The sequence below is a fragment of the Vigna unguiculata genome, chromosome 5 (genome assembly GCF_037176805.1).
Source record: "Vigna unguiculata cultivar grain cowpea cultivar isolate G323 ecotype 2 chromosome 5, ASM3717680v1, whole genome shotgun sequence".
Taxonomy (NCBI): domain Eukaryota; kingdom Viridiplantae; phylum Streptophyta; class Magnoliopsida; order Fabales; family Fabaceae; genus Vigna; species Vigna unguiculata.
Window position 1 is genome coordinate 25,437,148 of NC_140796.1, and position 119,468 is coordinate 25,556,615.

A 119,468-nucleotide genomic window follows, 5' to 3' on the forward strand; every position below is an offset into this window, starting at 1 on the left:
AATATAAAAATTTAATGTAATTGCCATGAATTTTTTTTACCACCATCCAATATATATTGTGGTTCAAAAGATACAAGATCTATGTTAAAATTTTATTATTATGTTTATTATTTTTTCTTTGCGTCATTTTGATCAAGTGATGTATTATAACTTTTATTAGTGTATAAAAAATAGATTCATTATAATTTAAAAAATTGAAGTAAACAAATATTTAAAATATATTTTAATTTAAATCTTTTTTTTCCTTTTATATTTTTTAAAAAATATTTTTTTCCTTTTATATTTTTTAAAAAATATTCTTAAAATTTATCAACTAGGTTTCATTAATGTTTGCAAATTTAATAAATGTTTTGGTTCTCATCAAATTTTATTTGGTATTATAATCTAAAATGTAAACAATTATAATTTATTTCAAAGTATTTGATATCGAAGAAACAACCATACTCCTAATATTGAATATTTAATAATATTATGTTTCCTTTACCGTAATTTTTTATAAAAATTAATTAAAATTAATATTAAAGTAGTAAGAAAACAGGTATGGGTATGGGTACGAGATTACACCCGGTACCCGGTAGGGATGGGGATGGGACAAAAGTTTGATACCCGTTGGGTTTGGGTATGGGGATGAGATGAATTTTTTTGACGGGGATGGGTATGGGATAGTGAAACCCGTCCCTGCCCCGCCCTGTTGCCATCTCTAGTCTTTATTCTTATATAGTGCTCTACTTTCTCATTTTTTGTCAATTGGGACTTAGACTCACACTTGGATTCCTAACAATCTCCCCCCTCAAGGGTGAGTCCCTCCTTTTCTACCCTTTTTTGTACCATCGTTCTTCTTAACGGGACACGCTTACCAGGAAGACTTTCGATACTAGGACCATACTGCACTCGTCTGAGCCGGTTTTAACCATCAGCTCTGATACCACTTGTAAGGTTTATAAGGAGGGGGTTTCACTATGGAGATCAAACACCAATGAGACATGAGCCTAACCATATAAGGAATTGACACCACTCTCAATCCAAAACCTTAAGGCGATGGGTTTATGGGTCTTTATTCTTATATAGTGCTCTACTTTCTCATTTCTAGCCAATGTGGGACTTAGACTCACACTTGAATTACTAACAATCTTCCCCTCAAGGATGAGTCCCTTCAACCACAGTGGTACACTCCCCCTCCAACGGAAGCATTTCCAACCATGAGTACCCCTTCTCGTACTTCCATTCATCTTAACGGGACACACTTACCTGGAACCCTTGCCAGGAAGACTTTCGATACAGGGACCTGCACTCGTCTGAGCCGATTTTAACCATCGGCTCTGATACCACTTGTTAGGTTTTTAAGGAGGGGGTATCACTGAGGAGATATAACACCAATGAGACCTGAGTCGAACCATATAAGGCAATGACACCACTCTCAACCCAAAATCTTAAGGCAATGGGTTTATGGGTCTTTATTCTTATATAGTGCTCTACTTTCTCATTTCTGGTCAATTGAGACTTAGACTCACACTTGGATTCCTAACAAAAAGACACCTTGAAAATCTAAAAGAAATCAACTTTAAGATATCATAGTAGTCAAACCGGTAAGAGATAATGAAAAATGTTTAAGAAAAAAAAAAGTTCTTAATGAGAAATGAAAATTAAGGATTAAAGATAATAAAAAATATAAGTTTTTTATATTACCTACTAAATAAAAGGTTTATATAATTGAACATTTGAAATTGTGAGTCAAATATTTTCATTTGAAAAAAAAACATAATAAATAAAATATTAGAAAGGAGTAAAAGTATTCAATATGAAAAATAAATCTATTTAATTGACTATAATTAATAATATACAATTGGAATATAGTTGCACAAAGATAAATAAAAATAAGGGTTATAGAATTATAAAGTAAGATAGTATTATATATATATATATATAATTATATATATTCTTTAGGATAGTTAAGAAACTGATAGTACTTTAGTAATTTAAAAATTAAACGGGATGAGATAAATAATAGGATGAGTATAAGTTAAATTAATATACTTTTAGTTTTTAAACTTTAACCCAATTGTTTTCAAATTTAAAATATATATATATATATATATATATATATATATATATATATATATATATATATATATATATATATATATAATAACCCAATTGAGTTCAATTTTATTTACATGTCAAAAATGTTTTATATTAATATTTGATATATTTATACAATTTAACATATTCTTAGTCCAGGTAAGAGTCCAATGCTAGATTAATAATGTAAAATATGATATATCCTAAGGTATTTAATTGCTTGATAGAATAAGAAAGAAGTCTGTTTCCTATTGATAGTGGCACTCCCACAGGTTGGCGGGGAACTCCCACATGGATGGAGAAGAATTCATATATAGGCTATAGGCTTGAAAAGAGTGCTAGCTTTCATTAGGCCTTTCTTTTCCTAAAGATAGGATCCCACCTTCCCTCATTCTGAGCAAGAACATCTTATTCAATTCAACAAGTGCTACCCACTAATCTAATCTCAGTCGAATGCTCCTTAAGTTTAAAGTTCTAGGGACTCCACCAGGGCACGGGAACAAAGGCAAGAGGAACCGAGAGTCGGGAAAACTCCTCAATTAATAAGTTAATGCGGATCCGGAAGTCACTTCGTTCCCCAGCCCAGACTTCTTTTCCTTCTAGGCTTCCAGTAGCCTTTCCTTCACCAAGAGAAACCCTAGGAGAAGACCATGCTACCATAGAGAAGGGAAAGCCCACCTCGGAATTTGACCATGAGTTCACAGCTTAGGATCAGAAGGAACCCATCCCGTCTTTCATTAAAGCAATGGTCTACGACTCCGCTGCTTGCTTAGGATAGGAGAGCTCCTTTGTTATTTTTGTTCTACCGTTAAGAGAAGGATCACAAGCCCTAGTCCCAAGCTAAACAACATATTTCTTCATCTGCACCTGAAAGGGATTCATGAGCAAGAGCTTCTTTTTAAGCTTCTTCAACAAAAGCAATTCTCTCTCCTTCCGTACCTGTTCAGCCGTGAACCACTTGGCTTCTGTGGTGAGAACATTTCCCACCCTACTCTGTAGAGAGAGCTTTTTTCCCTCTTCTTCGGGCTCTCTTTTGGCCGGTCTTCGGTTAACACCAGCTGTCGATCAGGAATGAGGTCGTCGATCTCCAACTCAACCTCAGGTTCAGCCGCCTCATCCAAGATGGAGGGCTCTTTCAATCTCAGCTGATCAACATTGAAGACGGGGTGGGTGGCGGGCAGTTCTAGTTTGAACGCATTCTCCCCTTCCTTCTCTTGCAGAGTGAATGGTCCCGCAATGGTTTAAGCTTGAGGTTGGTACCCCCCTTCCTTAGGCAACTTTAACCACAGTAGATCTCCCACCTGGAACTTATGATCGGCGGTTCCGTCTCGGTCGTGCCTTTGCTTCTGTTGCCTTTGCGTTTTCTCATGAGTATCAGCAACCTGCCCATGGTACCGCCGGTTCAAATACGTCCTTTAAGAAATAACAAAAAGTAATGTCATTGAATAAAAATGACCATATCCACTTTATTTTAAGTTTGAAAAAAAAATCAAATTTGAAACAATTGAGAATTCAAATTTTCTGAAATTACATTTCTAAAAACATATTTAACTCTTAATTAATATTTATTTTATTTATCCTTTTAAAATTAATCTATAAATATAAAATAATTAATTCGTAATATTTTTTCTTTTTTTTTTCTCTTCACGTATACAAAACAAATAAATGTATCTATTAATTATTTAAAGATGAGAAGAGTAGAGTTACTCTGTATGAGGAGAATAAAGAACATAATATTTAACTTTTATAAATAATGAATAAAGGGAACCAAAATTTTGTACGGGATGAAGAAAATATCTTTCTTAAAACTTAATATTTTTTTATTTGAGTATTTTGTTTAAAAACATTAATTATTGCATGCACTCTATTTATATTAAAGAGTCTAATAATAACATAAATTAGAAAGTATTTACTGATATGCACTTAGTATTAAATGGTCGTTTGTATTCAACATTTAGTGAAAGCGCGTGGACCACAGAATTAAACATCTCTGAGCAATTTCGTGAACTGATATTCTTCATTCCTTCATGTTTTAAAACAAAATTTTGAGACATTTTAACACGGCTTAATTTTATTTTGGTTAAAATGTCTTTTTTTCTATTTTTTTTGTTAAATTTTGTCAAATAAGTTTTAATTTTGGTTTTGTATTCAAATAAGTCTCAATTTTGTTATTTTTTTTCAATTAGGTCATTTTTTGTTAACAGCGTTTAAATCATTAACGGTCATGAACAATGACGGTCACGTATCACTTCGTGGTTTTATTAATTTTTTTAATATTTTTTAAATGTCCACATGTCAATCCAATAGCGTGTCACGTGTCAAAATCAATGTTTTATATTCAATTTGGTTCCTATATTTGTTATTTTTGTTCAATTTAGTCCCAATTTTGTTTAAAATTGACAAATTTTGTCCCTATCGAAGATGTAACCAAATTTAATTTTTATATCAAAGTTATAATGATTTAAATTTTAATATATTATATAAAAATATTTAATAAAAAATGTGAATTTTAATATAAAAATTAAATTTGATTTCAATTTTGAGAGGGACCAAATTGGTTCATGTTAACAAAAAAAATAGGACTAAATTGAACAAAAATAATAAATATAGGGACCAAATTGAATATAGAACATTGACTTTGACACATGACACATGGGTGGATTGAAACGTGGACATTTAAAAAAAATAAAAATAGATAAAAATAAAAAAATTCAAAAAAACCATGAAGTGACACGTGGCAGTCACTGTTCATGACCGTTAATGATTTAAATGGTATTAGCAAAAAAGGACCCCATTGGACAAAATTGACAAAAATTAGGATCTATTTGAACACAAAACCAAAATTAAAATTTATTTGACAAAACTTGACGAAAATTGGGATAAAAAAGTATTTTAACCTTTTATTTTTATTTAGTGATAGCACGTGGGACCTATAGATTTAAACATCTCAAAGCAAATTTCTTCTTCCTTTTAAAACCACATTTATTTCTAACTTTCAACAAAATATATTATTATTTTTGTCGGTGTGCTTAAGGAAAAAATATATTTGAAATTAATTAATTAAAAACTAAAATTAAAAGTGGGAAAAAGGCTATTAGTAGTAAAATTCTCACAATAAAACAAGTATAAACATTTTAACAATTATTAATTTTTATAATTATATAATATAGTTTTTTAAATATTAGAAATAGGGTCCATAAATAGAAGGATATAAAGAGAATAAAAAAATGATGCAGAAACTATTACAAAAAAAAAAAAAATCGAATGTGTATGGATCCACGTTGATAAATTCTAATTTTGTATTCGAATTTAAGAATTATAAATATATTTAACTATTAATTTAATATTAAACTATTTTTATTTACTCTTTTAAAATTAATTTATAAAAAGAAAAATATTTAATTAAATAGTTGTAATTTTATTTTCTTTTTCCACTTTACGTATAAAAAAATAAATATATGTAAATTATTTAAAGATGAAAGGAGAATATATAGTTACTTATAAGAGAATGAACGTAATTTCTAACTTTTAAAAATAATGAATAAAAGAAAACTAAAATTTTGTGGAAAGAAGAAAACAATCTTTCTTAAAACTTTAAATATTTGTTTTAATTGAGTATTTCGTTAAAAGCATTAATTATTGTAAATAATGCACTCTATTTATCTTAAATAGTCTAATAATAACATAAATGAGAAATTTTATATTTCTATGCAGTTAATATTAAATGGTCATTTATATTTGATATTTAGTGAAAGCGCGTGGGACTAAAATTTAAACGTCTTAGTTAGATCAACTCCTTAAAATGGTATTCTTCTTCCTTCTTAAACCATTTTTAATTCCAAGTTTTAACTGAATATATTATTATTTTTATTTATGTGCCTATGGAAAAAAAATAGAAATGAATTAATTAAACAGAATAAAATTAAAAGTGGGAGAGAGGCTTTTTGTATCTATTTATTTTGTTTAGATAATAGAAAAAGAAATGATGTTTATTTTTGTTTTAGAAAATACAAAAAGAAATGATGGATAAGAGTGATTAGAAAAATGTTGTAGTGTTAAAATTAGTGGCTGTATAAGTTTTTTTAATATAGGAGAATTGGTTAAAATGTGTAGAAGGAATTGAGATTCCTATTTATATACTCTTGCCCTTACATTTTTTAGAAAATTGAAGCGTGTGTTCCACATCTTCACTATAAAAGCTTCTTAAGCATAACATCTTTTCATCATCAATGTGACCATTTCTCTTTCCTTCTTATCTGTTATTTCATTTTCCAATCTGCACCTTTTTCTCAACAGTTAAACAATTGCGTGGGTTTTCCCTGCTCTACAATGTCTTCTACTCAGAATAGTTGTGTTCTTCCCGAGAATATGCTCATGGAAATTTTGTCATGGCTTCCGCTGAAGGAGGTCGTGCAATTGAGATGCGTTTCAAAAGTGCGGAACCATCTTGTCTCTGATCCTGCATTCGTGAAACTGCATTTTCAAAGGTCTCCAAAAAATACTCACATCTTATTGACCTTTGTAGATACCGCTGACGACGGAGCACAGGACAGGAATTATGCCGTAATTTGCCCTATACAAGATTTACTAGACAACCCATCATCCACCCTTGAAACTTTACATCGCAACAATCGCCCATTCAATCGCAGTTACACTGTCTTGGGTGTCTGCAATGGCTTAGTATGCTTACAGGATTCTTCTACTGAAGAGGTATTTTCAGAATACTGGTTTCGGATTTGGAATCCGGCCATAAGGGCCATGTCTAAAGACTCTCCACATATTCGTTTTAGAAACAGCGATTATAAAGATGTTTCCTGGTTTAGGTTTGGGTTTGGATATGATGAATGGAGTGACACTTACCAAGTTGTGTTCTTGGATAATAATAAGAATGAATCGCAGACACTGGAGGTAAGAGTTTGGTCTTTAGGAGATACTTGTTGGAGGAATACGTTAACTTGTGACCCTGTTCCTACTGGGTATGGAAGTCCTCGAACTTTCGGAATTTTTGTGAGTGGTACTTTAAACTGGTTAGCATTTCCCAAATTTTACCTTGATAATTCTGATGAAGTTAAAATGAATCAGCTTGAAATATTTTCTTACCATTTAAAGGATGAGACATGCAGATATTTTCCTATGCCTGATGGCATTTTAGAAGTCTATGTTTATGGTCCTGAGGTTGAGGTTTTGAAGGGTTGTTTGTGTCTTTTTCATCATTATGAATATAACTTAATTATTTGGCTGAAGAGGGAGTTTAACGATGAAAAATCTTGGTCCAAGTTACTGACTTTTAGTTATCAGGAATATGTCAATAATGAATTTCCATTAGAGTTGTCGATAATTTGGGAGGATGATGAGGTTCTGCTGCTTGCAAACACTTATATATTTAGAATAATGATAGAATGACACCCCAAAGTTACCACTTTCATGACCACCTTACGTGGCAGTAGGAATTAGATTTAAATTATTAATTTTTTAATTGAAAAATTAAATTGGCATCAGGAAGCGTTATTTCCCGCACACACGCGTGTAGTTCAGTTGCCACATTTCCCACACAGCAGTCCGCGCATTTGTGTTTTCGTTTTTGAAAAATCCTCCACCGCTCCACCGCTCCACCGCTCCTCCATTTCTCATTTTTCTTTCTCCAAAGCGCCCGCAGACACACAGAACCCTCTCCTTGCCTTCTTCCCGCACACACACCGCCCAAATAACCCTTCCTGAATCCCTCTCCCTCTCCCTCTCCGCTCTGTCTCCACCAACAGTTCGAACCCCTCCCTGCGAGAAACCCTAACCCTCTCCCTCTCCCTCTCCCTCTCCGTCTCCACCAACAGTTCGAGGCAACTTTTTCTGCTGTCGTTGCTCAATCCCCGAACCCCTCCACACTCCCAATTTCATAACCTAACCTATACTTTTCCCCAATGTCGACGCTCACCACCGCTGCTCCCACCGCTTATCCTCACCTGCCATTTTCTTGTTCACTCACTCACGCACTGATCTTCATCAACACCTCAACCTCCCTTCACTCAAAAATTGGTGGACGTTCTTCAGCAGCAGCAGCTTGCAACCCATACACAAGAAACATGTAACCTAAGACATAGTTTTTGGACAAATTAATTGTAAGGTATTTAAATAAATATACTATCCAACATGAATGGTGGGCCCCACTCTGTTCCCCCCTAGGAAGACAAACAATATTTCATTTCTTTCAATAAATTTGCACTTGATACTTGACAACAAAAATTGGTGGAAGTTCTTCAGCAGCAGCAGCTTGCAACCCATACACAAGAAATATGTAACCCAGGACATAGTTTTTGGACAAATTAATTGTAAGGTATTTAAATAAATATACTATCCAACATGAATGGTGGGCCCCACTCTGTTCTCCCCTAGGAAGACAAACAATATTTCATTTCTTTCAATAAATTTGCACTTGATACTTGACAACAAAAATTGGTGGACGTTCTTCAGCAACAGCAGCTTGCAACCCATACACAAGAAACATGTAACTCACGACATAGTTTTTGGACAAATTCATTGTAAGGTATTTAAATAAATATACTATCTAACATGAATGGTGGGCCCCACTCTGTTCCTCCCTAGGAAGACAAACAATATTTCATTTCTTTCAATAAATTTGCACTTGATACTTGACAACAAAAATTGGTGGACGTTCTTCAGGAGCAGCTTGCAACCCATACACAAGTAACATGTAACCCAGGACATAGTTTTTGGACACATTAATTGTAAGGTATTTAAATAAATATACTATCCAACATGAATGGTGGGCCCCACTCTGTTTCCCCCTAGGAAGACAAACAATATTTCATTTCTTTCATGTTGGATAGTATATTTATTTAAATACCTTACAATTAATTTGTCCAAAAACTATGTCCTGGGTTACATGTTTCTTGTGTATGGGTTGCAAGCTGCTGCTGCTGAAGAACGTCCACCAATTTTTGAGTGAAGGGAGGTTAAGGTGTTGATGAAGATCAGTGCGTGAGTGAGTGAACAAGAAAATGGCAGGTGAGGATAAGCGGTGGGAGCAGCGGTGGTGAGCGTCGACATTGGGGAAAAGTATAGGTTAGGTTATGAAATTGGGAGTGTGGAGGGGTTCGGGGATTGAGCAACGACAGCAGAAAAAGTTGCCTCGAACTGTTGGTGGAGACGGAGAGGGAGAGGGAGAGGGAGAGGGTTAGGGTTTCTCGCAGGGAGGGGTTCGAACTGTTGGTGGAGACAGAGCGGAGAGGGAGAGGGAGAGGGATTCGGGAAGGGTTATTTGGGCGGTGTGTGTGCGGGAAGAAGGCAAGGAGAGGGTTCTGTGTGTGTGCGGGCGCTTTGGACAAAGAAAAATGAGAAATGGAGGAGCGGTGGAGCGGTGGAGCGGTGGAGGATTTTTCAAAAACGAAAACACAAATGCGCGGACTGCTGTGTGGGAAATGTGGCAACTGGACTACACGCGTGTGTGCGGGAAATAATGCTTCCTGATGCCAATTTAATTTTTCAATTAAAAAATTAATAATTTAAATCTAATTCCTGCTGCCACGTAAGGTGGTCATGAAAGTGGTAACTTTGGGGTGTCATTCTATCATTATTCATATATTTAAACCGAGATTTTTGTGGTATAACACCAGATATAATAGAGTAGATGGGGATGAACGCTATAAGGATGACAAATGGTATCTTTTCTCTCATGAGTATGCTCACAGCTTGGTTTCTCCGTGTATGAATTAAGTTGTCTTAATTGATGTTGATAAGGCTATCACATCATATGAGGTTAAGGATGATATGAAGTTCCATAGTCTTTCTGGAAATGTATTATGAATTGTAGAATGTAAGTTGTCTTTCTGAATTATGTAATTCATGCTGTATTTTTAATTTTCCATTGCATAATTTTTAATCATTTTTAAATTATGCAACACATGATTAAATCCACCATGAACAAATTAAGGACACTTCTAGAGTTCATTGATATATTTTAATTTTGTGTCTTCAATTTAAAAATTAAAACATTTTTTACCATTAATTTAATATTAAATTATTTATATTCATCCTTTTAAAATTAATTTATAAAAATATAATTAATTAAATAGTTATATATATATATATATATAGTTATATATATAATTTAAAGATGAGAAGATAACTCGACGTAGAGTTACCTGGAAGAGAATAATGAACATGATATTTAACTTTTTAAAACAAAAAATAAAAAGGAAACCAAAATTTGGTAAAGAAGAAAATATTCTTTCTTACAACTTTAAATCTTTGTTTTCATTTAGTATTTCTTTAAAAGCATTAATTATTGCAATTAATACACTCTATTCATATTAAAGAGTCATGACATAAATTAGAAAGTTTGTATTCATTGTTCTTAAACATCTCAAAGCAGTTCCTTATAATGATATTCATTTTCCTTTTAAACCACTTTTAATTTCAAGTTTTAACAGAATATATTATTGTTTTTATCCGTGTGCTTATGAGAAAAAGATATTTGAAATGAATTAATTTGAAAAAATAAAACAAAAAGTGGGAAAGAGATTTTTGTATCTTTTGAAGTGATTTGTAGAATATTGTATTGTGTTCTTGTTCGCCTAAGTATATATAAAGGTAAATAAGTCCAGGCTGAGACATATCATATAGAGGTACATAAGTCCAGGCTGAGACATATCAAGTAGTCTTGGTTCTCACTATGCTTTTATTATTCAGATAATAAAGTTGACAATTGGTATTATCATATTTTTTTTTATTTTATTATTATCTTTTTAGATATTTTTGGTTTTTTAAATAAAATTAAAAAAATAAATATTTGATTTACATACTTATTATTTTGCAGATAAGTAAAAATATCAAAAAAATTAAGAAGAATATCAACAAAATTTGATTATCAAGTACAAATGTTTGGATGTTCTCTTTCTATGAGGATAACGTGACCTCGACGCAAGGGAATCTCGTAGGGCACTCCTCGTGTTGATATATCCTCTAATTTGATGTGTCATCATGTCCACTTTCAAAATGATTGGGATATCCCAAATGAAGGGAGTGTCTCTAAAGACACTCTGACACTCAAGTTACAAACGTGTTACACATAGGGATACATAACAAAATTGATTCTTCTCACATACCTTATGAATAATGACTATATATAGTACTTTATTGAATGGAATCGCACAAAGGAAAACAAATATATAACGAAGGGTATATGATAAAATGAAAAATACTTTGAGATCTAAGAAAACTTTTCAAATATGACCAGAATCAATGGTTGAGAAATAAAGAAAATTGTTTTAGCGAAACAAAATAGTTCTTCATAAAGAAAAAATTAATAATAATAGAGTAAAAAAGATAATTTTTTTATATTACGTAGTAAATTAAAAGTTTATGTTATTGAACACTTAAATTGGGAGTGTTAAATGTTCTCATGTGAAAAGAAAATATACAATCAATAAAAATATTCAAATAAATATAAATATTCAAATGTGAGACAAAAAAAAATATTTAATTGACATACATCATTTGAACATAATTGCACAAAGGTTATGATAAGATGAAAAATATATTGGAGATGCTAATGAATTTTATGGCAATTCAATTTTTATATACACACGCTTTCTATTTTTATTTTTTCTAATTGTTTGGCATGTCATGAAATTCAATATCATAAACCTTTGATTTACTAGGTAATATAAAAAACTTATATTCTTTATTATATTATTATTGATTTTTGTTTCACTTTAAGAACTATTTTGTTTCACTAAATCAATTTTTATTATCTCTAAGATCTTTTTCATCTTAATATACCCTTAAGTATATATTTCTTTCTTTTATGCGATTTCATTCAACGGTTTGTCAAATTGTTTCCATTTGATCACTTTTTAATATTTTATTTGTTTTTTTATCATGTATTGATATTTTTTATATAATTATTTTTATTTTCTAACTTATTTTCATACGTGTAATTTTATCACTATAATTGTATAGGTAAATTTTATTTACTGTAATATAATAATTTGATATAATTGTCATGAATCTTTTTTATTATCATCCAACATATATTGAAATTCAAAAGATGAAAGATCTTTGTTAAATTTCAATTATTATTAGTTTAATCTTTGTTCTTTTTGTGATTTTGATTAAGTAATGTATTATAATTTTTATCAATGTACAAAAAAGAGAGAGATTTCATTAGAATTTGACTTGAAGTAAACATACATTTAAAATATTTTTTATAAATATTTAATAAATTTTTTGAATCTCATGAAATTTTATTTTGTATTTTAATTTGAAATGCATATAATTATAATTTCTTTATAAATACTTGATATTGAAGAGAAGAGAATACTCTCCTTTTAATATTAAATATTTGATAATATTATATTTTATTTACCATACTTTTTATTATTTTATAAAATTTAATTAATTGAGAAAGAGTAAGAAAGCGGATGAGTACCATACGAGTATATACCTATTACCTAGGGGATGGAGATCAGACAAAATTTTGATAGCAATTGCGTTTGGGTATGAGAATGTGAATGAATTTTTTCTCATGTACAGTATGTATAGTAAACGTTCGCTTAAGTCCACATTTTGATCTTGAGCGTTTGATGCGGACTCAAGAATAGGACTAATCCATCTAATATTTCTTGAGACATTATTGGTCTTAGATAAATTTTTATTATCTTTAGCTTTGAGAAACTCATTTCGGATGAAACAAATTACACTAGAATTGTATTCTATAAGTTATATATGCATTTGGAAAAGAATTTATTCTTTTTATATAATTAAGAATGTTAATTGGTTTATAATTTTCCAAACCTATAATTTCCCTTAAGATATTTAATTCTGAAATTAAATCAAATCTATCAATATCCAACAAATTATCATGTTTTAAATATTTTTCAAGGTTTAAGCAATTTTCTTTCAGAAATGAAATATCTACACACAGTAATACACAAAACATTTGCTCTTTTTTGTTCATAGCTCCTTTTTGTTATGAAATTAAAGTTTCAATTCTTCTTTTCTTTTGAATTCTTGAATAGCCTGATTCAAATTTTCTAGTTGACATATTTATATATTTTTATATGAAATAAAAAATGATAATATATAAAACACTACTAAAGATAAATATAAAAAATGAATGAATTAAAATAATAAAATCTGGTTCTGGTTGTCAAGAAAATAAACTATATAGTAGATTTGTAGTATCTTAAAGTCTCAAGTCTCTTTTTCGTTCTTAAGCCTCAATTTTTTCACAAACTTGCAAAATTGTTTGTTTTAAGATTAATAATTAATAAAAATAATTAAAAAAATATTGTTCTTCTAAACTCGATAGTAAGTCTTTTTTTTTTCTAAACTTATTATCTTTTTACAAAAAATTCAACTTTCAATTATACTCCAATTAATCTATTATCCCCCAAAAGACTAAATTATAATCTAATTAATAGTTTTGTAAAAAAAATTCAGTTTCTCTTCAAGATATAAGCACACACAAAAAAACTCTGTAAATCTAAAAGTACCAAAAAATAAAACTAGGCAAAAGAAATACATTTCTAATTCTAATACAAATCCAAAACAGAATAAAAATAACAACACAAATAGAAAGAAAAGACATACTAACCAGATATGAGAATGAAAAAATTGGTACATAAGGGCAACATGAGATTCAAAATATTTAAGGGATATAATCTGCAAATACCCTAGAAAAAAAAAATACTATTATAAGGAAATAAAGTAAGGAGAGGGAAGATAAGTCATAAAGAGACAAAAGAAAAAAATAGAATCTAGATTCATTATAAGAGAATAAAGATGGTTAATCATTATCTTTCTTGTAAACAAAATTATAATTTACTAAATATATGTTTTAACTCATTAATTATCATTTCTACTTCTAATAAAAATTGACATACATATACTAATAATTTAATTAAATTTTATTCTCAAACATAAACTTATAATTAATTTAATAGAGTTATACTAGTAATAAAATATTTGTTTGAGGCCTTTTTATATCTTAAACATAATTCTATAATTAGTTTAGTAGAGGTATATTTTTGAGGCCTTTTTTTCTTAAACATAATTTAATAATTAATTTAATAAAAAAATATTAGTAGTAGAAAAAGATTTTTTGAGGTCTTATTACTCTTGAGGGCTAAAATGAGTGTTTTACTCGCTTTATCCTTGAACCGACCCTGTCAAAGATAAAGTGGTTCACACTTTTGAAACGCATTTGGATTGCACGACAGCCTTCAGCGGAAGCCATGACAAAATTTCCATGAGCATATATTCGAGAAGAACATAATTATTCGGAGGAGAAGACATTGTGCAAGAGGGAAAACCACTTCACACAAATCTATGTATTTGGAGGAGAAGAATAAACCTAGATTTTATTTAATATCACACTTATCTATGTATTCTTGTAAAATTCAATGTATATTAATTATCTTTAACCACAACCCTTAGGGCATTGGTTAGCAAGACCCTTAAATAAAATATGACCTAATAACCATTAATACAATTTTATTTTATTTAAATGACAAAAATATCCTTAAATATTGTATATGTGTGTTTAATATTTTATTTAATGCTCACCAATAAAAGTTAAAAAATAATTAAATAATAAAATAACTATATTTTAATGTTGCTAAAAATTTAATATAATTAAACACAAAAAAATTTAAACTAATAGAAAACCAACAATATATATATATATATATATAAATATATATATATATATATATATATATCATCATCGTCATCATCATCACATTGTCATGCTTTACACTTTACATTTCAAGCCACACACATCTATCATTCATGATATACATTTTTTTTAGTCCAAGATCAAACCAAAACCACAGATAAGTGCATAACAATCCACCAACGCATCAAGTAAAAATGCTTTTCACAACAAGAGAAACTTAAAATAGAACAATCTTAAGTGACTGACTTTTCTATCTACAAATCTCAAATAAAAGATCTCAACGTCAAAGTAAAAATTCATATATCAAAAATTAACTATCAAAATTTCAGCTTAATCCAACGATCAATAAAATAAAATTTCAACTCAAATCCAAATAAGTCAAATCCACCTTACTTAAGTCAAATCAGGTCTACATCAAATCAAAGTGACACGTGAGTATATTAAGTTGTCGTCCCCGACTTTGCCTAGGAGTCTTAGCTATATATTAAGGTTGGCCAACCTTCTTTCCACAAATATAGCTTGATAAGGTAAATTTTATATATGCGAGTTTATTTTCTTACTAAAACTTCAAATATGAGCCTTGACATATGTAACTAGAAGATGGGGGATTTTTTTTTCAAATATTAGATTATGTTTTCAATAGATAACAGGTTTCCTTATCCATAATAAAATTGTAATTTCCTTTTTCTAGTTTTTAAAATTTTTGTTGTTTACAAAATCTTATTTGATTGTAATTTAGTATAGGATTATTTGATGTAAACTTTAAGTGATTTTTACATTGTAATTTTTGAATGAATTTATTTGGTTGTAGTATAAGAACATGAAATGGAAGGGAGTGTAGATAATATACCGAATGATGTCAAATATTGCAATTTGATCAGTAAAAGAAGTTTATTAAGACCCTCACTCTGTAGAACATTAGCCATTGCTTCCTGCACTCCATCAAAAGATATTTCGTGTGTTCTGAAAGTTCTTTTCAAATTCCATTTCATATACGTGTGCTTCCAAAAATTTCTTTCGAAAAGTATTATATGCATTTCAAAAAGTGTATTCTGAAAACCTGTTCCAAAAAATATTGCTCCGGAAATATTATTTTAAAATTTTCAAAATTCCTGTTTTGGAAAGCCTATTCCAAAATTTATAATTTCAAAGTGACTTTTATACAAATAAAATGGTCATATTCAAAACATTGGTGAGATGCTGGAAGAAATTACATAAAATCTTTTGCAAACTTAAGACAAGATCAAACACAAAAAAAAAAAAAAAGACAAGGGCGTTTCAGCGTAATGGAGACGAAACTCTCTAATTCGTGACAAAATTCTAAAAGTTCATTTCAAATTTGAAAATAGGAGTAATTTAAAGTAGAACCTTTTGACATACCGTAATACTCTCTCTTTCATGAAATCTTATCTTAATTTCTAAAATTTTAAATAATATTTTACGTTTCGCTTATTTTTAAGTCGTTTCAAATAACGTAATTTTCTATATCTTTTCTCTTCGTCTATTTTCTTTCTTTCTATCTTAATGGTCTTGGATTTCATTTTATATGATAGTTAAAATCCATGACTCAATGTTTGATGGAATATGAATTTCATATCTATTTTTGAACGTAGTTTATAAACATTGAAAAAATAATATCACCTTTCAATTTAGTGGATTTTAAGAGATGTATCATTATTAAATTTTTGAAGAAGATTATTATAGAAATTTGAAGGATAATAAATATGTGAAGACCCAATGAAAAGGCAAAACCTTATTATATCATCTTTAAATAACGAATATGCTGGCTTGTTTATCATTCATCAATTTGGATGTAGACACACAGGCACTTCGGAGTTGACTGGTTCATCATCAGCATCCTCACTCTGGCTGTCTTCAGAATCCATTGAGGCTCCCTTTTGGAAGTAATCTGTTTTGAAATCGTAATCACCATCCATTGAAGCTTTCTTATCCTTTTTTCTTTTGTTCTTCTCTGCGCGCCTCAGTTTTGTATTAAGCATACCATCTGCAGTGTATAATTTTTCATTTTGCCTACTTGCTGCATTGTTATCCTTCTTCTTTCCACCATCATCTTCCATGGCTTCATCCACCTCACCCACATTTCCGGGACCTTCGCCTTGGTTACCTGACTTGGTTTTTGTCTCATCCTACAAGAGAATGTTTTAATTAGAAAGTGTGAAAACACTAAAATTCCCAACATACGATTGATATCAACAATAGTCAATTCTCTAAACGGTTTCAAGAAACAAACCTCCAACATCATTTCAGTAAGATTGAGAGGGTGACTTGAAGGAACTTCAACAACATTGAAGTCATCAACAGATTTAAGGCTCCCAATATATGAAGATTCATTGTTATAGACTTCATCAACGTTAAACTCTTTTGCAAATTCAGAAACTATCTTCGCCTCTGAAGGTTCACCTTGATGCCTATTTGGGGGCATGGTATAATACTGAATTTTACTTGAAACATACAAACAGAAAGAGAAATTTCTGCGTTTAGTTCTTTCTCAATTTTAACTTCAAAACACAGAAAAGTAATCGGTTCTCTGATCATAATTTAAGAAATTCCATGCATGCGTACCCTCGTTCCAATCACGAAGAACGATTCTTGCAGTAGTAGCAACATCATGTATTCCATCCTTCTTGAGTTTGCCCTTCTCTCTAGCTACCTTCCGCAGAAAGTCGTCAACATCACCTACATTGAAACTGCCAATTTTGTACAGAGTTACCAGCTGCTCAGGCAGACACAGCTTTAGAATTTCCTTCACTGCGTTGGCCAAGTTAAAAGAAAAGAAATAAGTCTTTCAATTTACTTAACAAGAGTCAGTACAGCTTAAATCAGGATTTTCCATAAATAAAATAATTGTATCATGCAAACTTCTAAGCGTTTTGGAAATTAAAATTCTCATTACTAAATCAAGCATTAATTTATATCTAAACAAAATAAAAACAACCATAGAATTTTAAAAAAGCATAAAAGGAAGCATAACCCAACAGCCCAGGCATAAAAAAATCCAATGTTCTATAACATCACCTATCTAGTTGCATTTTTAAAACCTAACAAAACCCCATTTTATAACTAGGGTAAGTGACAAGATTTAACCAAAGGGTGCTATTATCACCGACATTCGGAGAATGGTTAGACCAAACCACACACAACCATATAATAAAATACAATGTACACACCCAGCGACCCACAGACTAACCTCATTCACACCATCATTGTTAACACAAAAGTAAAGGGAAGTTGTAAAGAGGGAACGATTCTGAAAATAATTGAATTTATAATTGAAAGTAATTCTATTTGAGAAAATGGAGGAAAAGGGGATAAGAAATTTACACAAAAATAACATGTTTAAAGACAAAAGGCACCCTTATATATATAGGCACTAGTCAAACCAAATGCACCAAAAAATAGAAAATACTTCAAACTGTTGTAGAATTGAATAGAATTTCTTCAATGTCACAAGCTTATTTTCTTTTACTATTTTTTTCATGTAAAATACCTATAAATCTTCTACCATTCATTTCAAACTGAATTAATGCAAATAAACACCTGAATAACCAGATAATAAGGGAGGGGGGAAATGACTTGGTATACCTGGGCTAATTGGATCCTCTAAGTTCTCAATCCTCTTGCAATTTTTTAAGGCAATGGAAGCATCATTATGTTGAGACTTCAGCATAACAACACCAGGGCATTCTAGCAACTTAACATTTTTGTCCAAATGAACCTCTTGCATTGATCTTGTTAACCCCGGAGTAGAGCCAACATTGACAACATGAGACCTTTTTAAACTATTAATAAGACTACTCTTCCCCACATTGGGCAAGCCAATCAAACCCACGGTTATTGACTTCTTGATCTGTCAAGACAAGGAAGCAAAACAACAACAAAATCAATGATCTAGAATTAAAGGACAAAAGCAGAAAAAACAAAACAATTAATGGATAAGCAATAGACATTATAAAGACTAGAAAAACAACTACAACAGGGAAAATAGATAATCAATCAAATGACAAAACCCCCAAAAGGTAGCAACGATAAACCATGAAGATGCACAGTAAAGCATACTTTTCCAACTCAAAATCTTTACATTTAGCTTTGCTGTGTGATTGACCAAATGTTGGTACATTTATGCAAAAGCAAACAAATGAAAATGTTAGATCAGTGTCACCTAGATGACTAAAATAGAACATATGTCTGTGTGTTGGGTGTGCGTGCTTTTAGCTAGGTGCAAACTTCACTCTTTTGTGTAGATTTAAGTTAGACATAAACCGACATTTCTATTATTCTGATTTTAAAAAGAAAATGTTTGGATAACAAAGTATTTTCAACAGATAAAATAGCAAAAACAAAACTAGGTAAGAAGAGAAACCCTATCTAGCAAGATTGATACTTATCTTACACTAGAAACGATGATTCAGAAAAATGCATCAACAATATAGAGAACATTAATGCCAACAATTCTGAAGTTCCATTTAGAGGTGATATCATTATGGGAACAAGTTGTCAAACTCGAGAGTCTATGTCAAGAGTATATGTAACAAGTTTACATTATTATTATTACAAGTTTACTTTAAATAAAAAAATTAAAATATCTATAAATAATATAATACTTTATTGTTATATGATTCTATAAATAACTTTTTATACTTTTTTAATGAAATATTATTATTATTATTACTATTAGATTATTATATTATATTTTTAAATATTTTTTATATTTTTCTAATATTACTATTCTTTTATAATTACTTTAATTATTCTCTTATATAACTTGAATGGTCATATTGTATACTAGATTTTATATTTTATATAAGAGAAAAGGTTGTTGGATTGAGGGCCAAAAGCTCATAAGAGAAGAAAGGACCCCTGAAACATCATCTCTCACGAAACTTCGCACCACTCTTCTCTTTCCCACCCCAGTTTGACGTGGACATAAATCTATACTGATATAATAATCAAAAACACTTTAAAACACCAACATTCATACACCCTCATTATCATCTATCTCTTTCTTCCTATCACATTACACCACCTATCATTCCTACACTTCTCTCACTAAGAACAATCAAAACCCAACTGTCCATGAATCACTTTCTACAAGAACAAGGTTTACACATTCATTTAACTTATCATGTAACATAACAAATCATAATCAATAATAAAAAAAAAATGAATGCATGAAACGTGGAGTTTAATAAAGATAAAGCAATTACCCTCTCCTTGCGTTCAGCTTTCTTTTGCTCCAATTCTTCAATGGCCTTCGCTTTTCGAGCTTCAAGGGCTTTCAGTTCCTGTTCCTTGAAGGGCCAATCGTTGGGAATACCAGGATCCTTCTCAACCTTATTTTTCCCACTCAGCCTAAGCTTCTTCGCTTCCTTCGCTTTTTTTCTGTTGTGCTCTTTCACCTTCCGTATCACCTTGTACTTCTTCTTCAACGAAACCCTCTTACTCTTACTCTCTGCACCCCAAAAAATTCACAACAATAATAAAAAAATAAACAATTAAAATCATTGCACACTACTGATATCAAACAAAGAACAGGGATTGGGTTTTCTTACTCTTGCTTTTCATCACCATTTTGTGTTCTCTACCTTTACAAGAGAAAAAGAGATGCGAACGATAATCCACGTCAAAAATAGTAGAAAACGGAGAGAAGAAGAGAAAAGATTTGAAGAGGCCTTGGAGCGAGCGAATAGAGAAGAATGAATCAAGCTGATTTCGCATAGGAAACAATAATCTTTGGGGTCTTTATGGCTCGAAGAAAAGTCATATGGACTGCCAACTCTGTTGTTGGATCACAAGTTTAGTTGAGTTCACCAAGTTCACGACAAATTTAGCGAGATTATTCCAAAATCAAGTTTACTTTAAGTTTACTTTAAGTTAACTCGGGATATGGGTGTGGGAACATACATTCTACACGTACATTTGATAACCATGGGAGCAAGTACCATAGACATAAGGTTTAGTAATAATTTAATTTCTACTAAAATATTAAAAAAAGTGTGATCTACCACTTTATTTTTCTTTCTGAGCCGGTGCACAAGACACATCCACCCACAAACATTTCTTCAAATTGACTCTAAATGTAAGTGCCAAAAAATGAAAACCAACCCAGTTATGCTCTTCACTTCTCCCTAAGTTTATATACTATAAGTTTATTTGCGAAACCTTTTGATTTCATATTCGGTTCAACATTTAAGTTTGCTTTTCCAGTAAAGGTATCTTCTATTCTATAATTTTCATGTCAATATAGTGTATCCAATGCACATTAGCAAGACCATAAATTTACAATATCCCAGGCTAGAATGCATGGAAAAACATAAAAAACCACACTCATACACACCAAAAATATCAGCAGTGAATACATAAAGGATTTTCAATCATATATCTGATAATAATTCCATGGAGGGAAGCACAATACAGGAACCAAAATTGTAACTGTGAAATGACTCACAAGCAACTGATTTAGCACAAAATTTTCATTATGAAAATCGCAATTTTACCTCATGACTTCTTGAGTAATTCTTCAACAATTTGAGTAGAGTATCAGCTCCAAGACAATCACTTAGTTGCAAAATATCGCTTGATTTGGCTTTCTTAGTAGATTTCCTCCACGCTAAGTTTAACCTTTGTTGTTGCGTACTACACTTGAAGGCCACGGTAGGTAATTCTTCTCTAAGGTATTTGAGCCACTTTTCTAAAGCTTCTTTAGGGACAAGATCTATTGTAAGGGTCAAATGATTAGCCAAAGCAAAAATAAATATTCCACAAAATGGAGAAAGCAGACAAAATGAAATATGATCAGTAAACTACCAATTTTACTTAAAAGCAAGACGAGACGTTTATCAGGACCCGATTTCATTACCATGTTTTCTATCTCGGGACAGCGAGTCCCCAAAGGATCCCGGGCATCAAGAACCTCCAGTAAGACATCAGAGGCTTCAATGACCTTAACAAGATCCTTGTAAAAGGCTCTATCTGAGCTATCTATGGAATAATTAAAAACAAAAATAGCAATTGTAAGAACATAGGCAAGTAAGCACTTGATAGTTCAAACTAACCAAATTGTCAAGAAATTGCAAATAAGTACACACCTCTGGTCTTTAAGGCGGTACCAAAATCATTACTATTTTTTTTAGAATCCTCTAGCAACTTGGAGTCATCTTCCTCCTCTAGCAAGCCCAATTTCCTTTTACGAGCCTGAAACAAGCAATGAATAGTAAATTCCTAACTGCAAGAAAAATAGAAATCACAAATGACACTTTACTTCGCACCACTCTTCTCTTTCCCACCCCAATTTGACGTGGACATAAATCTATACTGATATAATAATCAAAAACACTTTAAAACACCAACATTCATACACCCTCATTATCATCTATCTCTTTCTTCCTATCACATTACACCACCTATCATTCCTACACTTCTCTCACTAAGAACAATCAAAACCCAACTGTCCATGAATCACTTTCTACAAGAACAAGGTTTACACATTCATTTAACTTATCATGTAACATAACAAATCATAATCAATAATAAAAAAAAATGAATGCATGAAACGTGGAGTTTAATAAAGATAAAGCAATTACCCTCTCCTTGCGTTCAACTTTCTTTTGCTCCAATTCTTCAATGGCCTTCGCTCTTCGAGCTTCAAGGGCTTTCAGTTCCTGTTCCTTGAAGGGCCAATCGTTGGGAATACCAGGATCCTTCTCAACCTTATTTTTCCCACTCAGCCTAAGCTTCTTCGCTTCCTTCGCTTTTTTTCTGTTGTGCTCTTTCACCTTCCGTATCACCTTGTACTTCTTCTTCAACGAAACACTCTTACTCTTTGGTGGAGCTCCAAAGGTGCATGAAGAGCTCTATGGGCAGCGGAAATGGATGAAGGAATGGAGGCAAGTTGGAAGGCACTTGCAAGCAATGGAAGGTGAAAGAGGTGATAGGATTTCCTAATCTATGCTAGCCTAAGGAAGGTGGCTAGAGGTAGAGAGAGAAAATCTCTAGAAAGTGGTGACTCTCAAAGGCAATAGAGGGAGGAGTGCTCTCAACTCAAGTTGCATCTATTGCATAAAATTTCAAGAGTGTCTACAAATGAGTGAAATTTTGGCTTTTATATGAAGCCATTTACACATGAGAAAGGAGAGCCTTTGGATGGAGTGGGCCTTGATCTTGGCCCTTAGATCAAGCTTGGAGAAGGAGGCTTGATCTTGGCCATTGGATGATGCCTTGGAAAAGGAGGAAGCATTCCTAACCCTTGGATGCTTTGGATCCATGAGGTGTAGGAAGAAGTGTTGACTTCCACTTAGTCCACCTTGGCTTTTTTGATAGCTCATGGCCAAATCTCCTATTGGGCTTAGTCAAGCCCAATTTTATCAATTGAACTACTCATTGTTTGACTTATTATTCTAGAAAGCAAAGCCTAAACAATAGGCCAATATTATTGCTATTCTATTGCTCTTTGAGAAACCTCTTCAAATCTTCACATCTTCTTTGGCCCATGTGAAGAGTATGAGAAGCCCATGTGGGTTTGGGCCATCTTGAATGAAGCCCAATTGGATCTTTTTTAGCATGCTCCTTGTTATTGGGCCTCTTAATGGGCTTGGGCTTGAAGGTGCATGTGGGTCATGTATTGGGCCTTGAGCATGATTTGGGCTTAGGCGTTGACCCAAGCTATAAGCCTTGTTGGGATCACATCATCCCCTCCCACTTGAAGAGGATCTGACCTCAGATCAAGAGGGTCATTTAAGGCTCACAGCAACTAAAGCTGGGTTCCACCAGGATCAAAAACATATCTACAATAGTCATCAAACAGAATTGGATTAAAATCATGAAGACCATGCAGTATAATTGATTGGGGAATGTGAGAAAGTGGGCTTATAAATTTGGAAAAAGTTGGTATTAGGCCCACTTCACAAGAGTGTCTTACACTTTGACTTATATGATTTTTGAAATGAATTTTAAAGTCAGAGTGTGTTTTGGCACAATATGTGGAGGAGGATGAAATAAGTGAATAAGATGGAGAACAAAAAGGTTGAGAATGAAACAAAACAAAAGATTTAATAAAAAAGTGAGAAGAGTTTAAAGATGGGAGAATTCCCTTTGAAAATTGGGTCTTCATGGAAGGAATTGGTGAAGGATGGTACACCAAATCCTTAACAATGAGTTCCCTTAGGCTTGAAATACTCTTTAACTCTACCACTTTTGATTGTCGTTCAAGCTCACTCTCTTGTTTTATTTTCTCTCTTGCTTCAAATTCTTTTCTCTCATTCTCTTCTTTGGCTTTTCTAATATTATCCTCTTTTGCCTTTTCTTCTTCATCTCTTTTCTTTTTCTCTTTTATCTCTTTGTCCTCTTGTTCTCTTTTAGCACAAAGTTTCTCAAGCTCTTCTTTTTCTCTCTTCTTTTCATACTCTCGAAGCTTTTTAAGTTTTGCTTGCTCTTTCTTATGTTTTGCTCTCTTTCTTTGTTCACTCAAGAGCAAGTCCAAATTGTGCTTAAAATCTTTTTCTAGTCTAGAAAACTTAGCAAGATTTTGGATGAAAGCATCCCCTATGTCAATGAAGTTTTCTATCCTAGCTTGTTGCTCTTTAGTGATCCTAAATGAAGGGGGAATGAAATGCTTCCACATGCATGCTTTCAATTCATAAAATGTATTAATGCATGATTTTGTCCCCTTTTTCACTTTATATTGCCTCTCTTGCCACCACTCGAATGCACGTCCTATAAACCTAGAAGTAACATGCCTAAGAATGTCAAATTGACTATATTTACTAAACAATGGTTGCACCAATTTCTCGGTATGCCACATCCAATCTCTAAATGATATTGGTCCTATATCCTCCCCAAAGAATGGAATGTCACTATGAAATGTATGATGCAACTCATGACTACCATGCTTATGCAACCTAGGACTATATGTAGAATATGTACTCATGGTGATTGAATGAACTTATGCAACTTGAAAAAAGTGTGGTAGAGGAAATCAATCACAAGTGGACCTCCAGGTTAGGCGAGGTGAGTCTTTAAGACTTCTTAAATACCAAGGCCAATCCTTGCCAAGATACACTTGTAAAAGGTGTCAAAGATCACACAATTGTCTAAGTGCTAAGTAAATAGAATCACTCGAGTCACTAAGCATAAAACAAGCAAACAAGACTCAAAGAAATTTAACACTAAAAACGGACCCTTAAATGGCAAAAGATTAGAGACTTTGATCTCACAAATCAAGCCACTATGCAACGTGAAAACATGAATCTAAGCTATGCAGCCTAATGTAAGGTGAGAAAGCACTTAGAACTTTCAACACACTTACCACTAAAAGCGAATTACTAATAGATGATAAAGGTTCTACGTAGGAGATGGGATTGAACACCTTGTGGTTCCCCAAGACACCTAAGTAGGTCAAAATAAAAGTTCAAAGAGAGTTAAAATTGGTACACAAAATTTAGGCAAAGAGGAGCAACCCAAGAGCACCAAACTTTTAGAGAACTTTGAGTAGAAAATAAGGCACAAAGGATGCTCCAAATTGACCAAAAGAAGTGACCAAATTGTAGAAAAACTAGTAAACTAAAAGATACAACAATTACAAGCCATAATGGCCAACAAAAATGCTTGAAATTGGTGTTGGAAGCTACTCCCGAGGCCAACTTGAACACCACAATTTTGCACATCAAAGTGATGCACTCCCAAGAGCACTTTGGTGCCAAATGAAGCCTTAGTTGATGGCTTTGAAGTATACACCAATTGGAGGAATATTTGGACCCCTTGTGGATGCAAAATGCAACACCAAACAGCAACAAAACCTGGCCAAAATAATGAACAAAAACAGCAAACAAACTATGCCAAAGGCATTGGTTAGCTCTCACTCAAGCAAGAAATTGATGGCTCAAAATTTTCCAAAATATGGTGAAGGTGAGAGGAAGAATTCAAGCACACTCTCTAGAGTTTTACTTCTCAACCACCACCTAAAATGCTACCTTAGACTAGCAACCAATTTGGAAAACAAAATCACTTAATTCACAATCAAGAGCATTGAAGCCAACATTACTTGCCAATTGAAATGTATAACACAAGAAAAGCTAATTAAGAAAGCTAAACCACATTGAATATGATTTGACAAGACTGAATTGAATAGCCAAAAACAAGGACAAGCAAGAAATTAAGGCTTGAAAGAAAGGAAAGCACAACAAAAGGAATCCTAGAATGGAACTAGAATAGAGTAAAAACCAAAAACAGAAACTACAGTGCTCATAAAATGCTTATGGTATTCATTGCATGTATGCCAATGTGAGGGAAGTAATCCACTCCAAATGAAAGCAATTGATGGCAATATGGAATACACACATAAACAAGCAAATGTATAAACAAAGAGCACTGAAATTCTGAAGCAAAACACACCAAAAATGCACTAAACAGTGATTTTTTCGAAAACACAGCACCAGAAAACGCTGACAGATGCCTTAACTTTGAAGAATTTTCATATTTTTTGTACTGGACATATTTGAATGATTCTTTTTGTTACTTTTTCGTCTAGATGTTAAGAAAATTATGCAAAAATCAGAAAGGGATTCGGTGCTATGAATCGTTACAGTTAAATCACACAAGAAAAGTGTGCGTCAGGACACAAGTGAAAACAGCAGCAAACTGGCACTGAAAAACGCAGAAAGTTGCCTCTACTTCAAAAATTTGTATAGAATTCAATTCTCAACATAATTGAATGATTCTTGTTGGAGAATTTTCGTCTATGACTTAGCTTTTCGAAGCAACAATCAGCTTAAAATTTGGTGCACTGAGTCACTCGTGACACTTCTCAAACAGAAGGTGTGCAGTGGAAAAAAGTTGAAAACAGAAGCAAAAGCAGAGTGAAAGGGGAAGATGTTCAATAGACAAATCAATTCGATTTGGAGCTTGATTATGATCTAGAATCAAGCATAGATGAAGATGAACATCTTAGGACACTCTAAGGCACAAACCAATCGGTGAAATGGCATTAAAACAGTGAGGAAAGCTGACTCAAACAACCACACGCATAGCATGAAGCTTCATTGCGTTTTGGAGTGGAGTTTGGCACGGTTTCACTCAAGCAAGTGCAGAAAATGAATGTAAACGGTGGAAAATTGAAGAAACATGTAAAAGAAAGCATGAACAAGACATAGAACACAACTTGAATGGTGGAAATTTAAAAGAAAAAAAAGAATCACCGAATAAAAATGACAAGAAACACAATGGAAACAATAAAATGGTGCTGAAATGTAAAGGAAAGCTAGTAAATGATGTGAACCATAGCAAGCAAGGAAATCTACAAATAGAGTGTAGAACACTCTTGTAGTCTCATAGGTGAAAGAAAAACAAAAAAGAAGAAGATGATGATGAAAACAAGACGGAAAAATGATGGAAACACAAGACTAGGAAAGAACCTTACCAAACCTTGAGAGACCATGGTTTGATGGCTCTTGATACCATTATGGTGGAGCTCCAAAGGTGCATGAAGAGCTCTATGGGCAGCGGAAATGGATGAAGGAATGGAGGCAAGTTGGAAGGCACTTGCAAGCAATGGAAGGTGAAAGAGGTGATAGGATTTCCTAATCTATGCTAGCCTAAGGAAGGTGGCTAGAGGTAGAGAGAGGAAATCTCTAGAAAGTGGTGACTCTCAAAGGCAATAGAGGGAGGAGTGCTCTCAACTCAAGTTGCATCTATTGCATAAAATTTCAAGAGTGTCTACAAATGAGTGAAATTTTGGCTTTTATATGAAGCCATTTACACATGAGAAAGGAGAGCCTTTGGATGGAGTGGGCCTTGATCTTGGCCCTTAGATCAAGCTTGGAGAAGGAGGCTTGATCTTGGCCATTGGATGATGCCTTGGAAAAGGAGGAAGCATTCCTAACCCTTGGATGCTTTGGATCCATGAGGTGTAGGAAGAAGTGTTGACTTCCACTTAGTCCACCTTGGCTTTTTTGATAGCTCATGGCCAAATCTCCTATTGGGCTTAGTCAAGCCCAATTTTATCAATTGAACTACTCATTGTTTGACTTATTATTCTAGAAAGCAAAGCCTAAACAATAGGCCAATATTATTGCTATTCTATTGCTCTTTGAGAAACCTCTTCAAATCTTCACATCTTCTTTGGCCCATGTGAAGAGTATGAGAAGCCCATGTGGGTTTGGGCCATCTTGAATGAAGCCCAATTGGATCTTTTTTAGCATGCTCCTTGTTATTGGGCCTCTTAATGGGCTTGGGCTTGAAGGTGCATGTGGGTCATGTATTGGGCCTTGAGCATGATTTGGGCCTAGGCGTTGACCCAAGCTATAAGCCTTGTTGGGATCACATCACTCTTACTCTCTGCACCCCAAAAAATTCACAACAATAATAAAAAAATAAACAATTAAAATCATTGCACACTACTGATATCAAACAAAGAACAGGGATTGGGTTTTCTTACTCTTGCTTTTCATCACCATTTTGTGTTCTCTACCTTTACAAGAGAAAAAGAGATGAGAACGATAATCCACGTCAAAAATAGTAGAAAACGGAGAGAAGAAGAGAAAAGATTTGAAGAGGTCCTGGAGTGAGCGAATAGAGAAGAGGGTGAAGGAGTTTGTTGTATATTGTTATTCAAATTTTAAAAGGTAAGATTACATAATCAACATATTAAATTTGATATTCAATCAGAGTTGTTTTAGTATTCTAAAACAAATTTTTTATATCCTCATCTTTTAATTTGATATATTAAAATAATGAATTTTATATGCCTAGATTTTTTTATAATAAAATATAATTACTTAAATATATTATAAAAAAACTATAATGTAACAAAAAAATTTAAAAGGGGTTTTCTTAGGCTAACTTAAGCCGAATTTGTTAATATTTTGAGCTTAAATAATTTCACACGTGTTTTTTGATAAATACTAGTTAGTAGTAAGGTTTCAATTTATAAAGTTTTTATTGTTATAATTTAGTACATATTTAGCTTCTACAATTTAATTTTATTAAAATATAAAGTAATATATATCCAAAACTAAGATATCTAAACTAGCCTAAAAGTGTGGGCAATCCAAAAGCGTAATTAAACCTAAAAATTGTATATATCCAACCTCTTTGACTACAATGCTTGAAAAAACACAAATTTCAAATTGTTCGCTCTCTTCCTTTAAGTTCTTCTTTGTTTAGGTTATACATTTGTGATAGTTTTAGGGTTCTATGAGTCAAGTGTTGACACAGTATTAATAATATTATACTGCAGTTATATGAATGAGTTTTTCAAATATTTGAAGGAGATAAAACTAATACATGATTTAACCAAAAAATTTCGATTGGTATCAGAATAATATTTTTTTTATTTGATGTTGCTGATTTGTTAATATTTTTAGAATTGAATAGATTTAATGGATATTAAATGCTGTGGACTGTTTTTATTTTTCGAAATGTTGATATATATATATATATATATATATATATATATATATATATATATATATATATATATATATATTCTAAGTTGTGAATCGGAAAAGTTTCAGATTTATGTATCTTTTATTTCGGCGTATATTAGTAGAAGCATATGATCCATTATATGTACATAATAAATATATAAATATATACGAATATGTTTCTGTTATTTTTTGTAGCATATATTTAATGTTAGGAATGATAACTATATATACTGAAATGAGTGGGAGTGAAATCCGTCAAACGTAACTATCAAATAATATTATAATATTATTTGGAAATTTTAGGAAGTTTCAGTTATTTTTATTTTTTCATTCATAATATTATTATTATTAATGATATGATTATTAATGGTGATTAAATTAATAAATAAAATTATGTATAAATTATATATATATATATATATATATATATATATATATTACAATAACTAATTATTTAATTTAATAACTAATTATACAATTGTATAAATATTTAATCTATATATGATTTAGATAATAATATGATTTTATACGATCAAATTAATGTTTTAAAATATTAATTTAATTTTGTACAGTTTTAAAATATTTTGTGTTTTGTATAAAATTCATTCTAGGAATTTCATTTTTTAGGACGAAAAATTTTATTTATTAAGAGAATATGAGATCCAAAAAATTATAATAATTAGAAAAATAAATAAATGAGATTAAATAAATATTTAAAGTAAAAGACAAAATGGTTTCAAAATTATTTAATTATAAAGATATTATATATATATATATGTCGTTAAAATATTATGAGATATTGTTAAAAGATGTTAAATATATTTAAGTGACCATTAATTATTTAAAAAGTATTTATTTAGAAAGTTATTATAAGAAACGTAATGATTTATTATTTTAAAAGATTTATTTTATTTAAATGATGTTTTAGAATATAAAAGATAAGAGATCATTTTGAAGGATATATAAAGTAATTATTGCACTATAAATGAGTTATATATGATGATTATTTGTTAAAGGGATTTATTGAAAAGATATACGATTTGTTACGTGGGTGAATATGGTTATATACATAAGATTTAAAAAGATTTCCTAAGAAATAGAAAAAGAAAGGTAGGAAAATATGTATATGATATTTTAGAGTTATTAGAAAGACAACATAAAATCTCTTAAGAATATCTAGGATTTTAAAGGTGAGAATGAAACTTACAAATATTTAAATGAGTAAGTGAGTAAGTGTTATGTTATGAGAAATAATGTGTCTTAATAGATTGAGGGAAAAGTTAGAGTAAATTCAAACACATAGGGAGAAACTTTGAAGTTTGCATACCAAATTCAGATTATGGATGTTAATATTTTTGTGATTGTATGAGTTTTGATATGCATTATCATGTTTTGTGTTAATGATTAGAGGAGTGTGAATATGTTTTCATGAGTGTTCCTAAATATTTGAGGAGATCTCCATGACTATTACGGTTTAAGCAGGTCTCCATGAATGATACCGGATGATTGATGTAATATATACGTGATATTAATGATTATGTGAATGTAATATTTGTTATATTAGCTTAGCATTTTGTTGGTAGTTCTATTTCCACATGCGATAATAGTGTCAGTTGGCATTGAAGCTTATGATGAAATAGGTTTAGATGCACAATAAGGATAAACGAATGAAAGTTGGAATGAGTTTGAGCTAGTAATTTAGAGTTTATGATTTTCTTCTATTTATGTTAGTTAAAATAGTTATGTAAAGACAATTGATTTCATTGACTTCTCCCTTTGAAAGTAGTACTTATGGTATATTTAAGCATTACACTACTCAATTTTCTTTAAAAAAAACATTAAAACTTCATGTTTTCCATAAGTTTATTAGAAATCATTAGTTGTTAATAATTAGATGGCTTAAAAGTATTAGAAAAAATTGGAATGTTACAAACAGACCATAAATACAAGGATATAAAAAAGAAAAAAAGTGTAGAAACTAATACAAATAATAATATTTGTTCACATTCTTATCAAATTGTCCGCATTTTGTCTATAAAATCTTCTGCAGCATGTAACTACGTTTATGTTCACTGTGATCACTTCACTCTTTTTTTTTTATCAGCAAAGAATAAAATAAATTAAATAGAATACTTGAGGGGTACTCTAACCCTTATACAAAAATGTAGGACAAATAGATGCAATAGCTTAGCATCATGGCTCCATCAAAACAAAAAACCATTCAAAACTAAATAATCACAATTTGGAACAACTTTGTGATCCACAAACAAAGGGGGCAAAGAGTATGCTACCTAAAACACAGACCCCTACCAAATTTTCGAATAATATAATAATAATATACATTAATCAGACCGCATTCTTCCTAATGTCAATACTTTAAACGTTTGAACACATCTTCCCCTCATAGAAGGAGGATAAATGCATCCAAATGGCCCTCTAGGAGAACAAGAAAGATTAAAGTACGCTTAATACATTTCATTCTCATTGCATTTGTCAAATTGGGCAATTTCACTTCTGACCCAAAGGAGATTGATCAACATGTACTATTATATTTATGATTTGTCATGGTCCCTTCGTCAATAGTGACCTGTATAAGCTTGTCTAGCACACTTAAACACAAAACAATTAATCATATCACAAAGATTTTAATAATACATAAGAAGAAAGAAACCAATCACTATAAGAGAACATAACATATGGATTTTTATGTTTCATCCAAACCCAAGTTGTTACCTGAAAAGAGCAAATATCTCCTCTTCTATTTTTTTTTATTTTCTAATCTACATTTATTTCCCCTTAACAGTTAAATAATTGTAGCTTTGTGTAAGATAGGGTTTTGCCTTCTGTATCAATGTCTTCAGAATAGTTGTGTTCTTCCGGGGATAATCCATCACCCACCCTTGAAACTTTATATCACAATCATCGCCCATTCAATCGCGAGTAAGTATCTTGGGTTTCTGCAACGGCTTGGTATGCTTACATGACTCTTTTATCGTAGAAGATAAATTTGAAGAATTTTGGGTTCAGATTTGGAATCCTGCCACACGGGTCATGTATAAAGACTCTCCGCATATCCTAAATCTTGTTCTAGTTTGTTCTAGTGATGAATGAGGAGAAATTAAAATGAATAAGTTAGAAAAATTTTTTTACGATCTAAAGAACGAGACTTGTAGTCATTTCCGTAAGCCTCATGGCACTCTAGAAGTGAGCCTATTCTGCCTGTGCTTAAGCTTTTGAAAGGGTTGTTTGTGTCTTTCTCATTATTATATTATGAGGGTAATTTTGTTTTTTTGGTTAAAGAAGTTTAGTGATGAAAAACTTGATGTGTGAGAATGATGATGTTGTGCAAACAGATATACAAACCATTTTTTTTTGGTACAACATCATCAGATACAATAGAATAGCCATTTCTTTCCTTAATTCAACACTGCTATGAAGGTTTGCTGTCATTCTCAAATTTGTAATTATAAAATATTAAATTTCGTTAATTTCAAAATTTAAGTGATTGGACAGTTAACACAATATATAAAACAAAAAAGTAGAATTGAAAAGATGAAATTTACCTATGATATAAAAACTAAGTCAGCAACATATACATACCAGAAATATGTCTATACCAATGAACAAAAATTTAGAAATACCATCGGATTTTAAAACTGCATTTAAGATTATTCAATAATTTTTGGATCTCAAAATATATATAACAAATTTTCAAATTTTTATGTAATAAAAATTCATTAGTAGATTGCATAATTCAAAAATAAATTCAAAATTGTATAATTCGTCATATATATTTCTAGATTACTCAGTTTAGAGACGTATTACGAATTTGAAATTGTAGAATGTAATATGTACGTAATTCATACTATATTTTGAAAATTACATAATTTAGAATGAATTTTTAAATTATGCAATACATGATGATTTTCACTCATGAAAAATTGAGACTTTTGTCATATCTTCTGATAGAATAATGGTTTCTAACATTATTTGTTTAATTTTTTAATAACAATAAAATAGATTTTTTTAATTAGAATAATGGTTTCTAACATTATTAATTTAATTTTTGAACAACAATAAAATAGACTTTTTTAAAACATTAAGAGATCAAATTAAATTTTTGAGATGGATAAAGAGATTAAAACATCTCAATCCTAGATTTCAACCCTCTTTTTAGTTGAAATTCCTAAGTAAGGCTTTGTTTACCAATACCGATATTATAGATGTTTCCATGCATCTTCTTACCAGCCAACCCATTTATTAGAAAAACCTTATATATCCATCAAGTAATATAAGAATTCTCAGTTCACCGTGTCAACACAATTTTTTTCTTTTAATTTTGAAAATATTTAAATTATCCATTTTTTAAAATTTATGAATTTTAGTTTTAAATAAAAATCATATTATAAAATACAAAAAAAAGAAAAAACTTTTAATTTGAAAGCAAAGTTTTTTTTTTAATTATTTAATTTTTCTTTGTTAGTAAATTGTATTGATCATTAGTAAATGTATTAGTCCGTGAATCTTTAATATACACGTATAAACAAAAACTTTACTATAAAATATGCGGAGAAGGATGATATATTTTACGGTTTAAGTAATTATGTGTTTAAATTTGTGCATCATTTGTTTGCTATTATCTATTTTTATTATATTTTTAAATTATGATTTTGAAAATAAATATTTCGTACATATAGACAAAAAGTACATATTTTTTACATTTTTTTAATGTTGAAAATAATTAATGAAATACAATATATGAATAAGTAAAATAATATATTCTTTTCTTTATTTTCAGAGTATTATCATTTAAAAAATAAACAAAACGAATACTTTTATTGTTTAAAAATAACAATATTGTTATAAAATAAAGCTAATAACAGAAAAAAAAAAAAAAAGAATAGATGATCAAAGGAATAATAGACGATGAGAGGATAGGAAACAACTATTTTGTGTCTCTTATAATTGATATGAAGTACTATAGATATAACATGGTAACTTATAGAGGATACAAACAAATAAGTAATATAAAATATTTATAATGAATCATATATGAGTAACTCTAATGTGACAAATCCAAAATTTTGTCATATAATTTTTTTTATAGAATTACTCATATAATTAATATTCATATGATTTTTTTTAAGGATTGAATAAATTTTTAAAATTTAAAATATAATTAGGAGTAAAAAAAATATGATATATATATATATATATATATATATATATATATATATATTAAATAGGCAAATTTATTTAATTATTATTATTATTATTATTATTGCAAACACACTGTAACTTTGTATTTTTTTTTTAGAAAATAAAAATATTGTATTCGTATAGAAAAAGGTAAATAGATTGTAATATATTGTGTTGTTAAAATAAATTAGTAAATTGTAATATGTTCTAAAGTTACTTCTAATCTAATATATGATTAGTTTTTGTGTGTGTGTATATATATATATATATATAATTACTTTTAATATATGATAAATTTACATAATTTATTTAATTTTAAAATATAATAGAAGGAAAAACAGAAATTATATACAGGGAGAATATGAATATTCTATTATATATATTCTAAAATACAGTTAATGGCAAAATAATGATAAAAGAGTAATTAATGATAAAAAATAATTTTTGTGATTGATATATTATATGCAATCATTTGACATGTTATTTAAATGGTAATTAATTTAATATTGAACTTTTTTTTTCCTTAAGATTGATTTATAAAAATAAAAAATAATTAATTAAATAGATGTAATTTTTTTCTCGTCACATATACAAAACAAATCATATAAATTATTGAGCTTCCAGTTGTTTACTATAGCATGATGAGGGTGAATATTGTGTGTGCATAAATACCATTTTATTCTCAATTCTTTTTTACTTTTCCACTATACATAAATAATAATAATACTAATAATAATAATAATTATTATTATTATTACAATAATAATACTAATAATACTAATAATAACAATAATTATTATATTATTATTAATTATTATTGTAATAATAATAATAATTTATTTAAATTATATATCACTACTAAAAAAACTTATATTTTCTCCTAATTTTGTTTTATTTTTTTACAGGAAATACTTACAAATTTTGTTATAAAAAAATTGTAGAAAATTGCTGCCAATTTTTTTGTAAAATATTTTGTATAAAACATTTTTCGCAACAAATTTTGTAAGAAATACTTACGAATTTTATAATTTTGTAAGAAATAATTACCCACGAAGGTTGTCAATTAAGATTCTTATAATAAAAAATAGCAGAAAAAAGCTTTTTCTTACAAATTTTTTTAACAAATTTGCAAGAAAATTCACATAAAAATTCTCATGTAATATAAGAATTTTTAGTACTGTATCTACGATCTATTTCAACTTAATTTCTACCAATTTTATTTTATTTGAATTTAATTTCATCAATTTTAAATTATAACTCATTTTATTATAACATAATTTACATTAATTACATTTTTACTTTAAACTACTTTTATGTCAAAATGTAAAATATAATCTTTCATTTTTATTAATTAAAACATATGTTTTAATTTATCAAACATATCTCATTATTTATTGAACTTTATAAACTTTCATCTTATTTTCCTTCATTTACTATTTTTCCCTTAAATCTAAGCAACACCACTTTTACTCTCATCATCTTCAAATCTATTAATTTACTTCCTAAATTCATTTTCAAACACAAACAAAAGCTTTGAATTTTGTGTGGAAAGAGGAAAATATTCTTTCTTAAATTCTCAAAAAAAAAAATACAAGCTTTGAATTTTGTGTGGGAAGAAGAAAATATTCTTTCTTAAAACTTTCAATAGTTGTTTTAATTGAGTATTTCTTTAAAAGCATTAGTTATCGAAATTAATGCACTCGATTTGTATTGAATAGTCTAATAATGACATAAATTGGAACGTTTGTATTGGTATGCAGTTAATATTAAATGGTCGTTTGTATTAAACATTTAGTGAAAGCGTGTGGGACCAACAGATTTAAACATCTCAAAGCAACTTCTTACCATGGAATTTTTCTTCCTTTTTAAACCACTTTTATTTCCGAGTTTTAACAGAATATTTTTTTTGTGTGCTTCTGGGAAAAAGATATATGAAATGAATTATTAAAAAAAAAGTTAAAAGTGGGAAAGAGGTTCTTTTGGATCTCTTTATTTTTTTAGAAAATAGAAAAAAAGAACGATGGACAAAAGTGATTAGTATAATGTTGTATTGTTAGAATAAATTAGTGACGTGTAAAGGAAAACGATTTTTTGACTATTAAATTTTGATAACTTTCTCTTATAATTTTAGGTGTTATTTTTTAATTGGTTTTCTATTTTTATTTTTTTTCATTTTCAATATTAAAAACCAGTTAGAAAATAACATTTCATGTTATAAAAAAAGATTGTAAGAGAAAATTGTCAAATTTAGTAGTAAAAAATATTAATGTAATTTGTTAAAATTTGTTGGGTGTGATATTATCATTTTCAATCGTATTTTTTCATCTTCTTGAGAAAATTGAATGCGTGTGGGGTCGACATTCTGTCTATAAAATTTTGCAGCATGCAACAACTTTTCATCTTCATTGTCACTTGTTTTACTTCCTGTTTCTCCATTTTTCAATATGCACTTTTTTTTCTTTCTCAGTTAAATATTTGCACGTAGAGTAGGTTTTTCTGCATCAATGTCTTCTCAGAATAGTTGTGTTCTCTCCTAAGATATGATCATGGAAATTTTGTCGTGGCTTCCTGTGAAGGATCTCCTGCGATTCAAGTGCGTTTCAAGATGGTCATCTTGTCACAAATCCTGCATTTGTGAAACTTCACCTTCAAAGGTCTTCAAAAAACACTCACACCCTATTGACCTTTGAAGTCTGGGACAAAAGAAGGGATTATGCCATAGTTTGTCCTGTACAAGATTTACTTGACAACCCATCATCCACCCTTGAAACTTTACATCACAAACATCTCCCATTCAACCGCAGTTACACTATCTTGGGTGCCTGCAGCGGCTTGGTATGCTTACAAGATTCTTGTATTGAAGATAAATTTAAAGAATACTGGTTTCGGATTGGGAATCCAACAACAAGGGTCATGACTAAAGACTCTCCACATATTCGTCTTAATCTCAACGATTATAAACATCCTTTCATGTTTGGATTTGGGTATGATGAATGGAATGACACCTACCAAGTTGTGCTATTGGATAATAATAAGAATCAATCGCAGAAACTGGAAGTAAGAGTTTGTTGTTTAGGAGATACTTGTTGGAGAAATACTTTAACTTGTGATGTTGTTGCCCCTATGATTGGGCTTCAAAGTCATGGAACTTGTGGTGCTTTTGTGAGTGGGACTTTAAATTGGTTAGTATATCCCAAATCCCGCTGTAGTGATGATGAACGAGGAGGAACTAAAATGAACGAGTTAGAAATATTTTGTTACGATCTAAAGAAGAAGACTTGTAGTTATTTTTCTATGCCAGATGGCATTTTAGAAGTCCATCCTTTTGACACTGAGCTTAAGGTTTTGAATAGTTGTTTGTGTCTTTCTCATCATCATGATGATAATTTTTTTGTGTGGCTAACGAGGGACTTTAGTGATGAAAAATCTTGGTCAAAGTTGCTGAATTATAAGAATAAAGGTTACTTGTTATTGCTGTCGACATTACATGGAAATAATTTGTATCCGTGAGAAATATGATGTTGTGTTGCTTGCAGATACAGGTTTGCAAGCAGAATTTACCTTGTTCAATATCAGAGACAATAGAATAAAGGTTCGCGAAATTTATAACGAGAACAAACAATCTCTTTTCTCTTATGATTATGTTCAGAGCTTGGTTTTTCCGTGTAGGAATTAAGTAGCCTTATTGATAGTAATTCAAGGTTGTGAAAGGGATAGTTGAAGGGATAGAGAAAATGTGTAGATAGTAGAGTGTGAAAGTAGTAGTTGGAGAAGTGTATTTGTAGTTGAGAGTAGTTGTATTGGATGTTGTGTTAGTTGTTCTTGATGTTACAAAATGGTAGGATACATGGGTATTTATAGTCCCATAGATTATTCTAGAAACTCCTAGCTAGAACTAATGCAAATACTTCTAGATTTTTCTACATAGTTGAATGTTCTTGATTTTTCTTTCTATCCTAGGCTTTTCTCCAATACTCTAGAAGTTTCTTTACATTTCAATAACTCTATCTTATATTTTTTTAGATTCTTCTAGAATTTGCATTATACTTTAATACTTATGGTTGAAGAAGCCACCCGAGATTTTTTTCTTCAATACTACACTGCTATGAAGGTTCGATAAATGTGCTGTGAAGGGTTGTGTAAGCATCGTTCTACACTGTCAAGTTAAGGATCATATGAAGTAAAATAGGCTTTTCGTGACTAAAATCAAAGAGTACTATAATCAAAGAGTACTATGTGGCTAATTAGTCAGTGGTTATGTGGTGCATTTGGATCCAAACCAATAGTGTCTGGTGTATAAATAGCTTCTATGCATTTGGATGGTATACCACATGTACCTATTACATTTATATAATTTGTTTTCTAATAAAGAAATTGATACTATTAAGAGTAATAGTAGTTTTTGTGGTTCCATTTTTTGTTTTTTTTTAACTCTCTAAACTCATTTTATTTTCATATTCCATGAGAATGTTTTTGTAAATTTATTAAAAAAGTTTGCAAGAAAATCCTGCTATTTTTTCTAAAAACTTTAATCGGCAGGTAATTTGTGTGCATCTCATCACATCAATGTCTTCATCTCAATGTTCTCCCGTTGTTCCTCAAGAACTCATGGTAGAAATTTTATCAAGGGTTCCAGTGAAGGATCTCATGCGACTCAGGTGCATATCAAAATGGTTGAACACCCTCGTCTTCGATCCGACATTTGTTAAACTGCACCTTCAAAAGTCTTCCAAAAACACACACATCTTGTTAACCTTCAGAGACTACGAGAACGATGAAAGCAGGTACTGTGCAGCACCATGTTCCTTACAAAATTTACTTCACAACCCATCATCCACGGTTGACGTTTGTCACCGATTCAACCACGATTACACAATCTTGGGTGTCTGTAACGGCTTGGTTTGCTTGCAAGATTCTTACCGTGGAGATGAATTTGAAGAATATTGGGTCCGGTTTTGGAATCCATCCACAAGGCTCATGGGCGAAGATTCTCCACACATACGTATTCGTTTCGGTGATCACAACTACCCTTATTTGTTTATGTTTGGGTTTGGCTACGATGATTGGAGTGACAGATACCAAGTTGTTTTTTTGGATAATAAATTACAGAAAATGGAGGTTAGGGTTTATTATTTAGGTGACAGTTGTTGGAGAAACACCTTAACTTGTAATGCTTTCCCTGCGTTGAGTGTTCATGGAGCTTATGTGTGTGGCCATTTAAACTGGTTAGCACTTCCCAAATGCGGTCCTGGGTATCGCTGGGGAACTGTTACAATCAACGAGTTAGAAATTTTTTCTTACGATTTGAAGAATGAGAAATGCAGTTATTTGTCTATGCCTGATGGTCTTTCTGAAGTGCCTCCTCCGGATGTGCCTGTGCTTGAGGTCTTGAAGGGTTGTTTGTGTCTTTCCCATCATCAAGGGACTTGTTTTGTTGTTTGGATAATGAGAGAGTTTGGAGTTGCAAAATCATGGACACTGTTGCTGAATGTAAGTTATGAAGATCTTCATATTCGTGTTCTTCATGGCTTTCCAGCTCTTCCAGTGATTTTGTGTTTGTCTCAGAATGATGATGTTATGTTGCTTGCAAGCTACGATAGTGCGAAATTTATTCTATACAATAAGAAAGACAATAGTATAGATGGTCGTGAACTTTTCAATGACGACAAGTTTTTCTTTTGCTCGTATGACTTCGTTCAGAGCTTGGTTTTGCCATATCGGAATTAAAGTTGTCTTATGTTTTCTCAGATGAGTATGTTAAGTTTTGTCAGAGGTTTCAAAACCTCATCATTTTCATGTGAATATATGATAGAGAGTGGTACTAGTTTGGGTGGTTCATTCGATCTATCATTGGTTATGAATAACATGTTGCATTAGATTTCTAAATCCTGTACTTTTGTGAAACTAGTCTCTAGTGTTAAGAGTGCTTAAAGATTTTATATCCTTTCTAAGAGGTTCCTTGTAACAGTAGTCCTTTATGCACTTGGAATAACCAAAAATGACTTTTTGTACTTGTGTTATATTTTAGGAAAAATAAGGGGATATAACTACTTCTAGCTAAGTAAACAAATTATAAAGGTAAAATGATATGAAAGATCACATATATGTGCACTAAAAGGGGAGTCTTTTGGCTCAATGATCGCATAAAGATTTCAAGAATAACCTTTCTTCTTCAGTAATATCTTCTATTTATAAGATTAGAAGAAATAGTCATCGAGAATCTTCATATCCATTTTGTGCTTCAGAGAATATATTCTTCTTTAAGTTGCTTATGTCCATGTCCAAGTGTAGAGATGCATGTCTCTTCTTCAAGAAACATTATAATATATGGCATGACTTCTCAGACCAAGGTAAGATAGTTTTTATGCTCTTCACAAAGTTGACATTCAATTTTCTAAGGTTATTGGTGGGAAGCAAGTTTAATGTGTATTTTAAAAGATCTTTGAAAGAGTCAAGTCTTCGCGAGATTCTCTTGTAAGACAAACATAAGAAGCATTCTCTGCAAACATTTTTCTATACCTAGGCATAAAGGTAGGGGCAAATCATAGAAAGAAAGTTTTTTGGAATGATATGATAATAAATATAAGAAAGAGATTGTCTAAATGCAAAGTAAGACATCTATCTTTGCAGGAAAGGTAATGTTAATAAAATCTATAATTTCTACCATTTCTTTATATTACTTATCTATCTTCAAAATGTTTGTTAGTGTGGGAAAAATTAGTAGAAAATTACAGAGAGTTCCTATGGGAAGGGGCCACGAAGGTAGGAAAATTGCATGAGTTATGGGAGTGTATTTGTAGAACTAAGGAAGATGGTGGGTTGGGAGAAAAGGACTTGGACAAGTTCAACATAGCCTTGTTAGGAAAATAGAAATAGAAACTAGTTAAGGAAGAACCTAGACTTTGGAAAGATATTGTGCTCTCCAAATATGAGTTTTGGAGAACATTAGATGATAAAAAAGTTTGTAGTCATGACTCATGATAGTGGGAAGATATTACGAAAACATGTGAAGGAGGGTATAAGGAAAATTGGTTTGATAGAAATATAAGATGGAATAGAAGGATAGGTAATAAAATCAATTTTTGGGATAATCTATGGCTAGATGAAATCCCCTTGAAATAAAAGTATATGAGGTTATATACAAATTCAATCTCAAAGAAAGCAAAGTTAGTGGAGACCGAATATTGGAATGGAGAAAATTGGGTGTGGAACTTACAATGGAGAAGAGAGTGGTTTGAATGGGAGAAGGACACAGTGGCAAACCTCATGAGAAAGGTAGAGGGTACTATAATGCTTAGAGATAAAAAGGATGAGGAAATATGGAATGGTGACAAAACAAAGGTGTAAACCGTGAAATCTGCATATAAAAAATTATATAAGAGTAATGGAACATAACAAGAGAATTTGTTTGAACTCTTTTGAAAAATGAAAGCATTACCATCAGCCATATACTTTGCATGGAGGGTTAAAATTTAGAAGCAATAGTGTCTAACCCAAACTATTTAAGTAATTATACCATTCTAGATCAAACCCTTACTTATTAGAGCTCTCAACAAAAACCTCGATCCTTATGTTTAATGTTCATATAAGCCACCAGATAATAAAAATCCAGAGTAAGCCTCATTGTTCAAATATTAGAAAATAGTAAAAAACTTATATCATATAGTTTTAGAATAAACATGAACCAAAAATTACAAGAATACAAAATTAACAAGTCAAATGTTTTTAATTGAACAAGGGTCAAAATGCCGAATAAGAAATTGGATTTATGCAAATAAAATATACAATGTGATATTTTATAACCCTAATTTATTAGCATTGTATATACGTTAATACATTTAATTATCTTTATTAAATTCATTTATATTAGCATTATTAGCATTGTATATATACATGTGAAAGTGAGTCGGTGGGTTAAAAATAAGTGAGCCTAACCTATCTCACTTTATGATGAATCATAAATTTTGCAACTCGACTCAATCCATCACGGATTGGTGGGTTAAGTAGATTGGCTCAACAATCCACATAAAAAAATTATTTATTTATTTTTAAGTATTCAATTTTTTAAATAATTTTTTAAGCAATTCATGAGATGACAAAATCACAGTAAAATCAATAACCAATGTCTTCATCATGCTCACTACTAATATATAATGAATTGTTTTTAAGAAAGTCTCCATATAGTCCAAGAAAACATGACTAAAATTACACATTTTCTGTCTTGCTATTCAACAAAATATAAATGAAAAAACTACACATCTTTGTCATGCTAATTTAGAAAATTTTTTTATAAGACGGTTGCTTAAGTAATTTATTATAAAAATTATAGTTAAAGATTAAAGTATCAACATTTATAACTTGACAATCAAATTAATTAAACATTCACACTATTCAAATATTATTGAGCAACATACTATTATTTAAAAATATGAAATTGTGAACCTATATATTTAGAAGTAGTAAATATTTATAAAAAAGTTTAAAAAAATGTTTGTGGGTTAAGTGGGTCAACCTACCTTCAACGCGGCTCGAACCGTTTAACCCATGGATTAAGTGAACCGGGTTGAGTTCAACCAACCTTTAAAAAAATTGAATTTTTCTCAATCCAATTTGAGCTGACTGATGGGTTGGAACCCATTTTGAAATCTTTAATTGTATATATGTTTCTAACATTTAATTCTCTTAATTAAATTCATTATTGAAATTAATGAATTTTAAAATACATTAAATGCATTCTAGAAATTAATTACTTGGTAAAAGTTAAAACATTTGTTTATATATTACTTATTATACTAACCCAATTCGGAGACTACGTGAGAATGAATTACAAGACAAATTACGTACAAGGAGTTACTTTTGGAATATAGGGGTGAACAAAGGACACCTTAATCCAAAATTTATTTTTTTGATAATGACATTCTAATAATTGAACAATCAACTTTTATAATAAATAAAAAAGTAAATGATGATTTTGTTCATTGAAAGTGTAATAGGTGTTAACTTAGTCTTAAAATGAATAAAAATTCTTATTTAGTTCTTGGATTTATAAAAGGTGTAACAATTGTTTCTTCCGTTTCTTTCTCGGTTTTATGTGATAATAAAGTTTAAGATTATATATTAATTATCATTTTACTAATTATACTTTTATTTGTAAAAAAGTTCAGTAAAAATGTAAATTAGTGTCACATTCATCCATAAATATTATAATAAAAAGAGTTCCCAGGAAACTTAAGGGCAAGATATATAACATAGCTAGTAACATTTACACATTTAAACAGTAATTAAAATTTTCTCTCTTCAATATAAATTGAGTTATTACCAATAAATATTTAAAGAAAAAACGGTAATTTGTCTAAATCATACTAATAAGATAAATTGGTCTCTAATTATAAAAATTTGTCCAGGCCCTTGTAATTGTCAAAATATAGGCATTCATTTAGGGTTTTCTCTCGATGACCATACTAATTTATAATGGTAACTAAGATCCAATTCAAACTAATGAACACTTTTTTTCTTTATCAACAATAACAAATAATAAAATAAAATAAAAATATCTGAAGATAAATTAATGGAGAATTTGTTTGATTATATGATAGATTAAGTAATAGAGGTACAGGGAATGAAGAAAGATTCAAAAATTAACATTTGATATACAAGTTTGACCAGGTGTCCAGCCAGCAGGGATGACATTGGTAGCCACAATAGTCTTAGACTTAAAGTTGGTTAGCCTTATAGAGAATGGTGCTTTGAGTTGTGACCCTTTGTTATATTTCCAAATTGCACCCCAAGATTGTTGCATGGCTTCCCATGAATTTGAAAAATCTTCCTTCAGTTCAACTCTCTCAAGTTCACCATCTCCATCTTCATATTCAACCATCACTGCAAAATAGTCTTGGTTTGATCCCGAGTCCACATGAAAAACTATAGACGTACGGGGATACTCGCATGCAACCCTGCAAAAGTTAGTTGTTAATTTTTTTTAATGGAAAAGTTGAATTCACGATTACTTTAATTTTTTCTTCTCAACTAACTAAATCAATTTTATTTTTCCAAATTATTAGTAGGGATCAAATTCACGACTTTTTCTTTTGTAGACCAGTGAGTTGTCGGTGTGCAATAGAAATATGAGTGAAATTATTAATTGGGTTAGTTTAATTATTAATTGGGTTAGTTTGTTTATCGGGTGTAAATATCATTTTAGTCTCTCTTTTAATGTTTCTTTGATCAAGTATATTCAGTATGGTGTTAAGATTAGTTATTTTATTTGTGCACAGTAACAACTGACCATTATACAAAACGCGTTAGCTAGTATATAACGGAATAAATCGATCCACTTAAAACAATAAAGTATCAAATTGAACCAACTCTAAAAATTGAAGAACTAAATCAATAATTATACCTAAAATATAAGTATAGAAATTAAGAAAATGTACCTGTTATATTGAATGGCTATTCTGCCAGCGTTGCGTAACTGATCAGCTTGACCTGGACCCGCCATTGCACCAAAAGCAGCACCACTCAAATCAAAATGTGCGTCTGAACCACAACTAGGACACTCATCAGTGATCACTACCCTCACACACTACCAGAAAAATGCTAATTACCGCCGGTCAGAATCCGTCGGAAATGTGCATAATCCGCTGGTAATAACGTTTTATCGACGTACTTCCGACGGCAACAAATCCGTCAGTAAACCGCGCGTCGGTAATCATTTACCGACGAACTGTTCAAGTCCGCCAGTAATAACCGACAGAAACATTCATCGCTCTGACCACCGGTTATTACCGACGGATTATGCCGTCGAAAATTACCGACGGCCTTATCCGTCGGTAAATCCATTCGTAAAGTCCACGTTGTTACCGACGGATATATCCGTCGATAATTACTGAGGGAAACATCCGTCGGAAATTACCGACGACCTTATCCGTCGGTAATGACGTGGACTTCACGAATGGATTTACCGACGGATAAGGCTGTCGGTAATTTGTCGGTAAGAGTAAATAATTGGTTTGGGTTTATTTATTTTTTAGACATTCCACAATACCTGCATATAGAAAATTCCAACACAGACAAATTCAACAGTCTAACATTCCAGCATTCCATTTTATCAAATATTATATGATTATCAAACTCCATCACAATATAACTATATATATATATATATATATATATCAGATGACACACTAAATTGTTTATAAAACAGAGAAAATTGGTCTGTAGCACAGGAATGTTTACATAAGCACGATCAATACCAAGAAGGAATAATAATACATAGGTTTATTAAGTACATGCTGAAGAAAGTTTGTCTTAAGAACAAGAAAAACAAATAATCTTCATAATCAGGAGAAGATTCTTCATTTACATTATCGTCCTCTTCATTATTTTGTTGCTGAGGATGTGGTGGAGGGATTTCAGAGTTTTGTTGAGTAGGGTTTGGCTGTTGTGGCTATGGCTGTGGCTGTGGCTGTGGCTGCTGAAGACGAGCCTGAGCATTAGGAGGGAGATATTGCAGAACTAGGGATTGAAAGGATTGAAACTCAGACCTCAATTGCTCATTTTCCTCCAGGCTGCGAAAAGTTGTTGCCTAATATTAGTGAGGTCCTCAATATTAGAAGAGGAAGAAGGTGGTAGTTGGTTCAGGCCAAGGATTAAGAAATTGTTGCTTGATTGTCTTTGTGATAGCCTGTGAAGCAACTCTAGATGGAACAAACCTATAATTCATGGAAAATTGTCAGAAGATGAAAGAAGTTACATAATATAAACAATGAGAATAACTGAATTTAAATATTACCCTCGATCGACAGGTTCAATCATCGGGCGATCCTGCAGAGGAGGGTCAGGTTCTGCATCCAAATCAAGATCAACCATAGGCTGTGGGGCAACTATATCACCTGCAACTGGGGATGGTGCAGACTGTTGACCAACGGCAGAAGATGGGCCACCAATCGAGGCTGGAGATGGTACAGTATGAGGTGATGGGGATGCTCCAATGTCTGTAGAAGGGGTATGTAACCCAGTGTGTGGAGCTGAGGAAGATGAGGATGGTATATGTGAGGGTGGTACAGAAGGGGCCTTGGGAGCAACAACAGGGGTATGCAACTCTGTGGATGGAGGTTGAGAAGATGAGGACTACTTATGAATCGCCGAAATAGATGTAGGGTTATGTAACCCTGTGGGTGGAGGTGGAGAAGATAAGGATGGCATATGTAAGCCCGGGGTAGGGGTGATGGGTCTGAGTGGAATCCGAAGCACATAATTATTACGTCTCTTTCTTGTTTTTGCAATACCTTTCCCCCTATCAACAGGGGGTGGTCGAGGTGGATCTCCCGATCACATGGCGTATGGAGTTTAGGATCTAAGTATCAAAAAAATTAAGATGGTGTATGATAATAAATAAATATATCAACTTAATAACTATTCATTAGACATATTACACAAGTTGAAGTACAACAACAAAAAGTTCTAATGAAATGAAGAAAAAACAAACATATTAAAAAGTTCAGTACAAAAATAAAAAAGACAAAGTTAGTCATTATCATCACTTTCATCCTCATTGTCGTCCTCCTCTTCATCCACTTCTTTTTTAGTTTCATCTTCTTCTTCATCTAGATCTTCCTCCTCCTCCTCTTCTTCTTCATCTAGATCTTCCTCCTCTTCTTCTTCTTCGTCTTCTTCTCCTTCTTCTTCTCCTTCTTCTTCTCCTTCTTCTTCTTCTCCTTCTTCTTATCCTTCTCCTTCTTCTTCTTCTTCTTCTCCGTCTTCTTCTTCTTATTATTATTATTATTCTTCTTCTTCTTATTCTTCTTCTTCTTCTCCTTGTCCTTCTTCTTCTTCTTCTTCTTCTTCTCCGTCTTCTTCTTCTTATTATTATTATTCTTCTTCTTCTCCTTGTCCTTCTTCTTCTTCTTCTTCTTCTTCTTCTTCTTCTTCTCCTTCTTCTTCTTCTCCTTCTCCTTCTCCTTCTTCTTCTTCTTCTCCTTCTTCTTCTTCTCCTTCTCCTTCTCATTCTTTCTTCTTCTTCTCCTTCTCCTTCTTCTTCTCCTTCTTCTTCTTCTCCTCCTTCTTCTTTTTCTTCTCCTTATTCTCCTTCTTCTTCTTCTTCTTCTTCTTCTTCTTCTTCTTCCTTCTTCTTCCTTCTTCTTCTCCTTCTTCTGCTTCTTCTCCTTCGTCTTCTTCTTCTTCTTCTCCTTCTTCTTCTTCTCCTTCTTCTCCTTCTTCTCCTTCTCATTCTTCTTCTTCTCCTTCTTCTTCTTCTTCTTCTTCTTCTTCTTCTTCTTCTTCTTCTTCTTCTTCTTCTCCTTCTTCTCCTCCTCCTTCTTCTTCTTCTCCTTCTTCTCCTTCTACTTCTTCTTCGTCTTCTCCTTCTTCTTCTTCTTTTCCTTCTTCTTATCCTTCTTCTCCTTCTTCTTCTTCTTCTTCTCCTTCTTCCTCTTCTCCTTCTTCTTCCTCTTCTTCTTCTTCTTCCTCTTCTTCTTCTTTTTCCTCTTTTTCTTCCTCTTCTTCTTCTTCTTCCTTCTCTTCCTATTCCAACTCTTCATCATGACCTTCTATGTGATGAAATCCAGATACACGTTCTACTTCAATTACTTCGTTGACATGTGACATTTCATCAACTTGGTAAGGGACATCGTCTTCCATCTCATTTGATTCAATGCGACCTCTCGACTTTGTTTTAATTGCAACACACCAACCACAATTGTCTTTCTGAGATGGTGGATATTGTACATAATATACTTGTCTAACATTGTATGCCAAAATAAATGGATCAAATGGTTGGTACCTTGAAGTCATGTGAATGTCCATAATGTTATATTTAGGATCCACTCTTGTACCTTTCCTTGAGGGATCAAACCATTCACAAAAAAAAAGTACAACTTTCTTCGGTTTATTAGAAGTATTGTACTCTAGTTCATATATTCTATGAATGATCCCATAAAAATCATCTTCACCTCCTTCGGTAAGGCCCTTCACATGAACACCATTATTTATAGTCTTTTTCCCTTTGCTCCATGCGTTACTATGGAACTTGTACCTATTCACGAAGTACATGTGCCATTCTTTGACACATTTCATTGGCCAATTTGACAAATCCCTTAGGTCTTGGTTTCTAACACTTCATGGCTCGTTATAAACCTACAAATATAGAAAGATAGATGTAGAATTATGATACATTAAAATCCATTTGTTGCATAATTAATGGTACAATACATACTTGATATTGGAACCATTCAGGAATCGATTGATTAACACATGAGGAATGAGTTGTTCACAAAGGAGGATATAACTTACTCAAGATATGGTTTGACTTCAGTGCAATTGATTAACACATGAACATGAGCAGATTTGAACTCTGCATCAATTAACCAATGAATCGATTCTCTCCCTGCATGTTGACCTTTTTGCTGAAAAACAGACAACGTTGACACATCTCTTTGACATTCAACTTCATTCCTCCAATTGTGTGGTAACAACATGAAGTTGTTGAAGTAATGAGAACAAAAGTATGTTGTCTCACAGTGTAAATAAGATACACAAATAGAACCTTCAACTCTTGCTTTAATTTTTATTGATCGTTTTGAATCACCCATGAATCTATACAAATAAAAAAATACATCATGATGAAAAATATTGGTTAGAAAATTAATTATAAATATGAATAAGGAGGTCCTTTAGTACCTTTCAAATGGATACATCCATCTGTATTGCACTGGTCCACCCAACAATGCTTCATGGGGGAGATGAATAGGAAGATGTTCCATGGAATCAAATAATCCAGGAGGTAATATTCTCTCTAATTTGCAGAGAATAATTGGAATATTTTCCTCCATTCTTCTAAGGCATTCCTCTTTTAATGTTGCAGAGCACAAATCTTTGAAAAAATGGCTAATTTCAGTAAGAGGATTTAAAACATGAATGGGCAAAGCACTAAATGCAATAGGAAGTAATGACTCCATGAATACATGGCAATCATGACTTTTCATTCCATGGATTCTTCCCTTTTCAACATCAACACATCTAGCCAAGTTGGAACTATAACCATCTGGCATCTTAAGTTCCTTTATCCATCGACAAACTGATTTAGCTTCATCTGGAGTTAAGGTGTAATTCGCTTTAGGCTTTAATATTTTTCCACTATCTTGAACCTTCAACTCCAAGTCTTTTCGCTTGCAATACAATCCTAAATCCCTTCTTGCCTTCTCATTGTCCTTTGTCTTTCCCGTCACATTCATAACAGTATCGAATATGTTCTCAAAGAAATTTTTTTCAATGTGCATTACATCAAGATTATGCCTTAACAAATTATCTTTCCAATATGGAAGATCCCAAAAAATGCTTCTTTTTGTCCAATTATGCCACTCTCCATATCCATTTATCCGTGTTACACCGTTTTCAGTGACTTTTGGAAAATGTTTCACTCTTCTCCAAACTTGTAATGGTGTCAACCTAGGAGGTGGCCCATCTGTTTCAACTTGCCCTTTTCGAAAGGCTTTAATATTTCTCCTAAAGTGATGGTCATTAGGTAAGAACCTACGATGTGAGTCAAACCAATAACTTTTGCGACCATAATTTAATGTGAATGACTTATTGTGCTCCATGCAATACGGACAAGCTAATCTACCATGTGTGCCCCAACCAGATAACTCAAAAACATATAAGGTTTTGACATGCACATTTCTGAAGGAAGATTGTATAGAGTAATAATCACGGGTCAACAAGAATATGGTGAAGATGAAGCCTGAATGTAAGGGTTAAATCCATCTGAACATAGACCAAGTCGCACATTGCGTGGATCAGACGCAAATGTAGGATGTTTACGATCAAAGTGCTTCCAGGCTTCACCATCAGATGGGTGGCGTAACATTCGTTGGCTTTGGTTTTCATGATGCCAAGTCATATGTGGCGCGGTTTGCATAGAAGCAAACATTCTTTGTAATCTTGGGATTATAGGCAAATAGAACATTGACTTAACTGGAATTGGTTTTTTGCGCCTTGATCCCTGATGAAGTGGATGATATCTTGGTTTGTGACAAAATTTACATTCAAGCAATGGTGTATCTTTTTTTCCACTATCATTGTCATAAAAGAGCATACAACCACTCACACAACAATCAATCTTCTTAGCCTCCAATCCCAACTTTGATACTAACCTCTTAGCGTCATAATAACTCTTTGGCAAGCTCATATTTGGTGGTGTGAGATCTAACAAAAGTTTGGTGAAAGCCTCTAAGCATTGGTTGAGAATATTCCAATTAGACTTATAAGATAGAAGTCTAACACATACTGACAATTTAGAGTCTTTTGCCCCTTCAAATAAAGGTTGATTTGCCTCCGCTAACAAATTATAAAACCTTTGTGTGGATTCATTAGGACGCTCTTCTAAGTTAGTGTCGTTGGGTTGTTGGTTTAATTGAAATTGACACAAAGCGTTATTGACCATCTCTTCCATGTCACACAATTGCTCCATTTCAGCAGTATGTACACCATCTCTAGGGACAAAATTATCACCTTCAATTAAATCAACTGGCATATCTTCACCATGTAATGTCCAAATCCAGTAATTTGGTATGAACCCTTTTTTATAAAGGTGAACTTTTACAATCTCATATGTCAAAATCCTTGTACAGTCACACTTCTTGCATGGGCATCTAATCCCACCTTCAAGTTCAAAATATCTAGACTGTCTTGCTACTCGAACAAACTCTTCAACGCCTAAGACAAAAGACTCCTTCAATCCCCTTCTACCACTATAACAACGATCATACATCCATGCACGATTCAAAGCAGGTTCGCCCATGTTCTATATCACAATAAATGGTTTAAATTAGAATGTAATTGGGAGAATTGAAATAAAGTGGAGACATGCATGTCCCCATGTATTGCTTAAGATCATGACATTGTCAGGATATATCTTACTAATTAAGTAAGATATCCAAATACTAACACAACTATAATGTCCTAATTGGAATGCAAGTCCCATGACTATGCATACCATTTTAGCTAAAATTTTCTTACTTTACATTTTCATTAACTACATTAATACAGTTCATTGACTACTTAAATTAGCAGCATGATAATACTTAGCAATAATCACATCAGGTGGAAAGAAATTATACCTCACAAAAGGTACTAGGCAATCTTTTAGGGAAATCCTTCCTTGCTACTGTAATTTACCTCCAAATCCACTCTCACCCTTTCCTCCCCTATCATAGTGCATAAATAAATATTAGTCTTCATGCAAATGAATATATCAAAACAATCTGAAATAAAGAAGCATAAGCAATGGTTGGTTGAATCTGTTATACAATTTGGAGGGAAATTCAAATTTGCCTACAGAAAACACAAAAATCAACTACAAATTGGTCAAAATGAGCTTAAGACTATCCAATCAACAAAGGAAATGTTAAGGAATGATGCAAAAACAATGTATTTAGTATATGAAAGATTAAAAGTAAGCTAAAAGTGAGCAATATCAAGGAAAACGAAAATTGAGGTGGAGACTAACTTGTATGGCTAGTTTATGAATCTCTAGTCTAGTTAAATACCTAACTTCATTATGTTTTCATTCAATTAGTGTTACTAAGTTGTGTGGCCTATTTTTATGCAGAAAAAGTAAACCAAGGACAGAAAAACTAACAAAAACAAAGAAAGAATGCAGTAACTTGGCTGAAAAGTTGAAAAGTTGACCAAGAGTTGACTTTTTGCCTTTTTCCTCTAATCTGAAATGTATTATGCGAAACTGGTATAAACAAGACCAAGGACCTACTCAACAAAGTTAAAATGACTCAAGGATCCTAAGGAACAACTCAAAACTGAAATCCTACCTAAAACTCAAAATTTCACTACCTAAAACCTCTAAAAACACCTTAAAGATAGACTAAAACTAAGTTTATGCTAAAGCACGGGTAGAACTACCACTAAACTACCTAGACAAGGTTCAAATGACTTAAGAAAACTTAATCCTAAGTCACAAACTATCTCCTAAATGATTTACCAAAAATCACTACTTAAAACCAAGACTAGTCTACAAAATTGACCCTTTTGTGTATGCATGTACTAAGCTAACCTATGGAAATTTAATCTAACTATCCTAACATGTTTCTAATGGCAAAATATGAATAGAAAACAACTCACACTACTAAAAACTTACTAGAACTCAAAATCTAGCTACCTAAGACCTAATATTAGCACTAAACTATTCTAAAACTGACCAAATTTAGAGCTGAAATAAACTACTGCATAAAACTTTTATCAACACCCTTGGACAACTTTTAATTAACAAAAAAACTGTGGAGAAGACATCACAAAAAAAAATTGGAGGGAAATTCAAATCTGCCTACAGAAAACACAAAAATCAACTATAAATTGGTCAAAATGAGCTTAAGACTATCCAATCAACAAAGGAAATGTTAAGGAATGATGCAAAAACAATGTATTTAGTATATGAAAGATTAAAAGTAAGCTAAAAGTGAGCAATATCAAGGAAAACGAAAATTGAGGTGGAGACTAACTTGTATGGCTAGTTTATGAATCTCTAGTCTAGTTAAATACCTAACTTCATTATTTTTTCATTCAATTAGTGTTACTAAGTTGTGTGGCCTATTTTTATGCAGAAAAAGTAAATCAAGGAAAGAAAAACTAACAAAAACAAAGAAAGAATGCAGTAACTTGGCTGAAAAGTTGAAAAGTTGACCAAGAGTTGACTTTTTGCCTTTTTCCTCTAATCTGAAATGTATTATGCGAAACTGGTATAAACAGGACCAAGGACCTACTCAACAAAGTTAAAATGACTCAAGGATCCTAAGGAACAACTCAAAATTGAAATCCTACCTAAAAGTCAAAATTTCACTACCTAAAACCTCTAAAAATACCTTAAAGATAGGCTAAAACTAAGTTTATGCTAAAGCACGGGTAGAACTACCAATAAACTACCTATACAAGGTTCAAATGACTTAAGAAAACTTAATCCTAAGTCACAAACTATCTCCTAAATGATTTACCAAAAATCACTACCTAAAACCAAGACTAGTCTACAAAATTGACCCTTTTGTGTATGCATGTACTAAGCTAACCTATGGAAGTTTAATCTAACTATCCTAACATGTTTCTAATGGAAAAATATGAATAGAAAACAGCTCACACTGCTAAAACTTACTACAACTCAAAATCTAGCTACCTAAGACCTAAAACTACCACTAAACTATGCTAAAACTCCAAAAAATTAGAAATTAAATAAACTACTGCACATAACTTTTATAGAACTACTTGGACAACTTCCATTTATCAAAAGAAAGGTTGAGAACAGATGAGAACTCAGAATTAACAACCTAATTCGAATTTGCCTAGTAAAAACCCAAAAAATGAACTAGAAATGGTCAAAATGAGCTAAGACATCCCAATTCAGCAAAGGAAATATGAAGCAATGGAACAAACACATTGTAATTGGTATATGAATGATGAAAAGTAATGTAAACGTCTGCAATAACATGCTGCACGAAAATTGATGTTTGGAGACCCAAACTTTAACAATTCCACATAAAACATGTGCATGAAACAAGCAGTATAATAAAATTGGTCAAAACATCACCAAGGACCTACTCAACAAAGTTAAAACGACTCAAGGATCCTAAGGAACAACTCAAAACTGAAATCCTACCTAAAACTCAAAATTTCACTACCTAAAACCTCTAAAAACACCCTAAAGATAGGCTAAAACTAAGTTTATGCTAAAGCACGGGTAGAACTACCACTAAACTACCTAGACAAGGTTAAAATGACTTAAGAAAACTTAATCCTAAGTCACAAACTATCTTCTAAATGATTTACCAAAAATCACTACCTAAAACCAAGACTAGTCTACAAAATTGACCCTTTTGTGTATGCATGTACTAAGCTAACCTATGGAAGTTTAATCTAACTATCCTAACATGTTTCTAATGGCAAAATATGAATAGAAAACAACTCATAGTGCTAAAACTTACTACAGCTCAAAATCTAGCTATCTAAGACCTAAAACTACTACTAAACTATGCTAAAACTCCAAAAAATTAGAAATTAAATAAACTACTGCACATAACTTTTATAGAACTACTTGGACAACTTCCAATTATCAAAAGAAAGGTTGAGAATAGATGAGAACTCGGAATTAACAATCTAATTCGAATTTACATAGTAAAAACCTAAAAAATGAACTAGAAATGGTCAAAATGAGCTAAGACAATATGAACTAAGTGAAAACACACTATTTTTTCAGATTTCAAAACAATTCCAATTTAAGTTTCTTTCTCAAGGGGTTTCTCTCTCCCTTTTTAGGATTGAGGTCTCATAACCTAATTGATATAGGCTCATACTATTCACATTCTTGGCAGCTTTGAAACTCTATTCACTACCTTTAATGCAATTCATATTTTTGTTAATCATACCCTATGTAGTTCATATTTTTAGAATGAGATTATTATATGGGAGCTGAAAAATGATTCTAAACTATTCTCATAAGACTTAACTTATAAAAAATTAAATTTGTGGCTTTTTTGTATGAAAGTTGAGATTGATTCAATGGTTGTGGTTGTGGTTGTAAAGGATGCCCAATTTCACAGTTTATCACCCATCCTTGTGGCTGTTAAGGATGCCCAATTTCAAAGTTTTAGAAATAAGAACATAATTAAACTCGATGCACAGTTTGATCAACGAATTGGTTCAAAACTACACCAAATCCCTAATCAACCAACTCAATTAAACAAAAAACAGAACACATCACTCAATAAGGGATCGAGACAATGAAATGGGAAAATGGCACACACCTAGCAATGACCACTGAATTGGGAAACACAACCAATCGAGACATGCTTGTACGAGACATGAACACATTCACACAATGAATCAATCAACTTAATAACTTAATGGAATCCAAAACAAAACCAACAAATCAAATTCGGATCCAACAAAGCAATCAATTCGGAAATGCAGTGAAATCAGAAAGGGAAAAATGATCAAACCTAGTGTCTCACGTCTCTTGCAAACAACCCACAATATTGCAGCTTTCACGCCTACCCGCCACTGCTAAACTCAATCGGACATCATCTCCCCTTACCAATTTCAGAATCAACGACAGTGAGAACAAGTTTTGGCATAAAAAATTCAAACAAACATCATGGCATTTGACACTCACCACTACATTGACGTTGCCGGAGAACGCGTCGTCGTCCAAGACCCACACACACTACGCTACTACGCTACAGGAGAATGCAAGAAGCAGATGAGGCAGCGGTGGTCACGGCATGAATGGAAGAATCACGGTGGAGCGGCACACGCGGTGGTCACGACGATTTTCTGAAAGGCACTGAGTTTTGGTGATTTTGGGGGAAGGGGGTAAACTAAAAATGGTGGAGGGGAAAGTGAAACTTATTTTCATTTGGCCGAGAATTTACCGAAGGATCTTCTCCGTCGGTAAATATGAACACGCCGTCGGTAACATACATTATGGCATTACCGACGGATCCTTCCGTTTGTAAATAAGAAACCCAATTCATATAGGACATTACCGACGGATTCTTCCGTCGGTAAATAAGAAACCCAATTCACATAGGTCGTTACCAACGGATCTTTCCATCGGTAAATAAATCATCAATATCCGTCGGTACATTTGTCGGAAAATAAATTTTACCGACGGATAGTTATCCGTTGGAACATATCCATCGATAATCAATGAATTTCTTGTAGTGACAGGGTTGCCGAAGCATGCTTTATTCCCTGTGCACTTCACCTTAATATTGTAACAAAATTGGAATGCTAAGTATTAATAACATGTTTAGTATATAAATGATTATATTAAGTATCTAAATACACATGTTTTAATTGGCACCTCAAAACAAGAACCACATCCTTTGCCTGATTCAAACAAAGGAGGGCTTCCTGCAACAATCATTGATGAGAATGGAGGTTCCCCAACAGTTCTGCCATAACCACAAGCACCACCTACATATATAATGGAAAAATGTTATTTGTCACCGATAACTGCTATTTGACGATCTTTTATAAAAAAGAATTATCAAAATTTAATTGTTAAAAAATATTTTTCTATTTTAAGTAGGAGTAAAAATTTTTGGTATCAAAGTACTATTGTCCAAATATAATTAACAAATTTTATTATTTAACCCTTTCAAAATAATTGTTAAAGCTTTACTAATCAATTTTGTACCGAGGAGAAAACTTATGTGTGTCCAAATTTTTGTAATACCTTCACTTCCATCCCCATTGGAAGGTCCATACCAAGTAGCCACTACAGATGACCAATATGAATCAATGGAAGTATAACATACGATATAAGAAAATCCTCGATTAAAAACAAATTTTAGAAATAAAAAATAATTAGTTATTAGAGTGATTAATTTAGATACCAATTTATAAAATTAAAATTTTTTTGTTACTAAAATAGTCACTATTATAAATAAAAATTTATAATTGGTCATTAATTAATTATAAATTAGTTTAGAAACTAATTTATTTTGGTAGTCAAAATTTAGGTAGTTGATGTTTAGTGATCAATTTACTTTGATAGCTAAAACCATGGTAGCTAATTTTAAAACTAATTTAGTGACTAATTATAATTTTTTATTCATAATAGTGACTATTATAGTAACCAGTAATTTTTAGTTTTGTAAATTGATATATAAATTGGTCATTGTAGTTACTAATAATTATTTGTCAATTGGTCACTATTCAAAAATTTTCTTCTAGTGATATATATAAGGAGAATTCTAATCAGTACCTCAAGGGCACTGGTTAATAATGTAACACCCCATTTATTTAATAAAGCTAAATAAAGGATATGTCACACAATATAATATAAGAAGCGAGGATAAAAGAGTATAACGTCACTCCTACAGATATCCCAATTGCTTAGAGGACGAATAAAAGAGATACACCACGCTGCCGAGTACAAAGTAAAGTAAGAGGATGAAAATGACTTAAACAAATTTTTGGAGAAAACAATACATGGGCCTTAGCCCTCAATGAAGAGCCCAAAGGCAGAAGTCAACCCAAAGACTAAGCAGCGAAACCATCACCTCCCTATTGACCATGGGTGTTCCTCGCATCTGCTCACATCAACAAGTTGATGATCATCGCAAAAGAGAGTACCACACAACAGGACACACAACAAAAACAGAAGGGTAAGCTAGAGCCAAAAGTGGTTTTATCATGCAATCAAATATGCTTTCACAGTCAATTATACATACATCACTCAAGCATGTTATGACCTTCCAAAACAATACACTAAGACTCGTCTCATCCGGATACATATAACCTGGTCAGATTCAGCGGATGCTTGCACTTGTGGTGGATACCTCTGCTCACCCCCGAGCTGCTCAGCCCCGAGCTATGTGTTACAAGTGTTACAATGAATCAATTTTCCCTCACCACAAGGTTAGCCCTTGATGAATTTCAGGCCTCCTTCTACTCTCACCACAGGAGTCAGTCCGCTCTAGGTGAGACTAACTGACTCCTTAGAGTGTCAAGAATCAATCCTTACCTTGAATCCTTACCAAGTTATATAGATGGGGCACCACCATGGACACCCACTAACAGGGGCCATGGAATTACGTCCCGACCACTGAAGCACGACCCTGAAATCTCACCTAGAGATTCCAAGGAATTACGCACTGACACAGACCAATCATACTCAATCAATCAAGAAAGATTTATCATGCACATAACTCTCATGCCAACCTTTATAACCAAATCCTCATTCATATTCGATGTTGAATCCATTCCAACTCATTATTCCCAATCCATGAATATAGAATTTCACCTCATACCAATACCAATACCATGCCATTTTGATACCAATCATTTCATTGAAATCACATGCCAAGATTTATCCAAGCTCATCATTCACAACTCATATACCCTCTTACTCATGCATATTCACTCATGTCATGCTTTAACATAACAATCCAACTTAACATCACATTATGCAAACGATTTAGGGATTTTAGAAATAAAACTGCAACTTGTGTAAAGCTCAGAACTAACTTAATTGAATAACCATAAAGAAAGTTGTTAACCAAACAAGCAACAAGGTCAATGTTGCCAACAAATAAACTATGGTGATCTTGTGATAAAAACTGCTCTCACTACAGAGCTCCAATTTAAGATCGGACCGGTCAAAGTCAAAAACTATGTGTTAAGGATCAACTGTTAAACTATCAGCTCGATCCAACGGTTAACGAAGTAGTAACGTTCATTTTACAAAAAGTGTGCGGTGTTGTCAACAACCAAACTACAATGACCTTGCGATAAAAATTGCTCTCACTGCAGAGCTCTGATTAAAGATCCGACTGGTCAAAGTCAAAAACTATGTGTGAAGGATCAGCTGTTAAAATTTCAGCTCAATTCAACGGTTAACACAATAGGAATCTTCATTTTACGAAAAGTGTGCAATGTAGAAAAAGAGTAGCGCCACATCAATCAAACATACTCGCACACCATACATTTTTATTCGACCAACAACTGGGTTCTTGGGTGTAAACAGAGAAAGGTAGCAGCTCCTAGAGCGGTTTAGCGAGGTGGAACGAAACTGGCTCGAACAAGTGCGACAGAGCTCCAAGACTGAACCCTATCGGAGAGGGTGACGGCTACTCAAAGGGGGTTAGGAAATCTGTTTCAACAAAGTGAGAGGAATGAGGTTTAGGGCAGAGTTAGGGTTTGTTTCCCTTTGGGCCAACCCTTAGGCCCAACTCACATGGGGCAGCCCTTTTAATTTAGGGCAGAAAATATTGGGTCTTACATTCTCCCCAACAACAAAAATTTTCGACCTCAAAAATTCACCGACGAGATGGGAAGGAAACTACGTTTCCCCCATTTCGTCTGACAACCACCACTTAGACATGACGAATAAAACGACTCCAACACCTATAGTCACTGGAAACTTTGCCTCTGTGCAAAGCAATATGTGTTCAACTGTGTAGATTAGTTTAGTCACTACTCTCGAAGTAACTTTCGACCTGCAACCTTAAAACTGGGATGCTCCTCCTTACCTCCCCAACCAACTTGTATTTGATATACCGACTCGTCTACCATATGCTCTCCACTACCTCTTGTAGGTTTTATCAAAGTCTCCGATGACTTTAAGTCTCAAACTAAAGCATGTTCGTTATCACTTCGCATCACCTTGTTTACTTCTTTATGCCTCACTCCATTGACTACATCATTATTGAGTTCTGGCCTACTGCCTCACCATCAACACTCTTGACCCCTTTTACGCATAACGATACTCATAACATCTTACTTCCTTTGTTGGCTTCAACCAAGGCAACAAAGTCCCCTACTGAGTTATTCCATTTCCAATTTAAAACTCTCAATTGATTCCATCGCCATATCGTTTTGGTATCTTATCCTCATTTTTGATCCCTCAACTCGTGACCATCATTCCACCAACCCACAGTACCATAACTTCCATTGCCTCCAAATCTCAAGTCTGGTTTGCACCAAGCAACCTTACAATACACCTCGAACTAAGATTGCCCGATTTGGCTTTTTCCCCACCTCTTTGAGAAACTTACTTGTTCTAGTAGAATAACTAGAACAAGGAAATCTCGTCACATCTCCTCCTCCCGACTTAGACACTTACCACTCCGCCAACCCTTACCCCGTCAAGCCCAGATCTTGAATTCTCTTCTAGAAATAAACACTTACCCTTAGTTCCTTACTTCAAGGTCAGTGTCCTAACTTGAAAACATAATTCAAGCACCTCTCATTTTCTTGGTCCAACTTCCTCTGTGCAACCCTACACTTCCAACTCTGAATGATCATTGCACACTTTTACCTGACACTCACAAGGACGAAACCTTTGATATTTTTTTAGGGAATTGGTTTTCGTAGTGATCTCTAGGTCTTGAATAAGATAGTTCTTCTCACGCACCTATTACCATTTCTAAGCATCATCTGTCACCATCCCGTTGTGCTACTTTGATCTATACCCAAGCTCATTTGTTTGTTTACGCCAAATAATGATCCTTTCATGTCCGCCATGACAAGGAAGCAATCATTGTTGAGAAATCTTCCTCGAGACCCCTATCAACTTGCAGAACCCCTTAAACTCCTCTTTCGATAGCCTTAGCGCTCCATTTTCTCAACAACGTACCTACCCTTTTAAAACCATATTCTTCATTAGTCACCCCAACCTTAGTCAATACTCTTCTCGAACGGTTTGACGCCACAACTTCACCAAACTCGCAGTCATCCTGGTGATTATACTGAGTTTATACCATTATGTCTCCAACAACTCTTTCACTTGTTTCTCTTACTTCACAATCCTAGCATAAAGCCTCCAATTAGAAACTATCAGCACAAGTTCGACTTCAGACCCAAATGCAAAAGGGGACTTCACCACTCCAAAGCGAAAATTCTAATGTTTACTTCATGACGATTCTATAACTCTTCTACAATTGAGGTTCCTTGCATCTATTTTTCGCTTGCCTTTGTCGTATAACTCTGATTCACATGACACCTTGCCCCCACCTTTCAACTTGATCTACACTTATTACACCACCACTGACATATCTCTTCGAATCAAAGGATACTACTTCATTGGAGATCATATCTCCTAAGAATGAGATTAAGAAAACAACCAATTCACTCTTGAGATTATGTCCCAACCTTGTGAAGGAAATAGTTCAAATTGGCTTCGAATTTAAACACTATGATCACCGCGAAGGCACCACACACCCGAGCGAGTCTCCACTTGGTCACAATTGTAGCGAAACCACCATCTTAACCTCAGTCCCTTCCTAAAGGCGACCATGATTCCTGTACCATACTGGCGACATCAAGGAGTACACGATTCCAAGAAAACCGGCTCTTAGTCTAAGCATCACTTCGTAAGGTGCATCTCTGTATGAGATTTATTCATGCTAAACCACTTTAGCATCAACCATTGTAGGCACCATGTCAACTACTTAAAACTTTTCTTTTCATTCCCTCCATCATTGTGCTCCGACCTCAGTTGGGTTGTCCTTCCATACGAGAATAACCTTTAAAGGTGTGTCCTTCCTTCTGGTGCGTGAAACCTTCCACTTTATACCCAAGGTCAAATGACTTGTTCATGGAAACTACTTTTCCTTGAAACATCCCACTAACGAAGTTGAAAAGACCTCTCTCCACCTACTGACTGTTAATTCTAGTATGAACCTCTTATCCATTTTAGCCTCTCACTAGAGGTTTGTCATCTCTTTGCACTTCACGGTCTCTTCTTTTCTTAGCTTGCTCGTTGCTAAGCAATCTCTCCATTTTCTGCAGCCTAGAATTTGCCAATTGTCCCTCTTCCACTACTCCAAGAAGCACTAGGTGTGGCCATATGACTATATTCAATGACACTTCTCCTAACCCTGTATGCATTTGCATGACTCTGAACTTCAACCTTGTCGGAATGTAGAATCAGCTTGATTTCTTCAAACGATGTGGCACTTGCATGCACTGATACCCCTTAGTATTCTTAACCTTTGGATTCAACTCCTTTTAGAAAACTTGTAGTATCCATTTTCGAGAGTTTATCCTTAAAGCTCCCTCTGACCAATCGTTATGTTGAGAACTCTAGCATCTTCTCCAGTTAATTAATCCAAGACTTAGCTTTCCTTGTTCAATTATATACATCATACATCAACTTCCTATCTCTGAGGTAAGACGTTGTCTCAAAGGCCCCATCTAACACTTGTAAAGGTGAGCAGACCAAGTTGACATTGAATTTGGATTCCCTTATCTCCGTAGACACTAGACACAAAGCACAGAGGTGCGGCAGGACAAACTAGATCATACAAAGCAACAGTCTATCACTTACAGACAACGAACCCTTTTTGTCTGTCACCCTCCTTTCCCCAAAACATTAGAATTAAGAAAGGAAAACAACCTTTAATATAGTCATGAGTGTGCACCCTCATTACTCTATCAAAGCGTTTTCTGTTCTTACAACTTTTGGTTTCACTGACAAACCCGACTAGACTTGACAACTTACGCCTGCGAGGCATGACAAACCCACAACCTCAGGTCATCCTAAGGACGAACTACTCTGATACCATTAATGTAACACCCCATTTATTTAATAAAGCTAAATAAAGGATATGTCACACAATATAATATAAGAAGCAAGGATAAAAGAGTATAACGTCACTCCTACAGATATCCCAATTGCTTAGAGGACGAATAAAAGAGATATACCACGATGCCGGGTATAAAGTAAAGTAAGAGGATGAAAATGACTTAAACAAATTTTCAGAGAAAATAATACATGGGCCTTAGCCCTCAATGAAGAGCCCAAAGACAGAAGTCAACCCAAAGACTAAGCAGCGGAACCATAACCTCCTTATTGACCACGGGTGTTCCTCGCATCTGCTCACATCAACAAGTTGATGATCATCGCAAAAGAGAGTACCACACAACAGGACACACAACAAAAACAGAAGGGTAAACTAGAGCCAAAAATGGTTTTATCATGCTATCAGATATGCTTTGACAGTCAGTTATACATACATCACTCAAGCATGTTATGACCTTCCAAAACAATACACTAAGACTCGACTCATCCGGATACATATAACCTGGTCGGATTCAGCGGATGCTTGCACTTGTGGTGGATACCTCTGCTCACCCCCGAGCTGCTCACCCCCGAGCTATGTGTTACAAGTGTTACAATGAATCAATTTTCCCTCACCACAAGGTTAGCCCTTAATGAATTTCAGGCCTCCTACTACTCTCACCACAGGAGTTAGTCCGCTCTAGGTGAGACTAACTGACTCCTTAGAGTGTCAAGATGCAATCCTTACCTTGAATCCTTACCAAGTTATATAGATGGGGCACCACCATGGACACCCACTAACATGGGCCATGGAATTACGTCCCGACCACTGAAGCACAACCCTGAAATCTCACCTAGAGATTCCAAGGAATTACGCACTGACACAGACCAATCATACTCAATCAATCAAGAAATATTTATCATGAACATAACCCTCATGCCAACCTTTATAACCAAATTCTCATTCATATTCGATGTTGAATCCATTCCAACTCATTATTCCCAATCCATTAATATAGAATTTCACCTCATACCAATACCAATACCATGCCATTTTGATACCAACCATTTCATTGAAATCACATGCCAAGATTTATCCAAGCTCATCATTCACAACTCATACACCCTCTTACTCATACATATTCACTCATCTCATGCTTTAACATAGCAATCCAACTTAACATCACATTATGCAAACGATTTAGGGATTTTAGAAATAAAACTGCAACTTGTTGCAAATTTTTTCTTTCTTTTTATTGTGTATGATTTTTTTTATATAGATTGAGACAACTCAATTATACTTTTAATATATATATATATATATATTTATATATATATATATATATATATATATATATATATATATATATATAAATATATATATAAGATCTACTTCTAAAATCCCTATTACACTTTGTGAATCATTATTCTGAAATCTTGAATCGTGTAAAACTATCAGAGCTCTAGCTCCAATCATATGTCTGGCTAAGGATCTGACTCCAATGGTAATTAATCCCATGTGGACATATCTTCCTTGTTGGTTTTGTAATATTCTTCCAGTTTGTGGAGATATTAGAGGGATTATCTCATAGGTGTTGTCAGGGAGATGAAAATCTTCTATTCTCCTATATCGATAGAGGCTTGTTCATTCCGAACTTAGCCACCCTATGTTGTATAATTGTCTAGGATTTAGAGAATCTATCCTTGAGTTAGATCCTATATCTGTACTTTGTTGTATATCTACTAAATCTTCTAATCTTCTAATGTTAGTAGTTCTTTGTCTGTTTAAGAATCTATCTAAGATTCCTGGATGTTGTATAAGATTTTGACTTCTAGTCTGATGTTCCCTTAGTCTTCTGGGGGTTCCAGGGAATCTTTGTGTGCTACTAGGTTCTGTTGTACTATTCATATTAATATTATCAGTTTGTGCTTGTGTAGAAGTATTGGTTTGTGTTATCATTACAAACTATTATCATTGTTTGTAGGGGATGCTGCGTTGGTACTTGCAGCTTTTAAATCTTTTTTAGTTACAACTTTGATAAATTTCTGTGAATTTTTAAAAGTTGTTTTTATAGGTGTATGTGTCCCTAAAGATAATTTTGATACTTGTTTTATAAGACCATCTATGTCTTTAGACAAGTTCGTCTCTTTAGTAGAATCAATCATATGATTCAATTTTCTAGAAACTTCTTCTAGAAGAGCTATTATAGTGTTATTTTGTCCTATAAGGACTGTGTGTACAGGGTCTACTTCTGAAGTAGGTTTTTTATAACCTACAGGAGGAGAGTTTGTGATTTTTTCAACAGCAGTTAGAGCTGATTTATAGTCTGAGCCTAGAAATGGCTGTATGTTATCCATTAAAAAAATTTTAAACAGAAAAATAAGAAAACAGTGCAGGCAAAGCGGAAAAGCAGTATAAGCAAACCGAAAAAGCAGTAGTAAGAGATAAGAGGCAGGAATCTACGGAATACACTGTAGAGTAATACTTATAAAAGAATATAAGTAATCATAAGGCTCAAAAACTCTTTTTTTTTTTTTTTAAAACACATATAAACAAGAAAATATGTATGTAAAGAGTGTCGCAATATGCAAAGTATTCCTCAACCCTCAGAGGCAGATCAAATGGGACTTATGGCTCTGTTGGCTCTTCTGGCCATAACCTGCCCGATCTACAAAGGGTATCCTAGCGAATACAAGCCACTTTAATCACATAAATATTCAAAAGGTATCCAAGGATTTCTCGCTCTGATACCAGGAAATAGGAAGGAAATAGGAAGGAAATACAGAGAAATACAGGGATATGTAAGCTTATGAGAATATTAATAATAAAATAATTTTTTATTTACTGTCTGATTAATCTTTGACACGATATTATAATGATAATTTAGTTTTCAAAACTTATAAGTAAAACATAATTATATAATTTTCTTACCTATTTGAAAAAAATAGAATAAATATATCGTTTTTGCTTAATAAACTGGTAATGCCTCAATATATTTAAAGATTCAAATATAGTTTTTACCATAAAATCTGTTAAATGTAGGTCAAAATAAGAAAAATTATAAATGGAAAGTCAAGAAGGTTGAAATATGTATTGAAAATATAATAAAATTATCGGAATGTTGTCACATTAGAAATATATAGTTAATTCTCTTTATCACGTGGTTTAGTTAGTTAGATAGTTAATTAATTAACAGGAAGCTAAACACCACCGACACTATATAAGAATGGAACGATAGAAATATAAAAATGAAAAGAATAAAAAATTTTAATCGATATCACGTTAGATGTTAAGAAGTAAATTTTAAATTTAACTTATTGTTACAAAATCAAATTATAAAATAATATTTATACTTCATTTATATATTATAAAATTGTCTTATTTATAAACGATATTATGATGCACATAGATGAAAAATATTATGAGTAATCTTAAAAAGCAACACCTTCTATATTGAATGTTTATTTTGCCAGCATTACGTAGTTTCTCATCTTGGCCTGAAACTGTCATGGCACCAAAAGCAGAGCCACTCAAATCAAAATGGTATTCAGCATCTGAGTCACACCCTGGATAAGCATCAGTGATCACTACTCTCACACACAGGGTTCCCTGAGCATCCATAATTTGCTGTGCATTTAACCTGAAATTATAACAAATTTCCATGCAAATCTCAATTAGCTAATATATTAAATTTTGACTCTCTGAGTATTAATACAAAATTCATTAAATTTTCAAGAAAAAAGTAATGCATAAATTATTATCTATCTATAAATTTAAGATGACTTTGATTTGACTTTTTTTTTTTCAATAGACTAATATAATAAAATTTACTTGTGAAATGGACCGAATGACAGACACGAATTATTTAACAGTTTCGAGCATTGAAAAAGTGTTTTATCATTTTTTTTTCTAATTTTATAATTTTATATATGTTGTGCTTACCTCATAACATGAACCACAACCTTTGCCTGAATCATACAAAAGAGGGCTTCCAACAGATATCATTGACGAGAATGGAGGTTCCCCAACAGAGCTTCCATAACCACAAGCACCACCTACATATATAATTAACAACCAACCATAATAACCCAAACCTTTTCGACCACAATTCAACCATTGCTTTCACAGTTTATAAAATTAGGAGACACATAAGATATGACTTAACTCACGTAGGGGATCAATGTCGCCTTCAATTCAAAACTTTAACAATGAGGTATGAATCTTTCTTTTCGTAGGATATTCAATTTTTTTTTTATCTCTAGATGATATATGACTTTGTTACGAAGTGAACTTTAAGCGTAACTCAGTCTCACAAAACTGGTTTGTAAGATGAAGTTTGCACTCCACTTATATACTATGAAATTATCTTATCTTTAATCGATGTCAAACTTCCAATAAATTAAAATTTACACTTGAATTATTAGTAATATCTAGTTTACCCTGAGAGTTAAAAAGTGTACTTTAAGTCTAACTTAACCTTACAAAATTAACTTATAAAGTGAGATTTATATTCACTTATATATTATGAATTGACATTATTTCTAGTCGATGCGAGACTTTTGATAACATGAGATATCACCAAATGGATTGTCTAAACATACTCTAAAATTTGTTCTTACCTTCACTGCCGTCTCCTTGGGCAGGTCCATACCAAGTGGCTAGAGCAGGTGACCAATCTGAATAGAAGGTGTATGAAGCAAATGAAATGTTTCTAGGGTTGAAAGAAGAGGAGGGGAGAAGATGGAGTGTTGAAAGTGAAGCTACAATGGTGAAAACAATGAGAGAATGTACGTAGAAGTGTAAGAGCCATATTATCACAGAGAGTGTTTGATGAGTGCGTATTTTTGCCCCCATTCTGTATTTAACTCTGGGTATTTAATTGAATTTGTGTGCTTAAAGAGTGATTTAATTGATAATTCTGTTAATTAGACTGTTTGAGCATGTGTGATAAAATTGTCTTAAAAAGTGATTTTTAGCTGCATAAATTATTTTTTGGATATTTTAACGTTTGTTGATGCAGCTGAAGTCAAGATTAAGCTTATTTAAAGGTGGAAAAATAAATTGATTGAAATTACAAACACCTCTAAGGAAGGCTGAAATTAACAAGTTTTGGAAAAATCACTTTTGCACCCCTAAATTACATATGCACTCCCCTCATTCCAAATGGGCTACAAAAAAAAACTTACTTCTACACCCCTACATTTGTCTATTTTCACTCCCTCTTACCACTTAAACCCAACTCACTCAGATCAGGCCATGTGGCAATCCCCAACTTTTAAATCTGTCCAATTAAAACATTCCACGTGGCATTAATCCTTGCACATGCATGTGAACCAATTAAGTAGTGCCACGTCATCATCTTCTTCCCTCAAACCCTAGCAGCCAACACTCACGACCACCATGGCAGCTACTGCTCCGCCACCACCGTCCCTGCACCACGCCGTCAACGCCTTCACTGCACCGTGAATGACGCATCAACTGCAGCAGCATCACCTGCAACCACTCTCGGCCACCATTGCGGAACGCTGCCACCATTGACGCAGAACCATCGTTCGTTGTCCTCACCACGTTCGCACCACAGCTCCAGCACGCACCAGATTCGCGAATCAGAGCGCACCTGCACTGCGAATCCTTCGCGCACTCACGCCAGTAGCCATGGAAACCACCTTCTCCATCGCGCAAAACGCAGCGCCTCCACCACTACGAACCAACCAGAACCTCAACTGTGACGGACCATGAACCTGCGTGTGTGACAAACCAGAGCAGCTGTTCGAACAGCCATGGAAAGTGGCCGCTGCAACGCGCCTTCAAGCATCCACCGCCGTGTCTTCGCCGGAGAAGAAAAGGCAGCCACCACAGCCGCAGCCATCATCACGTGTTGGAGAAAAGTGTGAGAGTGAAACCCTAATTTGGGAGAGAGAAGGAGTTGCCACGTGTCATCCTCTCAATGGACACTGAATAGTCAAATGGTCAAATCTGGTCAAGCATTCAAAAGCTGGTCAAACAGTCAACTCTGGTCAAAGACTGGTCAAAGGAGAGGGGTTTAACTGCAAATATTGATATTTTTGGATGCCTCTGCAAAATTGGACTACAAAATTGAAAATAGGCTATTTAGAAAATTAATACAAATATTATTTGGTGATAATTTATAAGATATCTTTAAATAATTAATTTATTTAATTATATCATAAATTATTAACCAACTATATTTGTTAAATAGTCTATATCTCTCCAAATATATTTGAATATTTATCTTTATCTTTATTTCAAAAGATATTTGAGAGATTTTAGCAACAGAAAAGCCCAATCCAATTCCTATATAAAGAGACCAAGGGAGAAGTAGAAGACAAGCTCGGGACTTCGGAGTTTAGGAACCCTTAGGGGGACCTAATTTCTTTCTTCTCTCCATTCTTCTATTTTTATTTTGTATTCCATGGATTGCTAAACTTCTTGGGTTGATTCCATTGTAATTTCATTATGGATTTTGAGGTTAGAATGAAATAATTTCTTTGTTCTTTTTTATTATTGTTGAGGTTTTAATTCATCTATGTCTTTTATCTTTGAATCACGTAAAAAGTAATGATTTTAAATCTATATGCATGTTGATCATATGAGTTCAAGGGTTTTTAAATTTAATTGAAACTTTACTTTGATTTTATTTAAAAACTTTCATGTGATTGAATGAGTTTTTACCAATAATTGAGACTTTACTTTGATTAAAGGTATTTACTCTAACTAAAATTAATTGAGACTTTACTTTGATTAATTAAGCTTTTTATTTGATGAGGAGATAAAAGACTAGACATGATTAGGCATAGTAAATTTGATTGAGACTGTACTTTGGTTGAATTTACTGTGGATAATCTAAAAGTTCTCACTTTTAATTGAGACTATACTTTGGTTAAAAGTGAGAACGCCAACAAATTAATTGAGACTTTACATTGATTAATTTGTAAATCTATAATAATAATTAATCGAGCAATAATCTTTAGATAACCGATGATGAATCTATTTTGAAAAAGTAATGGAATCAATCTATTTTCTTTACTATTGTTTATATCTTATTTTATCTTTTTATCTTTATCCCTCCTATTTTTATAATTTTATTTGACTAACACTTGTATAGTTTTATAAGAACTAATTTGTTAAAAATTAATTCCGTGTTCGTTGGGAGACGACTTTGGGTTACTTTACCCTTACTATTTTGTTGACTACTTTCTTAACAATACTGAAGTTGTTATATATAAGTAGTATTAATTTGATCGCGTCAACGACAGCGTTATCAGTGTTGCTAATAGTTAATTATGGTGTGAGAAATATATGGCATGGATGATGCGGTATTTATAGAGGAAAAGAACGAGAGTGTGCATATAGTTTCCTAACTGCCAAATATTTGAAAAATATTGCACATGGCAATTTAGAAAACGTATGATATTTAAAAAGAGTATATTGCACATGACAATTGAGTCCGACATTTTGTTTCTTTAAAGAACAAGACAAGTGGGATGTTTGAATTTGATGTACAAGTCGTACATTCCCTCACGCATTGTAAAGATATGCTTTTATTTCTTTGTTATATTTTTTCTGTTTATATTCGGAGAACACTCACCACAAAATATTCATGTAGGGTTATATTACATATTAACTTGTTAGCCTATAATTGGGTCAAACTATTGCTTGTGTCATTTCTTTTATCAACAAATTTAAAAGGCTTAATTATTGATTTATTTTTTTGATTTATTGCTTTGATTCATTTTGATCTCCTTATTATTTTTTTTAATTTAATTTTTTAAAAAAAATTCAATTTAATCTTCTTATTATTTTTAATTCAATTTAATCATCTTTTTCTAAAAGAAATAAATTTTGTCTTTTTCAATTTGAGACCTAATAAATAAATAAGCTTAATTACAAATTATATGTACATGTTAAAATAATTTTTTAGATTTTATATACTAAATCATCCCACCTAAATGTAATAAAGTTAAATATTTAGGTGGGTGTAAAATATTAAATAATTTCAATATTTAGGTGGAGTGACTTGCTGTATAAGTTATAAAAAATTATTTTAATATGTATATATAAATTGCAATTAAGCTTAATTATTAATTTGATTTCAAATCGAAAAGAAAAAATTAGATTATTTAAAATAAGAGGACTAAATTGAATAAAAAATAATAAAGAGATCAAATTGAATATTTTAAAAATATAAGAGAACTAAATTAAATAAAAATAATAATAATTAAAGGATTAAAATAAACTAAAATATTAAATATAATAAAATGAGAAAACTAAATCACTAGCCAATTTCAAAAATAATAATTTGCATTTATACAATTTGTTCAGAAATTAGCCTACTCAAGATTTCAGATTTAGGATACCCAAACATTATGACAGAAAGTTCCATATAGAACATAATAACACAAAATTCCCCAACTCTTAGAGATTAATTCTCAGCGTCTTTCATCTTTCACTCTGCAAAATTTCAAGTTTTATTTATTGAGAAACTACTTACAAAAAGAAAATTCTAGTTTATGTTGCTAAGTAGTTTTTCTATCGTTAACATTAAAAAAAAAATCTTAACAAACTTGGTGTCATCGATAAAGAAAAATCAAGGGAAACATTAAAAAAATTACTACATAAATGTCCATTTAAAAAAAATCTAATTCGCATGTGTCAAAAAATAGCCTGGTATTATTTATCGAGAAAATCCTGACTAATATCAAATAAGAAATAACATAATTTAAAAAGAAAATATTTTACAACGTGAATAAAAAATAATTCTTATTAGTATCGACAAAAAAAAAATCATAGCCAAATCAACCTAAAAAAATATTTTTGTGTTGATCAGGAAAATTCCAATTAACATTATAGAAAAATAATTTTAACCTACAATGTTTAAAACCTAATTTCAATTGATATTGGTTGAAAACCATCTCAAATGACAACAAATTAAAATAACCTTAATTTACACAAATTCAAAAATAATGTGAATGATATAAAAAAATATATTATTATAATGTTATCAAGAAAATTTGAACTAGAGTTAGTTGATAAATAATGCTGACCTAATTAATATTAACAATAAAAAATAACTTTTATAATGTTGTCCAAAAAATAAATAATATCTACTTTAATTTGAATTAATAAGTTTTCATGATTGATAAAAATATATTAAAATTACAACATCAAAACATGGATCAAGTTAATAATGTCTCAATTTTATTAAAGTCAACGATATTCTAAGCAAAATTAAACTTTAAAAAAAATATAAAAGAGAAGATACATTAATGTAACAATATAAAAGTTTTAAATTCTTATATCTTAGATAAATTTTGAAACTATATAATTTTAAATAATTTAATTATTTTAATAAAATTTTAAATTCTCTATTCTACTGACATGTTTTGTTCCAAATTGTTTTAAATAATTTGCAAAAATAAATTAATCTTCTAAAATTGTCTATCTAAACATCATTAATTCTGTTTAAGGAGGAATCTAGAGAAAAATTAAATTGATTGGTACTTCTTATTATTTTGCAAAAGAAAGAAAAAACTTTCATCTATCTCAATTTTTTTCATAGTGACGTAGTAGGTACGACAACTAGATTCGATTTTTCTGTCTTTGTTTTGATAGATAATTTTCCTATACATTGTATTCAATTGATACATGTATTAGGGATCACAACTAATTTCGTTTGTTTAGGTATTGTCTGATCTTGTTTATATTTTAAGGGAGAATCTCCGATTGAATATCGATATAGAAAATATCTTACTTTTTCAATTGGAGATAAAAATGTATATATTCATCCCAAATATTAACTTTCATTATAATTTTTTTTTCATTTAAATTATTAAATACTCATAATCTATTATATATATATATATATATATATATATATATATATATTATTTATTTATTTCTTTTAATGATTTGACTTATTATGAAATTCATTATCATCTTCAATTTGAGATATTTTTCGTCTTATATCATAATATTTATATCATAATATTTATGCAATTATATTCAAATGATATATGTCAATTAAATAATTCTTTGTCTCAATTTGAATAATTTTACTATTGTTTAATATTTTTATTTATTGTATATCTTCTTTTCATACTAAATAATATAAAAACTTTATCTTCTTTGTTTATTTATTATTAAATTTTATTTTATTTGAATAATTTGTTTCGCTCAAACAATTCCAGTTATCTTTCATATAAAAAATGGTTAAATTTTAAAAAATAATCACTAAAAATATAAAATTGAAAAATTAATTATTTTAATTTAAAAAATACTTATTAAGAGTAAATCTTTTATATAATACCATAAATGACATTGTAAACATTCAAAAGTGATTTTTATTTTCCAATTTTATACTACATCGCATTCTCTCGATCACCTTAACATAAATCTAACAAATATTAACTCATTTCATATAAAATCTACTTAAAAACTAAGAAAACAAACTACTAGGGATGTTACCTTAATACCCCTATCTGATGCGCTGACACGTGTCCAATTAAATGGCTTTTTCGTCATTTTGGTGCCCTTTGTGAATGGTTTCAGCTGCTGAAGACGGAATTCCAAATTTGTCCCTGTTTTCTGGTCCGTAGTTTAATTGGCTTAGGTTATTTCGTAATTTTGGATAGTTTTAAATGCATCTGAGACTGATTTGACGAGCTTTCATTTCCAGTGCAGGCCTTCTACTTGGTTTGAATGCTGAAGCTTGCTGTGGAAGGAAGTTTCACAGATAAATGTCCCAGAAGTTGTGTATTTATATTGTGTTTGTTGTTTACCATTTCTTTCTTCGTTTACTGTCTTTGCCCTACTCCAGGTATTTCTTAATTTTTTCTGTGTTGCAGTGTTTTTGTTCATCATGGGATGTTGCTTTGACAGAAGTTTACGTGAAAAATATGAAGATGCTTCGTTTTTTCTCTGAATTTCTGTTTATTTTGGTTTGTTTAGTGTTTATGGGTAATGATAGAATGTGTTCTGTTCAACTTTACGTGATAAATATCGAAGAAGTTTTATGTGTTCTGTTCAAATTGTGTTTTTTTGTTTAACTTTTTTTCCAGTTAATTTTTTTGTGTTTGGATTGTTGTTTTTCTGTGTTTATGTTCATCATGGAATGATATTTGGAAAGAAGTTTATATTTTCTGTGTTCTGTGTTAAGATTGTTGTTTACCATTTCTTTCTTCGTTTACTGTCTTTGCACTACTCCAGGTATTTCTTAATTTTTTCTGTGTTGCAGTGTTTTTGTTCATCATGGGATGTTGCTTTGACAGAAGTTTACGTGAAAAATATGAAGATGCTTTGTTTTTTCTCTGTATTTCTGTTTATTTTGGTTTGTTTAATGTTTATTTTGGTTTCTATGAAGATGCTTTGGATTGTTATTTTTCTGTGCTCTGTGTTAAGATTGTTTTTTTTCCGATCATTGTTTTCGTTTTGGTTTTAATTAGTTTGACTGATTTTATGGTGTTTTAGAAAGTGCAATGGCGAAGAAGTTGGATATGATTAAAGATATTGATGGTAAGAGGGAAACTCTGAAGTTGGGAGTTAGAGTTGTTGATCATTGGTATGTTCAGTCCCGTGATTCTACTCTTCAATTGGAGATGATTCTGATGGATGAAAATGTAAGTATTTGTTCATTAAACATTTGAGTTAGTTTTTGGATGTCTTATGTATTTTAATTTGTTCTGTTGATTTTGTATTGTAGGCGGACAAAATACATTGCATTGTTCGCAGGGAAGAGTTTGATTTATGGGATAGCAAGTTGATTGAGGGAGAAACATATATAATGCACAATTTCAAGATATTGAAAAATGAAGGGCAGTATAGGGTATGTGAGCATCCTTACAAGTTACTGTTTATTGGTGCTACATCCGTCAAGTTGCAAGCTATTGCTAAACTTCCAATGAAAGCTTACAACTTTAAAAGTATAAAAGATATTGTTAGTGGCAATTTTATTCCTGACTTGCTTATAGGTATGACAAATATAATAACTGTTTTATTTTTATTTAGAAAAATTTCGTATGATTTTCATACTAACCGTATTTTATGTATTATGTCATTGAGACTTGATTGGTGTCGTTGAGAATGTGAGAATTAAGCCTCAGTTTAAAAGTGTAGAGTCGAAAAACGTGGTGTTTACTTTGGTGGATCTCAGGTAAATTAATATAATGGTACTGTATTCTTATGTTAATATTTTGATTTATTTGAACTGAAAAATTTGTATTTTTGCAGTGGTGCTGCTATTTGTTGTACATTGTGGGATGAATATTGCAAGAAATTTATACAGAGGTACAATGACGTAGCTAATTGGGAAAAGCTTGTGGTTGTCATTACTCAAGCAAAAATCAAACCAGCTGCAGGTATAAATCTTTATGAAATCTCTTCTTCGTTGATTGTGATTTTGATTTTTTCTAACATTGGTTTTCATATGTAGGTGAATGGCCAGTTTCTGTTTCTAATACGTGGAATGGTACAAAGTTGATAATGGAAAGTGATTTTCCTCAAATAGTTGATTTTAAGAAACGAATGAAGGAGTAAGTTATCCGAATATTAAGCCATCTTAATTATTTGTCTGGTAGTGGAGTTATTTTACATACTATCAAAAAACTATAGTTGATTTTGTATGTTTTATTTGACTTGCAGAATTGATCCAGATGAATTAATATTGAGTCAGTGTGCAAGTCAATTGACTCAGTCTTCCCAATATACTGATGCTGAACATTTTGTATATAAATGTTTAGTAAAAAGTTTGTCTGAAATTCCATTAATGAAGAAGGTATGAAATCAAGTGTTGTGAAATACTTTATTTCATTTGTTTTTTTTATTGTATTTTAACTTAAATTTTTTCTTTTGATATAGGAAGTTGTATGTGTTACTGTTGCAACAACTGTTAAGTTTAACTTAGATAATGAAGGGTGATATTATTTGGTTTGCAACAATTGCAACAAAAGGACTTATGAAGCAGTTTCTTTCAAGTGCACTTATTGTGATAGAGATAATGCATTACCTGTTTTCAAGTTAGTATATTGTTTTATTGTATTTTTCATTTTGTGATCTATGTTAGTTGTTAATTGCAATTTTTCTGTACTTTGCAGGTATAGGCTCCAGGTCCAGGTCTGTGATGATTCAAACAATTATGCTAACTTTGTTGTATGGGACCAAGAATGTAGCAACATTATTGGGTTGTCTGCTGCTGATTTGCAGAAACAAATGATTGAGGTCTACAATTTTATACTTTCATCGTTTATATTTTCTGCTTTCAGTGTTGTTTATATTTGCATTGTTGTTAATTATAATAGGCTGGTGAAGATGATCCCCTTTGCTTTCCTGATGCATTGGATGTAATGCTAGGCTGTACCTTTGCTTTTAAAGTTCGAACGCAACCAAGAACTAAGTGTGCATCTGTCATTAAAGTTTCAAATGTTTCAGAAATAGTGGCACATGTTAAAAGTCTTATTCCTCCACTTCAAGTAAATATTATTTTGAAATGATTTATGTATTTCTTTCCATATCAAATACATATAAATGTAAAATAATTTAATTTTATTTGTATATGTAGATTGGTTATGGTACTGATAAATGCAGTATGGATTTAGTTTCTGAGAGTTCCTGGTAAGTATATTAAGCTGCAGTTTTGATTCTTTGTTATTTTGAATCACAATTTTTAAGTATATATTACAGAAATTGATATGTGGTTTTATTTGTTTTGTAGGTTTCAGAATTACGTGGGAAATCTATTTGTAATTTGGCTGCAGACACTGATACTGATATAGTATATTCTTATTCCATTATCTTTAATCATAATTAAAACCATAGAGTATTTTTACATGATCAATTTCCTATTCTTAATTTTGTAGATGAGTTTGAGTGCAACTGGTGATAATGACTCGGATTATGTTGTAATTGGAACTCCAGGAAAGAGGTTATTGCCATGTAATGAAAATTGGAATGAATCTTCTCAGGACATCGATTCTGCTCAACTATCCAGCACTAAGATGAAGAAGATTATTAAGAAGGAGAAAACTTAAATTAAGTTGTTCTGATTTGTATATGTTTGATGTATATAATTTTGGGTGCTTTGGAACAGTTATAGTTAAGCACTTTTATAGCCATATATATTCTGTAAGTTGGGTTCAATTACATTGTCCTTCATATTTTGTGTGTTTTGTTGATGTTAGACTCATTCTCGAATATATGAATGAACCCTGTTTTATTATTATATAATGAGCGACTGATAAAATTATAGCTGCCAATATTCAAACAAAGGATATACATGATTGATAATAAAGGAAATTAGATTAAGTAGATCTTCACATACAGAAACATATAGTCTTGCAAAAAGCAAATAAAAAAAAGCCCGTTAACTATTATCAAACTTAAGTCATAAATATTTGTAGTTACATTAAGTGATTAAAACATGAATTGTCCTTGAACGGTTTTTGTCAACTCCAAACATCACTTTGTTTCCAGCTTCAAGTCCATTATCAATGCAGAACTGGTTCCATCCTTGAGTGATGTAGCATCCCATACCCGATCTGTTACTCCATCTAATATTACATTCCCATAAATCACCACTTTCATTGCTGAGGTTATAGCTTGTTTGACTCTTTACCAAGGCTACATCAGCAAATTGTGCATCCAAGTACTGCAAAAGAAATTCACAATATGTTAAGTAATTCTCTAAATTCACGTAACATATACATTTTAGAAGGAATGAAACTTACCAGTGATGATGAGCGGATATCGTATTCAGTCAATGTTTATTCTGTTGAAAAGTAAAATGGATTTTCATCGTTGCTTTCCATTGTAGTACTGCATTCATCAGTTGATTCGGTGATGTAAGTGATTTCATCACCAGCCAAATCAAATATCCTTACTATGAATTTGTTATCTCCCATGTAAGTTAGCCTCAGTACATGATCATTTTTTAGATCATAGTATTTAATAAACTGTGGAATTCCCTTTGTAATAAAACGCATATGCAAGAATCCTCTTGAAATTATAATTTGGTGGATGTTTCCTACTGGATCAATCATCTCAAAGTTATCAGACGCAAATGTTGGATCCCAAAACCGTGAGAATGCATCAGCAAGTGTTATAGATTCCTGTACCATAAATAAATTATCTTTATGTTTATACTGAAATAATTATAAACCAGTTACATATGAATTATATGTATCGATAATGTTACCTGTTGTATGGATAATTTGACATTGAAACAGTTGAAGAATCTGGGTAATGGGATTTCTGGGTGGACATCTGTCGGATTTTTTGGGGCAGGGTATTGGATTTCAGTCATGTCAGTATCAAAAATCCTTAAGTCAAATACTCTGTTTCCTAAGTATTTGATTGCAACAAAATAGTTTTCTTTCAACTTGTAAAAACTTGCTATTTCATAACCTCCACAAAAGAAGTTTTCAGGCACTGAAGTTTGACCTATGCGGATAACTATCTTATTTCCTCTTGGGTCCACTAAGTAGTTTAGATTGTGTCTAACTTCCTTTGACCAGTAAACAACGAAACCAGGGTCAAATTGAATGTATTCCTGCAATATGTATGAAGTAGAGGAATGAAAAATTATGGATGTACTACGCTCTGTGATTTTATTTGTGCAGATGATAAAATAGGAAAAAAACAGTCTAAAGAATGGGTTCCAGTTTGTAATATTATGTCCACAGAATGCATATTATAATTGCTCCTATGCATAAATCGAACATATACTGAAGTTTTGCATTTGCTTTCTCATATCAATGGTTGAAAACAGATGGTACTAACTTTAAACCAAAAAAATTAAAAAACTTACCTTAGTCGGATTAAAGATTCAAACCCAAAATGGATGGTAGTACATCATAGCATTCCGGGAAGATGAAGCCATTGGAATAGATTTGAGAAATGCAGTGCAAAATGATTGGACAATGGAAAGTGAAGAAGTCCAAGGACATGACATAAATATTAAACTTTAAAAAAAAATTACCGTTTCAAATGACGGTTGGTAATCAAATGTCAGTGTAATTAATACTCTGACCTTTTAATTTTTTAGTTTAAGTTTTAAGTACGAAAAAAATACAAAGCACTCATTGCATATACTAATTTCATTAAAGTGACACGACAATATATGAAATAGATTTATGTGCAAAAAAATCCTATCTTTTTTTTATTTGGCGCCATTTTAATTGACTAATTGCAATAACTACAGCATAAACATCTAAGTTATGTGGTCTGCAATGAAGGGATGATAATTTGCAGTAGCAACAAAAATATTGAAACTACTCCAATGCCTACAAAAATAAAAAAGTTTAACTACACTGCGTTGAGGTTTGTTTATTGTTGTTCAAAACTATAGTTATACATGGTAGAATATGTTTTTATTATTTATTTGATTTGAATCCAATGGTGTGAAATAAATTCTCAAGTGATTGTGCTGTATGTTAAAAACGCAGGAATGGAGGCTGATAAAAAAATATTCAAGATTGCTTGTGCCCAAGCAAGATTGAAGCGAAAAATGATTTTGAAAGAAAACATGATGAATAAGAAATGTGTTAAAGAGTGTGGTATATCTTCTAAAAGCCAACATGGAAGAACATTGTGTACTCCACTGTCTGATGTTACAACTCAATTTTTGTCTGGAGGAAGACTTAACACTTCTGGAAGAGTACAATGTCATCAAAATAGAGATGCAGTTCCGGATAGTAATGCTTCTCATCGACAAAACCTATTGCCTAGGTTTGAGATTGTTTTTTCAGAAAAGGAAAAAGATAATCAGTGCTTATTCAATAAGAGTAGTAGTCAACATTCTTCCTTAACTGCATCTCATTTTCATATGGGTGAAGAAATAAGTCAACCATGTACTAATGCAGACAATCCAGACAATGGCCAAGGTATTAATTAATTTATGTACTACCAAATGGATATATTGTTTAATTCTGACTGCTTTCAAATGATCACAGTTCAACAGATGGCTAAAATGCGAAAAAATCAACATATAAAGCCAAAAACATATACAACTTCAGACTCTGAATATTCCATACAATTTGACGAAAGATAAGATACTATTAATTACATCTTTACTTTACTATATTTAGTTTCTTTAAAAATGTTTACTAAAATCGAGATACACATTCAGTTCCTATGTAGATATAGGAGACCCAATTTATACGTGCCCCCATTGCAAAGCATGCATGTGGTATGAAGAAAGGATAGACAAGCATAAACATTCTGCAATTCCAAAGTTTAATTTGTGCTGTGGAAATGGAAAAGTGCAGTTACCTCTATTGAAGGATGCTCCTACTGTTTTGAAGCAATTATTGTTTGATTCCAATAGCAGAGAAGGAAAAAATTTCCAACAACATATTCGTACATATAATATGATGTTTGCTTTTACATCACCAGGTGCCAAAGTTGATAACAACTATAACAATGGTCATGATCCACCGAATCTGAGGATCCAAGGCCAAGCTTGCCATAGAATAGGTAGTTTGCTCCCGCCTGCAGGACAAATTCCTAAGTTTGCCCAACTATATATTTATGATACTGAAAATGAAACACACAACAGAATCCAATCCTTAAGGTACGTGAAGCTAAAGTTTGTTTAAATCAGCAATTTGATATTTTGGATGCTGTATTAATTAAGATTCTATTAATTTTCAGCAATGACAACAAAATTGACGTGGATATTGTAGGCAAATTAACAAAAATGTTAGATGAATTCAATGTTCATGCGAAATCATTCCGAGTTGCTAGAGACCGTTACAGAGAACAACCTTTCCATGATCTTAAATTAAGGCTAATTGCTGATAGGAATAAGGATGGAAGGTTATATAATATTCCTACCGTTTCAGAAGTAGCAGCACTAATTGTTGGTGACATTGACAGTGCTTCCCCAAGAGATATCATAATGGAAAATAGAAGTGGAAAACTGCAGAGAATTAACGAACTTCACACGAGTTACCTAGGCTTCCAATATCCTTTACTATTTCCATATGGGGAAGATGGTTATAGGCATGATGTTAATCATCGAGTAACAAGTACTTCAAAAAACATGAAGAGAAATCGCTTGACAATAAGGGAATGGTTCTGCTTCCGGATTCAGAGTAGAGAATTAGAAGCACAGACACTACTAAGATCTAGGCGATTGTTCCAACAATTTGTTGTTGATGGATACACTATGCTAGAGTCTGAAAGGTTATCATTCATAAGAAATAACCAGTCCAAGCTTAGAGTGGACAAGTACGATAACCTCTTCCAATCAAAATCAAGTACTCAAGAAGAAGGATCTACAAAAGGCAAAAGAGTTGTACTACCTTCCACTTTTGTTGGTGGTACGCGATTTATGGAACAACTTTATTTTGATGGGATGGCCATTTGTAGTCATGTTGGTTTTCCAGATTTGTTTGTTACTTTTACATGCAATCCGAAGTGGCCTGAAATACACAGAATTTTATCACATCAAAATTTATCTGCATCTGATAGACCAGACTTGGTAGCAAGGGTTTTCCGAATCAAATTTGATCATCTTCTAGCAGATCTTACGAAAAATCATTTGTTGGGCAGGGTCATTGGATGTATATTCCCGTTTCCCTATTATTTGATAACGTAAATATTTTTTTGTTCGTTCATATACTAATGGAATGAATTTACAATGCAGACATGTATACTATTGAATTCCAAAAGCGTGGTCTACCTCATGCTCATCTGCTTCTCTTCTTGCACCAAAGTGACAAATATCCAAGGGCTGATGATATTGATAAAGTAATATCAGCTGAAATTCCGTGCCCAATTGCAAATCCTAAACTATATGAATGTGTGAAGGATCATATGATTCATGGTCCCTGTGGAGTAGTAAATAAATCCCTTCCTTGCATGAAGAATGGTAAATGCTCACGCTTTTATCCTAAAAAATTTCAGAGTAGTACAAGTATTTCAGAAGATGGATTTCCACAGTATCGAAGAAGAGACAATGGAGTCTGCGTGGTCAAGAACCATGTTTCTTTAGACAATCGATCTGTGGTTCCATATAATCCTAAATTGTTACTTAAATATGAAGGTCACATCAATGTTGAATGGTGCAACAAAAGTACTTCAATTAAGTACTTATTCAAATACATCAACAAGGGTTATGACAGAATTACAGCGGCTATAGTTAATAATACCAATGCAACTCATCTTCATGACCAGTCAGGAGATGAAATTAAACAATATCTTGATTGTAGATACATATCACCATCTGAGGCATGTTGGAGAATATTTTCATTTCCTATTCATGGCAGGAATCCAGCTGTTGAACGTTTATTTTTTCATCTTCCCGGAGAACAATCAGTGTACTTTAAAGACGACGACTTTATTGATGAAGTCATAGGAAAAGCAACTGTAGCAGAATCAATGTTTACAAGTTGGATGGAATGTAATAAAAAGTATGAATTGGCAAGAACTTTGACATACCCAGAGATTGTGTCAAAATTTGTCTATGTCAAGAAAGACAGATGTTGGAAACCCAGGAAAATAGGAAACACAATTGGAAGACTTATTTGGGTTCCACCATCAACAGGTGAATTATACTATCTAAGGAGGATGCTCACTGTTGTCAAAGGTCCTTTATGTTATGAAGATATCAGAACGGTGGATAATATATTATATTCAACCTTTAGAGAAGCATGTGAAACCTTGGGATTTTTGGCAGATGATAAGGAATATGTAGAAGCAATCAAAGAAGCCAAAGATTGGGGCAGTGGAAATTATCTAAGGAAACTTTTCGTGACAATGCTATTGTCCAATAGTGTCAACAAACCACTAGATCTATGGGAAAAAACTTGGAAATGGCTATCTGATGACATATTATATAGGGAAAGAATAAAAGCTGGCAATCCAGGTATGTCTGTCTTAAAATTATAAACTTATAAGAGAAATAAGTTACTGAAATAACAGAAATGAATACTTAAGTAACTGAATTTTAATGCAGAACTGCAATTATCACTTGATATATTGCGAAACTTGACGTTATTCCATATTGAAGAGATACTACAAAGTAATAGAAGAAGCCTAAAACAATTCCCAACAATGCCATATCCAGATGGTTTTATTATAGCTCAATGTGGGAACAGATTGGTGTACTCAGAACTTGACTACAATCCTGTCACCCAAGCAAATCTTTTTCAGGAAAATTATGATCGGATGACAGGTATAACCTAACTTAAAATTCATGAGTACATTTTTTGTTTTCAATAATTAATATCTGAATTACAATTGTAGGGGAACAAAAAGACATATTTCAAAAAGTTACTGAAGCTGTTATTAAAGATGTGAGAGGAATGTTCTTTCTGTATGGCTATGGGGGTACCGGAAAGACTTTCATGTGGACAACTATTTCTTCAGCATTGAGATCTAAGAGAAAAATTGTATTAACTGTTGCATCAAGTGGTATAGCATCTTTATTGTTGCCAGGAGGAAGGACATCACATTCAAAGTTCAGAATTCCAATTCCAACCATGGAAAACTCAATTTGTAACATAGAGCAGGGTTCTGAAGCTGCTGAGCTACTAAAATTAACTGATCTCATTATTTGGGATGAAGCACCAATGGCACACAAATTTTGTTTCGAAACTCTAGACAGGACCTTAAATGACATAATGAAATACAAAATGAAACCAAATTTAGTATTTGGAGGAAAGGTAGTAGTTTTTGGAGGTGATTTCAGACAGATATTACCTGTCATTCCTAGAGGAACTAGATCAGACATTGTACATGCAACAATCAATGCTTCTTACCTATGGCAGCATTGTCAAGTTTTGACATTGACAAAGAACATGAGACTTCTACAACCAGGTTTACCAAGCACTTCAACATGCGAAATTCAGCAATTCTCCGATTGGATTGTAAAACTAGGTGATGGTATGTTGTGCGAACCCAATGATGGTGTTGTGGATATCGAAATACCTCCAGAATTTTTGATCTCTGATTTTAATGATCCAATTGAAGCTATTGTGTTAAGCACATATCCTGATCTATTGGAGAATTATAGAAATGAGAATTTCCTGCAGACCAGAGCTATACTGGCCAGTAGAATTGAAACAGTAGAAGAAATCAACAAATACATATTATCTTTAATTCCAGGTAATTATTAGGATATTGTTAGTCACATATGTTACATATTGAATATGAATTATATATGCAGTAACTAATACTATGACTATTTTGCAGGACAAGAACAAGAATACCTAAGTGCAGATACAATTGATAAGACAGATAATCCAATAAACGATGAATATGATGTTCTTACTCCAAAATTCCTGAATTCATTAACTACATCAGGTTTACCAAGTCATCAAATAACCCTCAAAATCGGAGCTCCTATAATGTTGCTAAGAAACTTGGATCAATCAGAGGGGTTGTGCAATGGAAGCAGATTAATTATTACAAGGTTGCAAAAACATGTAATAGCAGCGAAGATTCTTAGTGGAAACAAAAAGGGTAACGAAGTTTACATTCCACGTATGTCTATGTCTCCATCTCAATCTCCTTGGCCATTTAAACTAATCAGAAGGCAATTTCCAATAATGTTATCTTATGCAATGACAATTAACAAATCACAGGGACAATCTTTGTGTTCGGTTGGATTATATTTGCCAAAACCAGTATTTAGCCATGGTCAATTATATGTCGCAGTTTCTAGGGTTCAGAGTAAATCGGGATTAAAAATTTTTAATCCATGATTCTGACAAAAAACCATTGTCTTCAACGACAAATGTTGTATTTAAGGAAGTCTTTCAAAATGTATAGAAATTCAGACTATATTAATTTCATTTTCATAACTGAGTGGGTTATGTATTTTGTATAGACAGAGCAGATTTGACAACTAATGTGAAACTCCATGTCCATTATCTAATGACTTTCAAGTTATACAGTTTCAGATACAAAGAAAGAGGATGATACTTGATAAAAGGAACAACTGCAGCATTGTATGAATTGTTGCATGAGCTAATTGGCTCAGAAATGGTGGACATAGTAATTCGAACTAAAAACTATGTCCTCATTTATTGCGAGACCAACCATGGCAGACACGTATTCATATTCAATAAAGAATGCATTTATGTACTGAACTCTTTTTCTTTTTACACTACCGCCACCTCCATTTAATGATTTCTTTCACGAACACAGTATTAAATTGAAATGAAAGATAACCATATACACCAATTAATGAGCGTGAAACGTATTTAGTTTGCAGAAACGCAGTATTTGTTTTTTCACAATTTATCAACAATTAAAATATAGGTTATAAGTATTGTTCCACTTTGTTTTCTAAATCCACTTAATCACTTCAATCCATCCAATTTATTGGAAACAAATCTACTTTCTATATGGAACATTTATTGTTTCAATAAGACGTGACTGAAAATGAAGATTTACCATTATGTAAACTAATTCCATTAGTCCTTAGCTAAATTAACAAAATCGTTTAAAATAGAAACCGATACTTCTTCCATTCAAATAAAACGTTGGCATCATACCAAAATACAAGTGCCAACCAAAAAAATATGTCCTTGTGCGTAAACAGCACCAAAATATTACCACAGCGTACAGAAATTAAACATTCCAGTTAAATATTACAGTAACACACTAGATTTTCTGAACTACGATTAAATTGTCTTCGTTTTTCCTAACTTCTAACTTTATCCTATCACCAGCGCATAACTTATTTTCCGTGACAAATCTCCTCCATCCACACCCCAGATAGCATTCAGTGCGCGCCCTCTGAGCCCATCTGATTGAACATTGCCAGTACATTCCATTACCATTTGATAATAGGCATTCCTTCTTAGATGTCGAAAATGCATTGGCAACGAATGAAGCATTCAGATACTGGAATAGGAATTAAAAAGATTGTAAGTAACTACAAAGTTTTATAGAAGATCAAATAAATTTACTGTAATAAATAAAACTAAGTCATACCAGTGACAATGCAACAACATCATAAGCAGTCAAACATTTTATTAAGCAATTGTCACTATCATCTTCTGGAACATCTTCAAGGTTTTCTGCAGTACCAGAACAAGATGCTGCATTTTCAGTATAGGCAATCTCGATTCCTTCCACTGAAAATAACTTAATTAAGAAAACATTGAGTGATACATAACTCATATGCAAGTAGACTTCATCCTTCAGATTACAGTATTTGAACATTTTCCGAATCGGACCACGAAGAATCGTGGTTCCATTTGGGGTCACATGAAACTTAAACTTGAAAGTTTTAGAATTCGGATCAACAAACTCCATCTCCTGGTCAAAAACTATTTTCCTTTCCCAGAATAGGTGGAAATAAGCATCCAAGGTAATTGTAGCCTGCATTCCAAAAATCATACAATATTAGACTAAAATATGAAACAGTTATTTTTACACAAAACAAGAATGATAAATGCTACAGATTTACCTCTTTGGGACTTAACAGAATCCTGAAAGAAGACAAGAACCTAGACCACACCAAATCTTCTTCTGCAATGTAGCTATCAGCTATACCTCGGTATTCTATTTCAGTCCATTGTAAGTCGAAAATCCTCAGGCGAAAATATCGATCACCACAAAATACAGTGCAGACATAATGCAAGTCTCTCAGATCATAAAATTCTTCGAAAAAAGGTGGTATTCGAAAAATTCCCTTTCTTATCAGATCTTCCTCAAACTCTAAGTTCATAACATTACCCATTGGGTCAGTAAAATAATTGGTCCCAAGAGTAAGTTTGTTTCCCCATTCCAGCATAAAACCATCTTCAAAATCCCCAAACCCCTGCAACGTAATATATGCCAGGAAACGACAATAAAAGACATGCATGTAAGACAAAATAACAAATACTACATGAATAATATTCGAAACATCAATACAAACAAAATACAAGTACCGATTACAAAATCAAAGCTGGTGAAAAAGGTATATAGTATAATATCGGAAAATAAACTGCAAAAGCAAAATACTACTTACATCACCTGGATACAGCAAGCAGATGGAGTTTTGGAACAGATTTTTGAAGCTGTATTTACCCGAGAAAGACATCTTCTCCCACACCCACACAGCGAACCAGAGAAGCCAAGAACTGTGACTGAACTCAGAATGCAAGCAAACGTAAAGTCTAATGCTGTTCCTTCAAAAAACTGAATAAAATATACGTTTCCGGAAACATCTGATATATTAATCGCCTCCTTAAAATATAATTATATTATTTAAAACGAAAACAAAATACTTTTATTGATTTTTAATACTTATTAATGCAAAACTATTATTTGAAGATCAAATTTATTATCCATAATTATATTAGGTTACTTAATGTATTTTTTAAAAGTACGCAAAATGCAAAATATATGATAAGTTGAAATATACGCATTACCAATATTTCTTTCACTATAGTTTAGTAATTACTATTATTTATTTTTATTACTTAAAAATTATTACTTATTCGATTAATAACAAAATTATTATTTTGTATCTCTAAGTATTACTATCTAAAATAAACCTTTTAAAAAAATCACAATTTTACGTACTATTTATCATTCAATGTACTATTTGTCTTCAAATCCAAATTTATATAGCAATCAAAATATCTAAATCCCTATATAACGAAATTTAAATTACATATTTTAAAACATAAATACGAAACTTAAACTCTCTTTGACGTATATATTTCATATATATTACTTTTGTCAACTATAATATTTTGTAACAATATTTATTGAAAAAAAAAATACCCATCTACTTAAAAATTAATATTTTATTCTATCAAAAATACAACATTAAAAGAAAAAAAAAAACAGAAAGCACCACCCGTGCGTACGCACGGGTATAGCACTAGTTAAAAATAAAAATTTAGAATGACCGAAAAAGTTCACAAATATTTAGATAAAAAGTCAATTAAACCTAAATTTAAAATAAAAGGTAACAATTGACCCAAAGAGTAACAAACAAAAACTAACGTTCCATATATATTTATTTATATATACTTTGTGGTTTTGTGTCCAATTGCAACTAACAAAGGTAACATGGGAGATTCCGGAAGTCTGGAACGGTTGTTAAATGATCATAACATGGCCATAGAAAAACAATGTTAGATTGAACAACGATGTAACAGGTTAACTCTGTGTGTATCATTATTTTTAATTTTTATTTATTATGCTCACATTATATGTGAAGACTTATCATGATTCTTCTTTTATGCCTTAATTAATTTTTTTCAACGCCATCGTAATTAAATATAGTTTCTATACGAACACAAATTTTGGGTCTTCACTTTAATTCTGTCGGTTATATTATATTGCCTATAATAATCTTTTTGTAAAATTTCTTTAATGGATTTCGCCTATATTATAAATTGAAGTCCATAGTTTAATTAATTATTTTATCACTAAAAAAATGTGTATCATGACTTAATTTCTCGATGACTTATATTTTTCAAGGACAATTCTTCAGGAACTCTTACGAAAAATACAATGCCAATCTTTTAGAAAAGAGCAATTTCCTAGTCTTTTTTCAAACTAAACTTTCACCTAATGTGATATGACCTCCTATTAAAGTTTTTTATACTTAAGTTTATCAAGTATAAAAATGTCAAAATAGGTGGTTCAATTCGGTTCATCAGACATTTGAATCGTTAATACTTCAGTCTTTAACTATTATTTTTATAATAATATTTTAAAAGTTAGATGAACACTTTCATTTTACTATTATAAAATATAACTTAAGTCAATTCACTTCTATTGTAATGTAATAAATATATAAATACATTGCAAAAAAAATATAAATTTGTAAGTGAGTTAACCCACGAATCCGTGGTGGGCCAAACCGAGTTGCAAAATCTTTGATTCACCAAAAAGTGAACCGGATTGAACTGACCCCTTTTTTAGGGCAACTCGTTGTGAATAACTTGTATGAGCTGGATTAACTCATTTTGACATCCCTACTCAAGTGTTTATATAATTGAAATTATAAAATAAAAACATGTGATATAACATTAAATGAATTTTAATTTTTTTTATTTGATATTCTTTTATAAATAATTTGTGTATATTATATTGAGTGAATTTTTTATTTATTTATTATATAAGTTGAAGTACTATCTTCGATTTGAATTTTTCCTTTATTTGTTTTATATGAGAATATAAAAACAAGAGGATGATATTAGTTATTAATTCTTTTATAGTTGAACAATTTGAAAAAAATAATTAGTTTTTAGTATTTCATTACACTACTGTGGAAACTTTCATGACAATACTGTTTAATTTTCTACACCAATTAAATAATAATCGACATATAGTATAATTTAGTAATTATGTCGATTACAATTTTAACTATTGGGGTTGTTAGTTGATCTTGAGGTCATATCGCACTTTGTTCTTCTATATAAGATGTCTAATCTTTCTTTGTTTGTTTTATAGTAGCTAAGAAAACTAAATTGATTCACACTTTGACAAACTTATTATTCAAACAAAACTTGATATTTATTATTTGTTATCATAAAAACTTTGGGTAACTTGCTGGCAAACCTATATGTTGATTTATGTCTTACTCATTTATGTGTTAACATTAACATCCACATGCATTCCTCGTTTACACAATTTTTAAATTAAAATAGAATTCCCAAATTGATATGAAAATGGAAAACAAAATTATTCCCATTGTTTAAAAATAGAATTTACAAAAACTAGCCAAAATTTTTTGTGGTGGCAGAATCAATAAAGTTTTATTTATAATTTCCTCTACCAAATCTCGATAGAGTTCAACTCAAATCGATCTAGTTTGAAATTCAACCTAACTTTTGGCTCGATTTGAACTTTGACCTGATTCGTCTTGACCTTTTTGCTAAACTCAACTCGAATTTTTAGACTTGTGAACTTTTTATGTCCTAACCAATTAGCAATTCCATAACTTAAGAAATTTTAATTTCCTTTTCTGAGTGAATTTCAAATTCTACTATTTTAGCTATTTCAAATACCTTCTTAAAATTTCTCAATTTCAATTTTCTTTTAATTTCCTCATCCAAATATATCATTTTTCATTAAAATATTTAAAATTCTCCAAAATAAATGAATTACTCTTTTAAATTGTTTTATCCAAACATACTATTAAGAAAAATTTCCTGCAAAGGAATCAAACAAAAAAAGCTCAACAAAAATCGTAAGGAATAAAATACTAAAATATGTTAAGAAGACTATTTATAAAGGTACGACGTCACATGAAATAAAATTCAATACCCAATTAAAAAAAAAACTATTTTCACTAAAATAACTACTTTCTTGATATTTGGAGAGAGACCGGAAGAATATAAAAATACAACTAATTCATTAAAGGTTGTCTCATTAATGAATAGTGAACATAGTAAATTGGGTGATCAGTTCATCTAATATTAAAACATAAATCAAATCATTAACACATGAATAACAAAAATTAAATATATAAAACAATAGTAATACAAACAATTAGAGTAGATCACATCCAACCTCAATACTAAACACTTATATTGATGATTCTTGCCAAAAGCATATGGAGTTGTTATACCTCTCTCATAACTCTATTAGAATACAGAGTAGCATTCTATTTTTATATAAAATAAAGATTGATGCTCAACTCTAGTCTTCAATGCCCAACAATAGAGGTTTTCTCCTATGCGGGATTTTCTTATGATTCAAGCTTCTGATTTGATATTTACCCTTGAGGTTTTCTCTCTAGAAAGATTTTTTTGGATACAACTCTTCCTTTTAGTTTTTAAGCTCTTTAGATTTGATTAATTTAGGTTTCCTTCACTAAAGGATTTCTTCCATGATTGTTTGGTTGTGAAACCAAAAAGGAACATAGGGTGACTTGAGATTCATGTTATGCGGTTTGTCCCACACAGAGAAACCTGAGATGAGTGATGATGAGATTGGAGTTCTCACTCTTTCTTATTTGATTGCATGCTTATGATACACCATATTCATTCTTTTTTCTTTGGTTCTTATCTCCTTCCATCAACAATGTAATGGAGAAATTTTCTTTATTATACTTTGGCTTTCTTTAGACGTTATTTTACGAGTATTTGATTATCTTTGCTAAGGTTTTTGTGTTTATAATCATTGTGGAGCAATACTAACACTTGTACACAAGTTAAATAGATAAAAGTTTAAAGAAATTATATTAGAGAATCTCTTTAAATTAGTAAATAATTAACTAATTTTAATTCATAAAGTAATTTATTTATTATTTTTCTAAAGTGAAAATTTTAATAAAGAAGTTTGTCTAAATGTGTCCTAAAAATACATTTTTTTTTTAATTTTTAATTGTTATTTTCAATCATAAAATGTGATCACAATCTTAAGACACCAACGTGAGCATTAGTATTGAAATTTTCTTTCACTAATTTCATTTTCACCAGGTTTTGCGGTGCATCAACGTGATTTGGATTTCTTCCAAAACGACGACGTCCTTCTCATGCCGTCACTTTATCACCTAATATATCGCAATGGGTCCCAAATACCCCATGTGCCTTTCCTCGTTTTCCGTAGGTTTCTATTTCTCCCATGAAACACGACAATGATTTTACTTTGTAAAAATAAATTTAAGTACTATAAGAGAGAAATACGAGAATAAAAATTTAATTTAAATAGTATAAGATTGTAAAGATTTTCTATGATGTCAATGATTGACTTTTACCGCATATATATTTATATTTTGACAGGTTTATAGGTAAAGTAAATATAAAGAAATGTAATATATTATATCAACAAGAATGGACTTCTCAATATATTTTGTTTTTCCAATGAAAAGAAAATGTAGTTTATTTCGTTTCAGGTTGACAAATTCTCACCCAGTTTTTATTTTATTTGTCATAATTTATTTTTTTAAACGATGCTTCTATACTTCAGAATTCCCGACATTCTTAATTATATCAAATTATACTTTTACATTGACTACAATTTTAATTATTTAATTTATTTATTAAAAACTTTCCATTTAAATTTATATTGAACCATACATTTTTTTTTAATTCCAAAATAAATATTTTATGAGGTAAAATGATCATATGTATTTCAGTTTTTCCCATTGAAATTTGACTTTGTACTTGAGTAGCGAATTTAAGTCTTCACAATACTAATATCATCACGATTTTCTTTACCTTTCTCTTCTATTCTCTTCCATTTATCATATATTTGAGACAATCAAATACTTCTATAAAAATACTATAAAAAATTACACTTACATAGTAAGAAACATATAATCCTTCCTACCTTTTAAATATACACAATTTTACATTTTTAATAAAACTATTTTCACTTATTTTACATTTTCTTGCGAGGATCAAATTCAGTACATATATTAACTTTTAAATATACATATACACAATTGAGAAATGAAAGACTAAATTTGCATTTTCTTTTAAGGATCAAATTCATCTATATAAACATATCTGAACTTTGATATGTGTAACTAGAAGATGGGGGATTATTTTCAAATATTATATTATGTTTTCAGTAGAAACAAATTTCCTTATCTGTAATAAAATTGTAATTTCCTTTTCTTTTAGTTTTTAATTTTTTTTTGTTACAAATTCTTATTTGATTGTAATTTTAGTATCGGGAAATTTGATTTAAACTTTAAGAAACTTTTATATTGTAATTTTTGAATGAATTTATTTGGTTGTAGTATAAGAAAGGAAATGAAAAAGAGTGTAGAAAATATACAGAATTATGCAGAATCTTTTCAAATGTTGCAATTTGAACAATAAAAGAAGTCTATTTAAAGACCCTCACTCTATAAAACATTAGCCATTGCTTCCTGCATTCCATCAATTTCTTTCTGTGTTCATCAATATAAGGGAAATATTTAAATATCCTTCACCATCATACCCAAACTTCCATTTTCACCACCACTCCCATAGCTGCAACAGTCACCTAAAGGCTACTGTAGAAGAAGAGAGAAAATGCTAAAAGAATTAATTTCAAAATGTTTTTTTCAAAAAAATATTTCATGTTTTTCAAATCCCATTTCATATCGGAAGTTTTATTCTGGGAAACTTTGCTCCGGAAATATTATTTTAAAATTTTCAAAATCTTCTGAAAGCCTAGTCCAGAATTTATAATTCCAAAGTGACTTTTATACAAATAAAATGGTCATATTAAAAAATTGAAGAGATGCTGGAAGCAATTACCTAAAACTTTTTGCAAACTTAAGATAAGATCAAACACACAATAAAAATAAAGACAAGGGCGATGCAGCTCAATCGAGACGAAAATTTCTATTTGGTGACAAAATTCTTAAAGTTGATTTCAGATTTGAAAAAGGAGTAATTTGAAGTAGAAGCTTTAATGTGTGAAGACTGGTATTGTAACAATAAACAAGAAAGTGCAAAAGTATGTTGTCTTAAAGTTGAATATAATTTAATAATGGTTTAAATAATGAATGTGCTGGCTTGTTTATAATTCATCAATTTGGATAGCAAACATAGGCACTTTAGAGTTGACTGGTTTATCATCAGAATCCTCACTCTGGCTGTTTTCAGAACCCATTGATGCTCCTCCCTTTTTGAAGTAATATGTTTTGAAATCGTAATCACCATCCATTGAAACTTTCTTAGCCTTTTTTCTTTTCTTCTTCTTTGCGCGCCTCAGTTTTGTATTAAGCATACCGTCCGTAGTATATAATTTTTCATTTTGCCTACTTGCTGCACTGTTATCCTTCTTCTTCCCACCATCATCTTCCATGGATTCATCCACCTCACCCACATTTCTGAGACCTTCCCCTTGGTCAGCTGAGTTGGCTTCTGTCTCATCCTACAACAGAATGCTTTAATTATTAAGTGTGATATCAACAGTCAATTTCCTAGGAATTTTCTCTAAACGGTTTCAAGAAACAAACCTCCAACATCATTTCATTAAGATTGAGAGGATGACTTGAAGGAACTTCAACAACATTGAAGTCATCAACAGATTTAAAGCTCCCAATATATGAAGATTCATGATTGTAGACTTCATCAACGTTAAACTCTTTTGCAAATTCAGACAGCGTAAAAGGAAGCATAATCGAACAACCCACGCATAGAAAAATCCAATGTTCTATAACATCACCTATCCAGTTGCATTTTTAAAACCTAACAAAACCCCATTTTATAACTAGGGTAAGTGACAAGATTTAACGAAAGGGTGCTATTATCACCAGACATCCTGAGAATGGTTAGATCAAACCACACACAACCATATAGTAAAATACAATGTACACACCCAGCGACCCACGGACTAACCTCATTCACACCATCATTGTTAACACAAAAGTAAAGGGAAGTTGTAAAGAGGGAACGATTATGAAAATAATTGAATTTATAATTGAAAGTAATTCTATTTGAGAAAATGGAGGAAAAGGGGATAAGAAATTTACACAAAAAAACAGATGTTAAATTAAAATGTACAATGGGCCAATAACACTTATACTTAAAAATAGACAAAACATAACACGTTTAAAGACAAAAAACACCCTTATATATATAGCCACTAGTCAAACCAAATGCACCAAAAAATAGCAAATACTTCAAACTTTTGTAGAATTGAATAGAATTTTTTCAATGTCACAAGCTCATTTTCTTTTACTATTTTTTCATGTAAAATACCTATAAATCTTCTACCATTCATTTTGAACTGAATTAATGCAAATAAACACCTGAATAACCAGATAATAAGAGGAGGGGAGAATGACTTGGTATACCTGGGCTAATAGGATCTAACTTCTCAATCCTCTTGCAATTTTTTAAGGCAATGGAAGCATCATTTTCTTAAGACTTTAGCATAACAACACCAGGACAATCTAACAACTTAACATTTTTGTCCAATTGAACCTCTTGCATTTGTTAACCCCGGAGTAGATCCAACATTCACAACATGATACCTTTTTAAACTATTAATAAGACTACTCTTACCCACATTGGGCAAGCCAATCAAACCCACAGTTATTGACTTCTTGATCTGTCAAGACAAGGAAGCAAAACAACAAAAAAATCAATAATTTACAATTAAAGGACAAAAGCAGGAAAAACAAAACAATTAATAGATAAGCAATAGACATTATAAAGACTAGAAAAAAAAAACTACACCAAGGAAAATAAAAAATAAGTCAAAGGAAAAATCCCCAAAAGGTAGCAATGAAAACCCACGAAGATCCACACTAAAGCATATTCTTCCAACTTAAAAACTATATATTTAGTTTTTCCTGTGATTGACCAAAAGTTGGCACATTCATGCACAAGCAAACAAATGTCAGAGATCAGTGTCACCTAGATGACTAAATATGTGTGTTTGTTGTGTGTGCAAGCTTTTAACTAGGCGCAAACTTCACTTTTCTTTGTAGAGTTAAATTAGACCTAAACATACATTTTTACTATTCTGATTCTAAAAATAAAATATATTTGGATAATAAAATCATTTTCAACCGATAAAATAACACCAACACTACAATAAGAAAAAACCCTATCTAACAGGATTGATACTTATCTTACAATAGAAACTATAATTCAAAAAAGGCATCAGCAATATAGAGAACACCAATGCCAACAATTCTCAAGCTCCAACAAGAGGTGATATTATTTTAGGAGCATGTACCATAAACATAGGGTTTAGTAATAATTTAATTTCTACTGATATGTGAAAAAAATAGCGTGATCTACCACTTTATTTTTCTTTTTGAGCTGGTGCACAAGACACATCTACCAGCAAAAGTTACTTCAAATTGACTCTAAATGTAAGAACAAAAAATGAAAACCAACTCACTTAGGTTCTTCATTTCTCCCTAAGTATATATACTATGAATTATTTGCAAAAATTTCTGATTTTATATTTGGTTCAATATTTAGGTTTGCCAATTTGACAACATTTAAGTTGGTTTTCCTAGTGAAGGCGTCCCTTATTGTATAATTTTCATGTCAAGATAGTGTATCCAATGCACATTAGCAACATCATATATTTAAAACATCCCAGGCCAGAATGCAGGGAAACACATACACAACCACATCCATACACAACCACATACCAAAAAAAGGATCAGCAATGAATACATAAAGGTTTCTCAATCATATATCAGATAAAATTCCATGAAGGGAAGCACAATACCCGAACCAAAACTAAGTTGCAATTTTACAACCAACTATCATCATGAAATCTGTTACCTCATAACTTCTTGAGTAATTCTTCAACAATTTGAGTATAGTATCAACTCCAACGTTTGATCTTTGTTGTTGTGTGCTACACTTGAAGGCCATAGTAGATAATTCTTCTCTAAGGTATTTGAGCCACTTCTCTAAAACTTCTTTAGGCACAAGATCTATTATATGGGTCAAATGATTAGGTAGTGTAAAAATAAATATACCAAAATGGAGAAAGGAGACAAAAATGAAATGTGATCAGTAAACTACAAATTTTATTTAAAACCAAGACAATACTTTTATCAGGACCCGATTTCATCACCATGTTTTCTATCTCAGGACAACGATTCCCAAAGGGTTGCGGGCATCAAGGACCTCCAGTAAGACATCAGAGGCTTCAATGACCTTAACAAGATCCTTGTAAAAGGCTCTATCTGAGCTATCTATGGAATGAGAAAACGAAAAATAACAATTGTCAGAACACAGGCAAGCAAGCACTTGAAAGGTCAAACTAACCAAACTGTCAAGAAAGTACAAATAAATGCACACCTCTGGTCTTCGCAGCATTACCAAAATCATTAGTATTTTTTTTTTAGAATCCTCTAGCAACTTAGAGTCATCTTCATCCTCTAGCAAGGCCAATTTCCTTTTATGAGCCTGAAATAAGTAATGAATAGTAAGTTCCTAACTGCAAGGAAAACAGAAATCACAAAGGACTGTTTTCTTCGTAGCAACAGTCAATCTTCACTGATACAATAATACAAAAACATTTTAATATACCAACAATCAAGCACCCTCATTATCTTCTATCATATACCTTTCTTCTTGTCCATGAACAACTTTCTACAGGAACAAGATTTACATAAAACTTCTACCGACATTTTTTATTTATTCATTCATTTAGCTTATCATGTAACATAACAAACATAACAAATCATAATCAACGATGAAAATGATGCATGAAATGGGAGTTCAATCATGATAAAACAATTACCCTCTCCTTGCGTTCAGCTCTCTTTTGCTCCAATTCATCAATGGCCTTTCTTCGAGTTTCAAGGGCTTTGAGTTCCTGTTCCTTAAAGGGCCAATCGTTGGGAATACTAGAATCCTTCTCAACCTTCTTTTTCCCACTCAGCCGAAGCTGCTACTTCTTTGCTTCCTTCGCTTTTTGTCTGTTGTGCTCTTTCACCTTCGGTATCACCTTGTACTTCTTCTTCAATGAAACCCTCCTACTCTTACTCTCTGCAACGCAAAAAATTCTCAACATTAATAACAAAAAAAAAAAACTAAACACACAAAATCAATGTGCACTACTGATATCAAAGAACAGGGATTAGAGTTTCCTTACTCTTGCTCTTCTTTACCATTGTGTGTTCTCTACCCTCAAGAGAAAAGAAGAAAAGAAAAAAAAAACGAGAGACAAGGAGCCAAAAGATTTGAAGAGGCGTGGATAAATTTGATATTAAATAAAATTTGTTCTTTTGATTTTATTATTAGTTATGAAATAGTGATATAAGATAATTTTTTATATCCTCATCGTTTAATTTGATATAGTGAATTTTAATATGCATGGATTTTTTTATAAGAAAATGTACTTAAATATATTATAAAAGGAATTTTAATGTAAAAGAAATTTTAAAAGGGATTTTCTTAGGCTAACTTAAGCCGAATTTTTTAATATTTTGTCCTTAAATAATTTCGCACTTGTTTTTGATAAATACTAATCGGTAGTAAGGTTACAATTTATAAATTTTTATTATTATAGTTTAGTACAATTTAATTTTCTAAAAATATAAAGTAATATATATATATATATATATATGTGAGTATTATTATATTTTAAAATTATGTTAATGAATAATTATATATATTTATTATATACGTGAATTCTTTATACTAATAAAAACACAATTTTAACCCTTCTACTTTTTTATATGTCATGTTATAGAACCGGTGGTCTTTATCGTTTCTAAAATAAATTAAAACAAATCACTTTTAACCTATATTTAATAGTCATGATCTTAAATAAAATAAAATAAAATGAACAAAAGTTTATAAGATATGGTGTAACTATAATTCTACTTTTCTTAAAACTAATACTTTAATTCAGATTTATTGAGTGTAAAAAATATTTATTTACGCTATCATTATCATAGAGGAACTTTTGTATTCATAAAAAAACCGGTTAGGAAAGAAAAATAGAACAATAATAATTAGAACTGCGAGATCTAATCAATTATAATAATTATAAAAATATATAAACAGAGATAAATATTTTGAGAAAAAATTAAAATTGTTTGTTAATTATAATTTATGTATAATATAGTACAGATAATATATATATATATATATATATATATAATTAATATATATATATATATATATATATATTAATTATATATATATATATATATTATATATATATATATATATTAATTATATATATATATATATATATTATATTATATATATATAAATATATATATTATATGTAACGTCCCATTTAATTAATAGGCAAAATTAAAGGAAATGTTACACAATATTAGTGCAGTAGCGTAGTCCTGGGGTCCTTAATACAACCCCAACAAAACCCGGGCACACCACGATGCCAAATGAAAACTGAATACGAAAACCACATAGAGTGTAGAGTAGAATTACATAAAGAGATACATGGGCCATAGCCCTAAAGAAAACATGAAGATAACTCCAGCCCAGATGGCTAAGCAGCGGAATCACCATTCCCTTGTTGACCACGAGAACTTCGCCCATCTGCTCCCATCAACCAAGTCGATGATCATCGCAAGAAAGAACAGCCACATACATCACAACCATGCAACGAAACGGGTAAGCTAGAGCCAATCAACATATTCAACATGCAATCAAATATATTTTCATCATCTCATCCATATAGCAACCAAACATGTTATGACTCTTCATTCAATACACTACGACTCGACTCGACTCATCCGGATACGTATAACTCGGTTGGATTCAGCGGATGCTTGCACTTGTGGTGGATACCCCTGCTCGACCTTGAGCTGCTCGATCCTGAGCTATGTGATACCAGTGTTACAATGAATCAAAATCTCTCCCACCACAAGGTTAGCCCTTAGTGAGTTTCAGGCCTCCTGCTACTCCCAACACAAGAGTCAGTCCGCTCTAAGTGAGACTAACTGGCCCTTCGGAGCGTCAGGATGCAACCTTACCTTGAATCCTTACCTAGTTATACAGATGGGGCACCACCATGAACACCCACTAGCAGGGGCCATGGAATTACGTCCCGACCACTGAAGCGCGACCCCGGAGGTCTCACCTAGAGACCCCAAGGAATTACACGCTGACACGGACCAACGTTCATAAATCAGCAATAAGAGAATATTGAATTATATTCTTCAATTCCATATCAACCCTTGAAGTTTAATCCTCATATAAATCACATCTCAAATCCATACCTCTGATCATCACCACCCCAATGAGTCTGGGGCCTAGTCTCATGTCAATATCATGTTCCTTTAATTTCAAACCACACATTCATTTCTCATGCTAAGCCTCATACCAACCCATTCATCCACAATTCATGAATCATGCCAAAAATATACTTCATGCTCCATTACATACATGTTCATCATCATACAATCATACTCAACCAACATGGATCACTCGGTAAACATCAAACATCCAAATCACAGCACTGTCTCGCCCAGCATCTCGCTCAGGCTGAGGGGTCTCGCTCAGGCGAGACGTGCTCGCTCAGGCGAGCCTCCCCCTCGCCTAGGCGAGAGCGCCAAAAACAAGGGCATGGGCAACACGGGATCTCGCTTAAGCGAGATCCCTCTCGCTTGGGCGAGTTGCATGCTCGCTCAAAAGTTGAGCGAGCCGCCTGGGCGACTTTTCGCGCAATAAACCTAGGCGAGCTCCCTGTTTCATCTCGCCTAGGCGAGATGGACTCGCTTGGGCAAGATTAACAGGTCTCGCCACTGTTCTTCACTGCCACAGCCATGTAAATCGACCCAAACCAACATGCAAAGCATTCTCATACCCAGATCGAAGGATTTAAAGCATACAAACAGAAACCAACGCAGTCACAGACCAAAACTACTGGAAAACAAGAGCTCTAACTTCCCGTACCTGGAAAAGGGCTAAGAGCGGGTGCGTCTCCAACAGCGGAACGCGAAGCTCCAACGGCAGATTAAAGTGCTGTGGAACAGATGTAGAAGAGCATACATGAGCCTATGACGAACCTCTACTGGAAGTACAACATAATGGCGGAAGAAAAGCAAAACCAGAGGTGTAGAGCACTTACATGAGGCTAGGAACGCAACTGGGCTCACTGGTTCGGGGTCAGGGGTAAACCCTAGCGGAGCTCTAGTGCGGAAGGTCGAAGTGACGGCTGCGGAGGTTCTGCAAGAGTGAGAGTGAGTGTGGAATTAGGGCAACCTAATGGCTTTTATACTATGGGCCGGCCTTTAGGCCCAATACTGTAGGGCAGCCCACTAACTTTTAGGGCAGGAAAAATGGGGCCTTACATTATATAAATTAGAATGCATAATAACTTAAATTATTAATTACTAAAATAATAAAATTAGTCATTATTTCAATTTTTATTAAAATAGTGACCAATTTATCATTTAATTTCTAATTTAATAATTAATTATGTTAAAACCAATTTAGCAGTATCAATTAATTATCAATTATATTAACTTAACTATCAATTATACTGAAACTAATTTAGTAATCAAATATATAAAAATCAATTTAGAAATAAAATATACGAAAATGAATTTAATAACTATTTTATATAAAAACTAATTTAGTGATATTTTATATATAAATCAATTTGGTGACATATTATACAGAAATCAATTTAATAATTACAGTATATTCTAAAGATCAAAAGATCATTATAGTGGTCTCTAAATAATGGTAATTTGTTTGTAAATATTTTTTGATTTCTTATTTGTCTACCAAATCTTTCATATTTTATATTTATTTTTAAATTTGATTTCATAAGTTTTAAAATAAATTATCAATAATTAAAATTTATTTTTTCTATAATTTAAATTATTTATTGCAAATTTAAAATATAAATATTCCTTTCTACTATTCCTAGTCCATCATTAATTTCAATAATTACCAACAAATCACGGATCATAATAGGAAAAAAAAAAATCTCTGTATACCTTAGATTTAACTCATTCATTTCGCCAATTTCAATGTCATTTATAATAAATCTTCCAATTATCTTTTAAGAACGAAGATAGTAAAACTTAAAACAAAAGTTATGGTAGTTAAAAACTGCATTATTTGACATAGTGCATATTCTAGGATATCATCTGTTCCTGCAGAAGAACAAATAAGATAAGTTAGGCACGAGCGTCACCTCACTATGTAGTCCGCTATCTCCTTAGTTGGCCTCTTCCCATTCGATACATGCCGGCTTGAACCCAGGAGGGGTTACCTGCAGAAGAATCTCCGAAGCTCAAGTAAGTCAAAGCTCTCAAGAGTCAAATCAGCAATTAATGAATGCGTACCTTTAAATGATGGGGTCCACGTGTATTTATAGACATTAATGACGTTTGACCATTTCATGGGCCGGGCCTTGACTTGGGCTCTAGCTTGGGCCCCAGCTTGGGCCATGAGTGGGCCTGGTCCTAAAGCAGTTTCCAGAGGTGTATTGAAGTGGGTTAGCCTTCTAGGCAAGTAGTTGGTTTTGGCCGGCTACCTGTCTAGATGGCTAGTGCTGGTTGTGTCCGGGTGCTGGATGGTATGTGGTTTTAACGTGTGTACTTATTTACTTGATTGGGCTTGGCTAGGTACAGTACACCATCATCTATCTAAATTTAATATAAAATTAAGAGATGTAATTGTTAAAAAAATTATGATAATCAGTGTTACGGAACGATTATGAAAAAAAAAATATAATACATAAACTTTTATTCTATATTAAAAAAAATACATAAACAATTCATGAGATAAATAAATATTATTTATTAAACAATATTCTTCATCAATATAGACAAAAAAGAGTTACCTTTATTATTAGAACATATGAAAAATCAGAATACAAAGATGAGTTTGTGTCTGTCTAACTTTTTTTTTTCATAAACAAAAGGAAATATATGAGAGTAAGAGATAAATATGTGTAATCAAAACATAATAAGAGAGATCATAAAAAATATTTTAATAAAATTGTTTATTCCTTGTTGCTTAATTTTATAATTTATTATTTATTAACATTAATATTATAATTTATAAAAGAAATAAAAATATATAATTTAATTTTCATAAATAAAATATATATTGTATATAATTTTAAAAAATTTAAATTTTTTGGGGGCCATGGCCCCTACGGATCAACTAAGATCCGCCAATGACAATATAGAGCTAATCATTCATAAAGGAAGTAACTGCAAGTAAGTAACTAATCGTAATTAGAAGGTAATTAGGACTATTGGATCAAGGCCCAACCATATAAGGCCCATAAAACTCATTATAAAAGGCATGTTTTACGAAACATATTATTACATTAGTATTTTGTCTCGAGAACCTATAAGCTCTGACTAACTTAAGCATCGAAGTGTGTTTTGCAAGCACCCTCCTCCATGTCCAAGAGTTGTAGATGGACTACCCTCGTAGAGAAGACTGTAGAGACCTGAAAGATAGTACGAAGAGCTTCGTATGGTATATATTGTCCCTGTAAGAACAATTGTCGTCACCGTGGGGCCGATAAATATCCTGTGAAGAGAAAACTATGATAGAAGACCTGAGAAGATTTGAAGATGGTGTCCAAAAGAAGTACCCGTGGTATAGAAGCTAGGGGAGCCAGCCATTCTGTCAACCTGACAGTCATATTGGAGGCTTAGGCCAAAATGCAACAAGAGTTTGTCGATTACAAGAAGAGGAATGTGGAGGAAATGGAAGTGCTACGGGAGGAAAACACAAGGTTGAAGAAAAGAGTTGAGATCACCAAAGGAAAACGAGTGAACAAGTCTGGGCATGCAGGCCCAAGAGCCAAGATCAACGATACCGAAGAGGAAAGTGAATATAATCACACCAATGCACCAAAAGGGTAACCAACAACTCCATTGCTACCCACAACAATCATCTCCACCCTTTCTTCAATGGGATCACGAAAACCCCCCTCCCAAAGCAATGGAAGGCACCCACAATAAGCTATGATGGCACGACCAACCTTGACAAATATTTGTTCGTATACATAAACCATATAAACCTATATTCCACCAACGACGTCATTTTATTCAAGGCTTTCACGTTAACCTTGCGGGGACTAACCTTAGACTAGTTTGCCAACCTGCCCCTTCTCTATAGATTACTTCGATACATTAATGGCTTCCTTCACCGTGTATCTTAAGATAATTTGTCGGCACAATGTCATTTCCATCTCCCTACTCAACATAAAATAGGAAGAGGGAGAATCTTTAAAGGCTTACATCGATCGCTTTAGGACCGCGACACTTAAGGTGAAAGACCTAGACTCTATGAGAATCCTGCATGACATGGTTAACAGCTTGCAGATAGGCCCATTCGTAGATGAGATGTGCATAACCCCCCCAACATGAATGAATTAAGGCAACGCGTCGCCAAGTTTATGAGGGTGGAGGACATGAGGAAGTATAAGGCGTAAGCCAAAATTGCAGTCACCGTAGTGGAGAAGTTGGAGATCCATAGGTTGCCACAACAAGCCTCTAAAGGTACGTGACAAGTCCAAGCACAACTAAGGGAAAGAAAGCAAATCAGTACACTAGATACGCCCCTCTCAATGCGCCCAGATCACAAATTTTAGAGGAAGCATTGCAAGCAGATCTCATCCCACCCCCAAGGAAGTTCCAGGGTCCGCTAGATGCAAATATGAATAAATATTTTTGATACCATCGTAATAACAAGCACACCATAGACAAATACACAACCTTTAAGGACAAAGTAGAGGAACTTATCAGGGCTGGCCATCTCAAACGTTTAATAAAAAAAGAGAATGAAGGATCAACAAGAAATGAAAGGATCAAATATTGTAAGGATGATGACAGGAGGGACGAGAGACGACCAATTTGGCAAGCTAATAAAAGATAAGAGCAGCGGGTAAGGGTACACCAATGTTAGAACGAGGGAAGGCGAGACTGGCACGACGAACGACCTCCCCTAAAGGGAGTCATTAACACCATTTCAGAGGGATTTGCTAGGGGCGACTCATCATCCGCAGAAAAGAGAAAGCACCTCTACGCGGTACAATTAATGCACGACGTGTCTAGGGTTACAGAAAAATGATGCCCCCTATAGCCTTTACGAATTCGAATTTCCAGGGAGTGGACCTTGAGCAAGACGACCATATGGTCATCACGATAGAAATGGAAAACTTTGCAGTAAAGAAGATCCCGGTTGACCGGGGAGGCTTCGTAGACATACATTACCGGAAGACGTACAAGAAGCTCCAACTCTTGGAGGATGCCATGATCCCTTACGATGAACCTGTGTCGCAACCGGAATCGCTACGGGACGGCGAACCAAAAAAGAAAACGAGTTTTAAAAAGAGATATGGAGTCGCCACCATAGTTATTCTGGAAAACTATGGAAAACCATAAAGATAAGACAAGTCTATGAAAAACTAGATTTTGGATCCGGAAGTCGGTTACGCGTAGGGAAGGTGTTAGCACCCTACAATGCCCGCCCGAGAGCAGTACCTTTAATTAAATATGCAAAGTTGATGTGATTTTCAAAATGTTATTTTTTTCCCCAAAAATAATAAGACAAAAATGCTAAAAGAAACAAATATTTTTTTTAATTTTTTGGGCCCGACAAGGATTGACCTTGGTCCTACGTATTCTCATTCAAAATGAGAAATCAAGGTTACGTAGTTCTTTAAAAGATATTTGAAAAAATATTTGAGAAAATGATTTGATTTTTTGGAGGTGAACCTGACAAGGACCGACCTTGCTCCTACGTATCTCACAGTGGAGAATCAAGGATCACGTAGTTCTTAAAATATATTTGTTGGAAAATGTTGATATTTTGTATTTTGAATTTTTTTGTGTTTTTGAGATTATTTGAAAAATGGTGTCACACGGCCGGACAGACATCAAAAGAAAAGAAAATATTTTTAGTATTTTTAGAAAATAAGTGTCACACGGTGCGAGCGACCGGACAGACACAATAAAGAGAAGGAAAACTTTTTTTTAATTTTTTTTCTATATTTGTAATTTTTATAATTTTCAAATATATTTATTTATTTTTAAATAATAATAAAATAAACAAATAAATAAAAGGATGAAATTATATTAAGGAGAATAAAAGTGCAATACAAAAATATGATGGTGCGTGAATAACGTGGGGGGTGCATGAAGTAAATTGGGTGTGTACAGTAAAAATGAGAGTGCAATAAGTAAAATATAAAACAAGCCCAAAAGTGACAATAAAACATGTAGAGGGAGTGGAGTCAGTAAACATGATGATGCGAGAAGTAGCCAGGGAAGAGCAGTGGTGTTTGTAAGCAATAAAGCCCAAAACAAGACGTGTGGTGTATGTATCAACTTGAGGGGTGCGACAAAAAATATAAAACAAGCTCAACAACAATAAGACATGGAGGTGCGGGTAAGTAAAATGGGGGTGCACGAAGAAAAGAAAGGAGGAAACATAACATAGCATATGGTGGTGGATGAAGTAAAAACAAGGGTGCATGTGATAATTGTGGGGGTGCGAAGAATAAAGATGGAGGTGCATCGAGCAAAAATGGGCTGATCCACCTTATTTGAAATAAGGAATGAGAACCCTAATTTTCACTCAAGCCCCCTTCTCTTCATCAGGCAAAGGTGGCACTACTTGAGCTTATAAACATAGTTGTCATCTCTTTATCAGGCAAAGGTGGCACTACTTGAGCAGCAATCTCTCCACCTTCGAGCATACTCTTTGAACGCCTTGAACTCCTTCTTCGCCATATTTTGCAGATGCAACCTATTAGGTGTTGTATCACTATTGTATCCATATTGCCTCAAGAATGCATAAGCCAGATCTTTCCATGAATGAATATGAGTTGGTTCCAAAAGCGTATACCAATTTAGAGCGATGCCAGTTAAGACAAGAAATGCCTCAGTCATATCAAATCATGCATATTCACCTAAGATGCAAAACAAAAGACTCAAGCTAAACATTTGAGTATAAACAAACATGAGCAAGTCACTCAAGAAAAAAATAGGAATGACATATGGCAGTTCATCCTTTACATTAAGGCTCAAGACTCACAAGGTCAAATTCTTTCACAAAAGATTTAATCAAGAAATTCTCAAATCAACTCAATTAGCAAATCATAGAAACAGTCCACTCATACCAACATGACTTTTATTTTTCTAGAATTATGATCATCCCAATTATTGAATCAAATCCCAAAATCCAATGTCAATATGTTTTATTGAAAGCAGGGAAATATTTTTGGTGGATTTCTTATGAGACATATTGTTTAAAAGTTTCACTTAGTAAAAAGTTAATACTTTCACAATTTTCTCAAAAAGAAATCACAATTTTTTTTCTTTTTAAATGAAAACAAAAACAAAACAAAAAAAAAATCCTACCTACAGTTTGTCTCCCCCACACTTATTTCAAAAAAAATGTCCTTGATGGACTTATTTTGGGGAGGAAACGAAAAAATTTGTGACTATTGGCTCAATCTGGCCATATGTCAAAATTTATTTTCTTTAATTTTATAAAGTACAAGTCAGCTTGTACAATTTTATTAAAGAAAACAAAAACACATATTTTTGAAAATTTTTTAATATTTTTAAAATTAAAAACAGAAACAAAAAACAAACATGCATGCAAATTAACTTTTCTATCAACAATGATTTCAAAAGAATTTGAATCTAAGCTTTTTACCTGTTGTAGCAACCTTTCTTCTTTTTCTGCAGCCATGTCAACAAAGATAACCACTGAAAACTTATTTGCATCATTCACATCAACAAACTTGATGTGTGGAGTGTGTGGCTTCAACTCAACTTGAGCATCATCAGGTGCATTCAGATGGTTAAACGGATCATCAGTAATCCTCATAATTTTATCTTCTGAGCAAAATTTTTCACCTGGTGTTGTTGACTCTGCTGCTTCATCATTAACCAAGCCAGTTGCAATAGTAGATGCTTCAGCTGCATCTTCGAATAATGTAGGCTCTTCAACTGCACTTGGTTCCTCCATTGTATTGTTCTCACAACTTTGCTCTTGAAAATGATCATTTATACTCATATCCTCATCAACGGGTACAACTTTATATTCACATTGAGCATCGTCAACATATCCATCAGTAGATATGTTTGTGTGAGAATCTTTAATTTCTTCATCAACTTCAGCAAAATTCTTAATATGTCCATCAGTAGACATATTACTATGAGCATCATTATATCTATCAGTAGATATATCAGTGTGATGTGATTCCGCTATCAATTTTTTAGATTGATTCTGCAAGCTTTGTGTGGCGGTATTCATCATCTCTTTCTGATCTGTCTGATTCATCTTCATCATTTCAGTTATCATATTCATCATATCTTCCAAAGTGACCTTTCTCACTACAGCATTCATTAGCTGACTCAAATCTTCAGACATTTGTTCAGCTCTAATGGCCAACTTCAGAAGCACATCTTTGATTTTATGACGAAGTTCGTTAAAATCTGGATTTTCAGGAAATCTCTGATGGGGTTGAGGGGTGGTATTAACAGTTACAAGTAATTCTATGAAGTTGTTCTTACTTGCATCCCTCAACATATCAGATAGTATTTGCTTATTTTCGTACCACTCTTGCTCAATATTTCTGTATCTTTGATCAACTCGCAACCTTTCATCCATGGACTCTAATTTCTCTATAACTTCGCCCATTAGTATCATAACTTCTTTGTAGGATGGTCCATTGGTTACTTCAACTTGCTGTGGTGGTACATATTGTTGATGAAAACTATTTGGAATATATGGTTGCTGAGGTGGACACTCAGAATATGGTTGTTGCTCATATCCCAAAAAAGATGATCTAGGATATAGATCATTAAATTGTCGTAAAGTTAACCCACTTATATCAGGTGCAGAAGTAGGTGTGACAATTTTTTGCTGATAATCATATGAATCACGTGGTTGCTGTGGATAGTAATCATAATTCACTTGAAAATCACACTGTTGATTATTTTCATATGAAAAACTATTTTGCATTTTTGAAAGAGGTTTTCTGAAAAGAAATAAGTTGAAAGCTTGTTGAGTAGACTTCCAGGAAAGAGAGGTGCGTCTCAATGGACAACTTAAGTACCTTGTCTTTCCTTAGCCAAAGTTTTTCGCAACTAGTTTCACAAATTTCCCAGCAAAATTCCTCAAACAAAAACTATGCTTAAAAAAAATAACTAAATAAAATAAAATAAAATAACTAAAGAAAAAAAATGTTAGTACAAAAATTGAGAGAAAAAAAAATGTTAGTGATAAAACAAAATCAAAATCAAAAGAATAAAAATAAGAACTAAGATGATAAAAATTCTAACCGTGTTCCCCGACAACGGCGCCAAATTTGATAACACTGTCGTTGACGCGATCAAATTAATACTACTAAACTATAGCAACTTCAGTATCGCTAAGATAGTAGTCAAGAACTAGAAAGGGTAAAGTAACCCTAAGTCGTCTCCCAACGAACACGGAATTGATTTTTAACAAATTAGTTCTTATAAAACTATACAAATGAGTTAGTCAAATAAAATAAAAAATATAGGGGATTAATATAAACAAAGATAGAAATAAAGTTTAAAAGATAAAAAGAAATAAAAACAATAGTAAAGAAAATAGATTGATTCCATTGCTTTTTCAAAATAGATTCATCATCGGTTATCTAAAGATTATTGCTCAATTAATTATTGTTGTAGATTTACAAATTAATCAATGTAAAGTCTCAATGAATTTGTTGGCGTTCTCACTTTTAACCAAAGTACAGTCTCAATTAAAAGTGAGAACTTTTAGATTATCCACAGTAAATTCAACCAAAGTACAGTCTCAATCAAATTTTACTATGCCTAATCATGTCTATTCTTTTATCTCCTCACCAAATAAAAAGCTTAATTAATCAAAGTAAAGTCTCAATTAATTTTCGTTAGAGTAAATACCTTTAATCAAAGTAAAGTCTCAATTATTGGTAAAAACTCATTTAATCATATGAAAGTTTCTAAATAAAATCAAAGTAAAGTCTCAATTAAATTTAAAAACCCTTGACTCATATGATCAATATGCATATAGATTTAAAATCATTACTTTTTATGTGATTCAAAGATAAAAGACATAGATAAATTAAAACCTCAACAATAATAAAAAGAACAAAGAAATTAATTCATTCTAACCTCAGAATCCATAATGAAATTACAATGGAATCAACCCAAGAAGTTTAGCAATTCATGGAATACAAAATAAAAAGAAGAATAGAGAGAAGAAAAGAGAGAGAAAGGAAACGAAATTAGGCACCCCTAAGGGTTCCAAAACTCCGAAGTCCTGAGCTTGTTTTCTACTTCTCCCTTGGTCTCTTTATATAGGAATTGGACTGGGCTTTTTTGTTGCTAAAATCTCTCAAATATCTTTTGAAATAAAGATAAATATAAATATTTAAAAATACTTGGAGAGATATAGACTATTTGACAAATATAATTGGTTGATAATATCAATATCTAATATAATTAAATTAATTAATTACTTAAAGATATATGATAAATTATCACCAATTAATATTTGTATTAATTTTCCAAATCAACCCTTTGCAATCTCCTTAAATTATCTTCTAAATAATCCAATATCTTCAAGATATATTTGTTTGTTGTGGAACTAAAAAGATTCAAGAAGATCTTGTCATATTTAAAAAGATTTGGTAGTTATTATCTTTTAATATTTTATGATTTAATTAAATAAGATAATTATTTAAAAATATCAAATAAAATATCTAAAGATATATTTTCCCAAATTATCTTCTATCATAAAGATAAAGAAAATCGCAAGGTCCAATTTTTCTTTCCTCTCTTCTTGGTTTAGCCAAACTTCTTCACTTTTTCAAGCTTTTCTTGCCGTCTTCATGTAATGCTTGGCCTGAATTTTTGTGCTTTTGATAATTTCTTATTCTTTGATTTATCTTTAAGGTGTCATGAAGCTTTAATCAATTTATTTCCACACCTCTAAATGAGCTTAAAACTTAACTTCAGCTGCATCAACAAACGTTAAAATATCCAAAAATAATTTATGCAGCTAAAAATCACTTTTTAAGACATTTTTATCACACAAGCTCAAACAACCTAATTATCAAAATTATCAATTAAATCACTCTTTAGGCACATAAATTCAATTAAATACCCAGAATTAAACATTAAATGAGGGCAAAAATACGTACTCATCAGTCTCCCATAGAGGCAAGTGAAGTTGGTGAGCCGTATGATGGGAAACTATCTCCTGCGGTTCGGAGAGGACTCAACTGTTAGTTAGTACCCCCTTTCGGGGTGGACCTTTCACTCTATTTTATTATATACGCTTAGCGAAAAGAATGTTTTTTGATACACCTAGGACATGGATTTTATATGAACCAATGGATCGTGACAAGTCCTTACTACTAGCAATGACTTCGTCTTTCATTACTTCATCCTTTCCATATCCCTCTCCCTTGTTCTCAGTTACTCATCAAATGGCACTCAGTTCATATCTTTAAGTTCGATCATTAACAAGGTTCAAAGAAAGGGTGGGCAGAAGTTCGCCTTCCAAGAGAGGAGACAGGAGACTCATGGCACTTGTGGCTGTTGAGGGCCATCCAGTTGCTTGCTGCTTATGAGAGCAGCAAGCTGAACGGAGCCGAGAGGCCCTACGTAGTACATGAGAAAGAACTGCGGGGAAAGACCAGCCATAAAACTATATAAGGAAAGATAGAAAACTAGCAATACTGGGGAATTTTTATGATAGACAGGTAACTCAAAATCTTAGTCGGGAGGGAAGGCTAGTAAGACCTTCAGCAAAGGAAAAAGAAAAAAGTAAACCCCTAAAAAGAAATAAAGGAAAGGTAGTTACAGGACGATCCTTCGACGCGGGAAGAACACTAATATAGGGGGAGCTCAAAAAAAGATGGAAAAGATAGAATGGTGGTCACGCATGCGAGAAAGACTCAAAATGAAAGCAAGCAACTCATAGACTTCGCGAACTCCTGAAAGTACTCTATCTCGTACGCATAACTACTGACGGAAACAATACATACTAGCCATACGAGTTCGGTTCACCTGCACTGACAGCCGCTTAGCAACTAAGCCCTAATAGAAACAATTTAACCAATAGCTGAAAACCAATACTAAGTTTGCTAATGTCGTCTAACTTCCATCTCTTCTGTCTTAGATAGGGTTCTACTCAAGAGAGGTCCGTTGAACAAGTGTCGCGCGGGCAAGTTAGCTAGGCAAGCTATAAGTTACACCAGGTATCAGAGCGAGGTTGTGGAGCCATGGCATCCTCCAAGGTTACTGGCCCAAGGCCGTCTGACGATCAACCAAAGAAAGAGGTCCAAGTCAGCGGAAATTGGAGACAGGCGTGGGAGAATTGAAGCTCAATGTGACGGATGGAGAGGAATATCTTTAGGAGCTTGAATCCAACCAAGAAGGACTTGAGAGTGCCTTCGACGATTGCCTTGGAGGAAGTCAAGGCAGGGATGGCTCGTGTGGAGACATCACTCAAGGAAGAAGTAGAGGGGCTTAAAGCAACTAAGGAGAGGCTGAGAATCAAGGTTTCAATCCTTGCCTTGAGAGGGCAGTGGCCAACGGAGTGTCATGCACTCTCCCAACTCCAAGAGTAAGGATCCCCGAACGCAAGCCATAGAATGTAGTGAGGGATGCTAAAGCTTTGGAGAACTTTCTTTGGCAGATGGAGCCAGACTTCAAGGCTTCCAACCAAGATGGAGGATGAGGAAAAAAAGGTCAAGACGGCAATCTCATACTTAATCAATGATGCTACGCTTTGGTGGCGCCGGAGGTATGCTGACCTTGAGAAGGGACTCTGCAGAATCAAGACATGGGAAGAGTTGAAGATTGGACAGGGTCGTGAAATCACTTTCTATACAATGATCCGTGATTTCTTTTGTTATGTTTGTTCTCAGTTAGAGCCAGTTAAGGTCGGTGCAACGCCTATAATGAATAGGAAATTTGCCATTGACTGAACATCTTCCTTTCCACTTCAAAACTTTCTATATCCAATCGACCTTTGAAAAGGGCCCGTATGGCCTTCCTACTATCTCAGGAAAGAAGGATAAAGAACCACTTGTATGGGGAAGGTATACGCGGGAAGAGATCTTGGCTATTGGGACTACTAGCAGGCAAAAAAAAGATGTCATTCGTCCCCAGCCAAAGAAAAGGGTTATAAGAAAGACAAGTATGGATTTCGGCACAAGGTCGGGCAGCCTAAGTATAATTGCTAGTTAGACAGCATCACGCGAGCTTTATCATGCAAGCTTTGCTTCTTTCTCCCATACGCCTGATGCCAAGACCCCCTTCTTCCAGTGGGCAGAAAACTTCATCCCCAGCTACCAACCCTTTTTCTGGATCGCCAGACAACTCATATACATGATGAACATTTCCCTGAAATGGAAATGAAAGCATCCAAAATATGAGTAAGAAAGAAATAACTGATTTTCCAAGTTGGATCCTTCAACAAGCTGGAGAGAGAGAAATGCCTTATAACCCACTAGCTCTAATTCTTTCACAATTAGAGGGAGATGCTACACCTGCCCTTGTATATGTTCGCACCCCCTATTTTAATAAGGCATCCGAGTAAGACTAGCGTTTCCTTCATTCCCAATATATGCTCCATAATTTCCTGCTTCCTATCTTCTGGAACTTTACCAACAACCATACTTTTTTTTATTTATAGCTTGCCCCGATTCCGACGCCCTCTTGTATTGATAAAGGGGCTTGGAGGAGGTTAAGACAATTTTTCATTTCAAGATAAATAAAAAAGTCCAAGAAAGCTTTTGTAATGCAAGCAAAACTCTTCCCCGACAAAGAATCAGACGATTCATCAAAAAAGTACTAGGATTAAGGAGACCAAGAAAGCAAGATTGTTGGACTTCCATTTTTCTTTTGAAAGACCTTGTCTTAGATCATATCACCAAATCTAGATAATTCATATGTAAACCTTAGACCACTGGAAGGCTTACAACAAAAGATGGATCTTAGGAATAGAATCGAAGACTGGCTGGCCCACTTGTACGTAATAGAATAGAAGTCAAGGAAAATTCCCTTGAAGGGAGTTCCCATGGGGGCTAGTACACATTCCCTGACGAACGACTGCAATACATGGAAGGTTTACGGATGTAGTACTGGACGGCTTTCCCTACGACATTTCATACAAAGAGAATGGGTAGCCTGGAAAACTTGGAATGCTTACCGACTTCGATTCGGTCTATTCTAAGCGGTCCATTGGGTAAGCAGCGGAGGTAAGAGGTCTATACCCATTGCCGTATCGGTTAGCGGTGGAAGTCGTATGGGCCAACTTTCCCTTTTCCTCCGGGTCAATGACACTCCCTCCCGATGCTTTGCCAGAAGCTCGTTTTCTAACCAAAAAATGGAAGATTTTTCAGACCCAGAATAAACTCGTGATAGAAGCCTTCATTCTCTAGTAGGAAATAAAACACATCTGGAAGGCTCGCGTATTCCTATTCTTGTTATGGGAGACTGTCCATACCCTATCTCGACTCCGTTCACAAGACCTTTAGGGAAAGGGAAGGATTCCCATATGGAGCTTTCATTACTGGGCATGCAGCAGGAGATGAAAGAGTTGCCCTTCTTTCAAAAGGCATGATACCAGTCTTTGTCTATTCTTCTGATCTTTCTTAGGCCAAGGAAGGAAAGCACAGTAGAACTAGCGTAGCGGGACGACATGACATCGGTTGGGAAAAGCTATCTCACATCAATCCAATGAACAGACAAAGCGGCTAGGCCGAAGGGTCAGGAAGAGAGAACGACTATACTTGACTTTCTTTCTGAGTTAGAACCTTACACCCATATGAAAGAAAGCAGCCAAAATAGTATAGAAGATCTGAGATGGGTTTATCGAGAAAATTCTTTAGCTCACACCTATCTTTGATGATAGAAGCCAAAAAGCATGTTTAGGTAGAAAGAACAGCCAGTGTCAGAGAGATGACTTCTGTTGAACTCATGCTTGCCTATCCTCGGGACAGGTCCATTCTCAAGAAAATTTCGTCCTCTCTCTTTCTTACTAGGCGACAAAGCGGAATCCCCTATGTAGAATAAATCGTTTGACCTTTATTGCACTTGAGGAAGACCCGACCTCCTAATACCAAGCTTCAATGCTTGCCTGAGTGCGCCTATTACCCTTCTCACTCGTAGTTCCCCAATCGTCTTTGGACAACCTGCCTTTTGAGGAAGATATCGTAATATCAAGATCTAAGATCTTACCACTTTCCCTTTTTGCTGGGCTTGTTGTCTTGTACTTTGAAAGGGAAATTATTTAGCCCAAGGCTCAAAGCGATTGAGTGCTTGACTAAGTGAGTAGTCGGATTAAATAAAGGCTGATATGCCTCAGTGATGGCTTTACAAAGGAAATGGAAATGCAGACTCCCCAGGGTGGGACTGGGGACATGCATTGACACTCACTAACTATCTATTTTCCTTTTGTCCAAGGAAAGCGGGACAATAGACCTAACCGGGTATGAAATCCTCCCTTCTACGTTCCATGGATCCTTTGTTACCTTATTCCCTAAAACACGGAATTGCTCCTAATCTTTACCCAATATATGTCCCTGCAATAAGAAAATTTTCTTATTGCTTAAGCACGAGATTCGACAGTTGTGATTCTCTTGGATTGAGCTTTCTCACTCTTTCTATGCCTCTTCCTTGGAGGACCTTCCCACAACACACACACGGCGCTAAGGTTCCCGTGGCAACTCAAGCTAGGATTTGAAGCCAGGATGAAGAGATTTACCGTGCCCGGTTCTTTCCTACTGATGCGCGTGAAGATACATAATTTTATGGTGTAATAGTCTTACAAACCTTCATTCTCGCGTTTTCCTCTATCACTAGATCTTCCCTCGTAGGGATGAGATATAGTAGCCCTTAAGCTGTTGAGCTAAAGTTTCAGTGAAATCCTTGTTGGTGCAGGTCTGAGATCAGTAGTTGCTTCCTGAGCGATGAGAGCCTTCTATCTCTGCCTTGGTAGATAGTAGAACTCCTGGGTGAAAGGTCAATTCCTAAAAAAAGTAGTTTCTCCGTCTACAATATGCTCGAACTTTTACTTTAAAAATCTTCCACATCGAAAAAGCTCGTTCATCTCTTCTTTCTCGGAAAGATGGAATTGGAATCCATTTTTTAGAGTCTGCCGTGGTAAAGCCTTAGCGACCCGAATAGAAAATAGCGATCGCCTAGTTAAACGTATAGTTCCACCTCTGGTAACATGGTTGGATTGCTGACTTCTTCTTTTCATTAGGGACGGGTCTTTTCTTCCTCTTCCCTCGGCGGAGGGGTAGGGCATACAAGGGGCTCGATCGAAGAGAGACAGTGACTCGCCAAGAAAGATTTTAGAAGTGCTACCTGGCTACAGTCGGTTGATGTTATAAAGTCCTCCATTATGGAATGGTTCTCAGCAGCACGTGAATCTCCTCGCTTAAAGTGACAACGTTTATTTCATTTATATTTAAAATATTAGCTTAGCTGAAACGGATCGAGTGTCCTACAAATCAATTAAAGTGCCCACCCACGCTAACCAACGATCCAATGCGCTTGAGTGGATGAACATGATCCCTTGTTGGAAGAGAAAAAGCAGATAATCTTCCCAGAGTGCCCTATTACAGATTACAAACGGGCGATCAAGGGAGGAACTAAACTAGCAGCATGAGTGCAACCAGTCAGCGAAGTCCTTTGTTTGAGAAAAGAATGAGAGCAAGTCGCTGAAGTCACCGCTTTAAGATCAAGGTCTAAGAAATGTTAATGATCCTGAATTGACTGGATGCATTCCCGTGCGGTCTTAGACCCCGAAAGTTCGAGTGAACCCTTTCGTGCCAATCTCGATATGTGTTTGTATCGAGCTTCCCCCGGGGCTTAGAGAGAGTTGTCTTTAGGTATTCTCTACCTACCCACTTGTGTCTCCATCTCCAGCCAAGGCCAACCGAACTATTCATCTTTCTTTCCATCCCCACGGCCCCGACCAGCAACTGCAAATGAACACTCGCCTGCATAACCTTTCTTCGTTCTATAGAAATGGATTGCGAGTTTAAACTTTGCTTGCCCACGAACAATACTGGCTCGTCAGCAACTTAGATAGATGAATCGTCTCTTATCCTGCGCCTTCCCACTAATCCATAGAACAGTCCTTCTTGGAGTGAGAACTGCTTGACGGGTGCGCAACTTACTATTCATATGACATAGATCCTAGCCTTGAACACGGATCCCTATTGCTTGAAGTTCGATCCCTACTGCCGAGATACGGAAACTCGTTGATGCGCTTCCTGCCTATGGAACTACGGGAATTACAGATTAACTCCTCCCGCCTGGACTGCTGAACTTTATTATATTCAATAGCTACTCCCCTCCCTAGCATCAAGAAAGTCTTAAAGACTTTCGGCACAATGTAGGAATAGGAAGACTTCTACCTAGACCGCGTTCAACCGATTACTTTACTTGATTCCTTATTGGTAGAGGTGTTGACTCTGTGTACATAATTCCATTCTACCTTTGTTTCTTTTCTTAGATTGTGGCTTCTCCTTGATTCGGATGGAGCCTTAAATCCCGGTGAGCAGAAGAAGGATTCCATCACCACCCTACACCTAAAACCAGTACATCAAACTACCCACGGCTAACAACAACCCCGTTCGAAAAGACCTTTGAACTTACAACAACTTCGATTCTTTCTTTTCTTTAGAACTTCGCTTTCTCCTGAACCTGCGGGTGGTGCTGACTTGATCGGAGGTAAGCCTTAGCTTTAGCTTTTGACTTGACCTTCCGTCTAACACTCGGGATATTAGAAGAGAAGTGTCGTGGCTCACAACCTTGACTTTGTTTGAGTAGAATTATTCTAACCCGAATCCCCTTAAAGTATAGTCTCCGGACGGGATTACTTTAGCTTTGCTTCCTTAGGATATCATTCCTTTACCCCGGACCAATGATTTGAACTCGAGTAAAAAAGAAAAGCCTCTTGAAAATTATCATTTCGTTCCAGGATCCGCAGCAGTTGTTGCTTGCTTCCTGAGCCTATACTTGGTGAACTCCCTAGGGCTGAGAAGAAAGCTTAGAATTCGAGAAAAAACATGTCCTTCGAGGGTACTAATAACTAAAGTACTGGCTCGCGAACTGCCAGACTTCATTCGGGTTTCCCTAGTGGATTCACCAGTCTTGCGGACCCCCCTCAGCTTACTTACGATCGAAATCACTTTTTTGAGCTATACGAAAGAACTAGATCACGATCTCGCAGGACTAATCTCTTGAAAACTGAAAGAAAGGGAAAGCCAATCGTACGTCCTGGTTTCTGGGACTTTCTTCCCACAGGTTATTCTATACAATTTATGAAAGAGAGGAGAAGCCCAACTCAGGGAGATGAGTCAAAGCTTTCTCTTATAGACGATACCTACCAAAGAGAAGAGATCGCATTCTGACAGGGAGCACATGAAGCAAAGGAAAGACTGGCCTACGTAGTATTAGATAGAGGTATTACCAGGCACACCTCTCCTAGTGTTCTTGTTGCCTTCAACCCTTAAGGGAATGAACAGCTAGCTAACTCGAACTAACCATCATTTGGATCCTCAAAAGCATGGCTTGCTTTAATTCTTCGTAGAGAAAGAAAGGGATCAAAAGCAATGAAACCTACGATGTATCCTCAATCTTCCGAGGGGTACGGAGCGGCATTGAAGCCTTCCAATTCATATTCTTCTTCCAGTCCCAAGTGCCAAGAACCGGCGAATGAAGGCTCTGTGGCGGCATCGGAGCAGCCAATAAGCTAAGCTGTTCCCAGTGACCCATCTAATTGATTCGATCCAGTGCAGAAAGAAGCGAGTGAGCGGCAAATGATCCAATATCGGACCTGGCGAATATCTGTCTCTCAATCCCGGGATTCCAATCCAAATTACTGCACTAGATTTCTTGATTCGCTGGGAGAGAGTAGAGAGTCAAGGTCCGTTGGCAAGTACTTCCTTTCTATTAGTGCCACCGAAAAGGATGAAAAGAGATAAGATGCTGGTGGTTAGCCTGCCCCAGACTCGTAATTGATAGTTTCTGATGAATGGAGATGGCTATGGGGCCTACCTATGACTGATTTCCCTTACAGGTCCTAAAAGCATAAGATGACTGGGCACATATCCACCTTTGGTGATGGGAAAGATGGATCAAATGCAGCATAGGGGTCAATGGCAGCAACAAAGAAAACAACTAAAAGCGACGTCCGCGCCCTAATAAATAAGGGGAATTAAGCATCTATCGACGCTCACTTGTCTATGTTCCCTATGTCAGTCTCCTTTTTAAGGATCCTTCCTAGCTCTCTTATTCATTAAGAAAACGTACTCGTCAGGTGTCGGCATCACACATATATCTATTTCAAGTGTGCCGTGAGTGGCTTTACCAACCGGAAAAGAAGTCCCAAAGAAACCAACTAAACCCGGACTTACCCGGAAACCAGGAAAACAAGAAGAAGTCAGAACAAGGAATTAATTCCCAGCTTTTCTCGTAGAAAAGCTGCTAAAAGCCTTTGTTTGCTGTTTAATACAGTCAGAGGATTAGCTAAATTTTAGAGTCAGGTAAGGCCAGGGAGAAGTCATTGATGAGGATATAAAAGACGTACCACTCATCCGGTGGGAACCTGAATTCAAAAGCTATACACCTGCAAGCTTGGGTGGCTGAAGAAGAGTTGTTCTCGCAGGGAAAGATGATTTACCCAGGGAATCCCTAAGTAAAGATGTCGAAGTCCAAGGTGTCGAAATAACACGGGATAGTAAAAAATCTTTTTAACAACCAGGTCCAACACCTTCGGTGGATTTTCAGTAAAAAGAATATAACCTAGCCAGCTTAATCTCCCGGACTTTATCGAGCCAGTTCGAGGTAGTTCCATACATCCTAACTAAGCTCTTAAATTGCTAATGCCGTACTTGGTAGAAGGAGTTGAAATTATAGAAAGAGTTCTCTTTGCTCATTGGGTGGAATAATAGGCTCTCGCCCTTCCAGTCCATAATTAGTTTGTTCTCTTGAGACTTCTGTTACATCCCTTAAGTCAGTCTTAAGGGTAGATAGCGCTATAGGCTAACGATAAGATTCAAGGGCCTTCTATTTAGTCGATGCTTGTTTTTTCCGGATAAGTAGTATTCTATCTTCAAGTTCAAGCGAGTTGTTGGAGTGCTTTTGTAAGTCCTGTTGGTGTGCTATAAAATGGAATTGGAGTGATAGGCCAATGCTAAGTCTTCCATGTCGTTGGATAGTCGGTTCGAGGGCAAGGAAGGAAGTTCTCAATTTAAAGCCTGCGAGCTAGTAATTCCTCTCCTCGATATAATAGGCATACCTTTTTCTTTCCTTCGCTTCGTAAAGTAAACGACAATGGAAAGAGTGAAAAAAAGAGTGGAAGTTGCCCCCTTATTACGTTACGGGGGTTAGGGTTCCAATTTGAGTTTGAGGTTACACTAGAGTCTCTTACTAGTCCATTTCGAATCCTTTTTTAGATAGTGATTAGGAGGGATTTGATCTCAGGCGCTAAAGCCTTTCTTTCCTTATTTACAGAGAAATGTCATTTGCTCATTTTCAACTAGATCAACGATTGGAAGATCGGATATGCCCCATCGCCTTAGTCGACTTGTTCCTGAGATGAGAAAGCTTGACTCGCTTATCAGAGCTTG

General features: G+C 33.0%; 4 protein-coding genes, 1 long non-coding RNA gene and 3 pseudogenes across 6 annotated transcripts; 4 read left to right on the forward strand and 4 right to left on the reverse strand.

Annotated features, from left to right (window-relative positions):
- Positions 1-6,408: 6,408 nt before the first annotated feature.
- Positions 6,409-7,482, forward strand: LOC114184521 (F-box/kelch-repeat protein At3g23880-like). The gene has a single exon (XM_028071828.2). The coding sequence runs from the start codon at positions 6,409-6,411 to the stop codon at positions 7,480-7,482; it is 1,074 nt and encodes a 357-aa protein (XP_027927629.2).
- Positions 7,483-16,392: 8,910 nt separating this feature from the next.
- Positions 16,393-27,244, reverse strand: LOC114184523 (guanine nucleotide-binding protein-like NSN1). The gene is made up of 9 exons (XM_085673377.1): positions 27,209-27,244; positions 22,375-22,644; positions 21,880-21,985; positions 21,599-21,772; positions 21,289-21,506; positions 18,377-18,641; positions 17,353-17,542; positions 17,025-17,235; positions 16,393-16,920 (listed from the first exon to the last, which is right to left on the reverse strand). The coding sequence occupies exons 1-9, from the start codon at positions 27,242-27,244 to the stop codon at positions 16,576-16,578; spliced, it is 1,815 nt and encodes a 604-aa protein (XP_085529503.1). The 3' UTR covers positions 16,393-16,575.
- An 11,586-nt stretch (positions 27,245-38,830) lies between these two features.
- LOC114184524 (F-box/kelch-repeat protein At3g23880-like) lies at positions 38,831-40,175 on the forward strand. Its single transcript, XM_028071832.2, has one exon. It carries the CDS (start codon positions 38,977-38,979, stop codon positions 40,135-40,137), a length of 1,161 nt encoding a protein of 386 aa, XP_027927633.1. The 5' UTR covers positions 38,831-38,976; the 3' UTR covers positions 40,138-40,175.
- Positions 40,176-43,986: 3,811 nt separating this feature from the next.
- LOC114184062 (expansin-B15-like) lies at positions 43,987-67,287 on the reverse strand (annotated as a pseudogene). Its single transcript, XR_014994729.1, has 4 exons — positions 67,097-67,287; positions 66,420-66,532; positions 65,923-66,117; positions 43,987-44,363 (listed from the first exon to the last, which is right to left on the reverse strand). The product of XR_014994729.1 is annotated as an expansin-B15-like (transcript).
- LOC146886281 (uncharacterized) lies at positions 45,857-51,205 on the reverse strand. Its single transcript, XM_085674027.1, has 6 exons — positions 50,227-51,205; positions 49,087-50,146; positions 48,700-49,002; positions 47,955-48,442; positions 46,202-46,511; positions 45,857-45,977 (listed from the first exon to the last, which is right to left on the reverse strand). The coding sequence occupies exons 1-6, from the start codon at positions 51,203-51,205 to the stop codon at positions 45,857-45,859; spliced, it is 3,261 nt and encodes a 1,086-aa protein (XP_085530153.1).
- Positions 67,288-75,372: 8,085 nt separating the features above from the next.
- Positions 75,373-75,955, forward strand: LOC146886282 (uncharacterized). Its single transcript, XR_014995022.1, has 3 exons — positions 75,373-75,508; positions 75,587-75,710; positions 75,791-75,955. It is a non-coding gene; the product is annotated as an uncharacterized LOC146886282 (long non-coding RNA).
- Positions 75,956-78,933: 2,978 nt separating this feature from the next.
- On the forward strand, positions 78,934-84,263 carry LOC114184527 (uncharacterized; annotated as a pseudogene).
- An 8,649-nt stretch (positions 84,264-92,912) lies between these two features.
- Positions 92,913-96,990, reverse strand: LOC114184528 (guanine nucleotide-binding protein-like NSN1; annotated as a pseudogene).
- Between the last annotated feature and the right edge of the window lie 22,478 nt (positions 96,991-119,468).

Bases quoted from the DNA above. Each gene is read 5' to 3' on its own strand.
- LOC114184521 (XM_028071828.2), top strand. From the start codon at position 6,409: ATGTCTTCTACTCAGAATAGTTGTGTTCTTCCCGAGAATATGCTCATG.
- LOC146886281 (XM_085674027.1), bottom strand. From the start codon at position 51,205: ATGGGCGAACCTGCTTTGAATCGTGCATGGATGTATGATCGTTGTTAT. The intron at 50,147-50,226 runs GTAAACATCCTA...CCTTACATTCAG, and splicing joins AGCCTGGAAGCACTTTGATC to GCTTCATCTTCACCATATTC. The intron at 49,003-49,086 runs GTACTAAAGGAC...TTATTTGTATAG, and splicing joins TGGATGTATCCATTTGAAAG to ATTCATGGGTGATTCAAAAC.
- LOC114184523 (XM_085673377.1), bottom strand. From the start codon at position 27,244: ATGGTATCAAGAGCCATCAAACCATGGTCTCTCAAG. The intron at 22,645-27,208 runs GTTTGGTAAGGT...CGCTGCCCATAG, and splicing joins TCAAACCATGGTCTCTCAAG to AGCTCTTCATGCACCTTTGG. The intron at 21,773-21,879 runs GTGTGTACTTAT...ATTATTCCATAG, and splicing joins TACCGCCTTAAAGACCAGAG to ATAGCTCAGATAGAGCCTTT.
- LOC114184524 (XM_028071832.2), top strand. From the start codon at position 38,977: ATGTCTTCATCTCAATGTTCTCCCGTTGTTCCTCAAGAACTCATGGTA.